This window comes from Telopea speciosissima, chromosome 8, assembly GCF_018873765.1.
Source record: "Telopea speciosissima isolate NSW1024214 ecotype Mountain lineage chromosome 8, Tspe_v1, whole genome shotgun sequence".
Classification (NCBI taxonomy): Eukaryota; Viridiplantae; Streptophyta; class Magnoliopsida; order Proteales; family Proteaceae; genus Telopea; species Telopea speciosissima.
This window is the reverse complement of record NC_057923.1, coordinates 13161411-13265640: the sequence shown is the minus strand read 5'-3', so window position 1 is coordinate 13265640 and position 104230 is coordinate 13161411. Positions and strand designations below refer to the sequence as shown.

The 104230-nt window shown below is 38.8% G+C and overlaps 6 protein-coding genes and 1 long non-coding RNA gene across 11 annotated transcripts; 5 read left to right on the top strand and 2 right to left on the bottom strand.

Annotated features, from left to right (window-relative positions):
• The first annotated feature begins 15715 nt into the window (after positions 1-15715).
• LOC122671911 (protein LATERAL ORGAN BOUNDARIES-like) lies at positions 15716-17068 on the top strand. 2 transcript variants are annotated; one of them, XM_043869394.1, is made up of 2 exons: positions 15716-16040; positions 16542-17068. In XM_043869394.1, the coding sequence occupies exon 2, from the start codon at positions 16551-16553 to the stop codon at positions 17052-17054; it is 504 nt and encodes a 167-aa protein (XP_043725329.1). In that variant the 5' UTR covers positions 15716-16040; positions 16542-16550; the 3' UTR covers positions 17055-17068. The 2 variants fall into 2 exon arrangements, with proteins under 2 accessions (XP_043725329.1, XP_043725328.1); XM_043869393.1 differs by having other exon boundaries at positions 15718-16040; positions 16539-17068.
• An 8082-nt stretch (positions 17069-25150) lies between these two features.
• LOC122672038 (oleosin H2-like) lies at positions 25151-25594 on the top strand. The gene has a single exon (XM_043869546.1). The coding sequence runs from the start codon at positions 25151-25153 to the stop codon at positions 25592-25594; it is 444 nt and encodes a 147-aa protein (XP_043725481.1).
• A 2946-nt stretch (positions 25595-28540) lies between these two features.
• LOC122672881 (protein ANTHESIS POMOTING FACTOR 1) lies at positions 28541-46873 on the bottom strand. Of its 3 annotated transcripts, none has more exons than XM_043870385.1 (11): positions 46778-46873; positions 46556-46639; positions 45933-46033; positions 44782-44891; positions 44617-44683; positions 43845-43944; positions 42947-43063; positions 42715-42852; positions 42469-42550; positions 29947-29996; positions 28541-29004 (listed from the first exon to the last, which is right to left on the bottom strand). In XM_043870385.1, the coding sequence occupies exons 2-11, from the start codon at positions 46628-46630 to the stop codon at positions 28843-28845; spliced, it is 1002 nt and encodes a 333-aa protein (XP_043726320.1). In that variant the 5' UTR covers positions 46631-46639; positions 46778-46873; the 3' UTR covers positions 28541-28842. The 3 variants fall into 3 exon arrangements, with proteins under 3 accessions (XP_043726320.1, XP_043726322.1, XP_043726321.1); XM_043870387.1 differs by lacking the exon at positions 46778-46873 and adding an exon at positions 46765-46770; XM_043870386.1 differs by lacking the exon at positions 46778-46873 and adding an exon at positions 46740-46758.
• A 5455-nt stretch (positions 46874-52328) lies between these two features.
• LOC122671610 (AP-1 complex subunit mu-2-like) lies at positions 52329-79522 on the top strand. Of its 2 annotated transcripts, XM_043868934.1 has the most exons (11): positions 52332-52680; positions 53052-53195; positions 53338-53400; positions 53537-53713; positions 53797-53900; positions 75669-75776; positions 75906-76002; positions 76110-76207; positions 76334-76475; positions 76637-76759; positions 79119-79522. In XM_043868934.1, the coding sequence occupies exons 1-11, from the start codon at positions 52552-52554 to the stop codon at positions 79215-79217; spliced, it is 1284 nt and encodes a 427-aa protein (XP_043724869.1). In that variant the 5' UTR covers positions 52332-52551; the 3' UTR covers positions 79218-79522. The 2 variants fall into 2 exon arrangements, with proteins under 2 accessions (XP_043724870.1, XP_043724869.1); XM_043868935.1 differs by lacking the exon at positions 76637-76759 and having other exon boundaries at positions 52329-52680.
• Positions 79523-83008: 3486 nt separating this feature from the next.
• On the bottom strand, positions 83009-86873 carry LOC122672037 (tryptophan aminotransferase-related protein 1-like). Its single transcript, XM_043869545.1, has 5 exons — positions 86731-86873; positions 86114-86456; positions 84683-84987; positions 83315-83598; positions 83009-83215 (listed from the first exon to the last, which is right to left on the bottom strand). Exons 1-5 carry the CDS (start codon positions 86871-86873, stop codon positions 83016-83018), a joined length of 1275 nt encoding a protein of 424 aa, XP_043725480.1. The 3' UTR covers positions 83009-83015.
• An 8814-nt stretch (positions 86874-95687) lies between these two features.
• On the top strand, positions 95688-98782 carry LOC122671630. Its single transcript, XM_043868968.1, has one exon. The coding sequence runs from the start codon at positions 95724-95726 to the stop codon at positions 98562-98564; it is 2841 nt and encodes a 946-aa protein (XP_043724903.1). The 5' UTR covers positions 95688-95723; the 3' UTR covers positions 98565-98782.
• A 1916-nt stretch (positions 98783-100698) lies between these two features.
• Positions 100699-102312, top strand: LOC122671633. The gene is made up of 3 exons (XR_006334371.1): positions 100699-100797; positions 102040-102152; positions 102261-102312. It is a non-coding gene; the product is annotated as an uncharacterized LOC122671633 (long non-coding RNA).
• Positions 102313-104230: the final 1918 nt, after the last annotated feature.

Sequence of the window (104230 nt, the reverse complement as noted above, 5' to 3'; positions counted from 1 at the left end):
AGGAAGGTCCGGGTTACACAAGACAGAGATGTAAACGGATGGTCGAAAATCCGAATTCGATCCGCATCCGAATCCGTTTAGAGGTATCCGTATTCGGCCAAGGAATATCCGGCTCCGATTACATCCGATCCGTTTACATCCCTAGTTACAAGACTGCTAAATCTACGGAGTGGATAATGACCAATTACCCTTTTAGTTAGACACATCCAAAAATGCTACGTTTGGCTGAAAGGGAATTAAAGGGAGGAAAAATAAAATTTTCATACCTAAAAGGAAATTTTTTGTAATCATTACTGAATGAATAAAAAATTTTCTATTTGGGATTCTTTATTTTTTAGTCAATTTTGGTGGGCTTTACTCAATCATGATCTCAAGCCCACCCAATGTCCGAAGGTTTCCTTTGGTTGCAAACCGAAAAAAAGAAGTAAAATTCAGTCAAAATTAAAAAAATGAATTGTCGTAATCATTATCTAACATGTGTAACTAAGTCTACAATCATATTTTTTTTTATTTAAAAAGAAAAATAAAGATCAAATTGAAAAATATAATTACTAAATATGGTAAGATTTTTAAATATCATTTTAAAATTTCCTTTTCTTTTTTAATCCAATTTCTCTTTCCTTCCCTTCTTTCTACTTGCAACTAGCCGAAAGGAAGAAAGATTGATATCATACCTAACTGTTTATGAGAGAAAGAAAATGGACTATTTTAGAACTAAATGAGTGTCCTTTGACCATTTTCAATGTTGGCCGATCTCCATATGATGAGGGTCAAGGTTCAACTCCTTGGTGACTTTGAATGATTGAGAGGGCTAGCACTCAATTGCAAGCTTTCTTGGACTTCAAAATTTCAAACTTAGCAAATCCAAATATTTTTCTTCGATCGAGTTTTCCTTCACCCCATGAATCTCTTCACCTATCATTTTTTTTTAATGTTGGATGAGACTCTTTCAACACGCGAAGCCAGTTTTGGGAATTTGGTTCAGTTCCAAGGAGTGTTGGTGTGATTTGGAATCAAATCGAATTCCACCTTCGTTCTAAAAACCGGTACTCGTATTGAACATATTTTATTTCGATTCTTACTCGATTTCAAAATTTGGGTCCTACACAAATCGGTTCCGATTGTTGTACTTGGTTTATACTACAGATATTATATAATATATTATAATATTATACTATATATAGTAGTAATATAAAATCTAATGTTAATATTAGTAATATGAATTATGATATATTAGTATTATAGTGTATTAAGATACTATAAAAACTTAGTATCCAGATTTGGTTCGGTTCTGATTCTAATCGTCGGATCGTATGCTGGAATCGAAGAGTAACCAAGTCCAGTCTCGGTTCTGTTCAACAGTTTCGGATTGTAACCAAATTCTATTCGGTTCAGTTACGATTATTCGGTCTAAATCGAGTTCCAATTTGACACCCTTAGTTTTAGGACTATGTACGAGATAAGAAATTATGACATTGACTGACAAGGAATCTCTTCTCCGTGGGTGAAGAGAATCTTTTTCGAATATATATATTTTTTCTTTTTCTTTTTAGTAGCAAGATTGTACTACAGAAAACATTGTTTGAGACATCATAGTCTAAACATCCAACATTCTAAATCTATCTTCATCTTTAATCACCCACAACCACCCCTTCTTTATATTAAAAAGGGTAGGGAATCGATGCCTGGTCACATGGCCCTTGCGGTTCAGACATTGGAAAGGTAAAAAGACCACCTTACCCTCGTGAGTTCACCCCTGTTGGGTGCCTGTGGAAGCGCTCCTATTGGCTTTCCTCACAAGGAGGGTGAAATTTTTTTTTTTGTCAGACACTCATGGTCGGGCTAGGCTTTTACTTTTACTTGACAGGTCATGGGCTAAGGCTGCTTGGGCTTGAGTTTGTTGGGCTGCTTCTACCTATTTCTAAATCTAAACCGTCATGGATGAGTTTCTTTCTAATAGGCATGTCCATATGAAAGGGTACATACATGTCTTTATGCAAAGACATGACCACATATAAGGGAGTGCTCTAAGTTTCTGATTTGAAATCTTTCCTTCCAGATTCCATAAGATTAAATCCTCGCCGTTAAAATCCATCGCTTCATATGTGCATACCCCTTCAAAAGGTTGCCTTGAAAGGGAACCATCAATCACCTCTATAAATAAGAGGGCCCATAACACTCTTTGGCATCCAATTTTCGGATTCTCTCTCTCTTTAGCAATCAACATTACCCAACAGATGTGAATCTAAACCCCTTCAATTCTGAATAGGGATTCACTCCAACGAGGGCATCACTCAATGAGTGCCTAATGAGCGTCCAACAACTGGGTTTGTGCATTGAATGGGTGTGCATCGAGATGTGTGCTAGTCAACCCAACTGTTGGAGGATCCGGCTCCTCTCCTACGAGCCCAGCACATAGGAAGTGCCCAATGAGGCATCCAACGACTGGGCTATTGGCCGCGCAATGGGATGTATGATAGGCCCCACACAGTTACACATCCCTGTACACACCCAATCGTTGGATGCCTCACTGTGCACTCTCTAGGTGTTGGACTTATAGGAGAGGAGCCCAATCCGTGGTTGAATGCCTCATTGGACACTCATTGGATGATCTACTCATTGAAGAGAATCCGGATCCCTTTCATTCTTGGCCATATGGAACTGCATTCATTGAGAAAGTGAGAGCATTGGGATTTGAGATACTTGATCATAGTTGAACACTATTGTTTTACCTTTCCTGTTTTCAAAAGTCCATTAAAAGGAGAAGAAAAAAAGCTAAAAGTCGATAAACCACTGATGAACATTGATGGAGGCTTAAAGAGAGAGAAAAAGAGAGAATTGTCAAATGTGGTGACGAGTAGAGGGCCCAAGATGATGCCATGCCACCGTTAGAATCCCATCTCTCTAAGTAAAGGAATAACATTTGTTTGTTTGTGTGGACAACCGACAATTGCAAATCTCAAATGGCCAAAGAAATAAAATAAAAGATTGGCTTTCCTCTCACCCCGCAAGCCATTCCTGATATGACCCACCTAAGACATCCACAGACAGAGATGGAAGAGATACAGAGAAAGAGAGAGAGGTAGGGGTCCATGCATCAAATACCTTGTAGACAGATTCATTCATTCTCGACCAACCAAACTATTGGTTCATGTGATCGTTTGATGCCCACAATTATTCTCTTCTACTGTGACTGCAGTAGCTAGTGACCCTTTTTTTTTTGGGAAAAGTCATTAGCAAGAGAACTGGAGAAACTCCATTAATGTCTGAAACCCCATCTCACCTATTCTTCTTGGTATTACCATAATCATATAACATTCGAAGGAAACATCTAAATGGATTCCACTGCTTTTTCTTACATTTTTCCTCACCAAAACCCAAAAACCAAGAGGTCTCTGAAGATTGAAAAGGACTTGCTGCAATCTCGGCAACCCCAGAAGTCTAAAAGCTGATAAAAATTACCTTTCAATTCTCACTGTAAAATTAAACAACTCTCAATTCAAATGGTCATTTTTGAGAGAAATTTAAGGTCTATCCTTTTGAGTTAATTTCCATGTAACCATGCATAGTGTTGTGGCTCCGTATAGAAAAAGGCAAAAGCTTTTTGTGTATAAAACAAAACACTTTTAATAAGGTTGACACTTGACTACTCAAAATACCTTATTGTACAAGGGGGCTTTTTTATTTTGGTAAGCTATTGGACAAGGTTCAAACTAAGGTTATGTTTGGTTGGCAAGAAATTGATAGAAAAGAAAAAAAAATTCAATTTTTTTTTTTAAAATTTAAAGAGAAAGATAGACACATAAATCAATCATTGTGTATCATGGATTTTGTCTTATTATATTTTTTTTTTAAAATTTTTGACAACCAAACATAGCTTAAAGGGAAAATTCATTATATGTTGTCACACTCAGTGTAACTAAATGAATGTGGTTACACAAAACAAACCCCTTTCCTTTAGACGCCCAAGGAAAATTTTATACAAGGGAAAATGCCACGTACTCCATCTAGTTAAGATGACCTTGTCTCCATAGCTAGCCATTTTTAATCATGTGAAAGGTTGATTTGGTCAAATCCACCATTGGATGGTTAGATAATTTTTTATTTATTTATTGCATTTGTCAACACATTATTTGAGTTTTATATTTGGTTTTTCCTTTGATGTCATTATGTTTGCCTTTGGCCCAAATTTACCATGTGGATAGATGGTGACATGGAGAGAGCAGACCTCGATGCAACAGTAAGGTTGTTCCATTACGACCAAGTGGTTATGGGTTTGAGTCAGGAAAATATACTCACATAATTGAAAGACCAACCAAGCTTCTGCTTGACTTCTGCTTGACAAATATCTCGGGACTTGTCGATAAACTTACTGGACCATGAAGAAAACTTTAGTCGCTTATTTCATGTTAGCTACAAAAGCCATTCTAGAGTGAAAGGCTGCACTTAGTTTTTCTATGTTACAACTTACTGAGTTTGCCAAGTAACAAAACAAAAAGTTGAAGAATCTGGGACTATCAAGAGGGTGCATAAGATTATAATGGGAGTGCATGGGCAAACAAAAGGAGGGATTATCTCTACCAGAATACTACCATGCATGAAAACTCTTGAGATGTAACAATAATTTTGGTTGTGTTTGTTATGCATTATCGGAATAGATTATGGATCTAAAATGCATTTTGAAGTTAGAAAATAGAAAAGAATCGGGTTTCAAAATGCATTTTAGACCTAGAATCTATTCCAAGAATGCATACCAAATACATCCTTATAAAAGTTTGCAAAACTAAGTCTTTTTTCTAGGCGGGCCCTATTTCTATCACATGGCTTATTAGATGGGGCCGTAACTTTGTAGACAAGTAAATCTTAAGGTCCTTTGTTCATATGTCAATTTTTTACTAAATCAGAATTAGTCAAGTCGTAAAATTAAGTGATCAAAAATTTCAAGACTACAAAGAAGGTGCATAGGAAAACATGGGATAACTAACAGATATAAGGATGTATGGATACAAGGGAGCATTTGACTATGAGACAAGGTTCTTTGAGCAAGCGGCACTGATAGGTGCACTAATGAAGTGAAATAAAATGACATCATACATTAGGCAGCAAAGAGGTTATTTCATGTGAGGAAGAGAGATATAGATACAAAATTGCTTACGTACTCAATCCCAAAGGCTCAAATAATATTTTCGTTGTTCAATTAATCGTTGACTTGCTAATAGAGTGCAAGCTCCTAGAAAGTTATGGGTTTAACCCTACTGAACCTTATATTTTTTCACTCTTTGGTCACTATTTTTTTCAAGGGTGGTATGGGGTTAGTCATACCTCACATTGATTGATTTAGGGTTTTGTCTCGGAACTGAAAACAATAGGCAGAGTGGTGGTATGGTTTAGGTCTTGTCGAATAATTTTGGGGTGGCTTTTTGAATCTTTTGATTGGTAAAGAGTGTGGGATCCACATTGTTTACTTTTTTGTTTTCTTTTTCTGGGTTTGTTTAGGGACCGCAGACAAAGGGGCAGTTAAGGCATGGCTCGTTAAGGTAACCGACGAATTGAATCTTTGATTGGTAATTTTGTGGAACCTACTAGTTTGTTGACTCCTTTGCCTTTCTCCTTTTGCTTTTGCCTTTTTCGGCATCACGCTTGTGATTTACATTTCTCCCTTCTTTTTATCTCTTAATTAGTGTATACAATTCCAAATATGGCCATATGGGGATGATCAGATTAGGGTTTCAAAAATAAAGATCGGATCGGATGGATGGCTGACCCAATTTTGGTCGATCCTATTCTAAAATCTAGGGTTAGGGCAATTTTGGTTCTAAGTATAGGTAAATCAATATTGTCAGAGTCTAAATGCATCGGTATTATATTGGTATCTGTTGAGACTAATACAGGCAACGTAGGGAGGAATTTGAACATCATACCAATGAGTGCCTTAAATAAGGTATCATTCATATGGCACCCACATTTTCAAAGCAGGTGAGAGAAATGATAAAAAAAATAATAATAATAATAATTTTTTTTTTCTTAAAAATATAATTATATGGGCCACAAGTATGACTCCCAAACATTGGACAGGATGATCTTTCACAAACACTTCAAAGTTTGAACCAAACTCATTGTTGTTTAATTATGAAAATCCCAAATTTGAAATATTTTGGGTAAAGAATGGATTCTGAAACCCGATTCTTCTCTATTTTTTCACTTTGGAATGTGTATTAAATCCAAAATCTTTTCCAAAAGTGCATACCAAATACAACCTAAGATTTTGACTAAGAGTTCGCTTTTAATGAACCTTTGATAGTGACTCCGGTTAATGGTTCTAGATCAGCAACTCAAGCTCAGCCAATGGAACATTATGTGGCCCGGCCCCTTGGTCAGATTCCGTATTGTTTGTAGCTTGCGTTGGTTTTCTATCAAGGAGAAAGTTTTTCTCCACCCATAGAGGACGGTTCACCCATCATCATAGGATTCACAAACCCGGAGAGGGTTTGAACATGCTACCAAAATACCCTCCTAATGGCCTCTCCCTCCTCCAGTCACGCGGTGAATGAGATCCATTCATCGTGGGTGGAGGAATATAGTTGCCAAATTGTAAAATAAATCAATGTAAATCCAAGACTATTAAAAAGGTGCACACAAATACTTGGATAACTAAAAGCGTCAACATTCTAGTACATGACAGGGCATATGAATTGAATTAATGTTTGAAATTTGACACATGACTAATCCAGACAATTTCTTGATATCTAATGGTGATTGGAATTGCAACATCATCTCTTCACATGACACAACTAGATAGACCATCTATAAATTCCATACATAGTGGACTGAATGGTTTAAAAAACTTTTTGGTGGTAGATTTTTTCCATACTCTTGTATTGAATTTTTTATTTTTTTTTCGGTTGGAACCAAAATTTTTAAAAAATAAGATAATGAGAAATCAAAAGAGACTAAAACTTCCAACTTTACCACATTGGTGACGATAAAATGTAGCCATTAATTAAAGGGATTTTTTTTTGACACCCTAAATAATTTGTAACTTTTTTTATTTTTATTTAAACCTTTAATATAATATACATTTTTTTTAAATAACATCCTAAATAATGTTATTTTGCATGTATACTCAAAAAATATGCATAACTTTCAATCTTTTGATAATGATATAATGAAACCACTAATAGGCGAGAGAAGGCAAGAATGGGTATTAAGAGAATCTTTTGAAAACACCAAAATCCTGAGGGATTTGTGAACCTAGGATAGTGGGTGAATCGTCTTCAATTGGTGGAGGAAAACTTTATCTTTAATTATATTGCCTCTTCTAAATTTTATGTACTTTTTTTTTGTAGAAAAATTCTATGTACTTGAATCCATCTTGGGCGGTTCACATTCTACAGAAGATCAATGTCAATTTCTATCACCAATAGATGTTAGATATTGTCTCATGAGTCATGAAGGGAATCAAGTGGTGACTTACTTGTCAAATCAAGTAGTGACTTTAATTGTCAAATGGACATGACCCATAAATAACTTGTTTTTATGAAAATAAACGATTAATAAATTATAAAGATGATAGATTAGTACATTGTTCAAAGAGACAGGGGATTTTAGTACGACTAGACTAGTATACTGTACAAGATATTTTAACCAATTTTTTTAATTACTTATTTTTCAAAGGCCGAAAAGATGTATCTTTGGCCCCATCCAAAATCTACGGGAAATATAATATCCTTTCAAAAGAGACCATGGAGAATGGGATGGAGTTGAAAGAAGTCTAGGTAGTGCCTTATTGGAGCACCAAACTTCTTTTGACTTCAAACCTCTCAATGCAACATACTCAAAATCATTGATGATTTTAGCTAACTCTAGTTTTAATTCATGATTGTTTTTAATCAGTCCTGCAGTCAACAAAATGAATTTGTAATCTAACAAAATGCCTAAGTCCATCCAGACGATCCTATATCTCTGGAATCAAACCATGCACATAACAAAACAGGAAAATCTAGAATAGATAATTCAAGCTTAGTCAAAGCAGACATAGCTTCGTTAGTAGAAATAATGATATCCAGATTAAACGAAGGGGGAATAATCTTAAGATCCGACATCTATTGTTCAACCTTTCCCAACACAATGAGAGGGTTGGGCTTGACAGAATTATATAGACAATTGTTTATACTATCCCAAATGAAATAGTAAGTAATAATAAAAACAAAAAAAATAATAATAAAAACAGAAAAAACCAAATAAGAGTAGGGTTATCAAGCTTGCAGCTTAAGAGGGTAGAAATACAGAAATGTCTTAGAGATGGAAATGAAAGGAATTCTGTCATCAGATCCAAAGGACCAGCTACCCAGATATGTTTAATCCAATCACAAGAAATGAAGATATGCCAGAGGGTTTCATTATAAATGTCACAAAGAGCACAAGTGGGGTCGACCTCAGTCCATTTCGAAACAATATCCTTAACTGGAATCGCTTCATGTAATACATGTCAAAAAAACATTTTAAATTTAGGACGCAGCTTAAGTATCCAAAAAAAAAATTCCACCAAGTGGTACATGAAAAATCAGTATTAGAGGTGCAAGAAAGAAAAAAAAATCGTTGTTTTAGTGCTAAAGCGGCCATCCTTAGTCAGCGTGCACCACCAAGGGTCTCTCGAGTTTGAACAGGGAATGTTGAGAATATTGGGCACTAAGGAATGGGTGACATCCCTAATAAGATCACCATTCCATCGATCTTATCAAACTTGTTCTTAATTTACAGACCAAATGATCTTGTGGAAGAAGGTGACTACTTCCGGTCCTCTATAGAAAATTATCCTCTCCAATTCCTTACAGTGTAGCAGTGCGACAGTGTTAGGTGGAGATGTCAACACCTGACAGTTGTTGCATCCAACGATTCATATCAATGAGATTGGACCGTTGGATGCGGCAGCTGCCAGGTGTGAACATCTCCACCTAACACTACCGCACTGCCACACTTTAGGCATTGGAGAGGATAATAATCCGTCCTCTACTAGAAGAGAATAAAAATAAAGAGGTTAATTTAAAGGTCCTGTCTGTCCTCACCTATGGTAAAAGAGCATCCCCTCACTATGGAAATCTGAACATTTTGGGTATTGCATGATAGAGGATTTAACGATGGCACATGAGTTTAGTCACAGGGTGAGGAGATTCTCTCTTCTCAATGGGTGAAGAAAAACTTCACTATTTACCACTTGGCAGGACATGAGTTAGTTCATGTGATAGAGGACTACTCGTACATCTCAATGACCGAATTTCAGTCCAAAGTAAGCAAGAAAATGAGATTCAATATAAAATACAAAATGACATCTTTTGTAATTTTAGTTATTTCCTCCACTCATTTTAAGTTTAACTCGTAACAATGAGATGCTTGTGTGATCCTCTATCAAATTGACTAACCCACGTATCATGGGGCAAGTAATGAAGCATTATAATTACTAGACATTGTAACGGGCCCAAGACCCTTAGGAACCTTCGGGGTTTTAACAAATGGCAATGTGGACAAATACGTGTACCACTCCACTCCTAATGGTTCGGCTATGGTGTGACCTTTACTATGTAAGGGTTGGTTACGGTATTCTAAAAAACCCTAGGTGCCCCATCAGCCTGTCACACCATGTTTGTCTAGGCAAGTTGAGCATGATGTAGATAGGGTACTCAGAGATGTCCCATATTATCAAAGTTTTTGTTTTTGAGGTGTGAAACGGTGAAACCTCCAATGGGCCCCCGAAAAATGGGCCCCCTTATTATTATGCTATTACTATTACTACCTATAACTATTACTTTGAGAGAGAGAGAGAGAGAGATGTAGAACGGTCGAATACTTGACGTATCCCTCGATTTACGCTAGACCTCCATTGGCTAGCTGCCGCCATTGAGTTAGAAGCTCATCCTTGTCTTGTGAAGTGCATTGATCATATGGGAATATAAAACTTAAGAGAGAAAGTTTTCTATTTGGGAATGTGGCCTACACTAGTACTCCCATGAGTCTATCTCTTTCCTACCCATATGAAAAGACATCTCAGTCCCTTGTTTTTTAGGAAGACAGAGATAAACACATGAGAGTGTTGGCGTTCGCCATAGTCTCGTACAAAAAACTTAGTCTGAGAAAAAAATTAGATACTTGAGAAGATATCAATACATAAGGGTATGTATTTGAGTTTAACTTTAAAATTTGACACATGACCATTTAAAACCATACCCTATCCATATAACCTTGAAATTATGATGTCACATTTTCATGTTGTGTTAGAATAAATCGATCCGAATAGAGACAAATCCTAAAGCCAGAATCTTCATAATGCGTTTAAGAATACAATCAAATAAATAATAGAAAATAAGGATAAAACCACTGACCTTATTTCACATCCATAGTGATGATGATTGCAATGGAAAATAAAGAACAAAGATCTAGGTGCTTCCCCTCTATTCCTAAAGTAACTGACCTGATGAGAATACCATATGAACAGGGACGATGAACACTGAATATCTCCCTCTCTTTCCAGAATCCACTCCTCAATAGTGATTGAGAATAATTAGTTGTTATGGATCGAGGGGGGATCTAGCTCTCCTTATATAGTAATTCCTATAGGGTCTGACTCATCACAGTCTCAATAGAAATCTATATGGCCCACACTAAGCCAGTCCACATTAGACTTCTAATATAACTTAATGACCCAACTTTATTAGACCAAAATCCTAATTAACCTGATTTAGAGATTTAATTATATCCATATGAAATTTAATTAGAACTAAAATTCTAACATGTTGCACAATTATGTAAACCACACAAAATTTTCTTATGTGCCCCATGAAAAGATACTTTAGCCTTTAAAAATTGGCAACGATAGGAATTGAAGCATTTTTTTACCATGTGACCAAACACTGATTGGCCCAAAGAAAAAAATTTAATGAATAAATAATAAGAATATATTAGAAAATGAAAAAAAAAACAATAAAGAGGGGAGGAAAACTTTCCACAATGACCATCCAAAAAGTCTTTCTAAAACGCAAATAGAGGTGAAGAAAGAATTTCTTTTCCACTAGTGATGTAACCCTCATTAACTCTCATCCCATATTGTATCGATTGAAAAGAATCAATCTCTATGATGAGGAGATTCTTTCTTCACCATGTGTGAAGAATAAAAAGAAAACCCATCTCTATTGCCACATCATCTGCCACGTTGTAAGATTCCTAGGTTGTCTATATCCATTTGCTAGACGACACGCCCAGTAGACCCGTTCCTATCCGTTATGAAGGAAAAAGTTTCTTCTCGCATCGTCCATGCTTTGTGTGGCTACGTACGATTAAAACATATTTATAATAAAAGAGAAAATGTAGTACGTAAATTCACCTTGGAATGTATGGATGGGGGAAGAGGATGTGAGTGATCATGGTCCATTAGATGGGCTTTCTGAAAAGCCTAGCCATCCTCCCATGGGACTAGCTAGCTGTTTGTTTTAGGCTTCTGTGTGGTTAAGAATAATCAGAGTTTTGTATATCATGGGTGGGTAGAATGATGTTTGCTCTTTGCACCCCTTGATTTTTCCTTCTGTCTCCCTCCCTTTGGGGGTCCTATGTACCTTTTACCTGTGAAAAGGATACCCTACAAGGGACCTTTCTTTTTTCTTTATTTTTTTTAACTAAGGTGGGCCCATCACAATGGTGGTCCAGAGGAGGATTGGGCATCCATGGGGCCAAGGGGGCATGGGGTTCGGGCAGGGTTTTAAGAATCAGAAATCGGATCGGTGAATAATTTCCACTAATCCGACACGGCTGATTCACACTTAGAAACCCTAGAAATTTCTCATTTTTTGATTTGAGGACCCATTCTAGGGTTCTTGAGCACGATTTGGGACGATTCTGATTCCGATATTGATTGGTATCCCTAATGATCGGTTCTATCCTGATTCCATGTTTTAAAACTCTAGGTTATGGGGAAAATAGTCCTCTTCAATTCCCTAAAGTTGTGCAGTGCGACAGTGCTAGGTGGAGATGTCAATACCTGGCAGCTCAAACATCCAACGGTCCGAGCTCAACATAAGTCAATGAGCTCAGACCGTTGGATGTTCGAGCTGTTAGGTGTCGACATCTCCACCTAGCACTGTCGCACTGCACAGCTTTAGGAATTGGAGAAGATTAAAATCAAAGTTCTGGCCGCCTGGCAAATTGATATGATAGGAGAATTGGACACGAGACCAGCCTAACACCCTACTATGACAAGCATGGGCTTAAACCACTAGAGCAAGCGAATGGCTACACGGATCCCACCCCTTATTGAGAAAATCAAAACTACCCTTCCCCTTGGCCATCCAATGCTACCAAAGAAAATTTTCCTTTTCTACTTGTTTACATGGAAACAAAAGTGAACTCTTTCATCTCTAACCCTATCCTATCATTAAATAAGTAGGCTCATCAGAAGTGTATTTAACAAAACAAAAGTGAGGATATATAGATTATCAAGCATCAACCAGTTGACATTTTTCTTATCATTGGAGCAATACTTAATCTAGTTTAATTATATTAATCCCCCTTACTCATGATCATTCTCAAACACAATCTACTCCACATGGAGTGCTTTAAGAACTCAAGCAGGCATGCATAGGAAGGCAGTATACCTAGTGGAGTACATTGTTTAATGTCTTTCTATATCTTATAATTCCATTAAACAATGTCTTTGTAGCTTTAATTATTTGTTGCAGGTATTATATATATGCTTCCATATCTTATCTTAACAACCTTAATTAAGCTACCATACCATGCCATGATTATAATCAAGTAAAGGAGAAGGAGAAGGCTATATTGTTATATGATACTTCTTACATTTAATTTAATTTCTTGTAATGATAAGGGAATTATACCCATTATAAGATAGTGATATATATGTATATCACACTAGATTGTGTAAAGTAGATTCATGTACCTTTCAACTGATTATTTTTTTTTTTAAAAACAGAAATTATTTCCAATCATTTTACCAATAAGAAACCCTAACTTTTGCAAAAATAAAATATGTGACCTAGATTCATTCCCTTGACCCTTGCTCAATACCAAATTCTACTACTTTCTATGTACTGACCCACTTGGGCATTTCCGTAAATATCTTTTAAAGAGTGTTCAAAATCCCCACGCCAATAGCATAGGGATGCCTTTCTATGTCATCTCACATTCTGATCATGTGTGTTTTGCACTAGCATTATTTCTCTCTTCTATAAACATGTGGGTCCTTGTTGATGAAATAGTTTCTCACACCGTGATTAGTATCGCATGGTAAACCTTCTCCTTCTTACAGTTATTTTCGAGCAATTAGGGTTATATTATATATGATTTGAGATTTTTTTTAAAGAGATATATTTGATTTTAGATTAACATCATATCTTGCATACATAATTTATAAGGTAAAGGTCGGTATACATTTTATTTATTTATTTTCAATTCGAGATATGGTGGGCCTCATGTGTACATGTGAACCAAAAAGAAATTCCTCCGTCCTATCTGCCTAAGCAATTCCTATAAATGATATAGGTTTGCTTTTCTTTCTTTTGTATATGAGTGTTTCCATAAAGTGTAATATATAATATGCATGTATATATGTACACATAAATCCAGATTGAAAAAGGTTGGGTACACTGTCGGTGTGCTATAAGTTAGTGTCCATTGTGTCTATCTCTCTCTTGCCCCCTTTGAAATGATCCCCTGTCTCTCTTATATGATATTTCATCCCACACTTAGGTTGGTGCCGTCCACTAGTTTACCGCACATGAGGATTGTGCTTATCTCTCTATCAATTCAGATTTAGCATTATTTCATCCTAAACAAAGCCCACACAAACATAAATCCTAAAGATATTTATCAGATCAGATGATCAAAGCTAGCTAGATGATACTAAAGAGATGCCCCAAGGGGGTTGCTCAGTTTGCAAAGACCAACACCTCGGAAAGAAGAAGTCATGAGTTCAACTCTCCTTGGGGCCCAACTATCCAAAAAAAATTTTTTTAAGAGAAGAGTAGGTTCTAACATTTTAAGAATGCAATGTACATCTTGTTGATAGACTGCCATGGAGCCATTTCCAACATATATATTTGGTGCGAGATTGACGAACCAACCGGGCGACTACATCATGAATTCAAGGCCGGCTGAAACCATTATGTATCCATCAGATATCCCTGATGATCTCTTTAGTCTTGTAAAAAATGATTCTAACCATTGTAATTTATTATCGTGTGTAATTTTTTTTCAATAAAGTGATATTTGGGGCTGAGCGTTTATCTCAAATGGCACTGCCAGCTTTAGGTCTGGTCGTAAGACGCTGGAGGTCAGGTGTTCAACTCTCCGAATTCCCACTTTCTTCCCACCAAAATACAAAGTAATAAAAAAAAAAAAAAATAGTGATATTTATATACCCCCAACCCACCCCCCACCCCCAAAAAAAAAAAAAAAAAAAACTAAGAAGAATCAAGTATTGTAGGCATTGAGTTCCTGGTTTCACACTGAGAAATCTATGTATGGTGAGAACTTGTGGAAAGATCTAGCTATATAGAAAGAAAGGCTTGGCAATTTACCAAACAAATTAAGCTAATTACCAGTTCATTAATACAATTACCTCAGTACATATATAGTTCTAATCCTGCTTTATAGATCAATACTTCCACCAAATTATGTCCATTGTTGCACAAAGTCGATCATTAATAAAATCAAGGACCATAGTGAGATCTTAACCTGTTGGATCTACTGTCCAAATCTTCAAAAATAAAATAAGGTCAATCTGGTATTTGAATTATACCCCAATATTTCAAGGGCATTAATGGACCTACTATTCCTTGTTTGTCCATATCCACTAACTTAAAATAAGAAATTCTTAATTAGTACCTATAATGATCTAATAACTAATAATTAAAATCTATTAACCAAAAAAACAGAATCTGCCTTGACCTGACCATCAAATTAATTAATTAATAAAATTGTTGCCGACTGTATATATATATATACATCCAAATGAAAGCAACTAGTCATAAAATTTTCCATCATAAAATTTTTCAGTTAAAAATAGCCGACATGGTCACCATCAGTTCAACTGTATTATTTGAGTCTTACATAACCTTTCCCTTGTAGTCCATTTAACAAGAAAACTTGTTTGTTCTTTGTACTATTACAATTAAGCCCTCTTGATATGAAGGAATTAATAAAAACCAGATAGAACTGAATTATATGCCTAAAACATCTAATAAAACCTCTCTTATGCTATATTTGTTAGGGTTTTGAGTTTAAGCACAAGGTTACTTAAAGCAATACACCCTGCATATCAAGTTTGGAATAAACAGGTTGCTGCCTCAAGTTAGTATTTACAGGAAAAACTAGGATTTTAGGTTAGATGGGTTCTATCCAATGGGACCCACCACAGCCTAATTCCTTATTCAAGTAGACTTATATTAGAACATATAAAAGGGTTATTGAATATATCCAACAATATTAACCCAGAATATTAGATTAGATACCATATTAAGATAACCCTTTTCCTATATTTACTTGCTCTATCTCCATATTTTATTATGATTATTGTTGTTTAAATTTGTTTAAAGTTAAATGAGATAATGAAGCTTAAGGGTCAATAAATGAAGAAAAAAGAAAGAAGACCAGAACACAGTCATAGTCATCCTTTTTAGTGTACCTCCCACTCTCCAATTTATTTAACCTAGCTTTGTCCTTTCTTTTTCATTCTCCATACACTAAATGCTCTTTGCCTTCTCCATATGTCCCAGCCCTAGCTTCCTTCCTTCCTTTTTAGTTACTGAAAGTTTCTGCTGCCATTTCTTCTCCAATTAGGGTTTCCTCTTTCAAGACTCAATTTTCAGTAACGAAACATCTTAAACTTTTATCATTCAATGTCAACACTTCTATTGATCTGGGAATTGAAGAATCAAATAACAGGTCTTGAAAGAACTCACACAAGGGGAAAGAAAGGGGTGCTACTACCCTATAGCCTTATTCTCTTCTGATCAAGAAACCTAGATCACAAACAGGTAAGCACACATGCAGATGCCCTTTTTGACTATTTTCTTTCTTCTTTTTTTCTTTTTGAGGGGAGTATCTGATTTAGGGTTATGCCAGATTTGATATTTACAGGTAACATAACAAGTGCTCATATCATCTTAAAACAGGTATGAAAAATAAGAAGAAAAAAATTAAAAATACTCTTGTGTGATCTATTTACTATTTATAGTAAATGGTGCAATTGAATTCCATGAAATGAAGGAGTCTCAGAGAAAAAGAGTTGAATCAAGCATTAATTCTCAAAAGAGAGGGCAAAGGAATGGAAATATTAGACATTTAAATTCAAGAAAAAAAATATATATAGGAATTTAAGAATTGGTGTCTCCAACCTCGGGTGACAATGTTAATCTTAAATTCCTCCAAAGATAATGGAAGGCAAGTCTTGTGTTGGTGCAATTGAACTCTAATTCTCTATACATGAAATCTTGGATTCTTGTTCTTTACTGGTTTAATTATCTTGTTTACAGTAGTACTAAAAGATGGCATCATCAAGCTCTTCTGGATCACCCTGTGCAGCCTGCAAGTTCTTGAGGAGGAAATGCATGCCTGGTTGCATCTTTGCACCATATTTCCCTCCAGAAGAGCCACAGAAATTCGCGAACGTACACAAGATTTTTGGTGCAAGTAATGTGACAAAGTTACTCAATGAACTTCCCCCTCATCAAAGAGAAGATGCAGTGAATTCTCTTGCTTATGAAGCCGAAGCACGAATGAAGGATCCAGTTTATGGTTGTGTTGGAGCTATTTCAGTTTTGCAAAATCAAGTTCAAAGGCTCCAAAAAGAATTAGATACTGCTAATGCTGATCTGATCCGATTTGCTTGTACTGATACTCCGGCACCGAACGCAACAATGGCGCCGATGCCACTTCACCAGAGGTCATCTGCAAACCAGAACCTTTTTTATCAAGGTTCTGGTTTGCCTCTTCCTTACCCTCCTCCTCCATGGCCTGATAACTCTTCAGGAGATATTCATGATGGTTGAGAAGCATCTAGCTAGTGTGAGTTGTGAAGACTAGATAGCTAGCTTCTTATTTATATATAATTCTTAGACATGGACTGTTCTTAATATTTTGCTTGGATTATAAGGATTGAAGTAATCAAGAACTTTAGTTTTCTATGAGTGTTAAAATGTGAGATATGGGTTTTAAAAGGCCATGATGTCTAGAACCAACATGGTCTATTACAGGGTGTATTATCATTTGCTATGAGATGATTTCTCAATTGATGTTCTTCTGTGTGACTTGTGAAGATAGTGCAATTCTAGAATTCTATTTCTTTCTTTCTTTTTTTGTTCCTTTCTCTTGGAATGAATTCAATTCTAACTAGTCCATGTTCTCTTTGGTTTGTTTATGTTCCAAAGGAAAGAGGGATTTTTTTTATTTTTTATTTTTTATTTTTTTTTTGGGTTGGGGGGAGAGATAGAGAGAGATGATCTAAGTAGGATTTGTCTGGGTAGGTCTATAGGGTTGTGTGGATTATGGTGATTATCATTAACAATTGTCCAAGCCGATGAGCTAAGATGTAGGCCTTGAATTCAGGAATCTCATATTAAAGTATTTCAAGATTTTCAGTTTAAGAAGTTTTTTTACCCAATAACTGTCAGTCTTTATTATTGGAAGATCTTTGTCACAGTTCATCCACACAAATAAGATTTATTTAGAAGTGCTCTCTCTCTCTCTCCTCTTGTTTTAATTCTTCTTAATTTTATGTTTCTTAGAACTCAAAAAACTGATGCATGGCACTGTAAATTTATTGACTTATGTTCTTCTTCTTCTTCTTTTTAACTTGTGTTGCTTGTGAACCTCATCAGCTCCACTGTCATTATCTGAAACAGTAAGTTATACAGTTCCCTAATCTTATAAGATTCATAAAGGGATTGATTTGCCATGTGAAGGACTGATCAAGATTCGTTTATCAGAAGAATTATTAATTTCATATTGAACATGCAATGTGACTCACACCTTTCTCTCCCTCCCCCTTACTCCTCTCCTAACTTTTCACTATTTTCAACAACCCCTCTTACACAAAAATCTCCTATTTACTGCTATCATACCAACACCTATCAGACATTAAGACAGTATTCTCTCTCTCTCTCTCTCTCTCTCTTATATGAATTTGTGCTTGAACTCTGAAGTTGGGGGGAGGAAATAGGTTTACTTATAAATGCATCTGCACTGAATGATTGTATTATACATTAATTGCTTTAGTCAAACACATAGTACACATATGCATGCATTGAATCTATATAATCCAATCATTTGAGGATTATAATTAGCAATTAAATATGGCTTATAGAGGTCAGTTGGTGGTTGGTACACATGCTTATGTGCTAATCAGTGGAATAGATGTCTAGTGTTTCATATTTCATGTGTTAAACTATTAAAGAATCTTAATTATTTTCCAAAACCCTACAATGATACACTACACAGAGCCGAGATAAGTGAGCAAAGATTTGATATGTGATTTGGGTATTGAGGTAATAATCCCAATTGGTTGTGGGTACTCTGACTATCAAGTATAAGAGCCACAAGCCTCCGTCGATGATGGGCCCTGCTTCACCCACGAAGACAGACCCCAGACCCCAGAAGAGGCCTGCGCGTAAGATGGGTACTCCAACTATCAAATATAAGAGCCACAAGAGGCCACCCCACTTTGAACCAATTCAATTTAAGATAGAAGCTTAATATTGAGTTACTAATTTCCTTAATTCATCTCTCTCTCTCTCTCTCTCTCTCTCTCTCTCTCTGTGGGAAAGTTGAAAAAGGTAAAACTGAAATTGCCATTCAATTGAGGATGGCCCAGTACTCTGAGTCTGAGAATCTGAGGGGGTTTGAATTGGGGAAACCAAATCTTATCTACAGATTTCCCTTCCACAGTGAAAAATCTTTGCATTTAAAGTTTCTCTCTCTTGTTATTTTCTTAAAAACTACATGAAATATTGAACAACCCTCCCCCCCCCTCCCCCCCCTCCCCCCCAAACAGACCCAAAAAAAACTTTCATGGGTTTTCTTCCTTTCACAGCTTTTGTGTACAGTCTGTGAAGTTAGTACACAAGTATGGCTCTCTGAAGCTTTTGTTGGGTCATCTGAAGAATGCAACAGTAGTTCCCTTTCAGATTTTATCAATCCCTATTATGGAAAGAAAAAAGGAGTAAATGAACAGTTGAGATGGCCAATTAAAAGGAGGAAAAGGACAAATTACAAGAATATCCATATATGCCTTATGAGGTTGTTACTGCACCAAGTGACCCCAGACAGAATAATTATCACCTCCAATTCGCAGACACCTCCAATTCCTCTAATAGGGGGGAATGGACCCCACCTTGGGCAGTGTTTTCGGGCAGAGGGTAGAGTGATCATTTCTACTCCCATGTGAGGATTTGGAGGAATTGGAAGGGGCAGCGAATTGGAGGGGATAACGATTCCCCCAGATATGGCCACAACTATAGATTGGAAATCCAAGATGATTATTAGAATCATTAAAGGAAGCCAGTCCCCAAGATTAAGAGATTGCTTATCTTTCTAATTTCACAAGAGAGTTTGGTTGCCTCAAAGATTTGAATCCAAGACCGCTTCTGGTTTGGTTTAAAAAAATCACAAGTAGCAATAACTCTTTTAGTCCCACATTAGAAATGGGAAAGGGTTGGAACTTGCTTATATGTCCATATGGGGGACTACAATGGTTGGGTTTTTTGTGGAAAGAATGCTTTCTCTATGGAAACTAAAAGGTGGGTGTGGGCCTATTTATCTTTTTGGTTGTTGTTACAAGTTTGGGTTTGAGCTTACCCTTAAATGGAAAGAAAGCCTTTTAAACACCAGTTTCAAAGGCCACCTGAAGAGTCATCCTACTTCAATAATTAAAGACTCTTGGACTTTGTTTGGATGCTAAAAGAAGGAGAAAAAAAAAACAGAATGAGATAAAAATCACGATGATGTAATAATTAATTTATGTGTCTATCTATTTCTTTATATGATTCAATGATTGATTTATGTGTCTATCTCTCTCTTCAATTTTTTTTTTTCAATTCTTTTCTTTTCTCGGCATCCAAACATAGCCTTGGTGTCCCTAGATGGTGCAGTAAATGAGAGTGGATCAATAGAGGGCGTTTCAACTTTAAGTACAGTGACCATTTAGCCTGACTCAACTCAAATCTTCTGTTGTAGTGTTACGCGGATTATAGTACAACCATACAAATAAATTCTTATAATATCTTAATTGGTAACTCGTTTTTACTACCACTTAACTAGTTGTAGAGAAGATGGTTGCAGTGTCTATGTATATGGTTGCAAGATCTCTCTTCAGCTTTATATACATTGGGCAGCATTGATACATTTGGCATTCTAACAAAAACCTACATGTAAATGTAAGGACCATCTTCTTGCAAGGGAAATATAGGGAAGTGAAATGAAATTAAATCAAATCTAAAATAGAAACTTTTGTAATCATTACTTAACATGATTGTGAAACTAGCTCTAATTCATTCCAAATCTAGTTATTAAATTTTGTAAAAAATTATAATAAAGTTTTACACTTCACTATATATCTATCACGTGTCAGTACATGCATGGGTGGATCCAAGTGATGGAAGGAAAAACTATCACAATTTTTTTTATAAGGGAAAGAGAATACTATTTGGTCGCACCTACACTCAAAACATAGGGGCGTCTCAGGGATTTCCTGTCTTTCCATGGGGGTGTCGCAATCATTTTCATGGCTCTGTGTCTAGGCGTAGGGACATCGTGCTTCATGGGCACTACTAAGTAGCATTATTTCTCCCTTTTATAATTGCAGTGGAAAATGTGTAGAAGAATTGACTCAAATTACAAAGATTCTATTAGGTATTTTTACATTCATTCCTATCTTACCATTGAGATTGGTCATGGACCCACCCATGGATTGCCATTTTTCAAATAGTGAAGCATAGACATTGTGAAGCTTAGAGGACCTTTAAAACTTACTCTACTTTGCAATCAAGGAAAATAAAGATTATGTCTAAGAAGTATAATTATCAAACATGATAAAAGTTTTATAGAGGTTACATGAATATTAGAATCATGATTATAAAAGTTTCGTTCTACTTCCCTTCCCTTTTTTTGTAAAATCAATTTCACTTCCCTTCACTTTTTTTTTTTTTTTTTTTGTTGAATTGCAACCAGTTGGGACCTTAGATATAAAAATATGTACTGATTCACAAAAGACTCTAGAACCCTAAAAAAATATTAAAACCCCACATTGTCCTAAAGTGGTTATTCAAAGGGCAGCCTAGATTGGAAAAAAGTCTAAATGTGCCACGTAAAGATGTATCTCTTGATGCTTGCCCTAGTTCTACAATTTGCTGATTGATTGAGCCATTAAAACCATTTAGATGGGTAGAGCATTCTCTGGATTGTTTACTTGTCAAATTTTGTGACTATTCACAAATGTATGGAATATGAAGTATTTTTTTTTTTTTTTGCACTTTGTCATTTTATTTTAGCTATCAAACTAGTAGGGACTGAACGTGGTGATTCAAGCCATTGGATAGACGAGGGATAAAGTGGATTGACCATTTATCGACCATTTATCCAATTCTAACCCGAACTGAATCAAAAATCGCACAATGCATAGAACTATTTCCACAATGTCCAAAACTTGGGAAAGTGAAAATCAAATCAATATTAAAATAGAGGAGAGTATAGTCTCTCTCTCTATCTTCTCATGGAATGACCTTATTGCCCTTTTATGTACAAAACAATCCTATTTTATCTCATTGATATACTCCTTTATGCTGCTTGCTCAAAGAACCCTCTCTATAAAGATTATGGAAGAGGGATTACTGCCAATCCGTGTAACCTCTACACCAACATTGAGGCCAATGAGAACATGTGCGAAACATTCATTAGAAGTGGGATTTTTCATTTCATAAAGGTGAGACAATCATTTTGCCCTTTTTGTGTCTGAAAGTACAAGCCCATGCAGCCTGACAACCTTTCTTCTTCTAAAATTAAGCCAAAATTCCAAAATAGAATTCTTAGAAGACTCAGATTTTTTTTTTTTTTCTTTCCATAACAATAGAGCATATAAAAATGCTGTCATGACAGACAAGGGACAGCTATTCCCTTGGAAAAATACAAACTTAGTACACAGCATCACAAATTAAATTCCTCTGCTACAAATGCAACCTACGCCACTCACATCGTCACGTGGTGTTCTTTACGGAAGAATGATTAATTACACGTACGGTATAGAAATAGGCCTAGACGTACTGGAAATTTTTTACGAATTGACGAGCTGGACCGTACTCAGCAAGGGAGGAGTCGCAGCCCGCAGGACTGAGCCCCCCTCAGCATTCTGTGCGGCCTTTGGTCGGTTCTGCTTTGCCCGTCTAAGATTACTGTTGACTGGGGCCGATCCTAGACACTAGTCTTGGTATACAACCCGGAACCAATGCTTGTAGAGAATTCCTGACTCTCTAGGAAATCATTTATTGAAAACGTGAGAGCTCATGGCTCTCTCAATTACATAATTCAAGTAGCCGTGGATCGGAACTAGGTCACACCATGGTATACATTACGGCGAGGATTTTTCTTGTCAAATTCTTTTACTCTTTTGGAATTAAGTTGAAATTATAAAGATCAAAAAAAGAAGATGAACAATATCCTCTAGGATCGATAGACCTTAAATGAAGAGGACACATGATGATTCCTTTATGGAGATACGAAATCACACTCTAATTGTCTGACTCAATAATCACATGCTCATACCCTTCCAACACCGCTTCCAACAAGGAGGAATAGAAACAACATGTAGTGGATGACCATTGCAATTCCGACAAATGAGTTCAAGACATTCACCATTTGAGTTGGTAGGTAGAATTGCATCACAATTAATTTTCACCATACCTGGAGATGGGGTTATCCAACCGTTGTTAATAGATTCTGAGGTAGTGTTTAAAACACGTTTCATGGAAGTAGCAGATCTTGAAATTCCAAAAAGACTGAATTGGAAAGTTGTATAACCTCCTCCGGTGTCTAAACATGTCGATCAAAGACAATTTCATTCCTTGCCTTTCCAAGCATCCAACAAATGAAAGTGCAGTGACTAATTATCATCCGACGAGTCACCTTATCATGTGGTGCAATATCCAAACGGTAAACAAACTTTGTTCATGTTAGTAAACACACGAACAGGAAAGAAACTTTGTTGGTTCAGAACCCCAAGGATGTAGTTAGCAAGGAGCATGCCTAAATCAATATTTACCCTGAGTTCGATTCTCCTTAACCCTTTATCCCAGCCCCACAAATTTTAAGCTTTTCATAGGATTCGGTGCTAACCTAGTGCGCATGTGTAAGGGATGTATACACCTGCTCGGGGGATTAGTTGGGCCGAAGGTCCAAACACCCTCGTTAGTGGAAAAAAAATGGTTCTGAATTTAATGGAACAATCAAATATTTCAAAAATAGTAAAAAAAATTGAAAAAGAAAACGGTGTGATTATAACTATGGGCAAGGGATCACGCCTAAATCGACATTTATCATGAGTTCGACTCCACTTACCCCCTTGGGGCCAGCCCCACGACTTTTATGGTTGTCATAGGATTTGGTGCTAACTTGGTGCGCATGGATAGGGGTGTATGCGCGCGGTTGAGATATTAGTTGGGCTGAAGGTTCAAAATCCCAAACACCCTCGTTAGTTAAAAAAAATGATTCATAATTTATTAGAACAGTCAAATATTTCAAAAGTGACAAAAAAAATGAAAATAGAGGATATGAATTTTAAAGATGGGCAAGAGCTCAATGGTTGATCATGTAGACCTTGCACAAGCACAGGAGCCAATGAGAGTGTGCGGTTCTGTGTCTGGGCGCAAGAGCCACGTGATCAAGTAGCGGTCTTTTTCCCTTAAATATTTAGATTTAAAAAGTACATGATAAAACATATATATACACATAAAATTGGTCCGATCCATTCATTATTAATAGGGAAAGCTTTTTTTGAGGTGTTGGGGCAAAGTACATTAGCATCTATGTGTCTATCTTCATGTTCCTCATATAAATTGACTTCGTTGCCCTCCAATGTATGATACTATTTTGTTGCACCTCATGGATGGTCCTCTATACCACTTACTTAAATAATCTTCTTTAGTATTAATATTTGATGTGTAAATCATAAAATATATATATAATCTTAATTTAAATTTTTGAAAATCAAGAGTTTTAATTTTTAAGTTTTAAGTAAATATGATTAAGACCTGGGTGGTTCTCAATACAGATCTTCTACGGCGCCCTGCCCGTAGCGGTTTGGGAGGTCCAGAGAGAGCATCACGTGCAATGTCCGCTTTACCCTTGCTCGAACAAGGCGCTCGGGCAAGGGTAAGACGGACATTGCATGTGGCGCTCTGTCTAAACCGCACAGGCTGCTACGGGCAGGGCGCCGTAGAGGATCACGATCCTTTTCTTTTTCCCCATCTTTCGATTTTAAAAAAAGGACCGGTTTTTTCAGGCCCATATCAAAATGAATAAAAATTGACCGGGCCAAACGGCATGTGGCAGAAGTTATCACTTCTTGTACGCAGTACGCACTAATGCCAAACTGGGACTATAATAGCAAGACATCTTGCCACCTCTTCTCCACGTGGCAAACATATGCGTATAAGGATGAAAGAAGTTTTACGGTTCTACTAGCTCAGTGAGTTTTCCCCCTTCACTAACCCACACATGGATGGTTTGAAAATATCTCTGCAGAGATGTTTGTTTCTGGGATTAAACTAAAACCTATCTAATCATAAATTGGAACCGTCCAAAACTAACCCAGAAATGGTAAGCACGAACCGTCAAGAAAACAAACAAAAAATGTGGCAATAGATTCCAGACTGATCCGACCACCAGACCCTTCACCAGAGAACCTCCATAGACTTGTTTCTCATGCAAGCCTTTTAATTTCCTTTTACTAACACGTGTCTAGATCTCCATACGTGTCTGTTTTTTCTTCTCTTTAAATACCCTTTCTTGACCTTTTCACTCTCTACCTTCCATCTCTTCATCTTCTTCCTCATTCACACAAACCCAGAAGCAGAAGTCACAGTGACCGTCACTCACAGCCATGGCTGATGACCCACCACAGGTTCAACTGCGCCAGCAGCGTCAGCATGTAACGGAGCGCATGAAAGACATGTTTCCTGACAGTGACAGAAGTCCTTCAACCTCTCAAGTAGTAGCTGTAATCACACTCTTTCCCATCGGTGGTATCCTTCTTACCCTCGCCGGTTTTATCCTGACAGTCACCGTCATCGGATTAGCGTTAACTACGCCACTCTTCGTGATTTTCAGTCCCGTTTTGGTACCAGCAGCTATAGCTATTGGGTTAGCTGTGATGGGCTTTCTTACTTCAGGTGCTTTTGGGCTCACAGCACTGTCAGCACTGTCATGGATTATCAATTACTTACGTGGAGCGAGTGCTAGAATGCCTGAGCACTTGGATTACGCGAAGCGGCGCATGCAAGAAGCGGCGGGGCATGTGGACCAGAGGTGTGGGCCAGAGGACTAAGGATGTGGGCCAAGGAATCCAGAATAAGGCCCAGGAAGGTGGTAGGACCTATGAACGAGGATGGACTTAGTGGACTACTCATCTAAACCGTCGAATATGGGAAGATGCCACGAAATGGGGTTTGTTTTTAACGGTGGATAGGGCATATGTTATTGTAGTATATTAGTAGGGTTTGCTATTACTATTGCCTTTTATTTTTACTAGCAGTCTACCTCTAGATTCCATAATAAACGTAATAGTACTATAATAAGGTATGTGGTAGAAGTACCATGCAAGTACCAAGTAAAAATGTTGAGTATGTTTTGATTTTTATTTTCAATGAAAGTCAGCAATTTATTGGAATCGATTAATATAAATTTTTTAAATGACTCCAAGAGATAAGACACATAGGATGTTAGTTTACGTGGCATGATCCATGGATTTTTCATTGGCCCGACTCAACTTTAGGTAACTTTTTGCTTTTTCTGCATTGGAAAGAGAATCTGGCGGCTGGCGTATAATTTATATCTTATTCTTTCTCACAGCGAATTTGGGCTGGAGATTGTTGTGACTACAAATTGAGTTCTTCCAAGCTTCTTCACTTCACTTTATGATTTCATCCTCGCCTTTCTTAATCTTTCCTCAATTTAATAAGTTTCTCAAGTTGGCTTAGGTGGTTAGTTTTGTAGAGAAGAGAATACGTTTATCAAGTTGGCTTAGGTGGTTAGTTTTGTAGAGAAGAGAATACGTTTATCAAGTTGGCTTAGGTGAATAGCTTAGTAGAGAAGAGAATATGTTTACTGAGCCGAATAGATCGAGAGCGCAAGCAAGCCCGCCTCTGTTTTAGAACTTAGAATTTGGGGCAAGTAAAAGTAGGTATTTCCAAAAAATCTTTTAGACTGGATCATCTACACGTACCAAGATGAATGTCCATGTGAGACGCAAGCCCGCCTCTCTTTTAGAACTTGCGGCAAGCAAAAGTAAGTATTTCCAAAAAAATCCTAGAGAATGAATCATTTGCACGTACCAACAGGTAAACGTACATATGAGAACTAACCATCTGTCCTATTTTATATTTTTATCATTTATATTTTTACCATTTACACCATTTACAAAGGGAGAACTAACCACCTGTCCTATCTTATATTTTTACCATTTACACCATTTACAAAGGGAGAAGGGGTTTTTATGAAAATAAAATTAAAATGTGATTGGTTTTCACCACTGGTGGTAGTTGGTACATGCAAAGCAACTGCAATCAAAATCCAAATCCTGAACTAACTTAAGTGGGAAATAGTAGTTTCCGAGCGCTAGCATCCCTTGCTCTCTATCGATTGCTCACTGCCGTCTCATCCGACAAAAAAAACAACCAAAAAGGAATATAAGAGCTGGTTCAACACAGACAGCTTAAACACTATTCTAAAGCCCAACTCTTCCCTCGAGCATTTCTGTTGATGGTTGAGCTTCCAACCTTTCCCGATCCTGGCCTATCCATCTTACCCTTGTTCTCACTAGTTGAACTTTAGCAAGGAACTCGTCATGGAAGCGGTAGCTTATAGGACGGTCTAAAAGATCAATTTGACGCAGGAATGTCGTCGATGATCACCCTGAATGAGGCAAGCAAAGGGAGACACTACGGGCCGACTACAAGAAGCAAAACCCCAACTAGCTTGAATGGGACTCTATAAATCATTTATAAAAGAAGGCCGACGAAAAGGAAAGCAACGCGAGCTTTAGTTGGCCGACCACTACATAAGCCGCCCGCCACAACAGTATTTGGTTTGGAAAGCTTCTCGCTTCCCTTCATTCGATTCGTGGGACCCGCACAGCACATAGCTAGTAGTCAGAGGCCTGTACTACCTGCCTTACCTTTGGATCTGTAAATATTCTAAAAGACAAAAATTGGTGAAAAATAAATTAGGGAGAGGGTTCCCTGAGAAGGACACTCCACCCTCTCAAATTTATTTCTATAATCATTATTTTTCTCACCTTATGAAATTCTTTGAGGAAGCATATTGTACGCCTTAGGCTCAGAGAGCCTTTTCTCAATAAATTATGATCTTACTTTTTTTGCATTTTTAGGATGATATAATTATTTTTCAATGAAGGAAATCCTATAATTTCACAAGAGATAATGATAACTCATAATGATAAGTCACTTTTAACTTGTACCCTTACCTTAAATAACTTTTGAGAATAAGATAAAGGGCAATCAAAAAAAGATTACAATTTTAAGTTCACCACTTTTATGACAATAAATTACACCATATTCTAAAACAGGGGTTTAGAATTTAAATAGCCCACAATTTAACAAATAGTGCTACCGATTAAGCTAAAATAGGACATTATGACTATGGTTTTGGATGTTCTTTTTAAGAAGTGTTTTAATTTTTTCTCATTGAAAAAAATTAAGAATTACTATTTAAAAAATTAACTTTTTTTAATTAAATAAAAAGTCTCTCTAGCCTAGCCTGCGAAGCCCATTTGTGGGCAATAGAAACTACCTGCCTATAGTCCTATAGTTTTTAACAATAATTACAGACACAGTTCTTCATAAGTCTTAACTATAGAAATATCATAACCATATATAAAAAAGCAAATTCAACCCATTATCCCAATCTTTTGAAATGCGAACGTTAATATCCAAATGACTCTGTTTCCCCAAGTTTTGACCATCCCCCTTTGTTATTCTTAAATCAAGCAAAATTGGATTAAACCTGAAATTTTTTATTCCTAAATCCTGCCTTCACCCAGCCCTCACAATTACAAACTTCATCCTGCTCACGCATCATGTTTCTAGATAATACATACAAAACGTGCACACAGTTGTCGCAACTCATGAGTGAAGTAGCAGTGAAAAAAAACAGAAATGTGAGTTTCTTGCAATACCATAACTTAAATAAACCAGGAAGTTACCCCAAAAAAATTTAATAAACCAGGGAGTAACACTTGATAGCGATGGCCAGGTTATCCCGAAGATGAGAAGTTAGGTGGACTATGCTTTAAGGGTGTATTGCACCCATGACTAGAGTCTAGAGAAGCTTGCATCATAGATTTCACAAAAGCTTGACTTGGGTAGGAATGGAAAATGCAATACATGAGCTATGTCACCACAGTTGCTGCATTTTTGGTATTCTAACAGTTTGCTGAGATTCCATATAAACTCTCATTAGTAATGCATTTTTACCCACAGAGCTTCGATTTGACACTGATATCACAAGGTAGAGCAGAGAATGAAATACCAGGATTAAACTGATAATGTTTCCTCGCTATACTGCAGCATCAAGATCCCTGGCAAGAGATTCTGGATTCAACTTCCCATTATTCGGAATCCAAAATGTAAGAACAGTAGACGCGGCAACAAACATGGCCCTACGGGGTGCCCACTTCAAGCAAGTTGCTACACCAATGTGGCTATTCCAGCATGCAACCTAAAAAGTAAATCAATTAGTGTTTGTAATCAGATCTTCAATGGACCCATCTCCAACACCACAACTACATGCCAACACCATCATCATCACAAACACCCAGTTATAGAAAGAAACACTAGTGTACGAATCTGTTCTGGATAAAGGTTATGCCAAATAGTGACAAAAAGCCCTCTTGGCAAGATGCTCAAAACATATTTTCTTTTTTGATAATAATAATAATATTTTTTGAGGTGGCATCACAAGGAAAACCCCAACCCACAACCCCCCCCCCAAAAAAAAAAAAAAAAACTGCCGCATGTGAGGCCAGACTGGATCCCAAGTCTCCGCTATCACAGCTGGAGCCACTACCACCAGGCCAAGGTAAAATTTTCTTTTTGACCATTGATGACCAAATTTGCTATGTGCCAATGTGCCATATGATGGATGCGAATGATTCAAAGTACTTTTTTTTAAGAAATTTTATAACTATAAAATTTTTCTTCTATTTCCTGGAGATCTTGAAAACCTTGAATAATATGATTCAGTGACCAAGTAAATAAGTACGAACCCCCCCCCCCCCACCTTTTCCACAATTTGGGATACATCCATTTCACAAAGAGAGTATATATGGGAGGGCTAGTGTGGCCGCTAAAACACTGTTAGATACATACACAAATATACAAGAGAATTTCAAGCTTTAAAATTAAGTTTTCATTTCCAGTTATTTCAAAATTTCAGAAATCTCAGAAAACCAATTTCATTTGTCCGCAACGAAAAAGTTATCTAACATTTAATTTAAATTTGAAAGAAATTTCAAAACTACTACATTGTACGTCATATTTCAACCAGGGCAGTAGTCAGTGCTATGACTAAGACTTAAACTGACCCCTGACACTCTGAATGTGGTTACTACAAAAAGACACCATACAATATCCTGGGTATTGCATCATCATTAAAGTATACCTCATTTCTCATGTTGATACTCCATGCATGCAAGGTTCCATCTCCTGAGCCTGCAAAAGAAAATAAGGACATCAGTCTCAGTTTCTGAACAAAGAAAAGAGAAGTCTTAAGATGCAACTTTGTTTACAAAAGATTTGACCAGCCTTTCTAGTGAAATTACTTAACCATCAACATGAAAAACTAGCTAAACTATAGTAAAATTAGCTCATCAATGATGCAGTATTGAAGACATATCACAGGAGGACCAAGGAAGGCCAGCCTAGTGTGGCCTAGCTCTTGTTTACTGTTTAGTTCTTTTTATTTAATGTTTTACGTTATTTTTGGTTCAGTCCCGTTGAACCGATGATCCAATTTAAGTTGAATTGTTATTTCTTTTATTTTATTGTTTTAAGTCCTTTTTTATTTGGCTGCACATCCTTTTAGGCTGGTAGACTTTAAAGAGGAATTCTCTTTTGTAATTGGAGTCAGCTAGGCGTTTTCCTAAACCAACTCCAACTCACCTTTATGGCTTTAATAAAAGGAAGTGTGGGGGTCAATCTTAGCCCACAATTTGTTTTATTAAAACTAAAATCTGTTGTTGCTCCTCTCTTCCTGTGTGAACAACTTCCTTGTGTCTGATCATGGTGTGGTTGGTGTTTGATCCATTCAAAAACCCTGCAGTGGGAAGCCCAGGTGAATTGCTATCACTCTAACTCTCTCCAAGGTACTGTTGATACTGATACTTCTACAATCTGTCTATATCTGGTCTCTGAAACTCTTCAACCGAATCACCATTAGACTTGCTGTTTTAGAGGTGAGACCCATCCTTGATCTAAGTTCTGGTTTCAGTAATCATCAATCGATTCTGTCTTCTATCAATTGCTGTTTTCAATTCCTTGACCTATTGACTACTTACAACAATCCTATCAATACTAGGATTTGTTTGATTTGATTGATCTGTGAAGTTGATTCCGAATCTGATTACAGAATTCTCAAATTAAAATCTTGCTCTTCAACATTCTGTTCTTAGGTTTAAAATCTGTTGAAGTGTTGTGCCACTGGAAGCTCTATCTTATTGGTAAAGAGTTCATCCTTTACACTGATCATGGGGTGCTCAAACACCTTCACTCTCAGAAGTCAACTAGCAACCAGCATGCCAAGTCGGTGGCTCACCTACAAGAGTTCATATTTGCATTGAAATACAAGGCTGGAAATGAGAATATTGTTGCTGATGCACTGAGTCGCAAAGGATTGACACTTAAGTCTTAACACCTTTCCAGCACATGCAGTTAGCATTGATCAAATACGGAGGGAGTATGCATCTAACAACTATTTCGCCCAGGTTTATCAGGAGTTGCAGCAGGGCGGACAGCAGCCTAAATTGATGCAGATTCATCACCGAAATGGGCTTATTTCTTTAGAAATAAGTCTAGGGTTGGGTTATATGTATGTTGGGCCTCTGATCCCATGGATTTTCTATGTAATAGGCCACTTTTATGGGCCTAAAATATGGGTAATTAGGTTGCATACGGGATTAGCTGTTTTAATTCCTTAGTTTTGATTTTTATGTAATTAGTGGTCATGTGATCACTTAAGTAATCATGTGACTTGTTTAAGTGGTCATGTGATGTACGTTGGGTTGGATTAGGATTCTATAAGTCCAGTCAGGTTTTGAGTCTATTTCTTTTAGTATTTTAGTTTCCTAGTCAATTTAAGTTATCTAATAAGTTAAGGATTGGGTTAGGCCTTTCCTTTTTAGAGTAGAAGTCTATTTTTGAGTCTTTTATATTAGGTTGTAAGGGGGCAAAGCCTTGAACACGAATTTGATTAATGAAAAAAGTTTTTGCTTGTTGGCTGCCATTGTTGCTGCTCCTGTGCTCCTTGTGAGTGTGCATCCTTGTGGTTCTATCAAGGAAGAAAGGGATTGGTGGAATCCGATCGACTCCATGCGCCGTGACGGCCGGGAGGATCCCAATTCGAAGGTGGTTCTATCCTTCACTTTAGTCCAAGCTGCTGCTAGTGGATTTCTGCTGCAACTTGTTCATTAATTTCTTCTTCTAATCCTCTACTCCCATCCCTAATTGATCCCCCTTTATTTCTGCTTGAATTCCATTCAACTCTAGATCTTGTTGCTCAGCCATATTTGTCCATCAAAACCCTAATCCCCTCATCGTTCATTAATTTCCCCAAAACCCATAGTCGATCCTGACTTACTGCCCAGTTTTACAGAATTTTCAAAACACTTAAAACTCTATAATACCTTCATTATTAGAGTCCTATAAACCTGCCTAGCCATACCCCCTAAGCCCCCCTTCCATTATCCTAACCTAGGCCCTAGATTTGACCTAAAACTGCAATTCTGTCCTACTGAAACTGCAGAACCAACAGCCCCTTAATTCCTTGTTATTGGTCCTGCTTTAATTGGCTTCTAGTAGGGCTTTACCCTATCTAGAACTACATTATTTGGTATCAGAGCCATGGATCAGCAAGGTAATCAAGTAGTAAATCCATCAGCAGATCCTATGGCTGCTATGTTGGAATTGCTCCAAAATTTTGCTGCTGAACAAAGGGCTGCAACTGAAGCCATCCTGGATAGGTTGCAACGATTGGGAGAACAAAGAGTCACCCCTGCCAGAGATCACAGGGATAGACTCAGAGGTCACGGAGAAGACACAAACAGGTAGAGAGAATACATATTTTCATTGCCAAAGGAAATTGAAAATAAATCTGAAGTGGCAGTGAATTGTGATGAAAAGAAAGAGACCACTCCTATAGCTTCAAAGATGGAAAATCAAAATGTAGAAGATCCTACTGAAGTGATCTATGTCGAAGAAACCTATGTAGATAAGGCTGATACAGTAGAAGATGAAGAGGTGGAGATGGTGTCTACGAAGGTTATTAACACTGAAGACTCTATGGATAGAGCATTCACGGGTGATTCAAAGATCGAACTCATAGAGTTTGTTATGCCACCATGGTTCTTTGAAGAGAAAGCTCCACGCCTTGAAGACTTCATCCCTAATGTTCCTGCATCACCAGAATTTTGTTTGGGAATGGTTGAAGCTGCTACTCATATGTTGTTTCCCCCTCATCACTGCAAAATTTGAGGATGAATTTTTTCCAAGTTGGGGAGAATTTATGCAGATTCATCACCGAAATAGGCTTATTTCTTTAGAAAGAAATAATAAGTCTAGGGTTGGGTTATATGTATGTTGGGCCTTTAATCCCATGGGTTTTCTATGTAATAGGCCACTTTTATGGGCCTAAATATGGGTAATTAGGTTGCATACGGGATTAGCTGTTTTAATTCCTTAGTTTTGATTTTTATGTAATTAGTGATCATATGACTTGTTTAAGTGGTCATGTGACAACTTAAGTGGTCATGTGACAACTTAAGTGGTCATGTGATGTAAGTTGGGCTGGATTAGGATTCTATAAGTCCAGTCAGGTTTTGAGTCTATTTCTTTTAGTATTTTAGTTTCCTAGTCAGTTTAAGTTACCTAATAGGTTAAGGATTGGGTTAGGCATTTCCTTTTTAGAGTAGAAGTCTACTTTTGAGTCTTTAATATAAGGTTGTAAGGGGGCAAAGCCTTGAACACGAATTTGATTAATGAAAAAAGCTTTTGCTTGTTGGCTGCCATTGTTGCTGCTCCTGTGCATCCTTGTAGTTCTATCAAGGTGGAAAGGGATTTGTGGAATCCGATCGACTCCTTGCACCGTGTCGGCCGGGAGGATCCCAATTCGAAGGTGGTTCTATCCTTCACTTCTGTCCAAGCTGCTGCTAGTGGATTTCTGCTGCAATTTGTTCATTAATTTCTTCTTCTAATCCTCTACTCCCTACCCCAATTGATCCCCCTTTATTTTTGCTTGAATTTCATTATACTCTAGATCTTGTTGCTCAGCCATATCTGTCCATCAAAACCCTAATCCCCTCATCCTTCATTAATTTTCCCAAAACCCATAGTCGATCCTAACTTACTGCCCAGTTCTACAGAATTTTCAAAACACTTAAAACTCTATAATACCTACATTATTAGAATCCTATAAACCTGCCTAGCCATACCCCCTAAGCCCCCCTTCCATTATCCTAACCTAGGCCCTAGATTTGACCTAAAACTGCAATTCTGTCCTACTGAAACTGCAGAACCAACAGCCCCTTAATTCCTTGTTATTGGTCCTGGTTTAATTGGCTTCTAGTAGGGCTTTACCCTATCTAGAACTACATTATAAATACTCCACTCATGATGGGTATTTGTTCTTAGGAACTCAACTATGTATTCCAAACCCATCCCAACGCCATCACATTAGTCGAGAGCTACATGAGGGAGGTTTGGGAGGATATTTTGGAAAGGACAAGACTCTCATTCAGGTCACAGATCGTTATTATTGGCCGTATCAAAGGACGTCGATCATATGATCAAAAGATGTCTTGTATGCCAACTTGCTAAAGGAAATAAGCAAAATATAGGTTTATACTCACCTTTACCTGTTCCTCACGCACCCTAGTTGGACATAACTATGGATTTCATGCTCAAGCTACCTCCTACTCGTCAGAGAGATGATTCTATTATGGTGGTAATTGATCGTTTCTCGAAGATGGCCTATTTTTTGCCATGTCACAAGACTTTTGACGCTTCTCACATTGCAAAGTTATTCCTTAAAGAAGTAGTGCGACTACATGGGCTACCAGAAACATTGTCTCTGATCGTGACGTCAAGCTCATGAGCTACTTTTGGAAGACATTGTGGCTAAAAACTAACACCAAACTACAATTTTCAACCACATTTCATCCACAAACTAACGGACAGATAGAAGTAGTAAACAGAAGCTTTGGAAACTTGTTGAGGTGTTTCGTTCTAGATTATGAGAAGACATGGCCATCCATCCTCGACACTGTGAATTTGCATATAATAATTCCATGAACAGGACAACAGGACGTACTCCATTTGAAATACTTCTTAGAATTCAGCATCAACGACGTATTTATCTTGCTCCACTTCCGCCCCAAGCTCGAATCAGCCTTGAGGCTAATGAGTTCTTGTGCTATGTCATTAAAGTGCATGCAAATGGTCGATGACGGATGATGTGTATTAAGGCTACAACTGATCATCACTAACGATATGTGGAGTTTAAACAGGGAGACATGGTGATGGTTCATGTTAATCCCGAGAGGTTTCAATCTGGTGCAAATACTAAACTCCACCCGAGAAAGATGGGTCCCTACGAGGTGCTGAAATAAGTGGGACCAAATGCTTATGTGCTCGAGTTGCCTGATACAACAACAACAACACAGCTTTATCCCAACTTAATGGGGTCGGCTACATGGATCCTACTAGAGACCAAAAAAAATTAATATAGAAGTAAAGGGAAGGAGCACACAACAACGACACAAACTCTAGGGCATCGACCCTTCCTAGTTATGTACTGCTTCTTAACTGCCCAACATCCAAGCCTCGAAATTAGAGTTTATTACAGCAACAACATCACAAAATCAAAGTCCAACTAAACGGGGTCAGCTACATGGATCTTTGCTCTCTACTCAGCTCTATTTGAAGTCATACCAAGAACAAGGCCTAAGCTAAGCATGTCTTTCTTCACCAGTTCTCCTATGGTAATCTTAGGCCTGCCCTTGGCTCTTTTGGTTCCCTCATCTGAACCAGGTCACTCCTCCGGACTGGGGCATTCAGAGGCTTCCGTTGAACATGGGCATGCCACCTCAAAGGACTCTCTCTAAGTTTATCATGGATTGGAGCTACTCCCAACCGAGCTCTAATATGGTTATTCCTTGCTTCATCCTTCCTCATAGCCCATCATTCCGCCCCCATACATAATAGTTGGTCTAATGAGAGCCCTATAAAATTTTCCTTTTTCAAAGGGATACGCCGATCGCACAGAACTCAAATGCACTTCTCCACTTCATCCACCCTATTTTAATCCTCTGGGCAACATCATCTTCTATGATGTACTCCTTATTTATCATTGATCCCAGATATCTAAAGTAATCACTTTGTGGGATCTCCCTTTCATCAATACTCACCACCTCATTATCCGTCCCAGAGTTGCTAAAGTTGCACACCATATATTCGGTCTTAGTTCTACTTATCTTCAGACCTTTTGATTCCAATGTTGATCTCCATAGTTCCACTTGGGCATTGATCCCTGCTTTTGTTTCATCTACCAAAACAATATCATCTACAAAGATCATACAGCCTCTGGTTAGGTCTTCCATGATAAGCGCAAACAAACTGATAATATGACCATAAAGCAATATTTGAGGCTGCCCCTATTACAGCCGCCTATTGATGAAGAAATTGAAGAGGTCTTGGATGACACTAATGTAGTCCTAGAATAGGAGATAATCCTACTAGGAGCCAGATAAAAGCAAGGTCTGGACAAGCCTGCTGTTTGGGGCTGATTAGGGGCTGTTTTAGGGCAAAATTAGGGTTTAGGATGGGAATTTGGGAATGGGGTTTATAGGGTTTTAATCTGCAGGTTTAGAGGGTCATTATGATATAAAAATATCTGGATTTGGGTAGGTTTCAAAATTCTGCAGATTTAGGGTTAGGGTTCCGGGTTTTTAAAATTAGGAAAATAGCCAAAACTGAGGTTTCCAGTAGGATTCAGGGGCAGGGCTTAAGGTCGAGTGTTAGAGGGACTAGGGGTAAGGTTCGGCTCCAGCAGGGAGATTTTCTGATGGCTGAATATGTCCCAGCAGAAAATTAGGGTTTTTTAGGGTTTAAAGGATAAGAGGGATTTTAGGGTTTGGCTGGACAGAATGGGCAGCAAGTCTGGTCGAGTGGGGGAGATGGTATGGGAAGGCTGTGCTCTGATTTTGGTGTAAAACAGAGGTAGGATGATGGCTGGATAATGCCTAGATGATCTAGGGTTTTGGAAATTCAAATAGAAAAACAAGAGGGATCGAATGGGGGAGGGAAGGAAACTAAAAACAGAAATTTAAATCTCAACTTACTATAGGATTCCACCGGCAGCAAGTTAAGGGATGAAGGATGAAATCACCTTCGAAGAGAGACCCTCCCAGCCGTCACGGCGTAAGGAGTCGCAGGATTCCACCCACCCTTCCACCTTGATAACCCACAAGGATGCACACACTCTTGAAGAGCAAGGAGCAGCAGCAAGACAGCCACGAATTCTGTATTTTAATTTCAAATCTCAATGTGGGGGAGCCTCCCACGGTTGCTTTATTTATAATTAAAGGCCAAAGGCCAAATCCTAATACAATCTAATCTCCTCTTCACTTAAAATCTTGGAAGAGATCTAATTACAATCAAATTACTAATTTAAAACAGTAAAATATCCTAACTACCCCTACTAACTTAAAATAAGAGAATCTAACTTAAAAACAACTATTTAAAGTAGATCCCATGTTAGCCAATAGGATATATGGACCTATTGACCACTAGGAACACTTCACTTAAATTGGACCAATTGAACCAATTGGATGCAACCAATTCTAAACCGGTTCAATCTAAAAATAGGAAAATAAACTAAGTATTGGGCTAATCCCGTATGCAACCTATATGCCCCTAGTTTAGGCTCATTAAAGTGGCCTAATACATAAAAACCCTTGGAAACAAAGGCCCAACATGTATATAACCCAACTCTAGGCCTATTTCTAAAGAAATAAGCCCTATTTGGTGATCATTCTGCATCAGACACTTACAAGAAGACTTGTAGTGGAACTGGATCACACTTTTCTCATCAAATGGAAAGGCCGTCCACGACAAGATAGCACTTGGATCCATGCAGATGATTTCAAACGTCCCAATCTGGATTTATATGAGCGTTATATGTCATTCACCCATTCGTCGGAGTCGAATGTTTCCATGCCAAGGAGAGCTGATGCAAAATTCATACCGCAGGAGGACCAAGGAAGGCCAGCCTAGCATGGCCTAGCTCTTGCTTATTGTTTAGTTCTTTTAATTTAATATTTTAAGTTGTTTTTGGTTCAATCCGGTTGAACCAATGGTCCAATTTCAGTTGAGTTGCTATTTCTTTTCTTTTATTATTCCAAGTCTTTTTTATTTAGGTCCACATCCTTTTAAAGTCAATTTAGGCTACTAGACTTTAAAAAGTAATTCTCTTTTGTAATGGGAGTCGGCTAGGGGTTTTCCTAAACCAACTCCAACTCTATCTTTATGGCTTTAATAAAAGAAGCGTGGGGGTCATTCTTAGCCCACGATTTATTAAAAAAAAAAAACTCAAAGCTGTTGCAGCTGCTCTCTTCCTGTGTGAAGAACTTCCTTGTGTCTGAACAAGGTGTGGCTGGTGTTTGATCCATCCAAACACCTTGGGGTGGGTAGCACGGATGAATTGCTCTCTAACTCTCTCTCTCTCTCTCTCTCTCTAAGGTACTGTTTATACCGATACTTCTGCAATCTGTACATCTCCGGTCTCTGTAACTCTTCAATCGAATCACCATTAAACTTGCTGTTTTAGGGTGAGATCCATGATCTAAGTTCTGAATTCAGTAATCATCAATCGATTCTGTCTTCTATCAATTGCTGTCTTCGATTACTTGATCTATTGGCCACTACAACAATCCTATTCATACTAGGATTTGTTTGGTTTGATAGATCTGTGAAGCTGAATTCAAATCTGATTACAGAATTCTCTAATTGAATTTTTGCTCCATCATATTTTGTTCTCATATTTAAAATCTGTTAACTGATTGACTGAATCCTAATTCAAGTAGGATTGTTCATAGGCTGTCAATTGCTGAATCCGATATCTGTTTTTCTGTTGGTCTGATAATTCTGATATTAACAGTACAACTTCAATTTTATCATTCCTCAGAACCCTAATTTTGACAGTTCTGCCCCTATCCTAGTCTAACTAGGACATAGTTATCCAGGCATCCAGGATCCTTGGTCGCTTCTGATCCATTGGATCCTGCTGAAACTTACAGCAAGGTTTTCATTCAGTAATAGGAGATGTCGACCAGAATATCAGGTCCATCTGATTGCTGGATTTTGTTCTATGCTAATTCGTTCAAAAACTACTTGAGTATCTCTCAGTTTTCGATCCTGTTTTGGTACTGTTTTATTCTTTTAAATCAGGTATTACATTAATCAATCAAAGGGGAATTATTAAAACAGTAGAAGCAAGTAACTAATAGCCTTGACACCCTTTAAGGTGTCAAATAAATTGTAACCTTTTTTTTTACTTCTTAGTATAACACACTTCTACTTTCAGCAAGGGAAAAATACAGTCATTTCACATGAACATTCGAAACACGTGCAAGACAATGAAAGATCTTTAGAATGACATAATGATAGGTACATTTCCGATTATATTGAAATTTAAAAACCCTTTTTTACCTGACTTAGAGAAATTTTGGGAATAAGCCAATGGGCAATCAAAAGAAGGTTATATGTTCTAAATGCACCTATAGAGGTGTCGTTCGGAGAGTCCCATTATGTAATTAGCATACAATGAATGCACCATGCCTTTTAAAAGGTAATAGGTAGTTAGGTACTAAACTACTAACTACATGAAGTCTAGTCCAGCAGTTCTCCAGATCCAGTCTGGGCCTGTGAAAAGCCTAAACTTCTAGACATGAGACCAGTCCACCAGGATATCTGATGGGTTTTTAGAAGCCTATAGAATTAGGTTTCAGAGACTCAGAGTAAACCAGAATCCCAGTGATATAACCAGAATTGAAGAGAACCTGATAATAGTAGACAAAGAACTCAGATGGATGTAATCTTCTGATATGAAGTTAATAACATAACCAGAAACAACTCCTCAAAGGATGATTTGAATCCAACAGCCAGATTAGAAGTTATGGTACTTTCCTACTATAGTAAACCCTAATATCAATTGAGTTAAGAACAGTTACCGTATAACTGAAACAGATCAGATTTCAAAGGGCTGATACCAATGATTAAACAAAAACAGATCTGTTGGAATCTCACAGCAACTAATAGGAAATCACAACAGGAGTTAATGGATCAAATAAACACAGAAGGAACCAATGGGAAGCGTTCCAGAATTATAGAACTCAACTCAACTGACTTCTGATCTGAAAACTAAAACCGTGGGCAGACTTAGAATGACCTGTGGTTGATGAATCTGAGATCAAGACTGAAATCTCCGATGTATTGACCCCAAAACAGAAGACTTTTAATATATTGGGGTACCACAATGGACCTCGGCACAACGGTAAGGTTGCTCCATTGCGACCTAATGGTTGTGGGTTCAAGTCGGGAAACAGCCTCTCCGCAAAGCGGGGGTAAGGCTGTGTACATTATGACCCTCCCCAGACGCCCTTTACCAAAATAAATCAAGAACAGTACTTAATTGGGTATTGATGGAGAAAGAAGAAAAAAGTTATGACAAAGCATCCTACCTAGCCTCAACTGGAATCCCACTAGCCACTAGTGGCTTCCCACCAACATAACACTGCATCTCACAGCAAAACTGAATCTCGCAAAATAAAGAAAAGGCTCAAGCCAAAATCATATTAATCTCGTGTACAAGGCTGGAGCCCCTTACAAACTTATATAGAAGACTTGAAAACATACTCAAATGCTAAAAAGAAAGGCCTAAACCAATTCTTAACTAATAAGGTAACATAAACTGAGTAGAAAACTAAATAATGAAGGAAACCAACTCAAAACAGAACTGGGCTTATAAAATCCTAATCCAGCCTAAATAAAAACATAATAACAATTAAAATATGAGGGTATTTTTGGGAAAAATATGTGATATGATGTTGTTTTAAACTACATCGCCATCTCATCTTCTACCTACGAACAAAGACGCATTCACCCAACCATCAGAGAGTTCCTTAGCATGCAGCTGAGAAAACTCACCCAATCAAGCTCAATTGACTCCAAATTGAGGCATATATTGGTAACCCAAAGGGCTACTGGAATCAACCGATCAACACTCAAAATAATCAACCCAAAAATAGGTTTTAATTGCTGAAATTGAGAAGGGCAGAAGTTGCAGAACCAGGTTTGCAGTTCTGACTAAATCTCGCAAGTCGCAAACAGGTGGTATCTCAGTCTCAGATTTGGAAGCCTGGGTCACCTAAGGGTGTGTGAACACCCCACAGAATATCAAGATGGGAGGTCAAGAGAGGAAGGAGATCAACTCCACACCTAGGGGCTGCCAGTATCACCCAAAACAGGGTAGGTAACAGTAACAGTAAATAGAATGAGGAGACGGACTAAGAAAAAAGGGAAGAATCAGAGAAAGGGAGAGAAGCTCGTAACTGGAGGGAAAAGAAGAGAACAAAAGGAAGAAGAAGAGATCGCAATTGACCAACTAGGTCGCACACAACTCCACAACCAGGAGGCATACCCAACTCAAACTTTTATTCCGTATTCAACTACTCCAATCATTGGGTAACATATCTACTTATAAAAACCAAAAAACCAAAGATTCCTAATTACTTCCTAAAACATAAACTAACAAAATAGAAACTCAATAAAACTCAAACTGGAAATTTCCCTACATGTTTAATAGCTATCCCAAAATTAAAATGTTACATAATATCTTTCCCAAATAAAATAAATTCTATATATCCTACTAGACCAAAACTAAATTTGGACCCGGTTTCCAACAGATTTGCGCCGGTCCAAGGAAGTGCTCCTGCATCAATACCCATATCTTCAAATCAGACCATTAGATCAACATAAGATTTTACAGACTTATGCTCCTTGACAAATAGACCATTCAATAATTGCATGCATATCTAAGTTGTCCTTATACCTACGATCCTGTCGCAAGCTGATCTCCCACTGGAAGGAATAGACCACTCCATATTGGTTTGAGATTAGCACTGCAAATGGGCAAGGGGATTGAATAGGAAAGTGGCTTACTTTACCTCAATCCCTTCTCCAAAAGGAAGAGGCCATTTGGAGGATTATATACCAAATCCCTCAAGTACACACAGACTTAATAATTTTCTGAAAAGCAAAGCAACTAATATACTCTCAAAGGATCTATGTCGAATAATACTAGATAATATAACAAATCAATTACAAAAAAAAATAATCATAAAAAAAAGATTACGCTATCCTTCGGTAAAATTGTTGCCGATATCTTTATGAGCCTAGAAGCATGAAATCTTATGAATACTTATAAAGATCAAAACCAATCCCGTTAACCCCACTATTATTATGTTGAAGATAATAGGGTGTGATCGATATACAGCTTCATTATTAATCATAAACTGTAATGGTACCATTCCATTTCATTTAATTTAATATTTCCAGCCAAAATAAAAGTTGGAATCTGAACTTATCAAAACAGAAAGAGAAGTCAATTAGTCAGGGAGACAAAATGCAATATGTAGCAAATCTAAATCAGGTCAAATGAACAAACAGTGTTTTTTCTTATAAATAAATTCCATAAAACACAACAAGAAAAAGGATGATGAATATGAGTACTTGCAATTTTATTTCGCCGGGGAACAGGGTCAATGAATACAAGAGAGTAATATCTATGTATGCAGCAGGTTTTTCATTTCGTTTCATGGAGTAGACGGAGAAAGATTTGGATGAAGAAATTTACTTGAAACCACATATTGCCCATCTGGGGTAAAAGTTGCCTCTATGCCTGTATTTGAAGATGGTTCCAAGCTGAAGCCACATCGCTGCATAGAGGACAATAATAATTTAACATAGATTAATATATATGTCTAACACCCCCACCCCCAGAAGCATAAAATATTCAAATTGAAATAATATTGATTCAAATATGCCAAAGCAGCGGGCAAGCTTGCTCCTGTATCATCATTATGAATCAAGGTGAACTGACCTTCTCCCCTGCATATGCATCAAGAACATAGATATTGCTATTTGTTGTTGTCAAAAGCATAGATTTTCCATCATTGCTAAATTTAATATCTGAGACCTCAGCCGTATCTCCTCCAACAAAAAAGGTGTCAAATGGACCCTACATTTTGAAGAGAATAATTCAGTCTCCAAATTAATGGTGCCAATCTCAGATAACTAATCTTTTTCTTTTGGGGGGGGGCAGGGGTAAGGACCTTATCATAAGAACGTGAATCGAACAGTTTAATAGCACCCCCTTCCATTGCTACCGCAAAAACAAGACCCTGTTGATCGTATGCAACTGTAGGCCTACCTCGCAAATGAAGGAGTCCCTGAAAACTAACAGTGAGCACAAATCACGACTGTGTAATTGCATTATAAAATTGCCAGACAAAAGGTCATACTCCTTTCCTTCTTCCACCTTTAATTTGTTGTGTCCCAAGTTAGGTACTTCCAGAAAGTGTGATGCAACATGGGTAGGGAATAAAATATAGCAGATAGAGAAAAGTTGACTTGATGGGTTTTCAAATTTAGAACCCAAGGTAGACAATTTCACACTTAAGCATAAGTTTAAAAAGTAAAAACTGAACTGGACCAACCAGCCATACTAGATTTAACTGGAAGATCCAGGTTCCTCATTTGGATTCCCCTTTTTTATGAAAAATCCACAATAAAACCAGAAAAAAAGGGAACTGGCACATTTCAAGTTTTTCATACGTCCAGCTTTCAAACCTATGCTTTCAAGTATTGAAGTATGAAATGGCATGCTCTGTCATACACTCATACCTAGGAATCATATACCCATATCATGATCTCCTGAAGGTTGACCTTATTGAAATGATACAGTCCATCCAATTTGTTGACTTCTTGTATGGACAGTTCATTACAGTTCTCTGACAGTTTGACAGTAGTTATCAATCAATTGGAGACTTTTGTCACAACGACCATCTCCAAGGTTGTAACCATCAAATGTTGGGTCCCATTCAGGATGTGCATGTACTAATATATTGTTGCAAACTTGCAACAAGGGAATTTATTTCATAAGTGATAAACAAGTAAGATTTTCTCCTTTGCTTTACTGCAGAGCTTCTTATATCGAAATTAAATACCAACCTGGCAAGCATTTACACGAAGATCCCATATTCTGACACTGTGATCAAGTGAACCAGACATGAAGCTGTCATTAATTGGAGACATGCAGAGTGAAACAACTCTACATCAAAGACAGAAGAACCAATATTAGAAAGAACACAGTAGAGTTGATTATAGAATCCTCCAATACAGCAAGACAATTGGGAAAAAAAAAAAAAGATTTAGGAGAGAGGGAGGAACTCCTTTACAGTGTCCATAGTACGTGGTTTTCTAGCTAGCATGCATTAGGCACAGACAAGTATTTATGAGCCAGGAGGATTTCAAAAAGACTAAGTGTTTTGAACTCAGAGACAAATAAATCATTAGAAACTTCAAGTCATGGACCCAAAGAAACCTGACATGCTTAGATGTCCAAGAAGCCAATTCCTTCCACAGTGGAATACATATTTGAAAAGTATTCACATATATAATTTTCTGTAATTCAAAGATAATAGCGCCGGGGGGGGGGGGGGAAGTAGAAATCAAGAAGCAAATGTCACTGCATGCCTTCTACATAATGGCCTTCCAAAAGATGTCTTAGTTCCATTGTTTCAGGTGATTTTCTAGGTTTTCCTCACCCCCCCCCCCTCTTTTTTCCTTCTCAGTTCTTTCAACCAACAAAGCCAAATTGTACTTCACCACCAGTGTCCTTTTAGATGAGGCATCATCATTCTTTTATATTTAGAACATAAGGCCAAGTCTCCGCTCATGCTACTAACTGAATAACAGAAGAGTTACAGAATAGAATCAGAACCTCTCTTTGTGCCCTTTGAAGTAGCGAAGGCATCGATTGTCATACATGGAAAGATATCGCAGGGGTTCTGGCAAATGAAGAAAGAAAAGAAAGAGTTGCCTTCATTTATCTGGGAACATTGTTAGAAACACATCTCAACCACCAAATTTAAATTGAGAAGCTCACCATCGTTGGAATCTGTCTTGTATCTCGAAGAGCATATAACAGAGCTTGGATGGTGTGTAAAGCATATACGATCAGCACCATGCTTCTTATGATATGTGGTCTTCAACAAACTGAAGTTATACAACATCAGCAATAAAATAAATAGCTTAATTAATTCAAGAAAATAAATAGTGACTAGTTACACGATTTCAAGGTCTAACTCTATATATCTATGAATTTATTTTCCATGTGAAACTTGAAATGGAATCACCGTAGATTTATTCAAATGCTCTACTAGAATTACAATCAAAACAAATGACAGAAACAATATATTGAGAGACAGGTGTTTCAGAAGTTGAATTACAACCATCAATAAGGCAAAAGAAATGTGAATATGGAGCAATAATTCTATTCCATGCCAGATGCCACCACCCAATCCAAATTTAATTAAACTAAAAAATAAAGAATAACTCAAGGCTGCATCTTGTTGTCAACAAAATGATGACGTGATAAGTCGTAACCTTCTTTTGACTTCTATTCCCAAAAGTTATTTAATGCAGGGGTACAAAAGAGTTTCCAAAACAATTTGAAAGTGAATTTTCATTATTAAAAGCTGCACATTTTTCGAGTAGGCATGTGAAATGACATAATTTACCCTAAAAAAAAAGGGCATGTTATACTAAAAGGGCATAAGAGTAAGGTTACGACTTTTTTTCACCAACCTTGGTTACAACAAGTTTTTCCCATAATTAAAGGCTCCATTGCAGTTAAGATACCAAGAAAAATAAATAAGTTTGATATGGGCAGTGGGTCAACAAGGTAGACCTTGTAGTTCAACCGAATACAGAACTCTTGAAAGAGGTATCATCAGTCATGCCCAAGTGAGCAATCAATCAGGATCAACAATATACCAAGTGATGATGTATCAGCAATGTCATACTTAAGCATTGTTTTCTTCTTGGTCACAATCATATCATAACATGCATAAGTGTATTGCCTATTAGTTGAATCAACAATACCATAATTAAGCACTAATTTTGTGTAACTTACACCTTTTCATGATGACTGATGCTTCACATATCATTATATATGGCATTCAATGGCATCACCATACACAATAGTTCAATATTCAAAAACTCTGACCAGTTTCTACTTCTGAGATGAATACTCACGTTGCATTTGCAATGTCATAAAGCCGCACTGAGTCATCGTCACTAGCAGTAACCAGTAGATCCTTGGTACGATGAAAATCAACTGAATTGATTTTTCCACCCTAAGAATCACAATGCCAAACCAAAAGCTTCAAACACTACAACAAAAATTAACCTGTTTGTAAATTGAGGTGGAGGGCTGGGTAGAACGTCTGCTTTTTATTTTTTTTTAGAAAGGGGCAGTCCATTGTAGATCTGTAGGGTAGAAATACAATCTAACCAAGTTTTACACTTTAGAAGCCAAAGCCAGCCTCTTGAACCTCAAAAGATCACTGAGTTTTCACATAATAAAATCAGGAATATCTTGATATTGTTATAACCCGAAATTTGAGGTAGTTAATTCTGTTTCTGTATTCAATGCTCTTCCATATGGAAATAAACACCCCCACAAAGAGGAGGGGGGGGGGGGAGAGAGAGGGCTTCAAAAGGTTGGACGGTTATGAAGGCTTACTAGTAAATTTTCAAGTTCTCTCTTCCCCGCCCCCTTCTAAGCAACTTCTGTATTTATAATAAAGCATCCAAATAATAGTAAGCGTCGTCTATTAGAACATGGAGGGAATGGCAATTAAACAAACAAAACTCACAAAGTCTGCAAAAACGGCTCCAATCGACATACTGCGTACAGTCTCATCATCGAGTTCTGTGAGAGACATCGCCATCAATGATTTCTGGAAAATTTGTCAAGAGAAAACGAATTTAACAATGTATTGGAGAACCAAACAACAGTATCTAGTCGCGATTAAGGAATAGAAATTTGAAAAAAAAAATTTGAAACGGAGACACGCCATTAAACTCTGAGAAGAAACAAATTTTAGGGTTTAAGGGTTTAGGATTCGTAAGTTTTTAATCAAATTGATTAACCAAGTGGGATGCTCACTGAGCAGTTGCGGCGATGAGATCAGATGTGTGTTCGTCAGAGAAAGTAATAGGCTGAACGCTCGTAAGGCTGTAGTCAAGTATTTAGGGGTGAGTTACGGGCTTCTGATTCTGACGATGGAGTATAGAAGCGTTTGCGACCCGCGCAAAACAAAACAATTTGACATGGGCGTACTTACTATCTGTCTCATAATAAGGGGTTTTATGTTTTTCTTTTGGGAAATATAATTACGTATGCACCCTTAGAGTTTTAAAATTATGTCCGTACCCCTGAACGCTAACTCTGTTAGTTTTATTTTAAAAAGACAATTTTACCCTTTCTTATTTGTTATTAGGGAACTTTATGTTTACCATCTGTGGTTTCAAACAATTACGTCTACAATCCCTGAATTTTTTTTAAAATTCACCCCAACAAAATGTATTTTTATATATTTACCCTTATTTGTTTGAAACACCATTGTCTCAAAAAAGGAAAGTCGTCACCCACACATCTTCTGCAAAATCAAACGTATCACTTCCGCCGGAGCAGCAGGTGAGCTCAAAATGGAAGGTCATCTGCTTGCAAACCCTTGTCGCTCCAAATAATAGGGAATGCAATAGTAACAAGGGTGGATGGAGTGAGTTTATTAATAACAAATAAGAAAGGGCAAAATTATCTTTCCAAATTAAAATTAACAAAGTTAGCATTCAAGGGTATATGTATAAATTTTTAAATTCCAAAGATAGTAGACGTAATTGTTTGAAAACACAAGGATAGTAAACATAAATTTCTCTAATATAATATCACCTTCATTAAGGATATTATGGATATTTAGTTAAGATATTTGGATGATGACATCATCACTTAATTGTCTAACGGTATAAGTACGTTTGTAAGAATCTTTAAAAATAAAAGGAAGATTTATAAAATAAATGAAATTTCAGGGGTGGTAAACATAATTTTTTGAAACATAGGGGTGATCGACATAAATTTTCCTTTTTTTTTTATTACTTGTGCACCACATGTACTAGGACCCGATTGCTTGATACATCCAACTTTTCAAACAATTATTTGAAGCCCCATAAAACTTGACGGTGCTAATCTACTATTAGTGGTTGAATAAAAATATCCATTTTGCCCTTATTATCTATTCAATTCAAACTTATAAAGTTAAAATTACCAACTTTCCCTTTAATCATCCTCGTCTTCTTCTTCCTCTTCTTCTTCCTATTCTTCTTCCTACTGCAACGACTCCTCCAGCTGCAACCCATCCATGTGAATCATGATTTTCCCTGATATCCCCGCCACCGTGGCCCTACACTAATTAGAACTGCATTAGCCCGTACTCTCACAGGTCAGGAAAAAGATCAAATATCCCATTTTATAGGGCATTGAGAACTCTTAATCTTGCATTGAAAGGGTAAATAGAGCCTCTGGTCCAACTTTCAATTAAACTTAAAACTGAGTAGTTTTAGTATCATCAAATTTAAAGGTATAAATTTGGTTCAAGTATCGGATGTCACATCTACTTGGCTACTTTGGTATTTCCACCTGCAATCATAAATAGTGGACATGAATCTGGTTTAAACCAGCTCGTCGAATACCCAAGGTTTCAGCACATTACTGTGGACTGTAAGACACTAAGACTTGCTTTACCCCAGCTCAGAAGGCATGTTTGAAAGCATGGATGCATTCAAAGGTAAATGGGACTTCAACCATGGTTTTAAAATTCTTAATCAAATTAGCTGGGTTGGGAGTTGGGGCACTGTTGATTTCTATTGTGGGGGATGGCTGCAAGTTAGGGTGGCGGATAGTGGTGGGGGGCAGTAGTGCTTACGGTGGAGGGTTCTAGGTTAGGGTTTCAAATAGGAGAGAAGGGTTTCAACGAGGGTTTGTGGGAAGGGTTGGGGGATTTTTAATGGCCAGCAGTAGGATCGCAAGGGTTGAGGGTTCCATTCAAAGCTTGCTTCGTCTTCTCCGACAACCACAAATCGCCATAGCAGTAGCAATGGAGTGGAGGGTGGATGGCTTTTTCAATGATGAAAACGAAGATAACTACTATGGCCAAAGGGTAAATGGGTCACTTCATTACCCTTAAAAGGTATTTTAGGCATATATGAATTTTTTAACCCATGGCATCATCACTAAACGGTGACTTTTTAACAGACAATGGCTACTTGTATGAAATCATAAAATGCATTGGGTGTTCAAGTAAGTTTTTGAAAAGTAGGGAGTATCAAGTAATCAGGTCATAGTACATGGGGTGTACAAGTAATTTCCCCCCTCCCCTCACTTTTTTTTTTATTTTTATGGGAGACAATTCCTTACACTGCCAGAATTCATTTTTGTAACATATCATCCCCTCACATAACAATGATATATGAGAGGGTGTGTAATTTTATTTTTGAGCTAACGTTGTACAAAACCTTTTCCCTTCTTTATTTTTTGATTTTGGGATAAAGTTCACTACACTGGGCACACAGGATGCCGCCCACACATATGGGGCTGGGCGAAATGATCGGCCCGCCCCTAGATGGCCCAAACCACCCCATGTCCCACCCCATGTGTTTGGGCGCAACCTATGCCCATAAGCATTCCCGGATAGAGAACGTGCGCCTTTTTCTTTTTTTTTAATTGGAAAAAGAACTATGTCCGGGAGTGTGGCCTATGCCAACACTTCCACGAGTCTATCTCTCTCTTCTTCATATGAAAAGACACCTCAGCCCCCTTATTTTGAGGAGGAGAGAGAAAGACACATGCGAGTGTTGGTGTAGGCCACCCTCTTGGTCAGAAAACTACTTCCCTTTTTTTTTATAATTTTTTTGGGTATAAGGGATTTTCTGATTAACATAGTAACAACCCACAAAAGGTGCAAATAATTTGGAATTTTATTTTGGAAAAAAGAATCTTGAAAAATGTGGACCCACCCATCAGAGCAATACAAAATGATTGTCTTGCCCTCCATAAAAGGCGGAAATCCCACCCCTGTTGATATTTTTGTGCATGCTCCATTGGCCCTATGCTGGTGCAAGGGTCACACTGCCTTTCAATGATCATCTCCTTCTTTTTTCATTTAAATATGATACATCTTTTTTTCTAATAAGGTTAATAATGTCATTCACATGTATAGTCGAAGATGTGCATGGCAATGACAATTATTTTATGATAAGAAATAAGGGGTGTTAATGGGTTGGGCTTGCCCTAAACACTAACCCAACCCTAGGGACCTTAATCTAAATCCAAGCCCAGTCCAGTCTTGATTGAGCCTGAATGGACCAGGTCGACCCTTAATATAGGTTTGATAGCAGCCTACAAACCCTAATTATAAATTAGTAATCCAATTTAGAGTAAATGCGATTCGATTCTAATTGAACGATATCATTCTTGAAACTAAACTGAATCGAAATGAAAAAAAAAAAGGGTTTTTAACAATTACCATCCCAAAATCTTTACTATCTACTATTACCCCCCCCCCAAAAAAAACTTTCAAACAACTGTTACCCCCCTCTGATGAATACTAATCACTAATTGACCCCCACCATTACATTTCCGTAACGGTGGGGGTTAGTCGTGACAGTGAGCCGTTGTCACGAAATTTCTAGGACCAAAATACCCTTTTGGGGTGGTAATTGAAAAAAAAAAAAAAAAAAAAAAAAAAAAAACCATCACCGTCCTCCTCCTCCTCCTCCTCCTCCTCCTCCTCCTTCTTCTTCTTCCTCCTCTGCAACCCCAAAATGTGGCTGCCATCAAACCAAAATCAAAAACCTTGGATGGAATGAAACCACGCCGCGAAGTCTCTTCTTTCTCTCTCTCTCTCTAGTGAGGGGGATATGAGTAGAATAAATCTCCTTTCCTTCAGCTGGGTTCTTCCAAAGCAAGCTTAAGAGTCTGATTTTACAGTGATTCCTTGTATATTCTCTGGTGGAATTCATCCCAGTTTTCCCTTCTTGGTTATTGTGTCGCCTGAAACACTCATTAATAATCTGAGAGACATCAAAATTAAGAAATAGCAGCAAAATTGAAGCACCCACCATGTTAATGGATCCAACTATTATTAGCATGAAAAAGGAGAAAAGAGAGAGGAGCAGAATCCCATAATATATGCTAGCTCGCTCATCTCTGTCCCTTTCAATGTCTTTGGATGCACCCATTAATGGAGACCTGAAAGCATTATCCACTACCCAACATCATTTAGAATAAGTTCCCTTTCATGTCTCATCTTCCCCCCTTAATTATTTCACACCATATCGCCATTACAAGAATATCTGTTGCTCCAAAAGTCCAAATCCATCGATCATCCATTTTTTTACTTTGAATGACAAAAGCTTCCTTCACCCTTCCTTCACTCCCCGAATCCCAAAATCTTTCATCGAATAATCTTATATTTTTAATTACGTATTTTTTCTAACTTTCACATTTAAAAGTGAAAGATTCAATTGCGCACATCGGTGGGGTTTCTGATTCAAGTTGAATAGATTATTATCCTTCCTAAAAATGGGGAAATGATTCATGAAAAAAGTAAAATTGAAATCAAAAAGCAAAAATTGATAATAAACAAACAAAATACGAAAACCCTTTCCTTTTCTTTTACGATATTAACACTGTACAAGTGTACATCCATCCATGGCGTCACGAAGAAATCATAAAGTAAAGAAAGGGATACAGGGGGAAATAAATAAAAAGAGGGTTTGCTCATTGGTGGGAGGATTTTAAATGTTCTTCTTCTCAGGCAGCAGTTAGAACAATGGTAATTTAGGATTTTTATGTTCATAACAAATTTAGGGTTTACGATTCGAAATTTTTTCAGGAGAAGCTTGCGGGATCAGATGTTTACTGATGATCCTTTTATAGGTGGAGAGACTTCGCGGCGTGGTTTCATTCCATCCAAGGTTTTTGATTTTGGTTTGATGGCAGCCACATTTTGGGGTTGCAGAAGAAGGAGAAGAAGGAGGAGGAGAAGGACGGTGATGATTTTTTATTTTTTATTTTTTTTTCAATTACCACCCCAAAAGGGTATTTTGGTCATAAAAAATTTGTGACAATGGCACACTGTCACGACTAACCCCCACCGTTATGAAAATGTAACAGTGGGGGTCAGTTAGTGATTAGTATTCATCAGAGGGGGTAACAGTTGTTTGAAAGTTTTTGAGGGGATAATAGTAGATAGTAAAGATTTTGGGATGGTAATTGTAAAAAACCCAAAAAAAAAAAAAACAACTTTGTTTTAAAACCAAAACTAAATTGAGTATTGTTCAATTTGGTTCGCACCCGGTTTAAACCGCCGGTTTTGGGTTCAAATCGACATCCTTCATTCCCCATGAGAATAACCGGTTAACTTAAGCGCTAAGTCGAGGATGTATCCAGCGAAGTGTTAGTGGGACCGGGGGCCACTGGGCCAGGGGTGCGCTGTACGCCAAAATGTATGAGAAATTGTAAATAGCAGACGATTCTACTAACGCCTGAGACCACCTTCTCAGCTCAGGAAGTCGAAGCCTCTTCATTTCAGACACAGAGATCGGAGCCGACGAAGTCACACCATCTCAATTGTTGTCGTTTCTTCCAAGGTGTTTTTTCGCATAGTCATGCTCGACTTTCCCAGGATATTCAAATAATGCGAAAACGTATTAGAGATGTTGTTCGATTCTCGTTTATTCGTTGGCACCTGGAAATCCAGATCCCCTCTGCGAGCCTGATCTGATCTCTGATCTCCCCAGTTTCCAATCGATGGCGGGCGCCGCCTCGGCGCTCTTCCTTCTTGACATCAAAGGTCGCGTTCTGGTGTGGCGTGATTACAGAGGCGATGTCTCCGCAGTTCAGGCGGAGCGATTCTTCACGAAGTTCATCGAGAAAGAGGTGAGCCGATGTGCGAATCCGGTTTACCTAGGGTTTCTTTTGGTATTTTTAGGTTGTGGTTGCATATAATGAGTTTTTTTCTCACAATGGTTGGGGTTGGATTTGGAAAGCATCCTCCTGAAATTCCAAGTCTGAAGACTTTTTAAAAAAAAAAAGAAAAAGTTTCACACTTTGGTTTTTAAATTGAATGTTGTTCGTGCAAATTTTACATTCCAAATCTAGCTGTCGTGAATTTGATTTGCATTATTCAGTTTTATATTTTTCCCATTATGGAGACAGTTTGGTAGTTTCAACCCCTTTCAAATGCTTGAAAGGAAGTAACTGAACTTCATGTGGTTATGTTTCATTAGTTTTCTCTTGATCTATTTCAGGGAGATCAGTCTCAAGATCCAGTCGTGTACGATAATGGCGTTTCTTATATGTTCATACAACACAACAATGTTTACCTAATGACGGCATCGAGACAGAACTGCAATGCTGCTAGTCATCTTCTCTTTTTACACCGTGTAGTCAATGTAAGATCATGATGATTATATTTCCATGCTATTGGTTTTGTGGTTTCTTTAAATGAGAGGGAGTTGAAAATTACTAATTGGGGTTTATTTTTTGATGGATTACATGATGACATCCTGAGTTATATGATTATATCCTTGGCAGGTATTCAAGCATTATTTTGAGGAGTTAGAAGAGGAATCACTAAGAGATAATTTTGTGGTTGTGGTAAGGGGATGTCTGAATTATAATAGGTGGCTTACTCTGGTGGAAAGCACTGAAAGAAGAAAATTATAGTCTATGAAACCATGATAGTTTATATACTTTGTATGAGGTCATTCTGATGTGGTCCGGTTTTTGGCAGTATGAGTTACTGGATGAAATGATGGACTTCGGTTACCCTCAGTATACGGAAGCTAAAATTTTGAGCGAGTTTATCAAGACTGATGCATACAGGATGGAAGTCACCCAGCGGCCTCCCATGGCTGTAACAAATGCTGTTTCTTGGCGCAGTGAAGGGATACGGTACAAGAAGAATGAAGTAGGTTTGTTTATATGTGAGTTTTATCATGCTTTAAAATGGAAGATGATACCTTACAAAAGCTTCTTTTCTTGTCTGATCAGGTGTTCTTGGATGTGGTAGAAAGCGTCAATATACTTGTCAATAGCAATGGGCAAATAATTCGGTCAGACGTTGTCGGTGCGTTAAAGATGTGGACATATCTGAGGTGTGTTTGTCAATCCACCTTTGTATTTATTTTCATGAGATTTGCTTAAGGTTCAGAAATTGTCGATCATTGGAGGATCTTGTGCAAAAACTTGTGATCAATGACATACTATTATTGTCAGCGTAATGACATTTGAATAATAAATCTACACATTTTCAAGTGATATCAGCATCAAAATGGTATTGGCCTTTCTAGTTCGTCTCCCAAAGAGAATAGAAGGGACTATGTTATATGCTGTGTTGGTTTCAAAGAAACCGGGAACAAGGAAAAGAAGAAGAGAATATAGAATATTTACACTATATGGTTGAATGTTAAAAGTCATAATAACTCACTAAGTAGTAGGAGTGACAGCAATGCAAACTGATATATAATTCCAATACCAATCTTATTATGTTGCAACTAGTATATTTATTTATTATTATTTTATACTAATTTGACAGCAATAGAATTCATTGATTTTAATAGATTAATGCGATAATAGAATTTACTACAGTTATTATATTGTAATATATATCACTTTGGGTCTTTTTATTTGTTTTGACTTTTGATGAATAACAGAATAATGTTTTCGATATGAAAATAGCATTTCATGAAGCCCAACACTACTAGAAAATATAGAGCTAGAGGAAAAACAACAAAACACCTAAATCTATCCGACAATGGTAGAAGAGCCAGACCTCTACCCACCTAAAGTTTTAAGAATTGAGATTGGATTGGCTGGATTGGCCAATTCGGATTGGAATTGATAGAGGCTGATCTCGATTTCCACCAATCAGAAGTGGACGAGAAGCGGATCTAGTAATTTAGGCCAATCCATCTGATTCCATTAAAAAAATCATGTGTCAACATGATGGACACATGTCACCGTCATGTGATTAAAAAGAAAAAGAAAAAGGGGAACTGGAGCTAGCCGAAGGAGGAGGAGGGGAAGAAAGGAGGAAGGGGGAGGGAGAGGGAATATAGAGAGGGCGGGGAGAAGAGGAAAAGGGGAGGGGAGAGAGAAACAGAGAGGGGGGGGGGGGAGTTTGTGAAGACTCAAAGGAAAGAGATTCAATGCAACTAATAACACACTTGGTGAAGATACAAAGAGTTTTGGGAGACTCAAGAGTCAAGAGCTCGGTTGTCGAGAACAATGGCAACTCCAGGTTAAGCGTGCATTAATTGCTCGCCTTTCTTGGCATCAAGAATTGGTTGCCCTGCACCTTCTCCGGTTCTCTGAGTGAAGCTCTGTAACCCTAACCCCATTTTTTCATGAAAATTAACAATTACTTCCTCCCCATTGCAAGGTGCAATTGTACAACCCATTCCTAAAGTTTAATGAGTTTTTTTATTCTATTTCTTCTTTCGCTTGCTCCCCCTTCCTCTCTTCAGGGCACCAAAAAGAGACCTCTCCCTTCGTGCTCATGAGAGAGAGTCATCCGTTTTAAAGCCGATTCAACGGCCTGATCCTCTATAGATCCAAAAAGTGGCTGATCTAGGATCGGATTGGAATTGGTCGGGACCGATCCAGATCTCAATTCCGTTCTTTTAAACCCTGACCCCATACACCTTGCCTAGCCGGCAGGTGATGTAGATCACAAGTCCATATGTACCCGCAGGAGCAAGCCCCAAAACCAGCCCAACAAGATTGTGGGATGCGACTGCTGTGAGAAGCAGCTTGGTCTTATGATGTGGCGAGTTTTTGTTGGTTCGATGGAGCATCACCTAAGGCAGCCCCAGCCCAGAGTGAAGCATGAAGAAAATAAAAGACCAAAACACTGTTCACGTGAACAGTGTCCCAGCCCATATTTTCCTTGTGTGGAGATATTTTTTAGAAGATTGTGTGGGCCCATCAAGTGGGGAAAGATCCCATCCTAATGCTGCCAAAGTTTAGTTTCTATTTTCAGTTTTAGAAAGTTTATTTTATTTTATTTAGGTAGCTTCTAATTTCAGTTTGTTTCTATTTTTGTTTCCTTGCTTGTTTAGAAGGCTGGATCTATAAAGCCTTAGTAGTTTCTATTTTCATATAGTTTCTCTTTTTCATTAGTTGTTTTTTTACTACCTTCTATTTTGGTTTTAGGAAGTTTCTATTTTCTACCTTCTATTTTGTAAGCTTGCCTAAGCTATTAATAGGCCCCTATTGTAAGGAATGATCAGATTTTGAGTAAAGATTTTTCAGGCCTTGTTGCCATCAGTTATGGGAGAAATTCCATGTTTCAATAGCTGGGATAGCTGTGGGTGAGAGACCCAGGCTGAGAGAGCCATTCCCCTACCCCCCCTTCTCTTCTATCGTCTTTATTTCCCTTTCTTTTTCTTCTTCTCTTCTTCTTCTTCTTCATATGTAACAGAAAGATTAAAAAAAAGGAGTTGCAGTTTTAATTTGTTCTTTTCATTGTATTGATCCCGCTGCAATCAATCTCTCACTGGTTTCTCACTGGTTCGAGGTCGACTTTTGCATGTTTTGGTACCGGAGCTAAGGAGAGGCGGCTCAAGATCGATGGTTGTTGCATTCTACTTGCAATTGAAGATTCATCATGCAAGCCTGATTCGATAACTCCACCAACTCGAGGCGAGTGGTTTTTCAAGATGGGGAGAGCTGATGTAGATCACGAGTCCATATGTGCCAGCAGGAACAAGCCCCAAAACCAGCCCAACAAGGTTGTGGGATGCGACTGCTGTGAGAAGCAGCCTGGTCTGATGATGTGGCAAGTTTTTGTTGGTTCGATGGAGCATCACCTCAGGCAGCTCTAGCCCAGAGTGAAGCATGAAGAAAATAAAAGACCAAAACACTATTCACGACACTGTTCACGTGAACAGTGTCACAGCCCATATTTTCCTTGCATGGAGATATTTTTTAGAAGATTTTGTGGGCCCATCAAGTGGAGAAAGATCCCATCCTAATGCTGCCAAAGTTGAGTTTCTATTTTCAGTTTTAGAAAGTTTATTTTATTTCATTTAGGTAGCTTCTAATTTCAGTTTGTTTCTATTTTTTTTTCCTTGCTTGTTTAGAAGGCTGGATCTATAAAGCCTTAGTAGTTTCTATTTTTCATTGGTTGCTATTTTACTACTTTCTATTTTGGTTTTAGGAAGTTTCTGTTTTCTACCTTCTATTTTGTAAGCTTGCCTAAGCTATATTAATAGGTCCCCCCTATTGTAACCAATGATCAGATTTGGAGAAAAGAATTTTCAGGCCTTGTTGCCATCGGTTATGGGAGAAATTCCATGTTTCAACAGCTGGGATAGTGTTGAATAATGTACACCAGAATACCCAATACCCTGGGTATTCTGGTCTTTTTACAGTTTTTTGTTTATGTTTATGTACTGCCTAGTTAAGTCGGCTAAGCTAGGGGTATTATTGTCATTAGGATGTAATCTTTCACATTAAAAAAATAAGGCTTGGTTGATCAATTCGATCATTCAAGCATTCCCATTAATTCTGTTTTGTTTAACATGGCATCAGAGCCAATTCGGATCTAGGTTATGCAAAATTTTCACCACTCTCCCCTTCTTTCCTCTCTTTCTCGATCTCTTTTCTTCTTCTTCTCTCCTTGGTTCTCTCCAGCCTTCTAGGGCAGCACTAATGAGGTGATCATATTATGATCTAGATGCTACCCTGCATCTCACCTCACCATAGATGATTTGATTGCCTTTTTTTCTCGATAGTTGCTGCCTCCTATCTTCTGCGATTTTTTTTGGGACTACTTCAACTCTTTGAAAATCAACCGTATCAGTTTGGGATATTGATTGTTCACTTTGTAGCTCCACTAGCAGGCCTCTGGACAGCATTTATCAAGTTCCATCATCGACAATTGAAGACCTACAAGTTACAGCCTTTGTTCTCCCTACATCGATCTCAACTGTTAGGGTTTTTGAAAACAAACCCTGACGCTATATTGATCTTAGGGTTTCAGCTGTTCGATTGAGGAGATTTTTTTAAGGTAGATTCCCCCCTATCCTATTGGTGCACTCGACCTCAATTTCAGCCTCATCTGTTGCGGATTTTTGAAGATCTCAAATTTTCAAGTTTTTTGATCGATTTTGCCCATATCGATCTGTTCTTTGCTTGACTGGCTGCATCCTGACTGGATCTGATATTACCACTGCTACTTCTGGAGGAGATGGTCAGTCTAGGACTGAATTTCTTCCATATGCTGCTGCTATTAAGCTTGATCGTACCAATTACCTCATGTGGGCTAGATCTCTCTCTTTAACTATGGCTGGCAGAGGACTTACTGGCCATCTTACTGGCACCTCTATACAGCGCCCCCTGATGAGGGCCCCCTTCGGGATTGTTGGACTGCTAATGATGTGATGGTTATGTCCTACATATTGAACTCCATGCAACCGGATCTCTGTAGTCACTATCTTCTCTTTGAAATAGCCACACAAATATGGACTGTTGCCAAGGAAATTTATGGATAGTTGGGGAATGATGCTCAAGTTTATGAGATCCGGAAGACACTCCACACCACTACCCAGAAGGAGTTGTTTGTCTCTAAATATTATGCTGCCCTCAAGAGCTTATGGCAACAATTGGATCACTACTCTCGTTTCCAGCCTTCTACAGCTGCCGACATTGCTGCCTATCAGAAATATGTGGACCAGATTCGTGTCTATGATTTTTTGGCTGTTCTTAATGCTGAATTTGATCCAATTCGTGTGCAAGTTCTTGGTAGGGTTCCTTTTCCAACATTGGAGCATGCCTTTGCTTATGTTCATATTGAAGAGACACGCCGGACTGCTATGATGTTGACTCCTACGGTTGAGAGATCAGTTTTACTAGCTGCTGGTCCCAACCCTATTCCTACCTCTGAGAGTACTGCTTCGGCAAAAGAGCCTGTAAAACGTGACCATTGCAACAAACCATATCACACCAAGGCTACTTCCTGGAAATTACATGGGAAGCCTGCTGATTTTGATGCCAAATGTGGTTGTGGTAAAACTAAAAACAAGGCTAATCACACTGAAAGTGTAGCTACAACCCCCACTGCTGAAAATGGTCTCTCCCAGGAAGAATTACAAGCTTTCAGGCGTATGCTATAGACTTCCGCTGCCCCCACTACATCTCTTCCTGTCAGTTACTCTACTCCATCAGGTTCTTGTGCATTGGTTGTCTCCACTCCATGGATCATAGATTCCGGTGCCACTGATCACATGACAGGTTCTTCTAGCCTTTTTCATACCTATTCTCCTACTTCAGTCAAGGATAAAGTCAAAGTGGCTGATGGATCCCTCTCATCGGTTCCGGGAAAGGATCCATTAGTTGCTCCCCTTCTCTTACCTTGTCTTTTGTTTTGCATATCCCCAATTTCACTACTAATCTTCTCTCTATTAGTAGTATTACAAAAAATCTGAATTGCAAAGTGACTTTTTTTCCAACTCATTGTGTTTTTCAGAAATTGGAGTCGGAGAAGATGATTGGATCGGGTAAAGTGCATGATGGATTGTACCTGCTTGATGGTGGACATCTTGCTACACAAGCATTACCTTCTCAACTATGTCAGCCTGCTTCTTTCTCCTCTGAGTTACACCAATGGCATTGTAGACTAGGACACCCCCCTTGGGAACTTTATCCCATTTATTTCCAGCATTAGTTAAACATTGTAATAAGGAAGAATTTTTTGTGAGGCTTGTGTCTTGGCAAACAAACACGTTCAACATATCCTATTTCTAATAATAGGTCTTCTTCCTTAGTTCCATTGATTCGTACTGATGTGTGGGTTCCTTCTCCCAAAGTTTCTATTTCTGGTCATAGGTGGTTTGTCACTTTCATAGACTGTTATTCCCGATCCACACAAAAAATGAAGTTTTTTCCTGTTTTCAGCATTTTCATAAGATAGTCCAGACCTAATTTAATGCCACTCTAAAAGTCTTGAGAAGTGACAATGGCACATAGTATATGGAAGGTCAGTTCCAAAAATACCTTGCTGCCCATGGGATTTTACATCAGACCAGTTGTGTTGATGCTCCAGCTCAGAATGGTGTGGCTGAGGGAAAAAGTCACCATCTCTTGGAGGTGGCTCGAGCACTTATGTTTGCTCGACATGTTCCATCTTTTTATTGGGAAGATGCTGTCCTCACTGCGGCTTATTTGATTAATAGGCTGCCTAGTCGGGTTCTTGGCTCCAAGTCCCCTGTCGAGCTATTGTATGGCTCTTCTTCTTTTATTGTTCCCCCTAGGGTGTTTGGCTGCGTTTGTTATGCCAGGGATACTAGGTCCCCTGGTAAACTTGAGCCCCGTAGTCTTAGCTGCATTTTCTTAGGTTACTCTGCTACCCAAAAGGGGTACAAGTGCTATTATCCTCCTGCCCGACGTACCCTGGCAAGTATGGATGTTGTTTTTCATGAGATTGTCTCTTATTATTTGTCCCCACTTCTTTAGGGGGAGAGTGTTAGTGAAGATCTGCTGGCCATAAAACCTCCTCTTTCGTATGTTCATAATGAGTCTGTTCTTGTTCCTCCTACTCCTAGTCCTCCCTCTATCTCAGGGGAGAGGTTCCTATATAGGGGGAGACCACCACAGATAATGTTGACATTCCTATTCAGGGGGAGATAACTCCAGTCCAGAAAACCATTAGTGAATTTCAGAGGAGGATTAATGATTCTAAGGTGCAGACTTATACTAGGAAATATAAGCAGCTTCAATCCACTACAGTACTAAGTATCCATCCAGTTGCCAAACCTGGATCCAGAACTTGCTTCTCCACTTGGTAATACTTCTTCTCTTGATCTACCTATTGCTGTTCGCAAAGGTGTCAGGGCTTGCACTAAGCACCCTATATCCCATGTTGTTTCCTATGACTCCCTTTCTCCATCTTTTCGTGCTTTTGTTTCTTCTGTTCGTATTCCTAACAATTGGCAGGAAGCTCTATCAGATGGAAAGTGGAAGGCAGCAATGATGGAAGAAATAGAAGCTCTGAAAAAAATGACACATGGGAGCTTGTGGTTCCTCCACCAGGGAAAAGGATTGTTGGTTGCAAGTGGGTGTTTGTAGTGAAACAGAAGGTGGATGACACTGTGGATAGATATAAGGTACGACTCGTGGCAAAGGGGTTCACTCAGACATACGGGATTGATTATCAGGAGACCTTTGCCCTTGTTGCAAAGCTGAATACTGTTCGGGTTTTGCTATCTTGTGCAATCAATTTTAGATGGGATTTATAACAGCTGGATGTGAAGAATGCTTTCCTTAATGGAAAACTGGATGAGGAGGTGTATATGGACATTCCACTAGGGTTCATGTGTGACAAAAACCAAGGCAAAGTGTGTAAATTGAAGCATGCACTTTATGGTTTGAAGCAATCACCTCGAGCATGGTTTGGCCGATTTCACAAGGCCATGGTTTCTGTGGGCTATAAACAGAGTAATGCTGATCACACTCTTTTTATAAAGAGGGTTGGTAAAAAACTCATTATTCTTATAATCTATGTTGATGATATTGTGGTTATTGGCAATGATGGTGATGAGATCAGCCGGCTGAAGACCTTTCTTGGACAGGAATTTGAGATTAAAGATCTAGGAAAGCTGAGGTACTTTCTTTGGATTGAAGTTGCCAGATCTTCTAAGGGCATCTTTCTCTTCTAAAAGAAGTATGTCCTAGATTTATTGGCTGAAACTAGTTTGTTAGGATGTCACCCTTCAGATACTCCTATAGATGCTAATGTTTGTCTCAAAGAAAAGGAAGGTGAACCTGTTGATAAAGGCCGGTACCAAAGACTTGTAGGGAAGTTGATTTATCTTTTGCACACACGTCCTGACATTGCTGTTGCTATGAGTACTGTGAGTCAGTTTATGCATGATCCCTACTCTTCCCATATGGAGGTTGTTCTTTGTATTCTTCACTACTTGAAGTCAGCTCTTGGGAAAGGCATTCTCTTGTCTCCTCATGATCACCTACGGATAGAAGCATACACTGATGCTGATTGGGTTGGTTCTCCGGATCGCAAGTCTATCTTTGGGTATTGTTCTTTTGTAGGTGGTAATCTTGTCGCTTGGCGTAGCAAGAAGCAGAATGTGATGGCTCATTCTAGTGCTGAAGCAGAATTTCGTGCTATGGCACAAGGCATTTGTGAGTTGCTCTGGCTGAAAGGTTTGCTACAAGAACTTGGTGTTCCTATCCATCTCCCTATGATGTTGTACTGTGACGACAAGGCTGCAATTAGCATTGCACATAACCCGGTACAACATTATCATGCCAAGCATGTTGAAGTGGATAGACATTTCATCAAGGAAAAATTGGAAGAAGGGCTGATTTGTGTTCCTTTTGTGAAGTCTACTGATCAGCTTGCTGATATATTCACCAAGGGACTGTCTAGAAAGAAGTTTCATCTTAATTTAGTCAAGTTGGGCATGATTGACATTTTTGCTCCAACTTGAGGGGTAGTGTTGAATAATGTACACCAGAATACTGTGGGGGTATTCTGGTCTTTTTATAGTTTTATGTTTATCTTTATGTACTGCCTAGTTAAGTCGGTTAAGCTAGGGGTATTATTGTCATTAGGATGTAATCTTTCATATTATAAATATAAGGCTTGGTTGATCAATTCGATCATTCAAGCATTCCCATTAATTATGTTTTGTTTAACAGATAGCTGTGGATGAGAGACCCAAGCTAAGAGAGCCATTCCCCTACCCCCCCGCCCCCTTCTCTTCTATCTTCTCTATATCCCTTTCTCTTCTTCTTCTCATCTTTTTTATGTTCTTCATATGTAACAAAAAGGGAGCAATAAAAAAAAAGAGGTGCAGTTTTAATTTGTTCTTTTCATTGTATTGTATTGATACTGCTGCAATCGACCTCTCACTGGTTTGTCACTGGTTTGAGGTCAACTTTTTCATTAGTAGGTCTGCTACATCATTGGTGATCTAGGCTTTCAGCTAAATGAGCAATTCATCTGGGAACGAGAAATCTAATTTGCTTTAAAAAAGTGCAAATCTCAGTGGAACCTGAAAATTGGAGTTCATCTAGGCATTGACTGTTGCTGAATCTCTTTCTCCTACTCCATTCCCACCTGAAGTAGCTTCATATTGAATTCATGGATAAAGAACTTGGTGCCGACCTAGGTTTCGACCAGCCAGAAACAGAATTTTGGTCGAAACTGGTCGAAACTTGGTATTTTTTCCCAGCCAACTTGAGTAGGTGGTTTCGAGGCCTAGAACTGAGTTTTTTCTTTGGTTTTTTTTGGGCAGCCTATTTTTGACATTAAAAACACAATGCAATTCAAATAAAATAAGAAGAAAGAAGAAGAGAGGAAGAAGAAGAGGGGAGAAATAGAAGAGAATTGCTGCAACAGTTTAGGAGTCACAGCCTTAAGATCGACTGCCCCCAAACCTTCAATATATATTAATTTAATTCAAACACACAATAGGGTAAACCCAAAAGACCAAAACACCCCTGTGGGAGAAGTCGTGAATTAGTTCTAGCGCTAATTCACGACTCCCTCCCCCTTCTACGATAACTTCTAACACTCCCCCTCAAGCTAGAGCATATATGTTAATTATGCCCAGCGTGTTACAAATATAATCTACTCTCACACTCCCCAAAGACTTTGTAAACAAATCAGCAAGTTGCTCCCCAGTTCGAACATGACGAGGAGAGATAATCCCTTGTTGTAGCTTTTCACGGATAAAATGACGGTCAACCTCAATGTGTTTTGTCCTCTCATGAAACACAGGATTAGTAGAGATATGAATGGCAGCCTGATTGTCACACCACAATAACATAGGAGAATCATCAACAAACCCAAGTTCTACCATCAACTGTTTAAGCCACATTAGTTCACAAGTGCCATGTGCCATAGCACGATACTCCGACTCTGCACTGGACCGAGCTACAACGGTCTGTTTCTTGCTCTTCCATGAGACAAGATTTCCTCCAACAAACACAGTAACCTGAAGTGGATCTTCGATCAATTGGAGACCCTGCCCAGTCAGCATCAGTAAAGCCTTCAACCCTCCCATGACCATGATCAGAATACAGGAGACCACGGCCTGGAGCTTTCTTGATATAGCGCAAAACTCTTATAACTGCATCCCAATGAGACGTCCGAGGAGAGGACGTAAACTGACTCAGTACACTGGCAGGAAAAGAGATATCAGGCCTAGTCACAGTCAAATAGTTGAGTTTCCCTACCAGCCGCCGATACTTCTCTGGATCATCAAGGATGTCACCACAATCAGCCACTAATTTCAAATTAGGATCCATAGGAGTATCCAAAGGTTTAGACCCCAGTAACCCTGTCTCCGAAAGCAAGTCAAGTACATACTTGCGCTGAGAGATCAAAATTCCTTTCCCTAATTGGGCTACCTCAATACCCAAGAAAGATTTCAGACATCCCAGATCCTTAGTCTGAAATTGCTGTCCCAAATGTGTCTTCAAGCTCTCAATACCTGAAGAATCATCTCCTGTGATAACAATGTCATCTACATACACTACCAAAAATATCCTCCCTGCATCAGAACACCGGAAGAACACCGAATGATCACTCTCAGATCGAGTCAGTCCACACTGCAACACAACTTCAGTAAACCGGCCAAACCATGCCCGTGGTGACTGTTTCAGCTCATACAACGATTTCTTCAGTCGACACACCTTACCTGACTCCCCCTGAGCAACAAAACCAGGAGGTTGCTCCATATATACCTCCTTATGGAGATCACCATGTAAGAAGGCATTCTTGACATCCAACTGATACAAAGGCCAATGATGGGTAGCAGCCAAAGAGAGAAATATGCGAACCGAAGTAAGTTTTGCAACAGGAGAAAAAGTATCTAGATAGTCTATACCATAGACTTGGGCATAGTCCTTAGCAACAAGATGGGCCTTCAACCTAGCCACAGACCCATCAGGATTAACTTTCACCACAAAGATCCACCGGTAACCAATTGCGGTCTTACCAGAGGGTAAAGAAACAAGGTCCCATGTCTGATTTTCCTGTAGCGCAGACAATTCCTCAGTCATAGCAGCCCTCCACCCAGGGTCAGACATGGCTTCGACAACAGACTTAGGAATAGGATGACTCTCAATAGTGGACAGATAAGCAACAAAATTAGAGGACAAACCAGAATAGGACACAAAGTTAGAGATAGGATGTTGGGTACAACTCCAAACACCCTTACGGACAGCAATAGGAACATCCAAATCAGAAATAACAGGAGCAGGAGATGAAGGGGAAGTACCTATTGGAGGATCCGGATCTGGAGGCGAAGAAGACGTGGTAGAGGGAGCGAACCGTTTGCGATATTTGTTAAGGGCTGAAATACGAGTTGTCGGCTTGTTAGAAGAGCGACGATGAAACACAGCAGGTGGCTTAGCAGGAGGTGGCGCTGCTGGCAAAAAATCCTGCTAGAGAGAAGATTGCTCGACAACATAGAGTGGCAGATCATCGTCCAAATCTGAAGAAGGCAGCAAAGACTCAACAAATGGAGTGGACTCAAAGAAATTGACATCAGCAGTAACAAAGTATTTCTTCAAAGCAAAAGAGTAGCAACGATAACCCTTTTGAGTTTTAGAATACCCCACAAAAAGACATTTAAGAGCCCTGGGATCCAATTTCGAGCGACCAGGACGATGATCCCGAATAAAACAAACACTCCCAAAAACCCGAGGAGGTAAAGCAAACAAAGGCTGCGAAGGAAACAATAAAGAATATGGAATACTCCCACACAAAACCGAAGAAGGTAGACGATTAATAAGATAACAGGCTGTCAAAACAGCATCAGCACAAAAATTTTTAGCCACTTTCATCTCAAACAAAAGAGAGCGAGTAACCTCCATTAAATGCCTGTTTTTCCTTTCGGCCACACCATTTTGTTGTGGTGTGTCCGCACAAGAAGACTGATGAATAATGTCATGCTGAACCATAAATGAAGAAAAAGGAGCAGAAAAGTATTCTTTAGCATTATCACTACGAAGAACTTTTAACGAAGTTTGAAACTGATTCTGAATTTCAAGAACGAAAGCACAAAAAATGGAGAATAACTCAGAACGATTTTTCATTAAATAAATCCAGGTAACTCTGAAATAATCATCAACAAATGTAACAAAGTAACGAAAGCCTAACTGAGAAACAACCGGACAAGGGCCCCAAATATCAGAATGAACAAGTGCAAAAGGGGGGGCAGCCCGTTTATTGACTCTAGGGGGATAACTCACACGATGAAGTTTCCCAAACTGACATGACTCACAATTAAGACTAGAGAAAGACTTAAAACGACTATCCAAAATTCGCAAACTCTCCAATGAAGGATGACCCAAACGACAATGAATCTGATGAGGAAGCGCCACACTCGAACATGCCACAACTGATGTGTCTTCAAGCATATACAACCCCCCCAGATTCCTGGCCTCTACCAATCGTCTTCTTCGACTTGAGATCCTGAAATACACAATAGCCAGGGAAAAAAGTGACAAAGCAATTATGAGATTTGGTAAACTTATGAACAGATAACAAATTAAAGGGAAACTTAGGTAAATAAGAAACAAATGATAAGGATAAACATGAGGTAGCTTGCACAGTGCCATTACCCCGAACTTGAGCTAAAGACCCATCAGCTAACACTACATTGGAAGAAGACTCACAAAATGAGGAAAAAATACCTGGAACCCCAATCATGTGATTTGAAGTACCTGAATCAATGATCCAGGGACGAGAAGTGGAGGAGAGGCATGCAGTAGCATTACTTGTCTGAATCAGAGTGGCAGAGGAGAACTGAGATGACTGGGAATTCTGAAACTGAGTAAAGCGCTCATAATCTTCATCAGACATCGTCACAGTCTTACCCTTGGACTTGGAAGAAGAGGAAACACCCGACTCACTGCTGGCTGAGTTAGCAAATTGAGGTGGCTTACCATGTAGTTTCCAACAAAAGCGTTGAATGGGGCCAGGCTTGCCACAATGATGACAGGTCTGCACCTGTCCAGAAGTCTCTGAAGCACCACTCGAGGGGGCTTTACTAGCACTAGTCCCACGACCCCTACCACCACCACCATTACCTTACCCTCCTGTAGGACCACGGTTTGGTGGAAAAGAAGCAAGAGCAGAATTTTCAGCAGTGGTGGTCTCTTGGCTGCTCTCACGGGAAGCACGTAAAACTCGAGAAAAAGTGTCAGAAAGAGTGGTGACCTTATCCCCACCAAGTATTTGAGACCTCACCGACTCAAACTCCTTACGAAGTCCACCCAAAAATACCATAACAGCCAGCTGTTCGCGCTGATTTTGCATTGCCTGTACATCCGATGAGATAGGAAGGACTGAATTGAGCTCCTCATACAAACGTTTGAAGTCAGCAAAATATTGGGTAACATTGAGATTCTTTTGCTCCACTTTATAGAACGCCTGTGACAAATCATATATACGAGACAGGTTATCTTGTCCAAAGTATAGGACATTCAAATATTCCCATAGGTCCTTAACTGTATCAATATGAGTCACCAAATCTGCAATCTGATTTTCCATAGAATTTAACATCTGGCTCAAAATCCTGGCATCAACAGTGTCCCATGTGGTATCTCCATCAGGTTTTGATTTAGTTAAATGATCCTGTTGATCACGGCCACTCAAAGCTAATCTAACAACCTTCTTCCATTGCTGGAAATTTGATATGCCTTCTAATTTGTGATCAGTAATACGATGAGAAGCTGAGATTTCAGCCACGGTAGTCTTGGTTTCAACCATTCTCACAAGCCACAGGGACAGCCAACAAATGGGTCACCAATTAAAATAAAAATCGTGACTCTCCTCCAAAAACATAGACCAACTCACCATAAAAGATCACTGCTCAACATTCTTCATCACAAAACACAAACAAATCAGACCTAGTTCTTCATATAAACTCAAACTAGTCCCTAGACATGCATAAAAAACAGCTTAGGGTGCTGTACCCCTTCCAACGAGAGCCTGAAAAAACCTACAAACCAATCAATTTGTCGACGCAGATTACAGCCACTGTAGAACCTCGATCAAACAGAGAAAGACTGATATTTGTAAGTGCAGATCAGTCCCTATCGATCCAACTCTGATACCATGAAACAAAATAAGAAGAAAGAAGAAGAGGGGAGAAATAGAAGAGAATTGCTGCAACAGTTTAGGAGTCACAGCCTTAAGATCGACAGCCCCCAAACCTTCAATATATATTAATTTAATTCAAACTCACAATAGGGTAAACCCAAAAGACCAAAACACTCCTGTGCGAGAAGTCGTGAATTAGTTCTAGCGCTAATTCACGACTCCCCCCCCCCTTCTACGATAACTTCTAACAGCAATAACTATTTTCCATAGTTATCGATGCCTTGGCGTCTAGGCTCCGCGGACGCTTTGGTCCGCCTTGTTGGTGTCGCCTTGCCCAGCACTTGAGCCATCCCCATATCCATGTTGCAGAAGATGCATCATGGCCACTCCCATAACCAAATGAAGTGGAAGATCCACCATGAACCGGTGCTCTTGAAAGATGGTCCACCAACATATCCACCATATGGTCCATACCCAGCATGTGATGCTGATTCGACGCTCTTAAAGCCACTATCATAATGTTGTGCTGGACTGGGGATCTCTATTATGAAGGATGGCGGACCAATGCCCAGATCCTCTAGTCTCCCCCAAGCTCATGGCTTCCATAGTGCAAGACAAGCTCGATATATCCATTCCACATGCCTCATCAGTAGGTCCGAACCGCTTACGAGGACCTCAACTGTAACCTCTTGAGGTATGTGCACCATGATCATAACCTTGTGTTGCATGAGTAAACTGAGTCTCCCCTATGGATCTGGCTGTGGATCTCGCTCTGGCTCCTAAATCATCTAGTCCTCATCGCGTAAGGATGCCAATCTGGCATTATCATCATAATACTCACTAGTACCACACTTACTACCATCACCACCACCACCACCACCACCACCACAACCATCATCATCATCATCATCATCATCATGGCCCTGAGTCTGGGTAGTTGGTTGAGTGGCATCTGAGGAATGAAACTACTCATCATCATCAACTCTACTACTACCAGGGTGTACCTCAAATGGACGTGAGGTCTGTTAATGAACTTTGCCCTCTGTTGCCATATACTCATCAACATCAGCACACATTTGTGAAGCAATCTTGTTGTTGGGCCGACCCCCAACCTCGTCTAATAAAGGCGTCTAATAAAGGTTTACCTCGATCCTTGACCAACTCATAAAGGGAATTCTCATTATTTTCATAAACTTGGAATATTTTTGCTAACTCGATTGGGCTTGTATCGTGTTCCATGCCAAGTCATATGTGCTCCTCTCTCAATCTCATATTATAGTGCACATAGACCAAGTCCTCAAGCCTCTTAACACCCAATCGGTTCCGCCTGTTGGAGTGTATGAGATTGAACGTACTCCAGTTATGCTCGCACCTAGTGGCGGAACATGTATGGGAAAGCAGTCTAACTGCTATCTTGGATAGGTTGGGTGAATCTCTCATATTGCAACCACCATTTAGTTGCAAAAGAGCATTAAAGAATATTGTTAGGTAATAGTGAATAAGGGTACATAGTTAAATTGAATAGAAAGACTAAGGTGATTGGACCAACTAGGAGCAGTGCCATTCCGAGCAGCTGTTGCCACTGTCCAACCGACACTCCCAGTGGCTTCCCTAAAAGCTTTCATCTGTTTCCATTTCAATTGTTGGTACCAGTGTTAGCATCAATATCAAAAGGTATAGTTGCATAAGTTTTTACCTACTAAACAATAGCTGATTCTCACCTCGCCGTTGATAACCCCTTGTTTAGTTGGATTTGGCTCAAACCTAGCTACCATTGCATGAATTGCATCTATAAAATCTTGTCTCATCCCAAGTCTATGTTTGTAGTGGTACTTAGGATTTAGATAGCATGCTGAACACAATGCAAAGTACCATAATAAGAAACTAAATGACAATCACAAATTGACAAGTTGAATTGAAGTTAATCAAGTAATAACTGACCAACCTTATGTAGTGGATGCATGAGCTGCCTCTCCTATCATACCTTGATAATCTGAATAAACTTTGTATTACCCCCTTCTATAAACTCTCAACCTGCATCTTCATAATATCAATAGCTGCCCACAAGTGTGGTAAGGTGGTCTTCTTCTATTTGTCTACTATTTTCAACACGGTGACAACTGGGTCTAAGATCTTTACAACATTCTTGAGATCATCCAAGTATTTGTCACTAGGAATAGTGGCATGGGCTGTCCGACCTCCACAAGAACTAGACTCCTTCCAGTTAAATCATTCCTCAAAAGCAAACAACGACCCAAGTCCAGCCTTCTTCATCTCGAAGCTTTGAAGGGCAATCCAATTAGTTGCAAAACGTGTAATTCTTGGCCTCACTAAGTCACCACCACACATGCTCCTCAACATTTGCATGGCAAATCCATGATTATAGATGTAGGTGGTCACTTGTCTTGCCTTCTCTACTACCCCTTTCACAAGTTTCAAATTGCCCTTGTCCTTCAACATGAGATCGATGCAGTGGGTTGTACATGGTGTCCAGAAGAGTCTGTACCTAGAATTGTTCCCAAGTTTTTCCCCTGCCTATCTTAAAATTGCTCTCATTGTCAGTAACAACATGTACCACATTATCCACTCCGACATCCTTCACCATTTCTTTCAACAACTTGTAAATATATTTTGTATCCTATTTTTCCTTGGATGCATCAATAGACTTGAGGAACACAGTCCTCCCGTCACAATTTAACATGAAGTTGATGATGGACTGTCTAGTGGTCCAGTCCAACCACCACACAGCATAGTCACTCCATGATGCTCCCACATTGGCTTCAACTCATTAATGTACTCCATCAAGTCTTCCTTGTGGTGGGGCAAGTAAACATTATACTTCTCATATGGTGATAATATGGTCCTTGGGTGACATTGGCTGGAATGCTATGCAGCTATGGTAGAAAGCCTACTTGAAGAAAGCAACCCCACTTTCTCCTTCACATTGTCCACATCTGTTTCAATCTCTTTCGTTTAAACTCTGGTCTTGGAAAGAGTGCAAGATCCGTCTGAAGGACCTCAACAACTGGGTTATGGGCTGGGGTTGGAGCTCGTAGGGCTGGGTCTGGTTCTGGGGTCCTCACACTCTGGTTCCTCCTGAATGGAATTTTTGGCTATCTATGTCTCAACTCTCAATCCCCTCCTCCGCGGTTGCTCTAGCTCTTGCTCATCTCTAGCCTGTCTAGATGAACCAGCTCCCTTGGCCATCTGTAACCTTCTCTCTTGCTCAATCTTAAATTGCTCTCTGCTTTGCATCCTTGCCCTCCTCATTTGTGTAGCCTCTACCGTTGTTCCTACATCATCAAACTCATCTGGCTCATCACTGTCGTAATCCTGCTCCCCTAACTCAGGATATGTGTCTAGACATGCTTCATCAAACTCATTCCTGGATGCCCTCTTCTGCCTCCTAGATTCTACTCCACCTCTCAGATACGCTGCCATAGCTATCTTTATCTCACTTGGCACATTAGGGCAGCATGTGACATTCCTATGTCCACCTGCAAGATGCCACTTCAAACTAGTGGCTCCACCTTACAATATTTACTTCCTACATTAATTACATTCTGATTTTTTCTTGTCTGTTGAAAGGGGTCTCCCATGCAGGCATGCATTGTTCCCCATTATGCAATACTGGTTTTTACCAACCTGTTGCAACAAGAACACTACAAATATGACTCCTAAACAACAATAAAGCATATTCTAAATTTCCCCTAAAGTATGCTATTTATTTCATTTTTAAAATTAATTTAATAATTATTAAATAATTAATTAACATAATTTAATTGAAGAACATTACATTACTAATCAAATACAGCTGAAAACATATTGAATATACATATAGAAATTGTACAAAAAAATTGATTTTTGGGAAGAAAATACTTGTTACCTTTGAGATTTAAGCTTCAAAATCTCTTCTAGGAAACTTGATACAACTTGTAGATGCACAAAATGTAGCTTAGATTCGAAGTTGAGAGAAGAAATCAGAGTTTTCGGCCCAAAAGGTCACTCCCAGTGTCGAAACTGTCGGCTCTGGTATCTCTCGGTTGAAACTGCTCGAAATGAGCATAAGTCGACCGAGGTAAGTGACCTTATAAAAGGGTTCGACCATGGTTCGACACTGTTTTGGTTGAAGCAGTGGTCTCGGTCGAAACATTGTCGAATTTAAAGTCGAGGATCAACTCATCTCAATTGGCTGTGAAACCGAGTTGTCTCGGTCGAAAACTGTAGTTCTGACTGAGTTCTTCTTCCATATATGTCCCTGGAACTGTTTGTCTGTTCAGTACCAGATCTGAGAAGCCCTCCCTGTTCTGACGGTCTCAGATTGCCCATAGAGCCATGAAATTTAGCTTCACTATTCATTTGGTTGGAGGTGGGGACACATATTCTGTATCTTTTGCCTGGGCACTCCAGAGCTCATTATATTATATTGTGGAAGGAATGCATTTAAAGAGCGGATCCACCATGTGCCACCTTCAGTTTCACCCTCTCAATAACAACTATATGTGATTAGTACTCATCTTGGAACAACCATGCATTTCTCTCTTCCCACAACATCTGAAGACCTACCAATAATCTTTGGGAAAAGTCCAATTCAGGTTAAAGACTGATAGCATATAACTTTTGTTAATATTAACAATATTAATGCTGGCAATTTTATTTAGATGTTTTATGTCTTTTAGGTTCACTAGAATGCAGTTCTAGGAGTTCGTAATAAATGTTCATTTATTGGTGGTGTTGACTAATCCATAGCTAGACTGCGATTGTAATTGAACTCAGAAAAAGACTGCATTATCGAATGAGAAATGCCTTCGATGTGCTTATTATTGGCACTTTGTTGAAAGTCTTTCTTATGTGATGTAGATCAAAGCATGAAGAAAAAGAGGACCAAAATAGAATGCAGCCAGCCCATCAAATTATGATGGGCCGCACAAATCTTGGACTGTTTAACCCAGTGCTATGGAGAGTGGAACATGCACACCTGATTGGTATAGTGAATCTTCGGAGGACTTATGGTGGTTTAGGAGCGCAGCGGACTTTTATGATCATTAAAGTTTGGAATTCTTTATGTTATTTACCTTTGGATTTCATAGTGAGGTGATAAGGTTACTTTGGTAACATCTTGTGGTTGTTTAATGGTCCTAAAATTAAAGTATGGTGTTAGAGAGTTAGTTATGTGAACCAGTCACAAGTGATAACCAGTCCACAAGAGGATAGCAAACTTCAGGTCCAGCAACAGTAAATACTTCGATCGGTTCTCAGATTTGTAGAAAATTTTAGAACAATAAAATAAAAAACAAGAAATCGAAGAAGAGAAGAAGATAGGGTAGTCTCTCTCAGACTCGGGTCTCTCACCCATGGCCTCTCACTGTATTTTGATCTCTCACCATACTCTCTCGCAGAGCAAAGCACAAAGCTATGTTTTTTTTCCCAATCTCATTAATCAAATTTGTGTACAAGGCTGTAGCCCCCTTGCAAACTTATATAGAAGATTCAAAAACAGACTCAAAACACTAAAAATTGAAGGCCTAACCCAATCCTTAACTAATAAGGTAACATAAACTGACTAAGAAACTAAAATAATGAAAGAAATTTACTCAAAATAGGACTCTAACTAACGAATGAAGTAAATCCCGTTTTCCTACTTTCTACCCCTATTTTAAGCCCATTAAATTTTCCCATCACAAAGAAAACACATGGGATCAAAGGCCCAACACATATATAACCCAACCTAAAGCATATTTCCAATAAAATAAGCCCTGTAGATGACTTATGTGTATTAGTTAGAAAAGAAATAATTTATATTAGGCTGTGTATAGTGTCATGAATGTTGCTTTTCTCTATCACCTTAAGGGAGCATGGATGTGTTTTCTGGTTTATCTGCCATGTGGCCGCTTGTGTTGGCTCTTAAGTTTCATAGACATGTTGTCTATTCATGATATAAACATAAGTTTATTTCCATCCAATCAGACATTACTTTGTGTCAGATTAATGCTTGGATGTTGTTTTAAACAGTCAACTCTGTTTGAAGTACAGGTACAGGTACTGTTGAGAATTTTTTTTCTCTCCTAATAAATTTGGTATTCATAGGGAAAAAAATTTGCAGAAATTATTCTTTGTTTATTACAAAGTCATTATTCAGTTAAAAAGAGACACCATGCCTGATGGGCAATATATGTGAGATAGGTCAATGAGTCCAGATTTGAAAAGTAGCCTGTTTGGAGAATAACACATCTATCCATTGGACAGAATGACCAAAGCATCACTTCTTGTTCATCTTTTTCTTTTTTAGTTGCATTACAAGCCGTTGGGCTTATGGTGCTAAGATAGGTGATAACTAATGTAGTCCTAGATAGGTAGGAGACCTACTAGGAGCCAAACAACAGGATCAAATAAAAAAAGGGGCTGCTGGTTCGAATGGACAGCACTAGGATTTAGGTCAATTCCTAGGGTTAGGGTTGGATATTGGGAAAGGGGTTTATAGGGTATTAATGGGCAGGTCTAGGGGGTCAATATGGTATAAAAATAATAGGATTTGGGAAGGTTTTAAAATTCTGCAGTTCTGGACAGAATTGTGTTGCAGGTTTTGGGTTTTAATGGAGTGAAGGAATGGAGGGGATAAAGTGGGAGTTTGGGGCTGAAACTTGGATGGAGTGTCAACAATGATGTAAGGGATGTATGCTGAAAGTTTGGTTTGAAACTGATGGACAGATTTGGAGTTATGGAGGTTTCCTAGTAGAAGTAGGAGAGAGGGGTAAAACTGTAATTTCAGACAATCGGCTGGGTGGATGGTGCTGAAATTTGAATCGAGTCTCTCTTAGGATTTGAGAAAGACTTGATCAAATTTTTAGCAGATTCTAATGGTTAGATTTGGCTGGGCAGAATTCTCACGAAAATCACCTTGTATGTGACCTTCTAGAAGGAAGAAGAATAGTTGCAGAATTTCTTACTTGTTACAGGTCTTCAATGGCAACAACTTTGAAGATGAACAATGGGGTCTCCCGATCTTCACAATGCAAGGAGATAAGTAGCAGCCCTCCCGATCTTCACGATGCAAGGAGTCGATTGGAGATCCACCAATCCCTTCAACCTTGATATTACTCACAAGGCAACCTTGATATTACTCACAAGGCACACTCACGATGGAGCAAAGGCAGCAACAAAGGCAGCAAGCATAAAGCTAATTTTTATTAATCAAATTCGTCTCCAATGCTGGCCTCCCTTACAAACTTATATAGAAGACTCAAAAATAGACTTAGACACTAAAAAGGAATGGCCTAACCTTATCCCTAACCTATTAGGCAACTTAAACTGACTAGGAAACTCAAATAGACTCAAAATAGAGTCCTAATGACTTAAAACAACTTAAACTACTTAAAATAAAGAAGATTCCCTAGTAGCCAATAGGATATAAGAACCTGTTAGCCAATAGGATCACTTCACTTAAATTAGACCAATTGAACCAATTGGATGCAACCAATTTAAACCGGTTCAATTAAAAACACAAAATAAAAACTAAATATTGGGCTAATCCCGTATGCAACCTATATACCCCTATTTCAGGCTCACTAAAGTGGCCTAATACATAGAAAACCCTTGGGAACAAAGGCCCAACATATATATATCCCAACCCTACACTTATTCCCAATGAAACAAGCCCTATTTGATGATGAATCTGCATCAATAACTGTTTCAAAATATCTCCTTTTTCCTTTAGTAAATGTTTACTTTGGAAGAATATGAACTCTAAGAACTTTACAGACTAACTAAGCTACATCTGTTGCAGTGGTATGCCTGAATGTAAGCTTGGGCTCAATGACAGAGTATTATTGGAGGCTCAAGGTAGAACAACAAAGGGCAAAGCCATTGATCTGGATGATATCAAATTTCACCAGTATGTGCCTTAAATCTTTACTGTACTCCATTGGCAGTTGTTCAGAAGAGTCGGGTGTATTTACTTATTCAGCCAGTGGGTGACATTCTCACTATTACTTTGTATTCTAACAGCTCTCTTATGGTTTAGGTGTGTACGTTTGGCCCGATTTGAAAATGATAGGACAATATCTTTCATTCCCCCAGATGGATCTTTTGATCTAATGACTTACAGGCTCAGTACTCAGGTTTATATCATGCTTCCTGCCATTCTGAGCCAATTTGGGCCAGTTCTTGTTGTATCCATTGATCCAGATAAGAGTGCTTTCTATCAGGTTGATTTATGTGCTTTCAGGTAAAGCCATTGATCTGGGTGGAGGCTCAAGTAGAAAGGCATTCAAAAAGTCGTATAGAGATCATGGTAAAAGCCCGGAGCCAGTTCAAAGAGCGTAGGTATATTTCTTCAGTTTGGTTATGATCACTTGGTTAACCCTATCAGTAGCTCACACAGTCACACAGAGTTGATTGAGAAGACAAATGACGGAAATTATTTATTTTGTTCATGATTTACTTGCACAGCACTGCCACAAATGTTGAAATTGAGCTGCCGGTGCCATCTGATGCAACAAATCCTAATGTTCGGACTTCTATGGGTTCTGCTGCTTATGCACCTGAAAATGATGCATTGGTCTGGAAAATAAAATCTTTTCCAGGTGGCAAGGTACAATTGTCTTTATGTATCCTTACCATTTCCAGCTAGCGACTATCGATTCCTGTTGTTAGTATTTGCTGTTAATAGTTATTGATTGGGATTGGCCATGCATAGTGTTGTCCGTGTGGTTACAATTTAAGAAGCATTGACATTGTTTGTGCATTGTGTAGGAGTACATGTTAAGGGCAGAATTTAGGCTTCCCAGTATAACTGCTGAAGAAACTATTCCAGAGAGAAAAGCTCCCGTCCGTGTGAAGTTTGAGATACCTTATTTCACAGTCTCAGGAATACAGGTGTGCCTGATGTTCTTCTCTCTTTATTATGGTAATGAATAATTGGTTGCTTGTGTGGCTTGCAGTGTTTGATGCTTTAAGTTAACAAAATAACTTGTCGTCACCCCAACAAGCATATTACAAAACCCGGTGCCTTAAGCAAAGGCCATGGACAGCCAATAGCAGTTTTATTGAAGTCTGGTAATTATATTGTTTTGAGTAATATCTTGTACTCTGGTTAAAATTTTGAAAGAAAGTGTCCTGTAAATTGGAGTAGATTTATGTTTTAAATGGTCCTGTTGTGTCCACTCACCATAGCTCCACACCTGCATTGTTAACTATTAGTATAAAAAAGAAAGCTTATTAATCTCCCCTCTCCCAACCCTAAAAAGGTTAAAAGGGTCAGAAATAAAATCTCTCTTTTTGACACATAACTAAGGGCATTGAAGATGAAGACCACCGATTTGGTGGGGGCTAAGCTGGCAAATATGGATGATTTTAGATTGCCACCCTTGCTGCCTCATGTAAGATTACTTTTGATTGGAATAATGAAGCCGCAAGAGGAAGAATCAAAAGTAGTGAGGGTACCGTTCACATAGGCTGTAGTGGATTTTTTGTTCTTGTGGGGGTCCACATATGGAACCCAGTTAGGTTTTTTTGTTAGTAATTACCATGAGAAGTAATTTGGATTTAGGTTTTATTTTTAATTTTTTTATTTCGATAAGTAGATGATAATATTTATTTAAAATTATTCTGTTTTCATTGTCTGATAATTATTTCAGTTTCTTCTAGTAGCAGTAGATTTGTAATTAAGTAGAAAGCTGGCTGGGGTTAGAAATTTGAATTCCCTAGGGGTTTTTTGTTTTTAAATAAACAGTTGAGGGTTGGAGTCTGCTTGGCAGCAGTCATTTCTATGTTTTCTAGTTATTCTTTTGAACTTTATTCTATTTTAATTTTTTTTTCGTTTTTTCATTGTAGGATCAAATCATATTTTTTATAGGAGTTGGGTTACTTATGTGGAGTTTCGAATAGGGCTGTGCATGAGCTTATTTTATGTTAAAAAAAGACTGAGTTATTGCTTCAGTTGTTCCAGTCATGTGCATTGTTGTTGAGGCATTGTGCCTAGGCGACAAATCCCTTGAAGCCCAAGGCAACTGGTCACCTCATATGCTCAGGCACCGATGCCCAAAACATGATTATCTTGTCTTCCACTAGTTAAAATTTCGGTCTTCATTTCTACCTTATATGCTCAGGCACCCATACCGATATGTTCTATATTTTGACCCCTTATAACCATACATTATATATTTACATTTATAAGATGACATATGGCACTTGCCAAGGCGTCACCTATGTGTCAAGGGATCTGGCCACCATTATGGCTCTCTGTGGTGCCATGACAACTATGGCCATGTGGATGCGTGGTGAATGTGGAGTCCTATGTATTTCTCTGTTTGCAGCGACTGATACACACCTCACAACAAGCCCAAATTTGCTTTATCTGAACCATTAAATTCCGTCTTTTGGCAATCCTGGTGCTACAAGGAATTCTAGTTTTCCATAACAGCACCTATTCTCTTTCCTATTTTCTCTTGCAAATTAGCATTAGTGCAGTTTTATCATTGACTCTTTGAGATATGCTTCCTTTTGAGATATCCTAATCTTGCACCGATTCTGTATAGTTCCTTGCTAGACTGGCTGTAGGAAGTTCTTACTCCTAGAATATTATCTGGTGTTTGTCAGTATGCTGATGTTTGTTGCTCACAGGTTTTTCGTGTAGATCTTTAAAGATGAGTTAATCTTGGGTTATATTCTGAGAAATCATGTTTCTTGTGTCACAATGAGTTTATGACCTCAAATAGAGCTGATTGGGGGGCAAGGATCCATGTAGCTGACCCAATTTAGTTGGGATAAGGCTGAGTAGTTGATGTTATTCTGGAACCATTCTACAAACTATCAGAATGGATGGCTGGCTAGTTTCAATGCATCCAAACAGTTGGTTGCCGATCTCTAGGAATGATAATACCCATTGCGGCTTGGATTGCCAGCTGCTAGATGTACCTACTCTTCATTTTTAACAGGAGAGGTCCACTGTACTTGCCTTGGATCATCAACCCAGAAGTTGTTTCAACGTCAAACTCCCTTGCTTTGGAAGTAGCTATACTAGTCTCAACTTCTAGTTTTTTGTTTATTTGCTTCACAACCTCATGTTTAACAGTCCATCTGTAACGCATTTTGTCTTTAAAATCCTTTTGTAATTCAAAATGCAATTGCTATGAGATGGGTGGTATACCTTACGTCTTATTTACCCATTATGTAAGGATGAGGTTTTTCTTTGACATCCATGATAGCATTCTCTGATAGGCATATATTCTTGTAGGTCCGTTACCTAAAGATTATTGAGAAGAGTGGTTACCAGGCTCTTCCATGGGTGAGATACATAACAATGGCTGGCGAATACGAGCTGAGACTTGTTTGAAAGGCCTTTCTATTGCTGCTTTCTGACCAAGCAACATATTTTATGGGCTACCATTATCTTGAATGGAAGTTGCAAATGATTTCAGGGAGACCCTCTTCAGATGTCACTAATGCATTCCTGTACCCTTGGTATGTTCAGCATGAGCTTGTTCTAGCATTCTTCTCTTTACCTTTTTGGTGGTTGTGTTTTGTAACAGTTGTTTGTAAGGGTGCAATGGCTACCCAAAAATGTTTGTTCATCCATTTTTGCCAGAATTAACAATCATTAATTGGAAATTAAATGAGGGCTAAGTTCTTATTGATTTGCATCCTTGCTTTTTGGAAGAGATCAGTGCAAACCAAGTGAAACTATTAACTGAGTTTTTAACTTAAATCATCTTTTCTATTATCAACATTTATATTATATGCTTTATGGTTTATGGCAGTAGTGCTTGGAGTTTTGAGGCCCGACCAGACCATGAGAAAAATCATGGGATCTAGGCTTTCTCTGATCATGACCCTTTCAAGTTTCAATATCACTGTGTAATCTGTTGGATAGTGTACCATAAGTCTGAAACTCTGGATCCTCTGCACGGGTACACCAAAGAGGATATGTCTGATCCAAGGGAAAAAAATCCACCAATTCCCTGAAAAGGCACTGCGGTGGATAAAAATCCTCTCGAATTCTTTAATTAGGTGGTGTTGTACAGTGTTATATTCACAGCGCAACATGTGGCACAAATTGATTGTGTGGATGAAAATGTTCTGCACCATTTCATGAATCTCCAACCTGTTTTGGCTACGAGATCCTCTTAACCGGATGAGAAAGTAAGCCCAAATCTCTGAAAAAAAAAGAGCATAGAAAGGAGAGGGCTTTCAAATAGCAGATTACCCCCTCTGTTCACCTCCTTCTTTGACGGCGCTGCCAGAGCAGATTCCACATGATGATTGACAGGGTGGTCTGCTGCTACTGCGGTTGTTGACCCTGAACCCTTGGGCTTATTATCTCCCTTGGCACCAGGGCTTGGGGAGGAAATAGATTATGTGGTGAGACCTTTGAAACCAAAACGCCACCACCACTGTGAGGCACAGGATGAGAGTCATGAGACAAACCACTTGGAACCCCTACGACCACCGGCAGATGATGATAGCTAAAGTTGAAAGAAGATTGGTAACGATGTAAAAGAGGGTTTTTTTCATGGGGAAGGATTCTCTTCGTCTCCCCAGAAGTAAAACATTTTTCTTTCTTTCAATTTTCTTCTAGCGTAGGGGATTTACGAAGAACCAAAAGGAGACACATACCCCAAAAGAGAAATCTTTAATGCCCACCTAAAACAAGAAAAGGCTAACAACCAAATGGATCTGTAATTACTGGCCTTAAGTAACAAAACAAGAAAGATCAACCCTGTCAAAGGAAAGTAGGTCTGGTGTCAAACCTTTGCAGCTCTCCAATGGTGGGAAGAAGATGAACCGAGAGAAGGAAATCTGCGATTTGACAGCCTTTTCCTTCTCTGTGCATTTTTTTTTTCTCCAAAGATTTGGATTTACATTCTAATCGGGTTGAGAGGATCTTGTAGCCAAAACGGGTTGGGGATTCATGAAATGGTGCAAAACATTTTCATCCACACGATTAATTTGTGCCATGGGTCATACTATAAAGGTAGCACTACACAGCACTGCCAGATTAAAGAATTAGAGAGGGCTTTTATCATAGTGCGGTGCATTTGGGACTGAGAGCTTTGACGTGTGGAAGATGTTAAAATCCAAAGTTGCCAAGTTCGAAAAGAATGATAAAAAAACCTGGGTCAATCTAGCTAGGCACCGTTAGATTCAGCATCTTCCACTTGTCGAGTTCTCAGCCCCGAACTGCACTTTTAGGGAATTGGAGAGGATTTTAATCCCTGATCCAGACGGATGCCATGAATTTTATCCTCTCAAGTTCCCATCTTCCAGTTCCCTCCTAGGACCCCCTTAGAAAAATTGATTCAGGGCGTACTTTAATCCGACGGTCAAGATTAAACCCAAGCATATGCCCAACCCAACCCCCAATGTTCCACAAAATTGAAATACTCTGTTATTATCTATTGGAACTATGTTAGGGTTTGAAGCACTGAAGGGGTTTTCGGTTAATTCCATCTTTTAGGTTCCATTGATCGAAATACTCTGTTCTCTGGTTTTGTTTTTTTTTGAGCTTTTAATAGTCTGCCAAAGCACAATCCATTCATCAAGAGATGCCATTTATTTTTTTCAGATTTTTAGGTATAAAATAACAAATTAAGCATAATCCACTCATCAAGAGGAGTCATTTATTTTTTTCAAATTTTTTGGTATAAAATAACCAATTAACCATAATCCACTCATCAAGAGAAGCCTTGTTTAGATTACCATCACTCTATGAAATTTGTACAAGAACACATTTGCTGCATTTTACAAGGCTGTCCAATGCCCATCCCATCCAAAATTCAATAGTTGCCTTCCATGATCAGCTAAAGCCAATGTGAGAGAGAGAGAGAGAGCGAGAGAGAGAGCATGAAAGAAAACCCCATACATGATTGACTACTTGGTTACACGGAGAAGGTTTTCCAAGCAGACGCTATAAGGGAGCATACCAATGAGGTGCGATAAAATGGTGTCATACATTGAAAGGCAACGTGGTCATTTAATGTGTAGAGGAGAAGGTAAGACACAGAGGTACTAGCTTTCCCTATCCCGTAAGCTCAAGAACTTCTAGCTTTTTGCTGAAGCCTAGATTCGGTAAACCTCAACCCAAAGTTCGTGTTGTGGGTTGGGTTAGAGGTTTGAGTCTTTATTAGTCTCTAGGCTACGGTAAAAAATTGGTACCATTTCATTTCCATTGAAATAAGGGGTAAAATGTGTGGACAACTAAGTTGCTCAATTGGTTAAACGTCTGTCTCATTATAGCACAAACCTTGCCTGGTCTCAAGTTCAAGTCCTCCCCGAAATTTGGAGTGCTAGTTGCTATTGCCGCCTTCCTTGGGTTGGGTTCCATCTCCCACTCCCTATATGCTGGCTAACCCCTGCCATGATTGACTACGTCCACGATGAGATGAAATTTCCTGTACTACAATGATTGCGGGGAATGAAACTACAACACATAGCAAAACCCTATATAGATAATTTACCGAAATACCCATCTTACCCTTAAAAAAACTTTTCTAGGGTTCAATATTATTCAAGAGACAGAATAAACCTACTAATACAAGCGACAGAATACAAGACACCATACGGTCCATACCCCTAAACATTATGGACTTTTTTGGTTAATATCTGGTTCAAAGAGTCCAACCAGTCCTATGCCAATTAGGTTTGCGTCATCATTATTGAAGAAAGAGGAAACCCAGAATGAGTTGGGCTCAAATGTGAACGTACCGTTCAGATGGAATCCACTCCATGTGAGTTCCGCAGAGTAGATTCCATTTGAACAGCTGTGAGCTGTTCTCATCGTGATCCTTGCTCCCCGAATCGGTTTACAATTGACTAGATTTGATCCTTGATTGAAAAAAAAAAACGGTGGCTGGTTTCTAGGGTTCAGGCTAATTAATTCCGACCAATAACCAATTCCCAGCCGATTCCATCCCATAATCGGAATAAAATCCATAAGGTTTCCGGCCAATTTTAACTGATTCCCAATCTACTTCATCAGAATAGAAATCCAAAGCTCAATCAAATCTCATTACCGTAAAAAAGAATTAAGTTTTTGATTCAAAAAGAAAAAAATAAAAAATAAAAATTATACATATAATATATATATATAGGACCCGTATATCATCTGAAAACCACCACCACCACCACCAGTCCTTTATTTCTTAGATGAATTAATGGCGGATAGCCTCTCGAGGAAGAGATTAAATGTTTCTTCACGATCAAGCATGCTCACCCTCACATATCGTGAATCCATTCCAAAATACTTCCCACCCCTTGTCAGGATATTATGTTTCTTTAGCAAGCTCTCACCATCATCTATCTCCATCTCCTCCTTTACTTTCAACCATGCAAAACCTAAACAAAACCAGAAATCCCACATCACCAAAACCATGAAAGAAGAATAATATGAAAAAATAAAATTTTTGTGATCAAATTTTCAATATATAATCTTACCGGGATATCCTTCAGTGGTTTCTCCTGTAAAGTTGCAGAATTGTTTGGGATACTCAGGTAGACTGAAAATGCCATTCTCTTTAATAACATTTCTAAAACGTGTCCATCTTTCAGCCATGATGCTTCTTCCATACTTAAAGAAGTTTTCATTCCCCAAGTTATCAGTTATTGTTTTGAAGATCTTGGCAGCTCTAAGTTGTGAATCCTTGGAAACCCCAATAGTGTTGAGCTCCAAAAATTTGATCATCTTCATAGCTATCTCTCTATCCTTTACCACAGCCCACCTGCTTGACCCATTTTAATTCACAAACCCAATCAAACCAAGAAATAGATATTCAGATCAGACATGAGTTTAAGAGGGGGAGTCAATCAGTCAGGCCGGCCCGGTCTAATCGGTCTTCGATACTTTAAGATCTCACACTCTGACTGGCCCGTTTAGCTAACTGGTCCTCATAAGTTAGGCACAATATACCGACTAGTCTTTATCGCGTTAAATGAGCCTTAAATGGGCTAATGAGACATTTATCTCTAAGCCACGGGTTTCAAACATGTCGAGCTGAGTAAACAAGCTCTAAACAGGTTTTAAACAAGGCAAGTTGAGTTGGTCTAGTATTAGTAGTTGGGAAGGATCTGGATGTTAGTCGGGTCAGGCTGGTTTATGGGTTTTCTCGATCGGGCCTATGCAGTCTTAGAATTGACAACCCATAAGTAGGCCCTGTTTGTTTGCTTGACAGAGAAAAATGGAAAAAGAAAAAAAGGTGGGAAACTTGTATTTGTTTCCCACAAACTACCACAAATGTGATTGTTTGGTTAGATGGGACGAGAAACTTTCAGACAAGCTCATTAAATGCATTAAATTATTGTCTGACTAGGTGGCACCTCTTTTTTTCCCACCCCATTCATTTTCAACGTCCTGCCAAATTAAGCATGATCTCATTTATAAACGGTCGATGCTGTATACCAACCTGTCTTTATCAAATTAAAAGAGCCTTAAATGGTCTCAAGAGACATTTATCTCTAAACCGGTTTCAAACATGTCTAGCTGAGTAAACAAGCTTTAAACAGAAAATTATCTCCTCTAGTTCCTTGCCCGGCCCAATTCCCCAGTTCCCTCTAATAAATAGGTGCGGATCCCACCTGAGTAGGGGTAAGGGTGGTCATTGCACTTCCCTTGTTAGGAGCACTGGGGAACTGGGCCGGATGGGGAATTGGAGGGGATAAAGATCGACTTTAAACATGTCAAGTTGAGTCGAGCTAGTATTAGTCGCAGGGAAGGACCCCAATGTTAGTCGGGTCAGGCTCGGTCCGGTCGGGCCTATGCGGTTTTGGAATGGACAACCCATAAGTGCATTTAGTGATTTTACTTACCCTATACGAGAACCTGCATGACCAGTGGATTTGGAAAAGGTGAAGAGCATGATATCATGGTCGAATGGAGCAGTGATTGCGGTGTATTGAGGCCAATAGTAAGCGAGGTCGTAGATGAGCAACCCTTTTCCTGCTCCGTCACCGTGACGATTGGAGACCACGGCTTCCCTTGTAAACCCATCTGGGTTGTTTGGGGAAGTGATGACCTCTATGTATGGTTCTTTGCTTTTACCCTTGAAGCTATGTGCGTCTCCTGCCCATTTGTAAAGCCCTGACTTCAAGTAGTCTGTCACTGCTGGATATGACTGCAAAACCAATTCAAACCAATTAAAAAAAGGCAACACAGATCTTCTACGGTGTGCTGTCCTGTCCTGCCTGTGTTACATAGACACAGAGTTGCACGTAATGATCGCCTTACCTATGTTCGAGCAAAACGCTCAAACAGGGACAAGATGATCAATGCGTGCTGCCTTGTATCTGCGCAGCACGACAGAACGGGCCACCCACACCGTAGAAACAAGCAAGAGAGAGAGGACTGGAGAGAGAAACACGGCGACGGGTTTGCGCCTTCTATGGACATAAAAAAGTCAACAAAGGAGAACTAAAAATACGAAACAAACTCTGACAAAAGAGTTATAGCACGAAAGACACGGTTGCCGGCCTGAGCTCAGATTTACTTACCAATCGTATGTAAAGCATGTGAAGCATGTGCCCATACCCACCATACTACCCTGGTCCCGGGGAATCTATGGAAGATTTGCCACTTGAAAAATTCAAATTGGACTAATGGTTTTAGAAATCGGATCCAAGAATTGGTCAATCCCAATTGGAATCATAGATCAAGGGGGTATTGTTATGATAAAAACAACTGTCTAGAACAATTGGTAGAAGTGTGGAACTTACAATCCCACCCTATTAGGATTGAGCTTCTCACTAGAGAGCATCCAAGCGTTGGTTTGTACCGCACATATTCAGATGGCTGGGCAAGCGCCAAGTTGTATGCGGCACAACCTAGCTGTTGGATGCCCTTTGGACACTGGGCTCCCTGGAGAGAAGCTGGATCCACTCTATTAGGAGGACTTGGGTTCAATCTTACTTCTTATCTTCCTTCCCTCTCTCATAAAATAGGTATCTATAAAAAAAAAGTATTGATATCATATCATTAACATTCAATTCAATATTGATATGATATCAATTGGTAAAACCCCCTCTTCTAATTGTAAATGACAAAAATAGAATAGGTGGTTGGCTCTCACATGTACGTTCACCTGTTGGTACGTGGATAAATACAAGGAGATGGTATCATATAACATTCTTTAGAAATAAATAAAGTGTGATCTTGCATCCCATTCAGTTTTTCTCCCGTGCATGCATGAATGTATTTATTTTAATTTAAAAAAAAAAATAAATATATATATAATTGTGGTTTACCGAGTAGTAAGGAGCGGCGCAGACTACGCTAATGGGGTGTGGTGAATCGGGTGCATCGATGGGAAAAGAGAGAGCGTAAGCGTAAAGTGCAGCCTGAAAGAGTTGCATGGAACCGCTGCCCACGACAATATAACGATCTGCGGTGACGGCGTTCCCAACAAAGTGGTGGATCCGACGAACCTCTTTCTCAAATTCCGCCAACATGAACCAGCAGATGTGGTTGTCGTTGATGCCTTTTCCGGCGAAGTCTTCGGAGTAGTAACTCATACGCTGCCATCCCTCTATCACTATCTTACTCTTCTCCTCCTCCTTCCAGTATGCCTCGAACATCGTTGGATCTCCTCTGTATCATTCCAATCCATCCATCCAATACTAATATATATATATATATCTCATAATAATTAATAAAAACACGAAAACCCACAACATAGATCTTTTACTGCGCGCTGCCCTGTCTTGCCTGTGCTGCGCAGACACAAGGCCATGCACAATGATCGCTTTATCCCCGCTCGAGAAAGGCGTTCGGGCAGAGGTAAGACAATCAATACACACCACCTTGTCTCTGCGCAACACGGTGGGAGGGGCAGCTCGTGCCGTAGAAGATCTGGATTACTTACTGGTTAAGGTTGATAATGGCGTCGGAGGAGAAAAACTGCTTCTCTTTGCCATTCCCATTCGAAACTGCTGGATCAGGAAAATTGGTGGGAGAGGAAGAGACATTGTTACCCAATTCCTCTTCACCAAACACCTTCTTTCCCATCAATCCCTCCTTCTCCTGCAATTCTATTATTGTCTCCCTTTAGAGAAGGGAAACAAGAATATATATATAGGGGAGAGAACAGAACGACTAAGGCCACGTTCGATGTAACTGAACACCTGCCATGTAACCTCTCAAACCGTCTCGAGGTTATTTGTGTCTTTCTCTCTATAAGGCAAGCTTTTCTCCAAAATCTAAACTGTTAAATAATTTTTCCTTTTTAAGTATAAATTAATATTACAAAGCCAGTTTTTTTTTTTGGTAGAAATATTACAAAGCTAGTTAAAGTGGGAAAAAAATTTAGTTACCAAAGATATAGAATAATTCACTTCCCTTTTAGGTTCACAAATACTTTCCTAAGTTTTTGTATTTTTTAAAATACCCTTTTAAGATTCCATTTCTTTCATTAATGGAGATTGGAGATACAAGAATATAGTTACAACCCTGATGATTCTAAATATGGTAATTGATATCACATGTCATATGGAAAAATTATTTTTTTTGATAAATATGGAAAGATTTCAAAGAGACAGAATGGAGAACTTGCATGCAATGAAAGAAATATTGCCTAACTTTATGGTGACAATTGGGATCCTCTACTTCTGCCCTGCCTGTGCCTGCCCCGTATGCGTCCCACACACAGCAAGGCGTGAAAAGACCGCCTTGCTGTAGAAGATTTGGATCCTTATCTTGAGAAAAATTCTCTCAACAAACTTGTATTTGTTGTATATAATCATACGATGGTTTCTTGAACGCTATAGAAAAAATAAGTTTCCCATTATCGTTTCTTTGTCAATATCAATTTATCACTATACTACTACTATTTTAGAAGGGTGAGGAGGGTGGGGTAGGAGTAGGGCTGTAAACGGATCGGATTCGGCTCGGATAGTGCTATATCCGTATCCGCATCCGATTAGCTATCGGACGGACTCGGATAGTGCTAAACGGATACGGACACGGATATTTTATCCATTTACATGTAAATATAGCTTTTCGGATAGCTATAGCCTATCCGTATCCGCATCCGTTTAGTTTTCGGATGGATTTGGATAGTGCTAAACGGATACGGACACGGATACAAAAACGGATTTCGGCTATTCATTTATACCCCTAGGTAGGAGGAATGAACTCTCGACCTTCCTTGGATTTATGTTAGACCTTAATTAGTAAGTTTACATATTATACGCATATTAAACGCGTATCCAAACTTTTAATTCAAAAAAACATATTATACCGTAAATATTCATATATTTGATAAAAAAAACGTGTTTTTTGAGTGTTGTCGTTTTATACCCGTATAACTACGTATTAATCGCATATACTATTTTTCACTTGAAATATTTTTTTATGTAAAAAAAACTAAAGGTAAAATGAGAAAACACGCAAAATCCCTTTCGCAAAAAGGAAAAAAAAAGCTATGGTCTTCTCTTCACTCTTTGAACCCTAGCAGTTTGCTGCGGTGCTGCTCGATCACCTGCTTTGTTTCTGTCTCCGTTCAACGATGGCCGACGAGACTTCATATAAGGTTCAATACCCCCTAGCCCCTTCCTATTCTCCGTCTCCGTTCAAGGTTAATTGCAGCGATAGAGTGGCGGACAAGCTCTGTTCCCCTTCCATTCTTTGCCCCTTTCCCCTCCTTTTGCTCCTGTAAGTTTATACTATCTGCTGTGAATGTAAATAGCATTATTGAATGCTAAGCCCTTTGTGATTTTTAATTTTTTTTTGGTCTCATGTGACTGTCTTTCTGCCGAGTCTTATCTCTTTACTCCCCAACGTCCCTTTTTTTTCTCTCTTGGTTTCATTGTTGTGTTAGTCAATATAACATCTTCTTTATTTTTCAATTCGAAACCCAAAAGTGAAATAATGAAAGAACCCAAGTTCTGATCATCATTTCAAATCCAATAAGTTCTTCAATCTTAAAATGGCTTTCCATTTTAGGAGTATTTGAAGCTTAAGTAATGGGAATAGGTGGTGGTGGCCTGAGTGTTTTGATTAATTTTTAATCAATTATGCTCAAATCAAGCACCATTGCTTTAGAGATTTGGAAATGGCAACTGCAGATTTGAAGATTTATATAGAACAAATAACCCTGCTAAGCTATGCTACAGGACAAAGATTCTAAAAGAACCACCCACTTTAAACTAGAATAAAGGTGTACTTGCATTGGTTCAATTTGCTTCTTTTTTTTTTTTAAGTACATTGAATGTTAATCTGAAGACTTAAGCTTAGTTGTTTGATTAAGGCTGTAATTAGTGGAAGTAACACACAAGTTGAGAACAGAACAAAGAATGATAGAAAATTCTGACACACAAAAGTTTGGAAGAATAGTGTGAAAAAAAGGTTGGAATGATTGAAGCATTGGGAAACCAGAATTTTCTATCATTCTCTGTTCTCAACTTGTGTGTTACTTCCACTAATTACAGCCTTAATCAGACAGCTAAGCTTAAATCTTTAGATTAACATTCAATGTACTTAAAAAAAAAAAAAAGAAAGCAAATCGAACCAATGCACGTACACCTTTATTCTGGGTTAAAGTGGGTGGTTCTTTTAGAATCTTTGTTAGTAGCATAGCTTAGCAGGGTTATTTGTTCTATATAAATCTTCAAATCTGCAATTGCCATTTCCAAATCTCTAAAGCAATGGTGTTTGATTTGAGCTTAATTGATTAAAAATTAGTCAAAACACTCAGGCCACCACCACCTATTCCCATTACTTAAGCTTCAAATACTCCTAAAATGGAAAGCCATTTTAAGATTGAAGAACTTATTGGATTTGAAATGATGATCAGAATTTGGGTTCTTTCATTATTTCACTTTTGGGTTTTGAATTGAAAAATACAGAAGATGTTATATTGACTAACACAACAATGGAACCAAGAGAAAATGAAGGGGGGGGGGGGGGGTTGGGGAGTAAAGAAATAAGAATCGGCAGAAAGACATGGTCACATGAGACCAAAAAAAAATTAAATATCACAAAGGGCTTAACATTCAATAATGCTATTTACATTTACAGCAGATAGTATAAACTTACAGAAGCGAAAGGAGGAGAAAGGGGTAAAGAATGGAAGAGGAACAGAGCTTGTTTGCCACTCCACCGCTGCAATTAACCTTGAACGGAGACAGAGAATAGGAAGGGGGCAGGGGCTAGGGGGTATTGAACCTTATATGAAGTCTCGTCAGCCGCCGTTGAACGGAGACAGAGACAAAGCAGGTGATCAGTAGACGGCTAGGGTTCGAAGAGTGAAGAGAAGACCAGAGCTTTTTTTAACCTTTTTGCGAACTGAAGGGGTTTTGCATGTTTTTTCACTTTACCTTTAGTTTTTTTTTTTTTTTTACATTAAAAAAAATGTTTCAAGTGAAAAGTAGTATATGCGATTAATACGTAGTTATACGGGTATAAAACGGCAACACTCAAAAAACACATTTTTTTTAATCAAATATACGGATATATACAGTATAATATGTTTTTTGAATTAAACGTTCAAATACATATTTAATAGCATATAATATGCAAACTTACTAACTAAGGCGCACCACGGCTCACCAACTACACTAGGCAGCTGTTGGTTATACATAAAAATTATTTAAGTTGGAAAAAAGGTTTTTTTTTTCAAAATAATTTGAAAGTGATTTTATCATTGTCATTTTTAAGAGTTGGCATTGTTCAAGTGAAATGACTAGATTGCCTTTGCTCATTGAAAAAATAAATATATTGTACTACAAGGGCAAGAAAATAAGGTTACATTACAAGTTTTTTTCACCAACATTGATTACGATAAAATTTTTAAATACCCTTTATAAAGCTTTTTACCCAAAGGTTTACTCACTGGTCTATTTACTAGATTTAACCATAAAAATCAATGCTCCTTGATGATGTTTTTATTCATCTTTTTTATAAAAAAGTGGTGGGCACATATTACAAATGCAAGTAATGATGGCCTATAAGAAAATGACAATTAGCATATTTTTCTAACTAACAAATTTTATTTTTCTATTAAATATAATAACAACAACCTATGTCCAAATTTTAAAAAGAGTTAATTTGTTTGTAACTTACCTAGTTACAACACATTGTTGTAACCGGACTTATTTGTCTACGTCACATTACTTACCAATTTTGTAAAGTAAGGTATTTTTTTTTATAATTTTCACTCCTCCTTTTCCCTCTCCTTCTCCGTCTAGTTCGATTCCAATCACTCTCTCCTCAGGGAAAAGCCGTTCGTTGAGAGTTTTCAGCAACTCGCGAATCTGTTTCTGAGTTATTTATGTCTCTGGTTGAAGGGCACGGGTAAAAATTGGAACACAGATTTGGCTTTTACCAGTGGAACAAAATTATACGTTACATAAAAAACACACTCCATAGTGAACCAGTTAAGATAATGGTTATTGTCATGTGTATTTATATATAGGGTAATTATCCATGTAACAATGGAAGGTTTTTCCAAAAATCAAAAGACAAATATGAGCCATCTATTTTTACATTTTTAAAAAAAAAAATCTAAACCGTCAATTCCCACTCAGAGTCCAGAATATGTGCCAATACAAAGGAGGTATTTGAATGAATTATTTGACACATGGCTAATCAAGACCATGTCCACTTTATCCAATGGTCAGAATGGACATATCATTTGTCCACGTGGTAGAAAAAAATGTTTTGTAACATTTGGAAAAATAGTAGACCTTTGTGATAATAATATTAACTCACCTTAGCTTATATTAATGCATTCTAGGATATTGCTATAAATAAGGAGATTATTGAGGGTTCCTTTTCCCCCCTTCATAGAATAGACATGTGAATATTAAAGGGACGTACCCAGTGCACAAGATTTGGGGAGGGTCGTAATGGAGACCGGATCGTGTCCTTGTACAAGTACCATCCAAGGCCCTCCACTCCTCCTATGGGTCCCATAGTGGATTCCATGTGAGTGGCCCTAGAGGGGGCGGCCTTGAATGGAACTTATACAAGGACATGATCTGTGCTCGTCATAATGTATGCAACTTTACCCCCATTTCACAAAGAGGTTGTTTCCTGAAGACATGTGAATGTTGGTTAAGAAAAAATAAATTCAAATAGCGCTTTACGTCATACCCTTCTTCATCGTATCCTCTAACTACACTTTCTTATATGTCCATTGTTTTGAACCTCATGTGGATTAGGGGAATCTCCAGCTTCCATGGTTGCAGGTCAAAGAGACTTTGCTTAACTAGCTACGGACCACCAGTTAGGGCATGCCGAAGCTTGACAATGGTGAACTAAGAAAACTTCAGGTCCAACTTATCGAACCTCAAACCTCTTAATTGATGATATTTCCTTGTTAGCTTTACAATTTGGTTCTCATATTGTTAAATTCTTCGGCACCTCAATGTCTCTTATCGATTTCATACAATAGGGGTAGGAGTAATAATAGACCCTCGATTAGTGGGTGTTTTGTCCACCCACAGTGGAGGAAAACTTTTGTCAAAACGAAAAGCTAGTACCATACTACCATCAATGCATAGGACACTCGACTAACACTCAGTTGTTTAGTGGTAACATTCCTCAGCATAAAAAATAGTTATTTCCCTCATTTCTTGTGTATTAGTATTGCATTTAGGTAATAAAATAATAAAAATTTTAATACTGTTTGGTACACATTATTGGAATAGATTTTGGATGTAGAACGCATTCTAAAACCCAGTTCTTCTCGATTTTCTCATTTTAGAATGTATTCTAAACCCAAAATATATTCTTCCAATACATATCAAACATAGTTAATGTTCCCATGAGTCATACTTAGTACAACTCAATTTGAAATCAGATTCTGACTTCTGACTCAGTAGTAACAATGCTTATATATCCAGAACAATTATTGAACTCAATTCTAAACATAAGGTGTAGAAAGATTTAAGTGAAAAGATAATGAAGTTCAACTTTTGGTCTCCCTTTGAACCAAATAAATCAACCGGGTTTGGCGCCACTCACTCTCATTGGGATCCAGATCTTTTACGACGTGGGCTGCCCATCCTGCCGTGTTGCATAGACACATGCAAGGTGGGGCACATTGACCACCTTACCGCTGCCCGAACACCTTACCCGAGTGAGGATAAGGTGGTCATTGTGCGAGGTCCTATGTCTGTGTAGGACAGGCAGGACAGGGCAGTAGAAGATCTGCATGTGTTGCTCTCACAGTGGATTAATTAAGAGTTTTGGATGTCAAAGCAATAATTTAATTAAATTAGGCAACTCAAACAAAGACAAAGACGAGTACTTAAATGGGTTTGACCAAGAAAATTAAGAAATCAAACAAATATCACATGATCATAGATCATTATATGGTAAAGTGTTAACTCTCACGTGATTTAAGAGTTTGTATTGTCTAATTAAGAGACAGTAATCTTCAATTAATACATTAATTCTCGGAAACCAAGCCTTAGTTTTTAAGACATAAATGGGAAAAAATCTGTAATGGGACAATAGTCTGACTCAGTTTGTGGATTAGTCTGGTTGTGTAAGTGGCGAACCAAGTTCCTTGGTTTATTGTTTTCTTCTCTTTCTCTCAATCATTTTTTTTTCAATTATATTACTCTAATTAGGGGTGATTAGAGATTGTTTATCTATTATTAAACAGTTCAAGTAAAATCCCTTAAACTAGGAAATGATGGGGCTTGCCGAATAAATGGGTCCCCAAGTCCGACTCATGTTACAAAACACGTGCGTGTGACTCATCATCACATGACCACCACATGCTTTACATGACTACATGTGACATGAATATTAAGATCCTAATGACTATACTTATGGGAGAGAGTTTCCCATAAGTACAGTTACACCAATAAGAGTTTGGAGAATGGGGTGAAATGACCGTGCCCCGTGCCCATCCCTATGAAAGGCGAAAATACCACTCTCAATGATGCTTCCATGCATGCTTTCGTTTGCCCTCACATGGGCGCATGGGCCACACTCTCGAACAGAAGTCTCTTCTCCTTATTCATAATTATACAGTAAAAAAAAAAAAACGTTGTTATTAAAAGGCTAATTATTATTGTCACAATAATTTATTATTTTGCAAATGTTATAAGCCATCTATTCTGTCGCGTGGACAAATGATATAGGAAAAAAAAATATATGATACCAAAAAGACTCTTATACCTGACCAATATAGATTCTTCGATACGGTACAGATTTGGTTTTCATAATGAAATCGGTGTCTTGATTCAGTATTGGATGTATCCGATACAACGGATCCAATTGATAGCGGTTTCCTCGACCGATGGTACCCCTCCTTGGCGGTTCAAAGAACCATTTTTTTTTAAAGAAAATTACATGATTAGTCAATTTGGGTTTCAATTCACAAAATTATCCAACCAATGTTTACTTTCACAAAACCAATCAAAACAAGTATGTGCCCTTGGTAGTAGGGTTGCAAGTTTGGCCCTGACAGTCTGAGCCGGTCCTGAGCCCAGACAAGGCTTGGGTTGAGATATACCTTGGCCTTGAGGGCGGGTTAGGGTTGGAAATTTTCAGCCCTGAGTTAGGGCTGTTCTGGGTCAGGGTTGAGGCCTCGGCCCAGCCCAACCCGACCCTGTCTTTTTATTTTTCCGTGTTCTTTTCCTTTTTTCTTCCCAGCTTGGCCAACCCACGCATCTCCCTTTCCCAGCCTAGCCAGCCCATGCATATACCTTTCTCCCCATCGCCAGGGCCAAACAAGGTCAGCCCTGCCCGACCTTGAGGCGAAGTAAGAGTTGGATTTTTCTAGCCCTGAGTTAGGGCCGAATCGGGCCGGGACCCAACTAAGGGGACTCAGGGTTGGGCTGGGGTTTTTAAAGGCCCAGCCCAATCCGACCCTGTTGCAACCCTACTTGATAGCTTGTGGTGGACTGGTGGATAAAAGCCCATTGCTACCAAGTGGTCTTGGGTAGATTAAGAACCTTAAACCATATAAGTGAAATAGTGGATCCTCGGTGAAGATACCCTAACCGGCCTAACTGAAGAAAGACCCATTAACACAAAAACAAAGAATTATGAAACCTTAGACCTTGAGATGAGTAAATCTCATCGTGAATCCCTCTGTTGAGAAGAATCAATGCCGGAAACTGCGAAACTTCCTCCATCGGGTAGCAGAAGTTGCAGGAACGCTTGTAGGTTCGAACTCAGATTCTGCTTTCGATTTGTTTAAAAAAGGCCAAAAAAAAAAAAAAACAGAGAATGTGAGAGATTATTCTCTCTCCCTCCCAAACGGGAACTGAAGGTTGAATTGAGCTCAAAATTGGCGGAAAAGGCAAAACCCTTTAAAGAGTATTCTCGTAATATCAATACTTGTTTTGACTAATTTGATTGAAATAAACATTCGTAGGGTATTCAAGTAGTTTTCCCTTTCTGTTTTCCCACTGAAAAAATAAAAAAAAATTACCTACCCGAAAATCCTTTTTCCCTTACACGCATTACGCTAAACCATTGGGGACTTTCCTCTTCGCTGGTTCTGCTCGCCCGGCACTCGCCTCCGCCTGAGCCGCCGCCTCCGCCGCCTCCGATCTCCTTCAATGCCATCAGGTTAGTCTATTTTCCTCTCTCGCTCTCTTCTCGCGTGTACGCCAACGGCCTGGTTAAAACTTAGAATGTCTAATAATATTGACAAAAAAAGAATGCCTAATTTTCTCTTTGTTTCTCAAGATTTAATGGGAAGAATTTGGGTTTTCTAGTTGTCTGTTTTTTTTTTTCCTTCCAGATAGATCTTCTAACTATGTTTTCTAACTATGTCTGTTAATGCAGCACCGTCTCAATCTTTGACGAATCCTCAATTTGGGTACTCAGACCAGTCATCTGGGTGGTTAGGCAGGAAGAGAAGAAGAGAAGAGCATAGAAAAAAAGTAGGAAATGAACTCCACAGAGGATTGGAAATCGTTGTGGCCAATTGGCCACGTCTTCTCTCCTCCTCTCCTCCTCTCTGGCTCTTCTGCAAAATCCTTAGGCCCTCTTCTCTTTACTCCATCTCCCAAAACCCTAACCCTCCTCTTCTCGTCCCCCTCTCTCTGCCCTCCAATCCATCCCCCTCGTTCCCTCTCCATTCTTGAATCCCTCCATTCAATAACCCAACCCTCCAAAGACACTTACATCCCCCCCTCAGTCATCTCCTCCATCGCCCTCGACAATGACTTCGGTTCTCAATCCGATGCAGACATAACTCCCTTATTCAATAACAACCTTCAAATGCTTCGTTGCCCAGATGGAGAATTCCTGCTTTTGTTCCCAACTGGGGAGAATTTTGATCGGGTTGGATTTGTTGTGGTGTCGACAAAAGAACCCACTTGGAAAGTTAATCTCAATGCAGATGGTAATATATTTACAACGCCTAATGGGCTCAATCATCGGATTCTTAGAATGTCTGCTACTGCTTCTGTTACTGAATTGAGTAGTTGGGATCTTCTTTCTCCTTCTGCTGCTGGCGATTCTATTGTTGTTGGTTTGCTGTTTGCTTGTACTATGTATACTGTTCATTGGTTCAGTGTTGAGGTTAACAATTCAGGTTCAAAAAGGGGGAGACCGGTTTTAGTTCATTTGGGTATGAAGGAGTTTCATAGTTCTATTGTGAATGCTTGTTGGAGCCCACATTTGGATGAAGAGAATATTGTTTTGTTAGAAAATGGTGGATTGTTCCTGTTTGATTTGGGTTCTTATTCAGGTTCTAGTAATTTTGCTGATGAATTGAAAGGAACCAGGATCAGGATTTCGTGGAAGGATTTTGGTGTGGATTTGGATACTGAATGGGTGAGCTGTGGATTTGCTTGGCACCCTCGAATCTTGATTGTTGCCAATTCTAAATCTGTTTTCTTAGTGGATGTTAGGTATGAGGAAAGCAGTGTGAGTGTTTTAGCTGAGATTGAGACATTTGATTTGAATAATTCAAGGGGGACAGATCGATTTGTTGCATTCTCTATGGCTGGTTCTGGTGGCTTCCATTTTACGGTGGTGAGTAAATGTTGGTTATTTCTTTTTGACATCCGCAAATCATTGGTGCCTGTGTTGCAATGGGCCCATGGCCTTGATAACCCACGTTATGTCAATGTATTTAGTTTGTCTGACTTAAGGCAAAAACTAGTAGATGATAAATATACATGGGCTTCTGAATCAGGTTTTGCCATTTTGTTGGGTTCTTTCTGGAGCTGTGAATTCGGTTTATTCTGTTATGGACCTTCTGTACAAGCTTTAGATGGACCGATGACACCTAAAATTTCGAAATTCTGCAACTCCCTCTATGCATGGGAACTCCCTTCAGAACTCTCCTTGTCGGGTCGCCAGTGCCACTGTGGAGACTGCCTATTAAAAGAGGATTTTTGGAAGACCAACCTTCCTTCATGGATTGATTGGCAACAGAAGAAAGAAATAGTTATGGGATTTTGTATTCTTGGCAAAGATTTGCTAGCCCCTGTACCTGAAAGAGAATTTGCCAATGGGTTCACATTGATTAGACTGATGTCATCAGGGAAACTTGAAATACAGACGTACAATTCCTTGTTTGATTCTCCTAGTGCAAAGTCAGAAGCAGGGGAAGGAATGCTATTACAGTCTGAAGATTGTCTTCTATATCATTCGAGTGATCAGAAATATAAATTTCCTAGGAAATTCAAGTATTGGAAACTTGACTATCTCTTTGCATATTTGAATTGCAATCTTGTGGACTTGCTGACTAAAAAGATAAGAAACCCTGGGATTGATCCTACTGAAGCGATTCCTTATGATCAAGACTGCAATAAACTTCCATGTGATCAGTTAAAGGCTGCTGGTGTTGATCCCAAAGGGTCGTTGCTTATGACTGCCCAAATTTTTAGTACCATCAGCTTGCCTATGAGCATACATGAGATTGCTTTGAGGAGACTCTGGACAGGGTTACCGGTGGATCTTCTACAGTTAGCTGTTCCTGACCAGTCAGAGCTCCTTGAAGTTCTTACAGAGTTGAAGAAGGTCTCATCGACACTTTTGGATGTTCCAAATTTATCCCAGTTTCCGTCTTTTTTGTTTCGAAAGCCCTTGAACCACAACAATAAGTCATTGCACAAAGTGCACCATGGTGATGCTGTTCTGGGGCCTTCGCTTCCACTTCCTGTTCTGCTTACACTTGATGCGATTTATAAGAAGAAGAGCTGTTCAGATTTGGAGGAAGAAGCAAGTGGATATTCGGCCAAGACAGAGATCAGCCACCAATGCAATGAAATCATAAAGGTGGCTAACAATGTGGCATTGATAGGGTCTCATTCTGTGGTTAATGATTCCTATGTTGTCTCCCTTTCCAATGACACAGACGAGGCATGGGTTGATTCTCAAAAGCTGAAACAGCCAAAATGTTTCTTCTCTTACAGACCCCAGGCATTTTCTGATAACAATGGCTCTACCATGCGTTGTGCACAAGACGAGCCAGTTTTTGAAGAAGAGAAATATACTACCTTCATATATAAAATGCAAGAGGAGATTGCCCCTGAACTAAATAGGGATTCTAAGATGCATGAGTTTCCCAATTCCAGTAACAAACAAAATGGATTAGAAATGTTTGATGAGCTATGCCCAGTAGAATTGAAATTTGATGTTTCTCCTATGAACTTTGAGGTTACTGAGATGAAAGGATACAAGCTCCTGAAGAGACAGTTCTCAAAATGGCAAGCAGGTTTTAAGCCATATCAAGATTACTGCAGTCAGTTCAAGCTCCAAAAGCATGTTCCTTGATTCTTGGGCATTGTCTCAATTTTTTTCATATTTTCCTGTGTCGCGCGCTAACTTTGTCGGCCATTAATGCTTCAGTGCTGCTCCCCTGATGTGATTTTGTTGCTTTTACTTGTTGGGACGAGATGATCTTTCAAGGAAGAAATTTATGCTTGTGAGCAGATTCTGTCTTGGGAGGAGTAAAGGTATTAAAGTAATATAGCTATTATATAATATGTTTTGGTGTCATATTCTATTTCCATCCAATCTGATGTTGCCTTGTGTCAGAGTAATGCTTAAATTTTGTTTCAAACAGTCAACTCTGAAGAACAGAAACTGTTGAGAAATTATTCTGTCTTTCAAATAAATTCATCATTCATTAGGAAAAAATGTGTAGAAATTATTCTTTGATTCTTTCTTTTTTCTCATAAATTCATTATTATTTTAAAAAATGCCCCATGCATGATGGGCTGTAGAGGTGAGATAGGTCAATGGGTCCAGACTTGACATGTAGCCTGTCTGGGGAATATTACATCTAGCCATTGGTAATGTAGAAGGGGTTCAACTAAGAACCACTCTACAGTAGGATCGATGACAGGTTGCAGCAGAACATTAGAATAGCAATAAACCAGAATTAGTAACTTAGGAGGTAGAGAGCAAACCGGCCAACAGATGGCTACCAAACTTAGGTTGAGTGGAGGTGATGCTGATCCTAGCCATTGTTAATTTAAAAGGGGTTCAGCTAAGAACCACTCTACAGTAGGATCGATGACAGGTTGCAGTAGAACATCAAAATAGCAATAAACCAGAATTAGTAACTTACGAGGTAGAGAGCAAATCGGCCAACAGATGGCTACCAAACTTAGGTTGAGTGGAGGTGATGCTGATCAGGTCCTTTGCTCCAAATTAGTGCCAATTCTGATGGCTCAGTTTTGAGTTATGAAGAGGACTTGAAATTAGAAACAGCATTCAAAATAGAAGGTTAATGGAGAAACCAATCTAACCAGCAGTCGGGGAAACCAAACAGAGTTGATTGATGAGCAGGTTGTACTCTCCAGATGCTTCGAATATGGCCCCAATAGGTTGAGTAGCTGAAGAGATTTGAAGCCTTGAAGTTGCAGCAGAATCAGCAGAGAAACAGAGGCACAGCCCGCAGGGTGCAACAGTCTTTCACTTGATTGTGTAAACAGCAGCAATACTTGGTGTTGATTGTGGAATCGATTCAGGTCTTCAAGGACTCTCAACAATAGTTGCAGACACAAGAGACAGCAGCTAGCATACTCGATTGGGAGTGGAGGAATAATAAAGAAGAAAAAATAGAATAGGAGGGAAGGATAAGGAGATTCGGCTCTCTTAGCCAGGCCTTCCAGCCCTTCAAGTCACTCACATGGACAAGAGAAAACTGGCTCAAAGCAATAATAATCAATTTCCTTAAATAGTGGGTGGGGGGCCTCTAAGGGCATTACATATTTATAGGCAGCTATGCTTGCCTTACAAGTAAGAGAAAACTTAAAAACTTGCGAGAAAAAGGAAACAAACTAAAAATAGAAACTTATGGAAAATAGAAACTTCAAAATAAAAGCTAAGCCTACTTTCTAAATCTGAAATTAGAAACTAAACTGAGCTAAAGTTGCTTAATAGACAATCACAAAATATCTGAGAGAATACTGAAAATAGAAACTAAACTGAACTCCTGATTCCCCACGCATAGACAAAATTGACCCTTCTAAAAAGTCTTCACACGATCTGGTCTTGGGCCCCACAAAATCTTCTAACAATATTCTCACCAAGGCAAAATAAGGGGTTGTGACACTGTCAAAGTGAACAGTGTTTTGGCCTCTTTTTCTTCATGTTTTGTCCTACATCAATTGGTCAGAATGAACAAAGCATCATTGTCATATGCCAGGTTTTTTTTTTTGGGGGGGGGGGGGTTGGAGAAGTTTATCATTCTTCTTCTTTTTCTTCATCCCTTTTTTTTTTTGGTTTTCCTTTTTGTGTGACAAGCCTTTGGGCTTATGGTGCTATGATAGGTTAGATAGGGGTTTCAAAATATCTCCCTTTTCCTTCAAGTTAAGTTACTTTAGCTTAGCAAATGTTTATTTTGAACTCAAGAACTGTACAGCCTAACTAAGCTTCATCTATTGTAGTGGTATGCTTGAATGTAAGCTTGGGCTCAATGATAAGAGTATTATTGGAGGCTCAAGGTAAATCAACAAAAGGGAAAAGCCATTGATCTGGATGATATCAAATTTCACCGGTATGTGACTTGTGGGACGTCAGGGCAAGAAATTCTCAATTACGATTGGGTTACATCAGGGATCAGCCTTAAGCCTTTATCTATTTGTACTTAGCATGGACGACCTAAACAAGAGCATTCAAGACGAGGTCTCGATGAGACAAAAGCAGGGATTAACGCTATGTTATATGGAGATCAACCTTAGAAAGAAGAGGCTTTAAGATTAGTAGAATGGAGACAGAATATATGATGTGTAATTTTAGTTATATTGTGATGGAGACCGACATGATGTGAATTGAGTAAATAGAGATACCGCAAAATGACTATTTTAGATATTTGGGGTCAATCATATAAAGAAGGTGACATGGCTGATGTTTCACATAGAATTAACGTGGGATGGATGAAGTGGAGAGGTGCGTCTAGAGTGTTGTGTGACCAATGTCTTCCTTTAAAGCTTAAAGGAAAATTCTATAAGATTGTTGTACGACCAGTTATGATGTATGGGGCGGAATGTTGGGCAGTTACGAAGTTTCATATTGAGACGCTATGTGTAGCAGAGATGAAGATGTTAAGATGGATGTGCGGTAAAACTAAGAAGGATAAAAAGGAATGATCAAATTAGAGCTGACATGGGACTAATGGGAGTTGCCCCGATCAATTACAAGCTCCAAGAGAGTCGTTTGAGGTGGTATGGTTATCCCCAACGGAGGCCTAGGGACGCCCCAGTAAGGAGTGATATGATCCCGATTGAAGGAGCTAAAAGAACTAGGGACAGGCCTAAAATGATCATAGGAGAAGTTGTGAGGAAGGACATGCATAGTCTAGGTCTTGTTCCAAGTATGACCTCGGATAGAATCTACTCGAGGGCAAGGATCCATGTAGCAGACCCCGTTTAGCTGAGATTCTCCTGATGTTTTGGGCTGTGCCTCTTTCTTCTTACTTTCATTTTTCTTTTTCTTTTTATTTTCCATCTTTCATTTTTCATTTTCCATTTTTCATTTTCCATTTTTCATTTTTCATTTTCCATTTTTCATTTCCCATCTCTTCATTCCCCTTTTTTGTTTAGACCTCAGTTTTCCCTACCTTCTTTTGTTTGGATCCATGTAGTCGACCCCATTCACTTGGAATAAGCTAAGTTTTTTTATTGTTGTATGTGCCTATTATGTTTACTTTACTGTGTTTGGCAGCTGTTCAGAAGAGCTGGGTGTTTTTATTAATTCATCCAGTCTGTGCCATTGTAACTATAACTTTGTATTCTCACAGCTCACTTGTGGTCTAGGTGTGTGCATTTGGCCCGATTTGAAAATGATGGGACACTATCTTTCATTTCTTTGGATGGATATTTGGATCTAATGACATACAGGCTCAGTACTCAGGTTTATATCATGCTTCCTGGCATTCTGGGCTAATTTGGGCCAGTTTTTGTTGTATCTATTAACACAGATAAGAGTGTTTTTTTAGAGGTTCATTTTCTTTGCTTTCAGGTAAAGCCATTGATCTGGTTGGAAGCTCAAGTAGAAAGACATTCAAAAAGTCATAGGGAAATTATACCTATTCAAGGAGCATAGGTATATCTTTTCAGTTTGGTTATAACCACTTGATTAATCCTATCAGTAGCTCACACAGTCACACGATCTTCAAGGAGCGTAGGTATATCTTTTCAACTCGATCTCCATTGAACCTTATTTTGTTTTAAATTTTTTTTTTTTGTTATTTCATTGATAGGATCAAATCATATTCTTTATGGGGTTAGTTGGTTTACTTTTGAGGAATTTAGAATAGGGCTGTGTATGAGCTTACTTTCTGTTCTATGAAGATCAAGTCACTGCTTCAGTTGTTCCAGGCATCTGCATTATTGTTGAGGTATTGTGGTTACGCAACAACTCCCTCAAGGTCCAAGGCGACCGGTCACCTCATATGCTCTCAGGCATCCATACCCAAAGACATGATATCTTATTCTCCAGATGTCATAAGTTTCCACCGTTCTCATTTCTATCCTTGTATGTTTCTAGATCTTACTTTCATCCCCCTTATGTTCTATATTTTGAACCTTACTCTATTATATATTTATATTTATAGGATTACATTTGGGACTTGCCAAGGCAGTCACCTAGGTGTCGAGGTGTCTAGACACCACCATGGCTCTCTGTTGTGCCATGACAACTATGGCCATTAATGAATGTGGAGTCATATGTATTACTCTCTTTGCAGCCACTGATACACCTCACAACCAGCCCAGGAGCAATCATGTCCTTGGTGATTCCACCTGCTACATCTTTAATCCATTTGTCACTATTCCATCCATCTAAACTCCACCCAGATCATCCTCAACTCCTTATCCAACCTGTTATTCATGATCGATACTTGGTGATTCCACATGCTACACCCAAACTCAGCAACAGCTTAGGAGCCCTTTAACTACCTGTTTTTCGTTTACACCTTCAACCATTCACTCTTAAAACTTTAGCTTAATTTGAACCCTTAAATTCCATCTTTTGGCAATCCTACTGCTACTAGGCGTTTTAATTTTCCTGAACAGTACCTATTCTTGTCGCAGTTATGCGTGGGAATTAGGATTTATCTTTTTGAGTCAAAATTTGTAATTTTTTTTTTTTTTTGGTATTATTATTTTATTTTGAGAAAATTACATGCACCCCCCTGGTGTTTGAAACAATAACAAAATGCCCCCCGTAGTTTCACCCCCCCCCCCCTCTTACTGTCGATCAACAGTTTTGTGTCATGTGTTTTTGGTACCATAAATTTTGATTTATGGTAGTTTATGCTAATAGAAACAGATTTGTAGAAACAACAAATACTTGTTTTTACCACTTTGTGGTCCAAAGCGAAAAACTGTTGCCCGATAAAATACACTCCCAACTCTCTCGTCCTCAAGAGAAAACCTGGCAAGTTCTCATCGTCGTCAAGCTCTCAAGAACGGCGAAGGACCTTGCCAAGTTCTCATCGTGCCTGGCTAAGCTCACCGCTGTTGTCCCAACTGGAGCTATCCGCTGCTGTCCCTCTACCATCCAGGTACTCTGTAATCTCTACAACCCTCTATTCTCTGCAACACTCTCTTCTCTGCAACTCTTATCTCTCTCTCTCTCTCTCTGGTTTGATATTCTTCAATGGAAGCCTGCTTGCTATTGATTTTGGCCGCCCTTATTGGGTTCAACGATGAGAGAAATGCTCCAACTCTGTAGATTTGGAGCATTTTCCCCTTTGTTCTTCTCTAATCAATAACCCTAGGTTTTGCAAATCTCTAATTTCTTCTCTATTTTATGATTTGGCAATCTGAGTCGGCACAAAATCCTCCTCTGATCGCTTCAAACCCTCCCTAATCCCTCCGGTAATCTCTCTGCGGCAAATCTCTAATTTCCAATTTTTTGATAGATTTTTATAGTAGTGAGAGAAGTTTGACAAGAGTAGGAGCTGTACTCTTCTGCTTTTACTGTGA

Coding starts and splice junctions, on each gene's coding strand:
- LOC122671630 (XM_043868968.1), top strand. CDS start 95,724: ATGAACTCCACAGAGGATTGGAAATCGTTGTGGCCAATTGGCCACGTC.
- LOC122672038 (XM_043869546.1), top strand. CDS start 25,151: ATGGCTGATGACCCACCACAGGTTCAACTGCGCCAGCAGCGTCAGCAT.
- LOC122672881 (XM_043870385.1), bottom strand. CDS start 46,630: ATGGCGATGTCTCTCACAGAACTCGATGATGAGACTGTACGCAGTATG. Junction 46,034..46,555: donor GAGCCGTTTTTGCAGACTTT/GTGAGTTTTGTT, acceptor TGTGATTCTTAG/GGTGGAAAAATCAATTCAGT. Junction 29,005..29,946: donor GTATCAACATGAGAAATGAG/GTATACTTTAAT, acceptor TTTACTTTTTAG/GTTGCATGCTGGAATAGCCA.
- LOC122672037 (XM_043869545.1), bottom strand. CDS start 86,873: ATGGGAAAGAAGGTGTTTGGTGAAGAGGAATTGGGTAACAATGTCTCT. Junction 83,599..84,682: donor CATGCAGGTTCTCGTATAGG/GTAAGTAAAATC, acceptor TGGGTCAAGCAG/GTGGGCTGTGGTAAAGGATA. Junction 83,216..83,314: donor AACCACTGAAGGATATCCCG/GTAAGATTATAT, acceptor GGTTTTGTTTAG/GTTTTGCATGGTTGAAAGTA.
- LOC122671911 (XM_043869394.1), top strand. CDS start 16,551: ATGGCATCATCAAGCTCTTCTGGATCACCCTGTGCAGCCTGCAAGTTC.
- LOC122671610 (XM_043868934.1), top strand. CDS start 52,552: ATGGCGGGCGCCGCCTCGGCGCTCTTCCTTCTTGACATCAAAGGTCGC. Junction 53,901..75,668: donor AAGATGTGGACATATCTGAG/GTGTGTTTGTCA, acceptor CATCTGTTGCAG/TGGTATGCCTGAATGTAAGC. Junction 76,476..76,636: donor AATCTTTTCCAGGTGGCAAG/GTACAATTGTCT, acceptor TGCATTGTGTAG/GAGTACATGTTAAGGGCAGA.